Source organism: Tyto alba, unplaced genomic scaffold, assembly GCF_018691265.1.
Source record: "Tyto alba isolate M040663 unplaced genomic scaffold, T.alba_DEE_v4.0 Super-Scaffold_22, whole genome shotgun sequence".
NCBI lineage: Eukaryota > Metazoa > Chordata > Aves > Strigiformes > Tytonidae > Tyto > Tyto alba.
In genome coordinates, this window is record NW_024881296.1 from 18820211 (window position 1) to 18964389 (window position 144179).

Sequence of the window (144179 nt, forward strand, 5' to 3'; positions counted from 1 at the left end):
AACCGTGTCAAGTGTGTATTTTCTGGTTGTATTTATACCGTAAAAGCATACTCTACAATCACTTAACCTTTCTTTTTCCATTTCATTTATTATTTTGTGTTCTCCTATAGATTGTGTCATTCCCTGACTAGCTGGACAGAACTTTTTAACTTCTGTTTTCAGTTCATTTTTCTTGAAAACTGATGACAAAATTCCTGACTGCTGTACTTCAGGGGAGGGCTTGTCAGGACATTGCCCAGTATTTAAACTTCTCTAACCGGGAAATATATTTCCTGAAGAATGCTAGGGATATGTTTTCTTTCACTATCTCTCTTATGTGTGTCTTGCCACTTGTCATTGACAAGCACATTCAAATCTACCTCAGTCACTTCTCCCCGATCAGCTTATAGTGGAAGTTTATATCAGACACTTTCTTGTCTTAAAGGGATTTTTATGTCCTGTAGTCAACAATTTTTCAGCCACATCTACCACCCTTCTTTCATCTTTTCCTGCTGATATTCTCATACTGTTCTGTATGATGATGCTTCCCAATTCTGTCAGTGCTGCACTTGTCCTGTTTGTGTAAAGGTCATTAATGGAGACTAACAGGGTCAGATTTTCTAGGAACCTCCTGCTACTTCATCTTTAAAACTAGCTGTTTCCCCTGCAGCCAGTTCCTGGCTGTGCTATATGTCCCTGTGGTAATTTCCACACCTCCAATATTACTGAATATTACTGTAGTACTGAATTATAAAATAAATGGCAATCAAAAGCGGCATGGAACACCTAAACTTTTTCTGAAACTGTCACATGGTTTCCAGACTTTATCATGATTTGTCTCCATATCTATTTCCAGCCCGTATGAAATGTCTAACCATGCAAACTAATAAATGCTTTGGTAGCCAGAGAGAGACTGAGGAAAATGTTTAAAATATAGCTACCTGGCTGTTTTGTAAAGGAAGAAACAACCGTCTACCCTAAAAGCAGTACACCATGGTAAATGTTGCAGAAATACAATAGAGCATATATACATCAACACTTAACAGAAAAAACGCTTCAGGGCTTTTCACTGAAGTATTTTTTTTGTTGCTTTTTATGTCACAGTTTCCTGAAAATATTACTGCTTTCAGAAAAGAAAACAGAAGTGCCTGGAGAAGAGTTACTTTTTTGTCACACATGGCAAGATTTTCTCTGGCAATATGCCTAGATAGAGGCCTGAGCATCTTGGTCTGACCTCAGCTGACCCTGCTTTGAGAACATAGGTTAGAGTAGACCCCTTCTGATGCCTCTTCCAATCTGAATTATCCAATTGTCCTGTGAGGCTAAAATGCCTCTATGAGGTCCTATGGCACAAGCAGAAAGGCTGAGCTTACACAGCAGGGCAGTGCTGACTGCCCAAGTGCCTTTTCTTGGGCACTCCTGTCTAATTTCTGTCCCACCTATCTAGGGAAGGATGCCTACCAGGTTTTTAAGGGGCTCTATCACAGCCCTATGAGAACCTAAAGTGCTCTGCAGAGGCTTTAAGTTGCACAAAGTGAGCAGCAAGAACCGGGACACCAAGAAAAGCTGACCTCTACCAGATACCTACTCTCTGAGTACAGCAGAGTACCCAAGGAAAAGCAACCTTTAAGCTATTCTGACTACCATGCAGTCCCCTGCCAGGACAAAAAAAAAAAAAATAGTGCACTTATTCTTCTCATTGTAGACATGTACTCCCACTCTGAGCACAGAAAGGGGGATGAGGAACAGTATACTGCCTCTCTCCTTCCTGAAACTGTCCCACCATCCTTCCTTTAGAAAGCAATAAAAGCAAATAAAGAAATCAAATAAACTCCAGACCACAACCCTACTGACCCCCCAGGCATAATGTGCTACAACAGAATAAACCTGAAAGGATTGTTGCCAAAGTGTGATTCTCTGCCCACTGCTTCTCCAGGTCTGCTGTGAGTGACCTGATCAGATGGTGAAAAGAGAAAATGCCTCTTGGGTCCATACAGCTCCCTCCAGTGAATAAACTTACACCTGAAGTATCCCCTAACAATCCACTGGTGTACACTGGCTAGACAGGTGCTGAAAGCAAGCTGAAGAAATACTTCAATACACTCAAAAGGTTCAAAAAAACCCCATATTCTAAAAGAGTCAGTAAATTCTGCCTCCTGCCTTAGAGAAAACCTCAGTGCATGTATTCAACGAGAGCTTTCTTGGCCGCATTTGTAAGAGATGTTTGGTCTCCAAGATAAATAAAGTCTCACAGCTGTGTCCGAGTCAGGAAAGAAACAAAGACCAAGACCTTTCTGATAAAGAAAAAGAAGTCCCTGACTGAACATGTGGTATGGGATCTGACCCCTGCCACAGCAAGTGTTTGTTTCTCTTTTGAGGGTGGGCTGGAGCATAGTCAAGACTTGTTCTGCTAGGACATGACAAAGAAAAGGGTAACATGCTTCTTAACTGAACAGTAAAGAATATTTGAAGCCAACTATTTTTCCAAGGAGATGTGGAGTTTCCACAGAGTTGAAAGCTTCCTTCAGAAAATTCTGATTTTTTTTTTCCTGATTTGTTCTTCTTCTACCAGAAGATCTAAATTAAACAACTTTCCTGCATAGCTTCAGCAGTAATTTCTGTGTATTTTTCAGTTGTCCAGTTCTTCTTGGGTGCTGCTATTAGGTACTCTGAGGTCTCTGGACTTACCACCTAAACTATATATCTGTCAGATATATAGTTTAGGCAGTGCTTCTGTCTTTGTGTGATAGTGCAGCCAGAAGCACTCATTGCTCCAAAATTGTTCGATTCATTTCAGGAACACCATTATAACAAGCATTTCTATTTCACCTTTTAATATGTCAAAGGTAAAAACCAAAGCCCAAGATACTGTAAATTCCCTACAGGTAAAAATTCTGTTTTCCCATCATCTCTACCTGTAGTCGGATAAACAGAAAATGAAAATGAAAATTAAAATTAAAACATCTGTGCAAAGGTCTCTCACTTTGACACAAAGGCAGAATTCAAGGCAGGTTCATTCTGAGCTTATTTTATTCTTCCACGTGAAATACTATGGAGCCACCCAAGACCCTCCAGGTTTCCTTTACCCATTGGAGCTTCTCACGGATCCAGTGAAGCCAACACCTGCAGCCTTTGGGACAGCAGGGTCAGCCACGACTGGATGCAGATGCGACTGGAACCAGGCTATAAAGCAGACACCTATGTTAGCGATGACACCTTGAGGGTGAGAATTATTCACCTCTTACCAGCAATAAGGTAAATCCACCCCAGTGTTTTCCCCAGAGAGTTATTCCTATTTATCCTATTTATCAGAGGATAGTTAGGATCTTGCTGCACCCTTGACATCCTCTATCCCTGTGCCCCTCACTAAGAGTATCACAGCTATTCTCAGAGACAGAAGTTGTTTCTTGATGAACAATGAAAATAAATTGAGTTAGAAGTACCTTTCTGACCCTTCACATACCCACGCTTTCTCGCCAGCCAAGGAAGTGCCCTGATCTTGGGGCTGGTGTTGGAAGGCACAGCAGTGCTGTGGGCAGTCTCACTCTATCAGAGCCACAGGGATCGGGAAAGTGGCTGAAACCATAGGTCAGGCTGGATTAGCTGGAGTGGAGCCTGGCCAGAACACAAAGGCTAAAACTAAGCTTGTAGGAAATGTCACTGGATCTTTAATTATCAAAGGTAGGCTGTGTCTTGATCCTTTGTTGTTGCAAAAGGCAGATTATGCACATGCATGCAGAGGTGGCAGTTATACCTCTGTGTAAAATTCAGTTGCACTCATAATAAATTTTAAAACACTGTCAGCTACTCACTATCCCTCCCCTCCTAGAGCCCCTGATTGTGTCAAGATATCAGATTTAGAGAAAACATTTGGCAATTATATTCCAAATTTAATCCTTATTTTTTAAAAAAATTTACAAGCTTACCACAACATAAAAATACTCCCTTTAGGGTTTTCTTGCAGAATTGGAAACATAAAAAATGATTTTATAGCTGCAGGAAGACGTGCTTCCTAAGACGACACTGGTTTATGTAGAGATTATTCAAACACAGTGGCAGTCTCTTTCAAATAACTGGAAGGTTACATTCAGGAAACAAGATCCTAAGAAGATTGCTTAACATCTCTGGAATAAAGAGTTATAACCACATTCCTAAAACCAACTGCTCCCCCTCAGCCTTTTCAACCGCGTGCAGTTAAGGGGTGAAGAAGGTGTGAGTGAAGAGAGCAGGCAGCAAGACAAGGAGCAGTCTTCCATTTTTATGTCCCTCAAACCATGGCATAGTGCAGGATCATATGGTTCAGTAAAGGTGCACAGCATACAGGTGGGAGGAAAGTGAAATATAGTTAGCCATGACCCGCAGTCTGCAATCTGTTGCTCTTTCCAAGTGTTTCTATTGCTGTAAAATGGGGACAGGAGACACCGTGCCCATGTGGGTATGCATTAGCCTCATGTCCTTGGGGTGCAGGTGACCACACAGACCACAGAGGAACTCACATGCTCCAAGCTGGTCCCTCAGCTTTGCACAAGACCGTATTCGTGCTTACTCGTTCTCTGAAATTTTCTCTAGGAAAGCAAATGTTACCGTTGCCAAATGAAGTACATTGAGGTAAGCAGACTGACATGGTCCTTCCAAGCAAAAGGACGTAATTCACATACAGGGACCTTTTGCTCCATTCCAACTGTTTGCTGAAACATTTCACGTTAGCACAGCTATTTGCTGTTTCAGGTCTTGGTTTTGTTATCCAAGCTGGGAAATGGTAGAGGTAGATGTCTGTATCATTTTCTGGTGTGAAAGGAAGGACTCAGCAACAGTGGAAACGTTGTTGAAAGAATGCATCATTTTCTTGTTGGTCTGGGATTTTTTAATCGCTTGCAATCACTTCTTTTTTTAAAAAAAACAAAACAAAACAAAACAAAACAAAAAAAAACCAACAAAAAAACACAACTGAAAGTTTACCTCCTAGTACACTTGCTGCCTCTGCTGAGAACTGGAGGATTCAAAGAAATTTTCTGGACATTAAGCTTTATCCTTTAGTATTTTATCATGTATTATATATAATAGAGCAGTGCTTTCCTCTCCCCCTTCTGTGGGAGTCAAGTCACCCAGCTCAGAACATTGCACTGAATCTAGGAAATGAGACACCATGACTGAGCTCTGTAACCAGGAAAAAGGGAATCTCAGCTCTCCAGGTGGAGAATTCAGTTTCACAATACCTCCTAGGACAGTCTCTGCTTTACGACCTCAAACCTTCAAACTTTGAAACATTCGTACCGAATTGGGATTTTGATGTAGAGCAGAGAGTGCTCATTGGCCTTGGGAGGAAAGCAAACTGGGAACAGTTGTCAATATCTGCTACGTGGGATCTACAGTAGGGTGTTTCCATCAGCTAGGTCAAACAGTTAGAACTAATAAATGGGTTTTTGACCTTTTGCATCTCTGTTCCTCACTGCCTCCTAGGCTGGTATCAAACTGGTGCTACACTGCTATCTGGAATGGTGGAAACCTGTTCACCCCAGTCCAAACTCAAAAAGTAGCAGAATAGTTAGATGAGTTACACGTTTCATTTGTGGCCACGCTGGGTTATAAGAGAGGAAACAATTGGAAATTGCATTCCATTTTACTCTGTGACTATCAAGACTGGGTGAAACATTAAGGTAGGGTTGTTATAGCAACAGTATAGTTATCTCAAAACAACCCTGAAGTCTGATTTCTGCAGAGATCACTTCAACAAGGCTTGAGAGGTGAGGTAGTGTCTTTCAGTAAAATAACTGATGCAATGTGAAAAAGAAATCAAACAAGCTTTTGGACATATCAGCCTTCCTGAAGAACTGTTTATGCTCTTGGAAGTTTTTCTTCTTTATCCAATTAATTCAGATGCCCTCAGAAGATCTTCATATCAGACACTTCTTATGTCTTTAGTCTGTCCTGGTTACAACAGTCCTGTGACAGACAGACTGCCACACTGAGATACACAACTACTTTCAGAGGTGCTGTGTGGTGGGAGACTACAGTTAACTATTGACCAGTGCAGGGGAAGAAAATCCCAGTAGCCACCAGCAGCAGAACCTGGTGAGGAAGAAATTCCCTAGCTGGGCACAAACAACGAGATTCAGCTTTTGCACAGCAGACCTGTATGATGCACACACACACACTCACAAAGACAAAGTGAGCCTCTGAGTGTCCATGGGCAGCATTATCCACGCTTCTGCCAAGCATAGTTACCTCTAGATTAGGGCTCATGCCAGGGGAGCAGTGCACCCTCCCACCTCCCTGTGGCTCTGCATCTTCGTTTTGCTCCCTCTGTGTCCCGGACACCCACCCCAGGAGAAGGCGATGTGTAGCCGTATGTAGGTTGCAAAGGGGGGCCTGTGCTGGCTGTGTGGACTGTGCTGTGAGCTGGGGTGAGGTTGGGGGAGGAGAGTCACAAGTCAGAGCTATGCTGGCTGCTGAGATAGATATTCTCTGGAGAGGATTTCACATGCCCTGGCCACAGGAGCAGCACTATGAGTTTTGGCAGAGGCATCCATTAAAGGCTGTGGCAAGCGGTACTCTGATCAGGAAGTAGTTTAGCTTAGAGTATAAAACTGTGGATTCAAGAGACACAAAAAATCTCCAGATGGGGGAAAAAAGCGCAGGAGATGATTTGTGAGAAACAAGAGCCCAGGGTGATCATTGTGGAGCCAGGGTTAACCCAGGAAGGCTGTGCAACACTAGTGCCAAACTAGTACGGGACACCACCAGCAGGATTAAACAGAGACTGAATTTCCAAAGCTCTTCACCAGGTCAGCTCTCCTTACTCCACATTAGAAAAGCAGATGTCTGAGGCTGCATACCAGTCAGGCTGGGCAATTTTCAGACTCTTCCATGAACAAAGGGATAATGGGCTCATTTTCTCTCAGTGCTTGCTCTGTTGTTTGAAAACTACAGCATTTAAGGCAATGGCATGAAGTTTTACTTAGCAGAAAAATGGAAAAGGTACAAATTTCTCTTTGTAATGTCCTGCAAAGCTACCCTTGGTTTAAATACAGAAGACAGTGCTTCAAGGGATGAAAGCTCAGTAAATCATTCATGTGCTCTTCCCTGCCCTGCCAGTGGCTTTCTGTGTGACATCTTTTAAATGGTCCAGAGTTTTCCCCGCCTGCTGACCTGGGATACATTCAAGCAGATTGATCTCACCACTCCTGGTTTTGGTGCGTGCTATCCTTAAATTAAAGGATGTCTTAGTTTGCACATCAGCTATCATTTTGCAGATGGCTATGGATTAACTGGTAAACAAGATGGATGAAACAGTAGAAGGCATTACTTTACATCCATCTTGGAGAAAATCATAATGGAAAGCACCAAAATACAGTCCTTCATGCACACCAACATCATTTTCCTTTTACAGGACCCCAGTTTGCCAATATCTCTGCATGAGCAAGTGCTGTCTGTTTAGAGCACATAGATAGAAACTGGTTTCTGCATCCCTGTTTTAAAGAAACTCTTACCCTTCTGTAGTCAGCAGCTTTCTGTCCTGATATTTACAGCAAAAACATGCTCTTTCCAAGCTTTTTGAAATGGCTTTGTAGTATAACAGGGAACAGGCAAGCATAGTGTTGCCAATACAGGTGGAAAACAGTGGAACAGCAGAAAATGGGCCAGTTATCACCCTTCAGCCCTTTGCTTCCTTTTACTTAAGTGGTGCTTTATACACGTTAAGTATGAAAATGAAAGATTGCAAATACTCTGTTTCAATTGTATTTACTATCAAGTACATAGTTAAGGCAAGCCCCTGGGCTGTTAAAACATCTTCAGACAGAGATCCTTTAATAATTGAGGACAGATTTGAACAAGCCGCTAAATGACTGAACTAGAAATTGAACAATTAAAAGGAAAAAGACATAGACTTATTTTTAATTTTAATAAAATCACAGTGCTTTTCACGGCTATCTTTAAGCCTGAAAAGGCAAGATTTTCTTCCTGATCATCTTGTTTGTACCACCATAATGTGACTTTATGTGTACACATTGTTTATGCATGGGCTTCTTCAGCAGCCTTATTGGCATTCACTGTTGTTTTCTTTTATTCCACACTGAGCTTGTGCAATTCAGGACATGACACATTTCTATGGTGTAACAGGACTTTTTAATAAGGGGTGGACACTATAAAAACATGCTTCAGCACACTGATTACATGTATAATTTGGTGTTAATTTTAACAGACTTTGAGATGATTTTGTATTAATATCAGGGTGGTTTAGAATTATGAGTATAGCACGTTTAAATGGTAAAGAGTCATGTCAGTTTGTCTAGTACCTACATTTGCAATCTAAGCTTGTTTCCTGGGAGAATGAGAGGATTACAGATAATTTTAGTATTTATATTCTTTATAATTTTTCTTTTACTTCTGGACCTTCCTGTTGCTATCATCTCCGTCCAAATATAAATAGATGCAGCAGTTAACATTACTGACTATATATTATACCTGAAAATAAGCAATTAACCAAGGTGTTTTTTCTTAACTAGAGATGTAAAAATGTCGTGTTTTGAAGTGTGATGTTAGTCATCTATGTGACCTTAGAAAAACAATACAGCAGTCTAATTCTGCATTCCTGTGAAGTATCCCAGCAAAATTAACTTCATGGAGTGCCAAGATCAAAGCTTATCTGAAAGTACCTAAGATTACAAAGATGTCAAGTTCATCCACATCTCCCCTAAAGCAGTTTCCACCAAAAAAAGCTGTCCTAGCATCCCCCTTTTTTAGAGTGGAAGAATAACCAGATGGTTTATTCCTGGGGTGAAAAATATTTCTATAGCTTTAAACAATATCAGGAGATATGACTACCTTGCTGCCAGCTCTGTGGGCAGTTTAACAACCTTGATAGTGATGCATTACTGCATGCTGGAGGGTGGTGTTGACTTTGGATGGCTAATCTTGGTCTGCAAAGGGAAATGCAAGCTATCTTGTTTGGCATCCAGCAGAAAGATGCTGAACTCAGAGAGAGAGTACCAAGGCTTTAGTCTGGGAGTTGAATACATCCCAAAGTAATTAAGGGAGGTGAGTGGCCTGGAAGCACCTAGGGATGCAGACTTAGGCCCTGAACAGTTTCATGATAAACTACTAAACACTATAAAGGTCTACAGCAAACAGGCTTTACATTCTCTTAAGGTAGCCACCCCTTCATACAATGACCTTTTCTCTCCTGCTCCTGCCCCTCTTCTCATTTCCTCTTTCCAATCACTTCTTTCTTGGAAGCAGTGGATTCTTTTCTCTGATTTGAATGTTGAACTGTTGACCTACCTACAGCTGTTTTATAAAAAGGAGAATCACTATATTTGAACTGAGTGTAAATCCCCAGGCTTTGATTACTTATGGCACTGACTTTTACATAAGCAGTAAAAATGAAAACAGTAGACCTTTTTGGAGTTGCATGTGGGGAAAGAAAAGGTTAGTATGCCTATCTGATCAGAGCTCTTAAAATGCAGCCAAACCAAGTTTCTTATTTGGTTACTCAACTGAAGAACAACAACAACAAAACATTTTCACCTGGCATTGAGATATCTGAGAGACTGGCATATTACTGAAAAAGTTAGAAGGAGAGGTTTTCCCCTTCCTGCACTGGAGAACATCGTAATAGATGGATATTCAATATACAAGTTTATCTTGATCACTGTGGCAATTAGTCATGGTTGTACTGGAAAATCTGTGTTCTGAAGTGTGAGACAGATATTTCTTATTAAATTTTAACTCAGTCATGCAAGTCTGGGGAGAAGTAAAACCCCTTTCATTGATTAAGGAAAATGTGGCATACAGTTCTGCCGTTACCTTGGCAATGCCTTTTCACACTTGTCAGAAGTAGAGGGTCTGACACAGGAATGGAATAGTTCTGGTAAATTACTTAAAACTTTGGCTACAAAGTAAGGGATACAGAAACTGAAACTTTTGCTTTAGTATTTTTAATGTATCTATAAAAAGACTGAAGTGGCTATTGAGTTTAGATTGGACTAAAAAGTAGGCATTAACTCTCTCTCCTTCCAAACACAATACAAGATGCAGAGTCCACTTAGTGCACTATCCCAACTCCAGAATTGAAAAGTAGAAAATACCTGGGGAAAATTTATAAGGAATAGGACAAATAAGGCACAGACTTTCCCCTTGCAGATCTTCCAAGACTCTGTGCAGAATTTGTATCCAGTCCTTCATTTTGGATGTAGCCAGTCAAGTAAGGCACCAAAGTTTTGCTGCTGTCAAGGCGTTACATCCAAAAACAGTATCACAACCCAGCTTTGAAAGGCTCCTCTTTGCAACTCAGCACTGTTCATCATTCCCTTACTGTCTGCCCAGCTCAGCATACACTGAAAATAATGAGACAAAAAGATGAACTCTGGGACCAAGAAGCACCTTATTTTTCCAGAACTTGTGGATTTAATCCAACAGCAAGCTTTGAGGCTGCATGATGATCATGTTTTCTTGAAACAGTAACACACAGTTCTTCACTTTCTGCTTGATTAAGTGCCTGCAAATATAAGCTTGTGTGCAAGTCTTGTCATCTGATACATTTGTTTGAGTAGTCAGTATAATATGAATTGACTACTAGGAAATGCATATTTGTTTTGCAGCCAAGCTGCAATAAGAAATATATTTCTAACTCCTTTATTTATTATTTTTTCCTGTTTATTAATATATGAAGTCCAATGCTATTACTCTTACTGAAGTCAGTGGAATCGCCAGGGCTAAGGAATGCTTTAATTTACATGAAGTTATCAAACTGCAGCCTTTGCAACCAACTGAAATTTAGGAGGGAGATTCTTGCAGCAGCCAGAGAGTGAAGCAAGACTTGAAAAGTGACAGGAGGGGGTGATACTGCTGAGCAGCACAGCAGCAGGAGGGGCAGAAAGCAGGGGGTGCTAAAGACTTGAAAACTAGTCCTCAGGTGTGTCCCGAGGGCCCCTCATCACTCAGACTTTACATGATTACTAGCTATTCTGACCATTTTGACTTTAACTGCCTTTAGCTTCAGTGTCAGGTTGTAAATTGAGGATGACAGCAGCAGTCAATTCTACCTGGTTATTATTACAAGAAATACATGATGCATTCAAATACTAAAGTGAGCAACCCAAGAAGTCTACGAGGAAGATGATATTTATGCATTTAGTGCAACACTTATGCAGGGTGCAGGAAGCAACAGAAGGAACATGCTAACTAAGAGATTTCCTTTGGAAAATGGAGTTGGATGTTACAAAAGTATATTAGTCATCACAAATACAGACAAGGAGGCAGCTTTACATAGAAGTATTGCCTCACAGTCCTTTAATTATTGTGACATTGTTCTTTAATTTCACATTATGTTTTGGGCAAAAATATGCATCTTTACTTCCATGTCTTCACAGAGATTTAGGAGTGTATTGTGTATGTCTCAAGAAATCTGACCTTCAAAGGAACCATCACACCATGTTTTTCAGAAAAGGTCTTAAAGTATCAGCCTAGGGCTGTTCAGAACTTGGGAACAAACTGCTGCCCTTTGTGGGCAATGGTGCCAGGGAGACAGCATGGCCCAGCTAATCAGCACAGCCAAGAGCACATTTAAATCATGCAGAATTTAAAGATATGACAAGTGCAATGGGAACTTTCTAATGGCATGATTGCTTTAGCATGGGGAATGGATGCTGCTGGCACTTGGACTAGCAATGAGTTCTTGATGTGGTGGTTAACCAGCAAATGTTGAGAGACAAACTGGCTGCCAGTTTGTGGAAAGCAGAGCTGTCAGTTGCTAAGCGTATTAATGACAAAGAGATTTTTGTTTCAAAAATGTTGACATGCGCAAAAGCAGGAGGGAAAAAAACACTAAATCACCGGCTGTTCAGTTCCTCTGAAGTTAAAAGCCAGTAGCACATTAAAGATTTTTAAGTCTATTGAACCAACATTTCATTATAAAATGTCCCTGAGATTCTGATACGAATAACACTTACCTTCAAATATCAAATTACTTTTCTATCGGTTTCTGGGTGATGTAAATACCTGCCAGAGAGAGAGCATCAGGTAACAGAGATTAGCCAAGGTGGTGCTACAGCTCTGAGATCCTGATGATGAGATTTATAAAAGAAAGAGAATAAGCACACATGAAAGTGAGAACATCTTTAAAAAAGAAAAGCTTTTATTGTTAAAAGATACAAGTTTCTGGCCTGTCGTGGTTTGAGCCTGGTCAGCAGCTAAATGCCACTCAGTCGCTCACCCACCCTCCCCCTACTTGGGAATGGGGAGGGAATCGGAGGGGCAAAGGGAGACTCGCGGGTTGAGATAAAAACAGTTCAATAACAGTAGCAGAGCAATACACTGACAGCAGTATCAGCGGGTAATGTACAATACAGCTGCTCACCTCCCGGCTGGCGATCCCGAACACCAAGGCCCCACAGCCACACCCCCAGAAGTGAGAGCCCCTCCTGGCCCACTCCTGCCTTTATATAGTGAGAGTAATGTCACGTGACATGGACTATCAGCCAATCGGGGCCCAGCCCTCCAGCTGTGCTCCCCCCGCCCCCGCACACAGGTGAGGGCACTGGGACCTGGGGAGCCCCTGGGGTCTCAGGGGGCTGCAGCTCCTCCCGCTGCCAGACCAACGGGAACTCTAGGCCAGCCCCAACCAGGACATGGCCACAGCATTTTTGCATTCTTTCCTGGCACACCCAGGGGCAGCCCTGACACGTGTAATTCACTCTTAATTGTAGGAGGTGTCTTGCACAAGACAGAAATGTGAAGAGGTCTGAATCTTTAAAAACTATTTGTGCAGAGTTTGTTCTCTCTGAGAAAAAGCATCTGTTTCATCAGTCAGGAAGGATCTGTTGAAAGACATGTTTAAAGACTTTTTTTTTTTTAATACCAGATATCTTTGACAAAATAGCAAATAACTGTAGGAAGATCCTGCTTGATTTTGATCTTCTCAGATGTCTTTGTTTTAGGAGAGTAGAGGAACAAATTTATCTGCAGGAGCCCTGGGCCATGACACATATGGGTCTAGTATATGTTGTTTAGTAACGTGGTGATGCTGGCCAAGTTATTGTGCTGGTTTGAACAAATGAATAGAATAAAAATAAAAGTACTTACAAGGTATTTTTACCAAGGGAATTGTTGCATAAAGTAAAGAATTATGTCATCTATTACCAACATGTAAAAAAATAAATGTAAATATATATTTTTTGCCAATAAGAGAACCAAGCTCAAAGCCTACAGGAAGTTTATTCTGTATGGAGCTTACATACTGTTAAATGTAATGTGAGAGTAGAAGAACAGTTAAATTTCACAGGAGGGGTCCTAGTCAGGAGTTTTATTATTTGTTTACACTATAAATCCCTACATAAGCCTCCACAGTTGGGGCATGCAAATGCTATAAAAATTTGCTAGAGTTTTAAATGTCTCTCTGAATGAAAATGAGAAAAGCAACAGACGATCAAGTTCAACCTGCAAATGTGTCCTGTAAAATTACTGATAAAAGCCATTTCCTGACAAAGCAGAAGAAAAATAGTTCTCCCTGGTTTAGGCAATCCAGGAAGAATTGAATGGCTATACTGAATTCCAGGGACTCACCTGGGTTCCTGAGTTAGCATAGCAGTAGGAAGATAAAAATCTTTAAATAACAAAGTGTGTTTGAAGCACCTAAAGCATTGTCTTGATACATGGGTGACTGGCATAGCTGCCACAGTGGCTAGCCAGGAGGGATGAGGGACCATGTCCTTCTCTGACACTGCTATGGCAAGGGTCAGGGTCATCAGTCGTAGGGCAAGTACTGAGAGCCAGGGGGCTCAGGCAACTAGTTTTCCTTCTCAGAGGTGCTGGCATCATCCCTCAGTGCACTCACAAAGGAAACTGGCTGCAAGGACACCCAACCTATTAAAATTCAAGTAGTTTTTAAAATCTCAGGTTCGTCATCTTCCCCTCTCTTATATTTTATTTCTATTCCATATATTTTTTTCTTTCTTTCTTAGTCTTTCATCTGTGTTTTTCTTAACTTAACAAAGACAGGTCAGTTACCCATGATAACTCACTAATGCAGGTGCTTACTGGGAAAGACCTTGCTGCAGCCTGATGGAGAAGGTGTTGTGAATTAACAGTCTATCTCTTGAAAAACTTCTCTGAAACCAAAATAAAAGGAAGGTGAGAAATTTTCCAAATAAATTTTACTTTTTAAATTTGTCTATTTAACTTTCACCAGCATTTAAAAAGGACTGTGATGGCAGAGGTGGGTGAGGGCTGGTTGGCCTCCCTGCAGCAGAAAGCCCAGCTAACAGGGTGTGCTCTGCAATGATTTCAGCAGGGCTCCATGAGCCCCTTTGCATCCGACCTTGTATTAATCAAGCTGATCTCCTCTTGAGGTAAGAGGACAGGAATTTATTTTGTGTTCAATGTTTCTTTTCTTCCTCTCCTTATTTGCTGGTGTAGAGAACATGATCTAATCTTTTCCCACTTCTTCTGAAAAGTTTCCTTTTTTCTAAGTGTTTCCATCCTCTCCAGAATTACATACTTACCTATAGTAATTTGTAATACTGTTTTACACTGTGTGGCTTCAGTCCAGTGAAATGCTTAAATGTTTAACTGCTTTCCCATGCATCAATGCCTTAATATGCTAATCGCCAACCACCTGTGTTAGAACTTCGTTCAGTGAACACTATAAGCCAAACGAACCAACCCAGAAAAGTAATTTTTGCATAGTTAAGCAATAAAGTGCTTTTCAACATACTATTAAAATACAGCTAAAAATCAGTAGTAAAGAATCATAATCAGATTCTATTTTCTACAGTATTTCACTACACTGCTACAACTTGACAAAAATATTTAATGTCATGAAAGATATTTTTGTACAACAGGAAAGATATTTTATGTTAGTTTATTTTAGAAATAACATACATTATTTCAGCTAGAGACTGCATGACAGGTCTATATAAACAGAATATATTTTTTTCCCCCAGATTATCCTCCTGTAAATAAATCTCTGTGTCAAGTACACCTCAGACAAGTAGCCCTGATTTGAACTGGTCTGCTCACATAAGTGAAAATTACTTTCTTACACAGCATCAAGTGTGTTGGGTCTTCAGGTGTCAGGCTGTGAGAACAACACAGAAAACAGAAAACCTCACTGCATTTCTTGCACTACTGAGAATTTCCACATATATAATTTTGAGAATTATACATGTATAGAACCACATACATAATTTGGAAATTTATAAACCAGTTTCATACCTGTGTGGAAAAAGCTTCTGTACTGGAGATTAAATTATCAAGATACACAGATATTCCTCTCACTCTGCAAACTGTGGCGGCTTCTTATTGCATATATTTAGCCAAGAAGACTGTGGTTAGTCCTGCTTAGAGATGAGTTGGAAATGATGATGACCACTTTCCTGACAGGCAGTAACTTCTTGGTAGCAAAGCCATCAGAACCATTAGTTAAAGATGTAATTCAGTACATAAAGTAATTTCAGGCATGGATATTATTTGCCCAATTGCCTGTAACAAGTCTAGTTTGTTTTAGCCTATTCTATCAGTCATTATGTTAGAAATAGTGATTACATTTTTTCTGAGAAATAGATCTCATCTCTGTCACACTGACTCTTTTTTGAACACTATTTTTCAGGTTACTGTAAAATCCCCTGAAGTCTCTAGACACTCTGAAGGTGATTACCTAAAAAGCCATTTCATACAATCAAGTGTCATATTTCTCTTCATTTACATACAGTAATTTGTCGACTTCCCCGGGAGTGTAGCTGTGTGAATAAAGGCCCTACATCAGTAAAATATTACTATGCAAATAGTGACTGAAAAACATCTGGTCAAGCTATCATTTTACTAAAGTCCTGAAACTAAACCTTCCACACATCACAATGTGTTCCAATAACATGAATTCCAAGAGAATGAATTTATTTGTAATAAGATAATCCTTTAGCAGCACATAATATATTTTGTCCTGAAACTGAGATGAAAATTAACATTATTTCTGAGCTGAGATCCTATATGTTGTGTTTCAGCATAGAACAAAATCATTTATAGCTCTATGTTAACATTTTCTCTTTTGTTTGAGAGAGATTAGCATGCAGCTTGCAATAAGCAAGAAAGGTCAAAATACATTTAAAATTATAAAGAATCTCCTTTTCCATTGTAATTTATGGAATAGCCTGACTTCTGAGAGCCCACCAACTTGTTCTTCTCTGCCACTTATTCTTCAGGAAACTGCTTCCCTGCAGGGATTTTTTAATGATAAATTTTAACTCTGAAATTTTAAAATGCCTTCAAGTTTTTATTAAAATTTAGAAGATGGCCAGTACCATAATTTCAGCTTGGAATGGCCAAAATCAGAAACTATTTCTGAAGGAAGCTACTGTGGCGACTGAGGCATGGACTCAGATCATGGGTGATGAGACTGAGACTGAGACCCTTTATTTCAGCACGCAGGCTGCTTATATACCTTTCGAAAGTTACAGTACTTTTCCATCAAGTTATAGCACTTTCCTACCACCTTAACAACACCAGGTGTTTACGCGCTAATCACGCAATCCAGGCAGTCTTCTTGCTTCCTGCTTTCCCAGCAGCAGCTGAAAACCTCAGGGTGCTTATCAGCATTTTTCTCATAACAATCCCCATGTTAAAACCAAAACACAGCACTCTTCTAACTACCAAAAAAACCCGTTAACTCTACTTTTCTCAGGGTCAACTTAGCAAGAGCCTCTCAGTACTTGTGTTCAGGCTAAAGGGCCTGCTCCAAGGCTTAGCATGCGTTTCCATTTCGTCTCCCCCGACAAGCTACGTAATTTATTTTCTTCTATTCTAAAACTCAATGTATCCTCATTTTTATGGAGAGGACTTCAATTAAAAGTCTACCTATCCTCTTTCCTAAATATAAAAATAAAACTTTTAAGAGCACAGAGAAAATGCAGCCCTGAGCCCTTTTGCTCAGTGATGAGACATATGGCTTGTATTTTTCTAATATTCTCAACATGAATTAGCTGGAGTCAGTTAAAGATGGTGATCAGTGAAATATTGCTATCCACTTGGCACTAGAGGGGTTTAGGATGTGGAAATTAGAATTTAGAATAACAACAAAAAGAAAACCAGATAAATCCCACAGTTTTGTATTTCAAACTCCCCAACCCACACAAAATGAAAAGCATCCACAGGGAAATCACCCTGCAAATCCACATTATCTAGGTTTTATTGTGTGACACCAAGCAGATCAATTGTTCTCTGTTTCCAGCACACTTCCTCTCTTTCTAAATTGTTCCTTCTTTAGTCTGTATCACTTACTATGTGCCCCCCAACTAACATCCTCCATCTTCTTTGGCAACTTCCTTCACAAAATAAAAATAACTCATAATGAAATATTAAACTAAATAGTGCTTAAAGCATTTTAGGTCACACAGGACGTGAAATGACTCTCCTCTCACTGATGTGAGTGATGTGTAAGAAATAAATAGCACTCCACCAGAGCAAAATAGATACCGTGGAAGAAGACACAGACTTACAGTGTTCCCCCTTATCCTGCTCTTGCTGTTCATCAACTAGCGATACACATCCCTCCCCTCCGTCATTTCACTTCACCCCTCTCAAGAGGGACATAAACTAAAGGCTCTCTTGAGACGTCCTACTAGCTCTAGAGTTGCAGAAGAGTTGGATATTTTGTGTAGTTCTTGCTCAAGTTATTAAGAAGCACGAATTTTAAATAGTTTGATTTTTTTTCTTACATTGAATTTTCTTTGAAGGGTGCAAAAGCACATGCTCTCATTTGTTACCTTTTCCAAGCAGAGCAGCTGAATTCACTTGCAGTCCACTCACTTGAAGCAAAAAGCCAGGTTCTTTTTGTAGTTCTTTATCTTGTTTTAAAGCCAATTGTTTGCTTCTGCCAACTCATAATTGCACAGAAAGGTTGGTGTCTGTGAGTGTGAAAGGAGGTTTTCTATCATTATATCTAATGGCTGTTCTGCTCTGTTGGTGATTATTCATTTACCTCTGATGTTTGCGGCTCTTGGCAGTGGTTGCTAGAAGACTTGCAGAAGTTTGGTGCTATTGCCTATACATCTTTCACAGAATCATTTGGTTTGTGTTCCAGGAAAATATCAACTTCTTAATGCAATTTATTCCTCTGATTAATGAGAGAAGTAAACCCATCCATTTTTCTAGTTTACACTCATTTTCTTCAATAAGCTATAGTTGTAGGTATGCAAGAATATTTGAATTGATAACACACCCCGAAATTTTAATGTCTGTGTGGAAAAGAAAGCATTTTTACCAGATTAGTTTCACTTTTTCCTACCACCTGCTACAGGAAACAGAGATATTAGGGAAAAAGTATTTTGCAATAATCAAATAAGATTTGCAAGGTGATATTTTGTCTCTGTGAGCTCACTGTGACCCAGGAGGAGGCAGCTGGCTTTTGTCTGCCATGAGCACTAGGTCTATCATTGGAAAATATAGATTATGACACGCTCTTTGTAAATCCCAAGACTGTGTTCAAAACATCATTATCCACTTCAGAGACTAAAATTCACATTCCCTAACTAGTCCATTTTGAAAGTCCATTTAGTCAAATAGTCTTTTTCTAAAAGGCTGCAGAATTAAATGATTGCTTAGTAAATGTGAAACAGGCCAAAATGAGTCCTGGTGTTTTGGTATTGGGGCAGTGCCATGGATGTCAGTGGAGAGATATGTATTTACAGAATATACATTTGATCCAATCAGTACTGGTGAAAAGTGTGAGACTTCATTTTAACTGACATCCTGACACCCAGAATACTTGGATAACAGTCTGTCTACAGACATAAGAGGCACCCATCCCCCCACCTTTGGTTTTAGCAGAGTTTTACACTTAAAAGGATATTTATTTCTTTAAGCCTTCAAGAAAACCTTTTTGCTTGAATTCTTAGCAGGAAGAATTTAACTGTCTCTTACTGAATAAATAATGATTCAATACATCATAATCAGACTATATGTCCTTCAGAGACTGAAGGTCTTGTGAAATTTCACCTGCAGCCCACTTGTAATGTCAGTTTGATAGAGTTCAGCACTTCTTTGATACCATCAAAAGTGCAGACTCATCATCTCCCTTATGCTTTCTCTGAAGGACATAAAGTTACCAGCTCAGATCTCTTGTCTGGTTTAAATACATACCAAATGTATACTTTCTCACAGCAGTTATTATTTACTACCTCCTTTCTTGTATGGTCTGATACAGTACCCAGTAACTATTGATCAATGGGAATGTTTTTACACTGTCCTCTTACATGATTTGCATGGAGCTTGTCATCTTTCACCCTGGTTTTTCATGTCAATGGAAATACCTGTTCAAATGCAAACTCTACTGCAAAGTTGTTTAAAAGACAGTGGTTGAAAGATAATTAAATTTTCAGTGTTTAGTTTGTTCTGCCTAAGGAACTTTAGTTTTCTTCTCCAAGGAGTTAATCTGTTAATTAGTTCAGCCACCCATTCTTATCCAGTGAAAAATAATTAATCCTCCAAAAGCATTTCTTCACAACATTGAAGGATTTTATCAGATCCTCTCCATTATTATGGGGTGATTTCTTGGAGTCTGGTGACCAGCAGAAGATGTCAGCATACCATGAATATGGTCACTATCAACTTCTGAATACAAAGTGCAGCAGAAGCTGAGAGCTTAGCAGCCCAAAACCTTCTCTGAAAATTAGCCGGCTCTGTACAGCAAACAGAACGCCAGGACCTTCAGTGGGGGAGAATAATAGATTTGCTCCTGGATGAACATTATCATCCTGTAAAATTTCCCTCAGAACTGATTGTGTGGGTATAAACAAGAGGCTCCCAAAGACAAATTTTGCCATGCAAGTGAATAATCTGTCTCTCACCTTCCCTCAGTTTTACTGTTGATAGTGGGCCTCATATGGGTTTTGGTGGCATGAAATATATAAGGTTCTGGTAACTTTGGGCAGATTTTTTTAAAAGGTTGCATAATCTCATGTAATCATTAACCACCTCTTGCTGCTTGGCATGCTGAAATAATAAGAGTAATTGAATATCATGCTTCTGCATGTAAGCTAATTGCCTGCAGGGCTCTGGAAAGGATGTTTCTTCCCTGTACACCACATAGAATAATTGGATAGGTAATAGGCATTATGGAAGCCTTCCACCTTCCTCAGGAATATCAGTGCAGAAGGCAAAATGTCAAGTTAGATGAACAAGCTATTTAATCCAGTATGGCAAGCCCTCTGCTCCTAAGGTGCCACGGTGAGCAACCAGTTGGATTGCAAGATAAGCAGCTGCCATTGTGTAATGCGGTCCTGAGTAACCTGGGTCATTATTTTTAACCTGAAATGCCAGCAAAAGCCCCAAACTTCTCAGAATGCTCATTTCTATGGCAACGTCCATATAAAGTATTGTTCAGTTTTGAATTAATATGTACTTATGCTTAAATGAGAACGAGGAGTGACTATTCCTGGTTTTACACTACCCCCTGAATTCCTTTAATCTTCTCTGTGTGTTGCTGAATGTCAGGTAATGGAGAGGCACAGTGTGAGCTCAATTATTTTAAAATCTTATCAGTGTAATTGGGCAGGATGAGCTGTATTAACTTGCCAAATAGGACTCAACACTTTGAAGTTATTTACACAATTTTATATTCTTCCAAATTCCACTATTTGCATAACCATTAGGGACTAATATTAATTAATTAATGGGGTTCCAACATAATTGTATGTGATAGACATCACCGAATGAGTCCTTCAAGATGACTGGAAGGTAGGGAAGGGGATTGCTACCATGAATACCAAATCCCCTCAGAAGACTGACTCACCTACAAATCATGTTCAGGAACAATTAGAAAAATGGCCAATGCTAAGGATAACTCTAGAGCACACACTGTCACACACATGGCACCAGCATGCAGATGCAGAGTGTTATTAAATCACAACAACCTTGGTGAAAACCAGATTCTCTAAAAGCTGTCTATAAGAATGACCTTACTACTTCCATCTGCCTTAAACAAAGAACATTTCACTGAATTCAACAAATTTCTGTCCTTCAAACTCTTTTTATTAGCTAAACATTCTTCCCTACAATTTCAGCTAATTGGGGATGAAATCTTTCCATATAATGAGCTATTTACTCTGGGGGTTGTTTGCCACGAAGCCCTGCCTGTGCTTGTCAGCACATCGCTGCTGTTTTCTTCCCTTCACCACTAGAATAGCCTCTGCCCGAGAAAAACAAGCACATTGAACATATGTACTGGTCTGCTGTGCTCACTGCCCTGTTCTCTTGCAGACAGCAGTGCAGAAGCTACACAAAATTATATCACTGACCATCCAGTTGCTGAATTAAAGTCTCGGAATACTGTTGTTATGCCATTAGAGGTGCCATTGTTTATAGCAGCTGTAAACCCTGAATGCCTGTGATTATATCAGGTCATGAGCCACCTTACTAGCTAGAACAGGCTGTTATGATCCTGACCAGTTTTCTGACATGTGTCTGTTGTGCATTAGCAGGTTACTGCTGTTATGACCAAAACTTTCAGGAGCAAGTATTCCTTTGACATTCCTGACGGGCTATCTAGGGAGCCTGGGTTTCAGTGGGATGACTATGGGAGCTGGACTCCATCAGTACCCACTGATTTTCTGCAAGGACATGTGTATTTCTGAGACTCAGAAAGCATATCCCACATAAGCAAATTCAGAAGCAACCAGAAATTAGTGGGTTTTGATCAAAATACTAGCTATAGGTTGTGACAGGTAGACCCAATCCCTTCCACATGATACTTGTAATACAAATAAGCTTAAAAGAAGGTAAGGGATGAGATGATGTAGGATTTATTTTCAGAAAATTATTTTAATTGAATATTCATTTTTAGCTACACTTTTATCTGAAGCTCCCCTGCTGTTTCTGCTGTATTCTGCTTTGCTTCTGTCCTTCACTGTGGGACAGTGTTATACACAATTAAACACATTTCCAATTTGTGCTCCTGAGACTGTGGCAGCTGTACTTCAATAGAGGACGAAGACAGACCAGATGGATAGAAGGTGAAGTGCTGTCAGTCCTTTGGGATTGAAGATGCCACAGAAATGCAAACAGAACCTATAGTTTATAAGGGAAAATAATGTCCTGACAGTCTGATGAAAGACAACTCAGAAACCCCTCATCCTCCTAAAATTAAGATCTGGGAAGATTGATATGGGTGTACTGTCAAGTACTTCATCTTTTTTATCCCTTTTTTAGCTCTTTTTTTTTTTTTTTTTTTTTTTTATGAGAAACCATACCAATCTAATCTGAATGAGGAAAGTCACCTTCCCTGGTGCTCAGTTTCATTTTCCTCAAGCAATAGAAATGGAAATGAAAATTCCATTTTAAAAACATGAAAAGAGGAACATTCTCGTGAAGGTAGGAAAAAAATCTTCAGCTTCCCCATAAGTAAAGCTCTTTAAACTGTCACTTACATCCTTAAAAAAATGAAGTCCTATGAGTCAGGCTGTTCAAATCCATATGTTGGTGCTGTATAATTTTTTTCTCAAAAACCAGTAGAAACTGCAGTGACTTAAAAATTCAATAAATGCATAGCAAGGGAATGCTTGAGAAGGGAAAGAGAGGGGAGATAAAGATGAAGTCAAGTTAATTTGGAAGATGTTTTAAGAAAAGAATACAAAGGCCGTTACAACAGTTCTTCTGGGACTACCAGTTCTTCAAATTAGTCAGTAATGAAAGAAGGTATTGATGTGTAGATCAACACTTAAGTCCATAATACTTTCAGCAAAGCATTGCTTTTAGCATTATCCCTTATTTCTTGCTCTTTATGCTGTAACTATTTCACATGCATGTATTCCTATTTCTTATAGGCCAGATGTTGCACATCCAAAGCAATGCTAAATCCTGTGAGATCAATGAAATTTTTAACCTGAACTACAAAGTGGGATATCAGTATGTTTCCATGTGTTAATCTTTATGATCTTGAGCAAAGAAATCACCTGTGCAGGGTATGAATTCCCTGATCCTAGCAGTAAGCAGCTCTTCACACCACCAGTTCCAGCCAAGCCAGAAGCAAAGAATTGTGTGAATATCTGCTCCCCCATCGAGTTTACAGATTTGCCCTTTGTGTATATATTACAGAAAAGATTTCCAGTCAGCCAGCTTGGTATTATTCTACGAATTGTCTATGAAGTGATACAGATAAAGGGCAGTATGCCCAGGAATGACCAATTCAAGTGTGGTGAATATTGACTAAAAGAGTTTCAGGCTTGCTTGGATTTTTCCATAAGCACCTGAGACACACTCAGCATTTGCATTTCCAACACCCACACCTGCTTTACAGAGAATGCCTTCCAGCCCCAGCAGCAAGAGGAGCTCATTGCACTGGCTGCTCTGTAGACAGAGCACTGAAAAAATTGTCCTTGCCCAAAACCATACAAAGAAATCTGGGTTTCTATAGGTATGTGTTTTTACCCAGTTTTTGAGAGGTAAAATGAACAAAGGAAGTAAATCCTGTGTTGCTGAGGTCAGTGACCTGAAATCTCCAGGGAGAGAGGATGAGCAAGGATGGAGGAAACCTGCTCTCACACCACGTGGTGCCCCGGGGACACGTAGCCCTGGCACAGTCTGCTCTGTCAAGTGAGATCAAGACAAAGGCACTTTTAGGTGGGTCTCTCAGGAACCTGCCCTTTACACAGCAAAGTGTTTTCCTGCAAAATGTTATCAGAACACCCTGGGCTCTCTTGTCAAGATCTCTCCATTAGACAGTTAATCACAAAAGTTATGGGAGATATGAGGTAAACTGTAGGGAAGGTTCATCCTTCCTCCCTTTCATAGTAACTTACAGATGTTATAATGTAAAATATTATGACATGAAAATGCATTATTCCCTCAGGAATATCTCAGGGGGAAGTAGAAGAGAATATAGCTGAATTTAAGGAAATTTGCCAGTTACAATATGGCTACTTCCAGGGTAAATGGCTGCTCTCTGCCAATTTCAAAGGCATTATGATTCAGTATAGAAGAACAAGCCCATGGCAAAAGAAAACTGTAATCACCCCAGAAGGTAGTATTAACAAAAGGATCTTCTGCGGATTTCTGTATTTCTGCTATATCATGTATATCTTTCAGTCATCAAAATACAAAACAAAATAAAAACCCAAGAAAGAGCAGACTTTGATGAGTATGTGTGTGCCAGACATTTTTATTAGGATCTCATGAAATCCAAGATCTGTAAAGCTAGAGCCTTTTTTTCCCTATTTTCTAGGGGATGCTGGGAACATTTTGACGGAGTTGCTAAACCATACACACACATGCATTTTTGCATAGTTTCTTCTCCTGGTGTGCTTTGTCTCTCTTTACAGATCTCTCATTTCCTTTTCAAGCTAGTTTCTCCAACTATCCTATTTTTATAAAATTAAATAGCAACTTTTCTTTGCATTTCTCTTTGCCTGCCTGCCCAGACAGGCAGCGGGTCAGCGTGACGGGCAAGTGGGAGGCTTGGACTTTCCACTGCCCTCTGAAACACGCTGGCAGGAGGCTGATCAGGATTTCATCGTGAGATTCCAAATGCATTTTGTGACAACTCTCAAACCCCTGCTCATATAAGGTGACTCATGGATTTTCCAAGCGTTAATAGGTCTCTCTTTTTGTGCTAGGCTGCAACCGCTGATGGTTCTATAAACTCTCCCTAACGCTAATCCCCGTGGACAGAGGCAGGGGCATGCCGCGGTGAGCAAGGGGCTCCGCACGCTGGCTTTGCTTTGTTTTCCTCCCCTCCGTTCTACCCGAGGGGAAGAGGTGCCCCAGGCGAGGAGTCTGGCCCTGCCATCGCCCGCCGTGTTGCTGCAGAAGGCACTCGCCAGCTTGGGCCCGGGGTATTTCAAGACCATTTATAGCTCTGAGGTGAGGGACCAGTCTCTGCTGCAAGGCTGCCTGTGAATCTGCTCCTCTGGCACACGGGCGCCTCCCGCCCCGAGGGCACGGCCCATCTGTGCATGGCGGAGCTCTCCCAGATTGCAATGAACTCCCACAGCAACTGGAAAATCATCCCTCACCTTGACATCCGCTTTCAGGTCATGATTTTGTATGTCCTGTTTTTCATGAATATATTTCCTGAGGGACTTCAGCCTACTTCAGAATTCCCCCACCACGGCACAAGCTGTTTGATGGCAGCAGATGAAGAGTGTGGGAACGGCTTCAAAGACACATGTCCTTTCTCCTTCCATTTCTTCTTTCCCCTGTAGCTACCATTTTTAGAAAACCACGAGTAAACTGGTGTTTTCTATGACTGCTCTGCAACTAAAGATATAGTTTTCCCCTTTAATTTTTTATTTAACTGGTTTGGTCATTTGAAGGGAAGAAGAAAAAGACAACAGGAAAATCAAATTCTATATGTTATAAACCTATAATGTTTCTCCATTCTGAACTATAGCTTTTGCTGGCAGTATTTGAATATTTTATGTGGGCTAAGAAGGGGAAGAAAGGAAACATTTCCCATTTGGTGAGGCAGCACCCAACCTTCCCTCTTCTTTTTTTTTTTTTTGTTTTCTTCCTAGCAAATGTTTGAAAGCTATTGAATAATACAGGGATTGCACATACACATTTTTTTTTGTCTCTCACAACAGATGACAGCCTCAGAAGGAGCTGCGATTCAAACCCCCCTTAGATTCTAGGGCGCCAGTGGTGCCAGCACGGAGCACTTCCACACCTTGTATACATCAGCCACTAGGGACAGGATTTACAACACTGTAGACACTTTAGAGAGTTTAAGCTTCAGAGCACAAAAATCACTTACTGGCTGTGGGTATCTTAAATGCTGATGTGAGCTTATGTCACCACTTCTCTCATTTCTTCTAAAATACCAGAGATTATTGTGATAGCTTTGCATAATAGCCTACTCATAAGAGCACTTGCTTTGGAAAAGAGCATAGAATCTGAAAGTTGCTTTACCAATAAGGTCTAGGCAAGGCTGTAGTATGGTGGGATCAAGACCCCCACTGGCTTCCAGCCCCAGCATTATGCCAGACCTGGGCCAGTGCGCAGAACAGATTTGAAGTTTCACTGGGCCAGAGAGAGGGAAAGCACAACAGAGATGTTGATGGTGGGATGTGGAGACCACAACACTCATGGCTCACAAGGAGCTTGGTGGTGTCCTTCCCGCTCTCCAGGTTGTTTCTGGTTTGTTAAGGCTCTTTAAAATAAATTTCCTTCACATGCTATAAAGCTCACTGTCTAGGGCCACATCCTGGGAGACATGGCCCTGAAACATTTTGGGCAGATGAGTGAATTAAGCCTAGGGTCCCATTTTCTTGGCCGATATTTTAAGCCTTGGATAATCACAATGAGCACTACAGCTCATTTCCCTCTCACTTCCCGCTTTGTGCTGAAGGTCTCTGACCAGGGGCAGTGAACAAATGGAAATCAGAGGTAAGCAAGAGTTAAAAGAATGAAATCTATATGGGAATGGCATGCACATTTTATGTAATACCTTAATAAACCAGAAGGTTTTTGAGGCAGCGGGTAACAAACAAGGTGTCTTGGTTTAACCTCAGCCAGAAATTAAGCACCATGCAGCCACTCACTCACTCCTCCCCCACTACCAGTGGAGGAGAAGCAAAAAAAAAGTAAAACACATGGGTTAAGATAAAAACAGTTTAATAACAAAAATAGAATCTAATAATAATAATAATAATAATAATAATAATAATAATAATAATAATAATAATTATTATTATTATTATTATTATTATTATTATTATTATTATTATTATTATTATTATTATTATTATTATTTAAAGGAATATAACAAAAAGAGTGAGAAATAAAACCCAAGAAAAGACAAGTGATGCACAGTGCAATTTCTCACCTCCTGCTGACCGATGCCCGAGCAGCGATCCACCCCTTCCAGCCAACTCCCCCCCCCGTTTATATACCGAGCACGATGTTCTATGGTATGGAATATCCCTTTGGCTAGTTTGGGTCAGCTGTCCTGGCCAGGATCCCTCCCAGCTTCTTGTGTACCTGCTCGCTGGCAAAGCATGGGAAGCAGAAAAATCCTTAACTTAGGATAAGCACTGCTTAGTAACAATTCAAACATCAGCGTGTTATCAACATTATTCTCACACTGAATCCAAAATACAGCACTGTACCAGCTACTAGGAAGAAAATTAACTATATCCCAGCTGAAACCAGAACACGGAAATAAAGGGAAAATATTTGTCTAAAGGAAAGCAGAGGTTTAGAAGTGACATTCTAAATGTCTACACCTAAAAAAGGCTCAAAACAGGGCCTTTGTTCCACTTTAAAACATAACAAAATGAGTTTATCTCTGCAGCAGTGCCGTTGGAGCCCTCATGCTCATCAAAGCTTTTGCAGATGAGTTTGTGTTTAGATTTGGGCTAAGGTTCTGTTTATTCCCACTGGACTTCATCTAGCACTTAATATTCTGTTATGTGTGTGCTTAACAGAGCACATGCTTCTCTGATGGAGAAGGTGGAGATGAGATTAATTACACTCTGACTCTTCCAATACAAAATCTAGGGGATATGAAAGGCATCAAAACCAGAAAAAATAACGTGGTTGTTCTTCCAGTGGACTGGAGTTGTGGAGACTTGTGGAGTTTTTTGCCAGAGGTCACTGTGAATGATTGAAGCTTATGCCCACAGAAGACAGCACAAGCACTTGAATGGAGATATATTATATATTACTAAACAGAGAAATTACACCAGCTTTGGAAATCCCTTGAGCTACAAATGGTCAGAGCCCTGGATACGGCAAAGTACACTCTATATTTGCTCTGGTCTAACTCTACCCTTGGCTTCTGCTTGCAGAAAGCAAGTCCCGGTCATGGTGCTGGGCTGGGTGAGCCCTCAGTGTGACCTTGTGCAGCCACTCTGTAAGTGAACTGCTCTGTGCAGCCATGGCCTACGGGAGAACAATATTATCAGCCTTGCTTTAGAAATACAGAAGCCGAGATTAAGTCTCGAGCACTGTTGCCAGGATATGCCCAGGATGCAACTCACATTTTTGAGCTGAGCAAATGAGGTAGGCCTAAGGATCACCCCAGAAGTCAGAAAATAAATAGTATTCTTACAGACCCCTGGGAGACACCAAGTATATATCAACATAATCCCAAGCTGTTGGTGATCAGTTCTCACCGACTGTCCTCATTTAGCCACTCACTGCCTCGATGAAGCTCCACTGCCAAACGGACGTCCTTAGATTTCTGCCACTTCCCCTCCAGGACAGATAATTGCAGTGCAGAGCAAACTCCACGCAGCCCACTTACTCTGCAGCACTTCAAAATGCCTCTTGGAAGTCGCTAGGTTATAAAATGCCAACGTACCTCTAGTAAAGAGGACTGCTTGTCTTAGCATTTGTGTTAACTGTTACATATCTGAGTCATTATTTTATGAAATCAACCAGCAGAATAGCCTTGAGCTCTGTTCTGTCATGGTTAGGTACCCACTTACAGCCCTACTGGTCAGAAAACTGGGGGAATCTAGTCCCGTGCAGCCGAGGCACTCTGCTGGGTGCAGAACTGCTGCTGGCAACAGCTGAGAACACTGGCTGGAGGTGGCCATGAGGAGAGAGGAATAATAACTGGTGGTAATCAGGGAACAGCTTCAACACATCCGTGCCAAAACACAGGCAATGAAAGAATTAGATATAGAAAAATATAAAAATAAGCAGAGATCCATTCACAGGAAATTGTTGTAGTTTTGATATCTAGTATGCAGAGGGCTTTGTCTGAGGCACACATCACAATTTGTTAGTAATCGCGTGTTGAAGAGACCAAAAGACCATTCACAATCATTGCAAGTTGCCAAGTGTTCTTCAAGACTAGCTTGCTTCACTAAAGGAGAAGGAAACACATAAGGGTTTCCTGAATAGAAACTGCTACAGGAAAAAACCAACACGTTAGTTCATATTATGCATAGAAGGACTGATGGAAAAAATCATGCTTAACTGTAGTTTTCAGATCCTTCAGCAGGGAGATTTCTGTCTATATATTTGTTATGGTTTCTGTGCATCTCTTGGAGCTAATACAGAGCCATGCAGAATTATTACACAGTTTTGTGCTTCACCCTACTGCGTTCAAGAACTATGAAGGAACAGGTGAAAAGAAGGATCCATGGCACTGAAGTTGGTACAATATTGCTCTGGTATTTGGCAAGTTTGGAATAAGCAGTTACCAAGATAGGGTAAGGAAGCCCACAGAGAATAAAAATTCCACAAATGAAAGAATTTTCCTCAAAATTTCTGTAGTATTTGACTTTGTTTCAAATGGGAGAAGAAGCAGGGGCAGAAAGCAAATGGAAAAGTACAAGAGTAAATGTGTACAGACTAGAGAAATGTGTACAGAGTAGAAAAAAATCACATGCACGCAAAACACAACAGAAATATTGCTAAAAACTAGAGGCTCTCCCTGAGACACTGCAGAGCTCATTTGCGTTTCCAGCCACTATGTATCTGACATGTACACATTCATTCTTTTAATTTGCAGTCTTGAAAACTCTGATCTTTGGTAAGCTTGCTCTTCATCTTATTTCTTTTCCAGGCAGGCATGTGGCACATGAACACAGATGCTCAGACAACTCTACTGATGTACAAAACACAGTTGTCCAATATTGTATTTGTAATGAAGTTCCAACACCTATTTTCACTCATTCCCTTGAAAAATTAAGTGATTTCAATTTACCACCTAACACAGCTTGCTTGAGTCACAGAGTCATGTAACAAGCAAGTGTCCTTACCCTTTTTTAAGGACTCAGAACTTGTGGCATTTGCTGGGGGAATTTTGGTTGCAGCAATGCACCAATGTAGAACTTGTCTCATCAAAAATCAAGGTGGAGAATGCAGCAAAGCACTTAGGCACCAGGTGTAAAGTTTTCAAGTTGAAATCCCCAGGAATATTTGCATACCTAAATTTCCACAAGTGGTAAGTAAGTGCTTTGTTAGATCAGTTTCTACCTATAGGAGGTGTCCCCTGAGCAGAGCATTTCAGAGTGCAGGAGAATAAGCAGATTATCTGCCCAAACCCTCTGCTAAAAACAGGGAGGAAAGGTATGGTGATGTGCATAAGCATGTCTTCTGTTTCACTTTAACAGCATTTTCCAAATCATCTTCTCTCCTGCCTTGTCAAATAAAAAGCAGATAATAGCAGGATAAACATCCTAGTAACTACTGCATTTCTCACCAATGTTTGTTTTACAGGTGTGGGGTTTTTAAGACAAATTTCAAGACAGTGAACCTTAGATCTTCACAGCAGCACAAAAAAAAAAAAAATTCAGAAACAGTTTCAAACCTAGCTATTTTTTTATATTTTCTGTGCTACCCAAGCACATGTTTCAGTCTGGAATATAAGACAGCAGTTGAGTAAAAAGAAGATAACTGCACATTCTAAGCTCAGTAATACTCCAATAAACCAGGATGATCATCATTAAAACCACAGAAATTACCCTAGATATAAATAATTTATATAAATTTCTGATATGAAGCCTTGGGGGTTTAGGGTTTTTCTTTTTAAATCAGGGTGCCGCTGAAAGACACCTTGAAATTACTGCTATTCAGGAAAGCAAAATAAAACCATGTTTATTGCTAAAATTAAGTTATTGATTGCAGTTCCATAAGCAGAAGTACACAAATGGCAGAGCTCAGCATTTTCCAAAGTGCACTCAGGTCATGTTCTCAGCAATCAAGAGAGACCTAATCAAATTTTTTCCTCTCAAAAATAATGATCTTGGCAGATTTTGTTAAATAGCTTGCTAAGCTTTGCTGTTCCTGTGGATATTGTGTGCTTTTGGTGATTGCTGGTTGCTGAGATGTATTTGTGTCTCACTGCCACATTTCCTCAGTCCTTGTGCTTGTGTCTGCCAGATATTTCCAAGTGCACTGAAATAAGAGTGACGACGTGACTGCAGCAGCCGCACCGCTGCCCCCAGGGAGCAAGCCCTGCTCACACCTCACCTCTGAGCCTTTGCCCCTGTTCCTGGCTATTTTCCAGCCGCTCTTGGCTCACACAGCTCTGCCTGGACTGCCTCCCCTTCCTGACCTCAGCCCATGCCACAAGCCCTCACTTTCTCCTCTGCTTCTTTCCACATGACATGGGACCACTGGAAGGAAGGCCACCTGGCCACTTGATCTGCCTCCTCTCAGCAGACTGCTTCTTCCTGTAGTTCACATATTTTCCTACTCCTGCTTATAAATCTTTCTCTGGTGGCCCAATATATCTAGTTATTGCCATATAGAAATATTTTGTATGAAAATTACTGCAGAATAATGTATTTTACTATTTAGGAAGAGTGGAAGATGTCAAAAATCCAGAGCAGTATTTTCAATGTATCTAAATCGTTAAATTTTAAGAAAACAAACCTAAAACCACAGTGCAAATGAGATTTTCAGTGGTTCTGCGAACATCCTATCATGATTGCTTTCATTATTCTCTGAAGAGGGCGCTTGGATGGAAAATGCCATAGAAGGCACCAAGAAAACTACAATAAATTACAGCATCTGTTCATGCATGCTTACGTCCAGGTGAGTAAGATATCCCAGTTGGGAAGAAGGCCAGATCAGTGTCCTGGTTCTTATTGCTAGATCGTGTGTTGTCTGTGAGTGTCATCAAACTGCAATACGCACACATGTGCCAGGAAAGTATGTTGGGGACATGAACAAGTAACTCCCAGCGAAATTTTACCCGATCGTTTAGACCATGGGAACATGGAGTTGCAGAGTACTTGAAACAGTGTCTGATCAAGTGCTCACAGGCACCCACACAGCCACTGCGGTGGGGACACTGGGAACAGCTGTTGTCCCATCCAATTACTGGTAGGGGTCTGGGGTTAAGCATCCTCTATGTCAAGTGAAGAAACAGAACAACTCAAGTATAGAGACTAAATAATCCATTTCACCTACAGAGTCTAACTGGTACCAGGGCCACTGCTACTCAGCGTTACACCTTCCTGTTCTGGTGCTCTGGCTGCAAGCACAGTCCTTGCAGGGCAAAAGGCTCCTGAGAGGCTTTACTGTTTCAGCAAGACACATGTGAAGAAAAAGGCTTCATCAAGAGGTATCATTTAAGCATATTTTAAGAGGTGTCCTTCCCACTAGTTCTTCTAAAGCATAGCCTTATCGATCCTCGTTCAGAACAGCACATACCTATGCAATGGATTTTTCCGACTGCCAAACCACAGTGCAGTCTGCCACACTCCATGAGCTAGTTGCCCAGGAGTGGGTATCCAGCCAGTCTGTGTTCTTAAGAGCTCACCCTTCCACATTTCTTTCTTTATACAGCTAAATATTGTAACTGCATTTTAAGCCTAAATAGTCTGGTGGTACCCCCTAAACTAGTTAGTGAACTTTAAATACCAGCTATACTTTTATCTAACACATTGATTATGTTTTCAGGTGAGTTGTGATGTTTGCCATCCTACTACAAAGTACTTTTCCCTTTGACATTAGCTAGGATTATACTTTATATATTTTTGCCTTTCTCTAAATACAAACTTCATATTAATTTCTTAACCTCTTTGTTTATGTATTTTATCGAATTTTTGAAGATTGGATTAATTTTCAGCATTTGATTTGTTACAGTGACTTCGAGCTGGTTGCCCAACTTAGCCATGGCTGCTACCCTTGGATGATGGCCTGACTGTTAATTATTTCCCTGCTGAAACTGCATTACCACAAAACAAATTTTGTTATAATGACATTAAGTAAAGACCATAGAAACCTGCCCAGCATTAGAAATTCTTTCTTGGCAGCTGTTTTATACTTTTTCCTCACATCATATAAATCAAGAATGAGGTATCGTTTATTATGTTACCAGCTCATGAATAAATAGGCCTTCTATTTTCTTTGATGTAAATATAGCCAGATCAGCACTGAAGTAATTATCAAATCACAGACATTATGCTGCAATCTTTATAAATTCAATCTCCCAGATAACATGTTTAAGCACAAAAAGGTTGAATTATACAGAGCTAAGGTTCACAGTGTCACTATCTTTGGTTTACAGGGTGTAACAGTTCTTACCTCCTTATCCCCAGATGAGCCTTGATGTGTTAAAAAGGTTTAATAAAATACTTACTACTCACTTTTACAAATATGGAATTTTTAGCCACAGAATCATTTCTAAGCCAGTCAAGACTGGAATGAAGGATCATGAGGTGAAAGGGCGGAGCAAGCATAAAATATATCTAATTAAGAATGAACCAGTTGGTTCACTGTTAGCATAACTGAAGGGTCTACAACATGCATTTTGGTTGCTTAAATCACAACCATGCAATTATGCTAATATATGGTAATGTCACTGCCCTTGAAAAAATTGCTTTCCTCTGTTAATTTGGGAATAATATCAATTATGAAGTCATATGGTTTGGTTTAGCTGTTGGTGATGTCGTTGTGTTGCTGAACAACACAAAAAGGATGAATTCCTTTATAGTTCCACCGTTCCAAAGACTGGTCCCTCAGGGCAGCCCCTTTCCCTTTAAGCTATATACATGTGGAAAATAAAACACAATTTTTTCCAGCAGAATATTTTTAAAGAAATAACTGCAAAGGTGTTGATTTACCACCGAGAATGTAAACAGTTGGAGTTGGAGACAGCCATCTATACCCTGTACTCTGTTACGTTAATCCAATTCCATTTTAGCTAAGGGTAGCCTTATGTTCATTATCCCTCAAGAAGGTAAGGCTTGCTTGCCAAATATGTGCCTTTGCAGTATTTATTATGCTTCTAAATATTTCTTCATAGCTTCCTGTTGCACAGTCCCAATGCATTTTTTTAAAGGATCATATTATTTATTTTGTTTAACCTTATCTTTGGTTTGAAATTTGACAAACCTCTCACTGCAATTTAATGATGAACAATAAAAGAAGCAACAGGGTAAAACAGTTATGGCAAATGTCTTTGACTACTTCAAATTTTTTTTTTTTCTCAATTACAGACCAGTAAAGTCAGTGGGTTTTATAAATTAGAACTCAAAAAGGCCATCATTGTAGGTAATGGAATGTCTGAATTTTTGCATTCTTGTTTTAAATAGGGATCTTATTACCTGCTCCTGCACGACCTACAGCCTACCTTTTTCCTTTATCTTTGCCTAAGATGGCTTGTCTGGCAGTCTCAAATTTTAATTCCACCCCAGAGCAGAGACACTGCTTTGCACATGTTTTTGTGCAGCATACACAACTCTGGTGCCAGGTGTGAGACTTTCCAACTACTCCGGACTATAGCCTGGTATAAAACCTGCAGTCCCAGCCACATCCAGAGCTCCACTGTGCTTGGCGCTGTACAAACAGAGAGAGAAGACCATAAATTTACAACCTCAGCCACTAGAGCAGACAAGTGCCAATGGAACCAAAGTTCAAAGAGTGAAATAACAAGTAAGGAGTAAGGAAGATAGGAAGGTATTCAATAGTAGTGCCAGCCAGCCCGGTCTCCTTTCACCAGGCTGCATTGCCTACCTAAAAATGTCATTCAGAAGATTCTTTATAGTACTTCTCTGATGTCAAAAGAAAAAATATGCATGAAACTAAACCACTTAAAGATGACCCATCCCTCAAGGGCTATGTTTGTTACAAAATAACTTGTAAGAGCTAGGATTGCTTAGTTCCTTCATGTACGTAGCCCTGGGAAAGTATATATACTATTGTTTGATCTAATAATGACATTGAGATACTGTAAGTATCTGGAGTTATAAATGTTCCCATTTCATGCAGCAAATTCTACTTTCTTCTTCAATTTAACAGAAGTAAAAACCCAGCTGTAACAGGGCAGAGAACACTGATGTTCATAACAGCAGAAAAACATTTCTCCCAGCTGATGCTTCTCAGTGATGAGTTATCAAAATATTTCTACCTGGCTCCTATTATTGTGTGTGTATAAGTTTGGCTTCTTGGGCCCACTTTAAAATAACCGTTACTGTTTATCTGTTTCTAATTCTTTCTGTAGGAGTTGTTCTCTAAATTTTGTATCACTCATGACTAACGTAGCAAGGAAAAATACAAGTATATAAACAAGTGACTGTCTTCATCCTTTCATCCAAATCGCATCAAGAGGCTAGTCTGTGGAAAGAGCTAATGATCCAATCAGCATAAGAACATACTACAAATTGGAATTCTAATATATAATCTCTAGATGCAGATTTATCATGTAATTATACAGATGAAGAAATGGAGTATTTTTATACGATTGCTTTTTCTGTTGCTGTAGTCTCTTACAATGATCTTTCTAGCATTTAAATTCCTAGTTACCTTCAACAGACTTTGAATGAATGTTACTCAACAGGGTGGCTTTCAATGAGGAAGGCAGGAAGGTGTCAATAAGGAAAAAATGTATGCTACAAATAGGTACAAAGGGACTGCAAGCCATGGGATCTCTTTGCATTCTTTGTTAACATGATGTTGGCAAGTTGTTTTCATGCAGGTCATCAGCTAATGCAATCTATATATAATATAGTCCCCCAGCAGTTCAACAGACAAGCAAACTGAAATGACAATAAGCAATGAATCAACAATCCCTTGCTGAAATTATAATAAATAATAAATTAACAACTCAACCCCTTGCTAGCTTGAATCTGTGGCTCCTGCATCATTTGAATTCCTGCCCTACAAATGAAGCATTGGACTGCTTCTAATGCCAATAAAATCAGAATTATGAAATAGCCAGTACAGCATGGCTATAAATATTTAGTTGTATACTTTTCTATTTGTGCCATGTTACGCACTGTTCAGTCCCAAGAGCCCTCAAAGAGAAATGTAGTTAGCTGTGAAACAATAACCAAACCCACAAGTACTTACATTACATATATTACAAGTTGCATCTGATGGAAAGGACTGTCTGTTGGGGATGCCTGGGAAGGCTTTTATGAGTGGGGTTTCAAATATATCTCAACAGAAAGGTAAAACTTAAGTAAGTTATACTCTCTGTGTCTTATGCCATCCTCCTTCTCCTCTCAACACTTGATTTTGAGAGGCACATGGTAGCAAAAGCTCACAATTTTTTACTTTAAACTCAGTCAAAACAAGGTAACTCTGCACATTTGCATGAGCGCCCAACAGCCAGCCAGCAGCACTGACACACTCCCTCTGCTCTCTGCATTGGACTAGGAGAAGAAACCCCTTATTTTGTCTTTGGAGGTACCAGAGGTGCCATAGCATCCACACATCTTTGCTGTGGTTTTTTTTTGAGATTTCCTCCTCAACATTCCATCAAAACTGACACAGCATAGCAGACAAGAAATGAGCTGTTATCATTAAAGTGACTGGTCCCATCTCTATATAAAAATATCAGTTATGTCCCTTTTTGCCACTCATGAAATTGGGAGCCAAAGACATATAACAAAATGGGCTGCTGGAATTGTCATTATGTTTTTATTTAATAGAGAACTTTTCTCATCCATTTTCTAAACAGCCAGTGTTATTTCAAAAAACCAGAAGCAAAGTCATGATCAAAACCATACATATAGAATAACTTAAATAAACATTTTTCCTTTTGAAGATGATTGAAGTATAAGATAAATAAAACTTAAATTACTCTGGACACTGTCCATAAACAGTTCATATCTAATAGTTTCTCCATTAAGTATTCAGATTATATCTATCTATCTATCTATCTATCTATCTATCTATCTATCTATCTATCTATCTATCTATCTATCTATCTATCTATCTATCTATCTATCTATATATCAATCAGCTAAACTACTCTGGCACTTACTGGGTCTTCAGAGGAACAAGTTGGCTGGAAAAAAATGAGATTTTACTGAAGAATAATCCTATAGAAATTAGGTTTCTTAATGCTTATGCATCCTTAATCCTCTGTTCCTTAGGAAATGCTTTCTCTCCCTTCTCTCTTGGACTTAACCTACAGCAAATTGGTTTTACCTGAACAGTGCTGGAAGCTACTGGTGCCACTGCTTAGTTTAGCTAAAGGACTAAGCAGCACTGGAAAACATTAGGGATCATTCACGAAGTCAACATTAGCCTACTGAGGCTCAGCTCCTGAGAAACCCTCCTCAGAGTTGCTCTTTGCTCCTAGAGAGGAATGTATTCACTTCATTCACCCCAGAGATAGCCCAGCATTAGCCTCAATCGGCCAAATCTAGCATCTGTGAACATCCACACACTGCTTGCACAAGGAAAGACTTTTGCTATAGTGAAGAAATGAATCCAGGTCAACAACACAGAGACTGCGGTGTCAATCTCGTGCCCAGGCTTATCATGCAGTTCCTATAGGTCCTGTTTTAGCCCAGTGGTTACTGCTTAGATTGACCTGGCACCTGGGGAGCCTACTGTACAGCACTGCATGGACCAGAAAAGCAAAATGTATCTTAGACTTAGAGATCTCACAGCCTAGGATAATGTAATAAATAGTAGCCCTTCCCTGCAACAGAGTAAGACTGCAGTAAGAGGAGATGTTTCCCCTCTTCACACCACATCCCCACATAACCCCAATGTCATAAAAGAATATAGCTGTAACTCATAATATTTAACATTAACTATATAGGCAAAGAGAGCAAATTTTAGTTCACTGCATTAGACATTAGCTTTTTGTTTAAGAGACTGAGCTGAAAAAAAAGTTTCCTTCTGGTCTTTTTCATTAATACCAATTGTCTACAAAATCACTAGAAAACACTTCAGTAATGTACATGCCACCTAAAATAACTGAGAAGCTTGATAATGATCAGCTCCATCCTAATCTGAACCTTAATCCAGTCAACCTTTGTATCTGTTTTTCTGAGAATGCCTTCTCCTTCTTGTCACTGAAATATTGCCAACTCTAACTATTTCATCTCACAATTTATTTAGTGTCTATCCTAAAACCGCAGTTCCCGTAGGCAAGTAGTTAAAAAGAAAATCTTAGTTTCACTTTGCAGAGTTTCTAGGTCTCATACTTGCAGCAAAAGGCTTGAAAACATGAATCATGTCAGCTTAAAGAAAGCAAATAAAAAACCTCAAAGGCACTTTTTAAACAAAATTCTCATGACTTTTATGACAAGTTTATAATCTGAAGAGGACAGGCAGATGTCTGATTCATGATTTCTAAGTCCTCAGGGTCCAAATTTAAGGTTTCCTCTTCACCCTTAATTTCCTCTTCTGCTTTCCTATTCTTGTATTTTGCACGAGGAATGAAGACGCCCAAATTTCTGGTAGAAATCATCTTCAGCACGATTCAGAGCTTCCTCGTCTATGTAGACAGCTGGTCTCCGGGAAGCCAAAAAGTACTGCACTTTCCGCAGGCTCCATCCCATCACGTACTTCAGCCAGCCACTGACAGCAGCCGTAGACCTGCCAACACCAGCGTTGCAATGAACATAGACAGTGTGTCCATTCTCCAGTAGCCCATGCAAGAGGCAGACAGCTTGTGGCAACATCTGTATTCTTCCTAAGGTTAAAAACAAGGCACACTCATTTGCATTTGAGGAAGCTAGGCTCACGGTTGAGATTATGTCTGTACAGCTTGATGAATTGTGAATCAATATGTCAAACCTGACATATCTGGAGTTTTTTCTTTTTTTTTTTTTTTTTTTTTTTTATTTTCAAATTACCTTCTACCCTAACTTTGTCTTTCCTTGCCACATAGATTTGGATCACAGAGAATCTGTAAAATATCCCAAGTCTTCTCTAAATATACATTCTGATTAACATTGGATGTGTGTGGCATATTTGTTTTCACAGGGACTGAGACAAGACAGCAAATTATATCAAACAGCACATCTTACACAGTATTAAAGTTATTAAGCCAAAACCAAAATGTTTTCTAGTAACACATGTTTGTGAAGACACCTACATACTGCTGCTTTCCAAAACATTTTGAAGGCCATTATGTCAATAATAAGAAAGGGAGGAAGAGCAGAAGAATATTTTTCTGTATAACTTAATACTGCTAGACTTTAATTGTGTATTAAGCATATGGTTAAACAACACAGAATAGCCTTTCTCACTCTCAAAGGGATGCATATATCATATTTCCTGATGCATTTCTCCCTGTTATCCCAGGAACTGAAGCTGCAAACAGCAGAGCCTAACTTTTCCTCACGGCACAGATGAGCACTGGCATTAAGCCCTTTCAAATCCACATTTTAAGGTCTCCTGTCTTCCCGGATGTCCTGTTACTGACATGACAGTTCTCTATTTGTGGCAGCAGTACTTCACTCCAGTGAAAGCATTTATTTTCAGCTGGTAGGCTACTCACTTGAAAACACACACACTTGCTAACCTACTGGTTGGAAACAAGATTTTGAACTGAACATTCCATTGGAGGAATTAAAAATAATAATAATTCATGTTACCACATCAGGTGCTGTAGGCATTCTAAATTAATAACAAATAATTATTTAAATGATTCAATGGAGATTCATCAGACTGGGATACTATAGTTAGAGAAAAACTGTTTGCTGGGGAAAGGGAATAGCAGAAACAGCACTGTCTCTTCATTTTTAACCAGAAAAGATGGCAAGCTCTCCTGCCGTGCAAGCTTACAGTCTTCCACCTACACAGCATATTTTCATTATGTGGTCTGAATTCAAGCTGAAAGCAAAAACAGTCAAGCAGTTATCAATGTCAGATGACCTTAAACTCAAATACACATATACTGCCAGACATAAAGTACTTGAGATGGCCTCTCTGCCTACAAGAGGATATGAATAATTTCTAAGAGACAACACACAGAGAAATTATACCTTGTGTGTTAGCTTATTTTTACGCAAAATTTCCACAGAAAGAAAAAAAAAAAATAATGGAAGTGAAAGATTAGTAATTCAAAGAGTTTCTTACTATTAATTTACTGCAAGAGTGGCCTGAGCATTACCTTCAGTGCTCATGTCTGGGGTTGGCATCCAGACATAGGCAATACCTTCCTCTTTATACAGTTTCATGAGAATTTCGGGGCTCATAGGTTCCGGATAGCGGTTGCATCCCCAGGAATTCTGAACAATGTCCCATTCGGTCTGGAAGTTCATCACAGCCGTAACACCCAGCTCGTGCTTCAGCTTGACGGTCACATGCTCCAGTTGCCGAGGGCAACTTCCCAGCCAGATGTTTGGCAGAATTCTAGCATGGAGAAAATATTGCAGTGGGATTGATTAAAATATCAACAAGGAAACTGCCAAGTTGAGTGGTGTTCTAGCTCCAAACCTGCTTAGCATCATCACACAAACACTGCTAAGCGCAGACTTTTCATGTCATGCAGTAAGCAGCTTCTTTTTTCATTACAGTTGAGTTGGTAACGTTTGATGCTGGGGATCAAGTTCCTAACCTACCACAGAGAGCCAGAAGGTCTGAGAAAAAATTCAGAGCATAATTAGTGGCACAGGTCTCCAAGGCATCCATCAGTAAGCTTGCAGTAGAAGCTTACTAACATCTCAGATTAGAATAAGAAAACTCTGAAGATTCATGCAATTTGCACAAAAGAGACCTAAAAGATTAATGTGATCCAGATCTGATTTACTTTAGTAATAAGTAAAATGCATAGAACTCTTCCAGCTTTGTAGCTACCACTATAATGAGGAAAGCAGACAGAAAAAAAAAAAAAAACAATTTAAACTACCCTTCTGTGAGAAAACTCAAAAAGGAATGAGTAATTTTCTTCTCATTTTTCTCTGCAGAATTACAATACATGTCTAGCTTCCCTCAAGGCCTGAAGAACCAGAAATTTTGCAAGAAAACTCGAGAGATATGTGTAGGCTAGATAAATATCCATATTTATGGTACTCACTTAAATCAAATTTCAAGACTTCTATGGTTTTCCCATTGTTAATTATCATAAAACAATTGTATGTCTCAACAGAAACTGACATAAATATAAACTGATTATTAAGAGGCTTGTTTTGAAATGAGGATTTTTAATCTGCACCTGCAATTAAACTGATGGTATCTACAATGGAATATTTACATGCACAAATTATTAGTGATCTACTTTATTTTTTTTCTGTTTGCATAAACTTCTATTTTGAACATGCAATCCACAAACTACACTAAATATACCTACAGTTGAGCAGACAACTTTGCAAACATTATTAACTGCAAAAAAAAAAATGATGCCAGTCTGCAACAAAAGCAAGATTCTCAAAAAGAAAATTTATTTTGTATGGTCTTTTCCAATTTTAATCTCATGGACAAATAAGAAAAATGTTATGTTTATTCAGGAGAAGTTACTCCTATAAGCAGCCCTTAAATAATCAGGTAGCTATTTCCATTCCATAATCGCAGTAATAAGCGGTTACTAGCATTTAATTAAGACTAGTAATTGACGATGATTAAACCTTGCTATGTTACTACTGAAAGATTTTCAAAAAGAAAAATTTAAATCCACAAAGGACTTACTGTTTCCTGTATTTCAGCTATATCCACAGTGAGTTACATACCAGCCACACAAACACAGTCTTTGGCTTTAACAGACCCTCTTTCAGTGAGACAACACACTTGATCTCAGTATGTGGTAAATGAGTCCAATTTAGACAAACACATTACATAGTAAATAGCCATTTCAACCATATTTCAACACTGAGATAGTTTGAAGAGATCTTAGTTGTTGTTTCACATTTAAGTTCTGGTCTAGATTGTGGTGAGTATATTTCCCACTGCTAACAGAAGATGCTTTTGTTCCTAAGCAGCAAGTAAGCTTTAATGAAAAATTTCCAAAATTAAGATTTCCTCTGTCACTTTTCTCACACTTCTGAACACTATCTTTATAAAGGAGAGAAGCCATAGAAAGAAAGAAGTCCTAATACACAGGCTCTGGATTTCTTAAGCTACAAATTAAATTCAGTTTATCTATTAAGAAATATCAATACTCAGTCAACAGTGGACTCCACAGCAACCTGAAGGAAATGCAGTAAAGCACAACAATTACGTATTGCCATTATGTTCAAGTCAAATTCCCACATACTGGTACCGGAAGGGAGCTTCTCAAAAATGCCCAAAATCCAGCATAACCAGCTCAAGCATTCCCGCAGACCAGCAAAGGTCCACAACAGTTGTTTCGCTGCCTCACTTCCCATGTGCCAGCCCCACAGCAAACCCCATCCTAACCTGAAAGAGTGACCGCTGTCACTCCTCTGCCACGGGAATCCGCCACAATGATTAGAGCATGTCGAGGTGGCAAATGTAAGCTAAAGTGTCCTGACACTGATGAATGGCTGAAGATGAGTAATGCCCACAAAACTCCACAGCGGGGGAAGAAAAATGGCAATATCACTAATACCTTGTGACAATATGAGGATATTCCTTCAAGAACAAGGACATTAGTATCTTTCCTTCAGAGGCTTTCCTGGAGACTCATATATATGTAATTATCTTGATATTTTGGGAAATATCTAATACAATAAGTTACCTTGAGAGGAGAGCAAAAGTCTGTTTCCTAGCATTTGATTGAATTGAGAGTGACTAAAGTGTTCCTGAGATAAATAAAATTCTGTGTACTACTCTTGCTTACAGATAAATCAATGCTTTATAATTTTTTCCCCAATGATTATTAAGTGGGCGAACGTCACAGCGGAGCTATCTGCAAGACCACTGGGATATACACCATTTGTTTATTTTGTTCTTGTAGCCTGAAAGGTCTTGTCCATGACAAGACCTCCTGTACTGCACAAAATAATTCACTGAATAATCTGATGGGTTTACCAAGTTTTTGTCACTGTATTTCCCTGTAATTAACCAGACTAGTGGCATTCAGAGAATGAGCAAAACAATGTATTTAGGACAGTCAATTCTGGTGGATTATTTTTCTGACCAGGTCCTATACAGTTTAGCTTTTGAGAGGATAAAGACGTAGCCTTGACTTTGGTCTTCAAGCCCCTTATTTACCCGGCTACAAATAACTGTAAAGTCTTGGTCTTGCTGGACAAGGCTTAACCACTCTTTTACCAGGAAAACAGTCCATACAGAAAACAGTATTGCAGAGTTGCCCTCTCAGCCAATTTATGTAAAAGTTCTGAGATAATCCTACTGCATAGTACTTGTATTTCCATTTGGCTTTATCTGGTTCATACCATGACTTTGTCTTACATCAGAAGGAAAGAATGACAGAGTCAATGCACATGTGAGTACAGAAACTGATGGAGAGTTTAGCAGCTATATTTTATATATTGATTTTTGATAGCCCCACTGAGGGCTTAATTATGCTGAGGACCAGGGAAACTTATACATTAAACATAGCAAGAATGTGGTAATTTCATTTTTTTCTCTTTCCTTAATAATATGACTTTCAGTTTTCCTTTTCCAACTCTTCTTTAAGTTGCCACTTCAGTAGGTAGCTAGATTTTAGCCACAAGAGTATTTGGCATAGCAAAGAGACCTCTTTTACTTTCCTCTCTCAACTGTTGTGCAATAGCACTGAGCTCTCCAACAGGTGCTGCCTTCTAGCTCTCAGGTGGTTGTTTTCCAGCAGCAGATTAAGTGATCTCTATGTACAGTTCAAAAAACATTTAGGGATTATGTGTGATCAATAAACATATAAACTTTTCAGCTGTTAATCCTTGTCATATTCCCCAAATATCACAACAGGATGGTGTTTTAACAAAATTCTATTTAGAATTCTGTTTTAATACAAAAATGGCACTTTGTCATCATACATGTTAAATCCCTGTGTTATTAAGGATAGTAAACCACGCTTGGTCCCAGAAGACATGGTCAATTCAGTCAGAGATAGTTTCTCGGTGAAGTCACCTAGAGTAACATAAAAAATACTCAGCTAACTTCTGAGATTAAGACTTGTAGATTGTCTAAAAGCCCTTTAATTAAAGCTACTTTCTGTAAAGTTACTTTCAGCCTGACCTACGCTTTAGTTCTCTATTAGTAATACGGCAATAATATTTACCTGCCTTAAGAGGACTTTTAGGAATTAAATGAATGAAAGAATGTGAGAAGCTTGAATCCGTGGTAACAAAGACTAAATGTTAGGCAGGTGTCTGCTCAGTTTACTTGATTTACAGAGCCCAGACTGAAGGCTGATGTGTTAAAAACCTGCCTTTTGACTTGTAAACTGAGAAATCAACAATAATTTATCATTAACAAGGAATAAATATGGAGCGTGCTGAAATCACTTGTATGGTTATTTTCCAGCTGTCATCACATTTAAATTATTTTTAATGATGCAGATATATACTGCACTTGGTTGCTTCCTCCCAGGACCCTGCACAGCCTAGATTAAATTATAACAATTCACTGTATATGCATCTGAAACAAGAAATGCATTCTGCTTAATCAATGCATATGCAAATAGTCTTCCCATCCTTAAGGAGAAAATGAGCCTGAGGCAATGAAAGATGAGCATTCTGATACTTTTTTTTTTTTTTTAATGGTGCAGACTGTAATTTTCAGGCTAGAGGAAATGTTCCCAAAGTGTGATACACTGTACCTTTCAGTCTTGGACCTCCACAGATGGTACAAAACCAACCCAGCAACTGTAGCTGTCGGGATCTGATTCACAGGGCGGGTGACCTGCCCTAGGGGAAGACACCAGGTTACTGCACTGGGCAGTCAACTCCTCCTCTTCAGCAAAGATGCCTGCACTGCTTCTTAACCAGCTCCTGTGTTACTTCTGTTGATAATGGTTTAAGGCAAATGGGCACCAATTCCCTTTAAAAGCTGAGCTGTAAGCTGCGATGACTCAGGTACTGTTTCCAGATATGTCAAATCATCAGTGTACTAGAAGCAGGAATCTTACAATCCCTCCTAAGGAGTCACAGTTCTTACAGAAAAGGGTAGGATTCAAGCCTTTCGGGAACACATTTTATCAGAACATCTTTAAGCCACAATATTTCAGGTGTCCTTTTATCCCTATAGTTGCCAGCTTTAATCAAGAAAGAGGACTTTGCCAAACTAAGGAAAAATACTAAGGTATTTTTCATTGGTTATTGGCAACAGAAGGATTCAACAACCATGTCATTTGTTTATATCGATAATATTTTTGACCAAATTCCAGTGTATTATTTTAAATGAAAAGTGATGGATTGGTTTATCCTTCAGTGCCGAGTAAAAATATAGCCTGATGTTAAATCTTACAATTCACTTCAGTTGTCTGCACCAGTCTTCCTTAGACCCGCTAAGCATCTGATGACAGCAAGATGAGTGCTAATAAATACATATAAAAAGACAGAGCAATTTAGCTGAAACAAACAAAATAATGATGAAATCGGCTGTGTCTTCCCTTAAGGATTTTATTTCTTAGAAGTGTAACATGCAGCTACAGCTACATGTAACTTGCAGCAAAACTTATCCTGCATTCCCAGAAGAGCAGCATATATAATTCAGTCAGTTTACCCCCAGCATTTTGTGATGCTTGTATGCATGCGGAGTTGTTTTTGTACTGATGTAGTGCTATTACCCTGACACCACTACAAGCAATCAGCCCAAGGGGAATGTAGGCCTGAAGTACAACTCAGAGGTGTTTTTTGCAGCACTGTAACTACTGGAGTCTGCTTCCAATTACACTCCAATTTCCTCCCTTGATGGCACTGGAGTAGGAACTGGTTCAGAATTTTTTTATAAGGTGGATTTTTAATGGAAAATGATGATCTGTCTGAACCAAAAGTTTGCATTGAAACTTTCTACTTTTAACCAAATTTAACCTAGTTCAAAGACCAAATGTCTGATGAGAAATAAAGGGAGACAGAGGGACGTCAGCAAAAAACTCTTACCGTTCTTTCCCTCTGTCTCATTTGACACAAAAGAGATTTCCAAAAGTCTTGCTTTAGGCATATTCAAAATGAGAAAATAGGAAGTCCTACCAGCTGTAGCTGAGATGCTCTTTCATCTGTTCCCTACCCTCTGCCTTGTGACAAGGCACATCACTTTAAATGGTGCCACCACTGGATTTTGATGACCCAGAACTATCATCCTGTATGTGCTCCTTTTGCCGTTGTCATCCTTCTAACAACATATAGAAGTTTATTCTTAGGTACATGCATGCCTTCCCTGAAGTACCAAATTAGACATCTCTCTTTTCTCCTGAAACTAAGAGCTAGAAATCAGATGAGGTTCCTGTACCTTCATCAGAGCAACTTAGATTGCTATCTAATGTCCCAAAATGCATTTACAAAGATTTTCAAATGACCAAATTCTGCTCTTCAGTGAATGATCTGAACACTTTCAAGTATTGCATGGTATGTAGAAAACAGACTGATGACTATTTTCACCTTCAGAAATATTTTCCTAATGGCCAATGTGAATACTGCAGTCACAGATCACAGTGATATCTTCTTGTCTCCATAATGGACACAAAGAACAGATTATTCCCTTCCACTCCACAAAATCCTTTTACTTATCTGTTTACTAACACGCACCCACACAGCCTTGTATTCTTCACACAGGCACACACTTGCTTGCCATAAATTCAAAGCATCTGATGATGCTTTGTTTGCCTTTGTACTCTCCAGCTGGACAACATCTTTCCTAAGATGTTATGCCCAATACTGGAAAGAGGTCTTCCCATTTTTGAGAAGAACCGAAGATTAGTAACTTCTTGTGCCCCAAAGGCTATATCCCTCTTTACAGCTCCCTGACTGTCCTTTTACAGCATGACACTTCACCTATATTCAATGTGGATTACTGTTTCCAAGTTAAGACCTCTCACCAGAGACGAGCCTACTCAAGGAGAGAGTACAATCTGCCCAAAACAGAATTATTTAAGATTTTATTAGTTACAACAAGCAGTGGTATCAAATAAAACTAAATCAATGAGATTCACAGTTGATGAATGCATCTCAGTAATATGTCTTGAAATAAATAATCTCAGCCACTCATACACAGCACTGGGCTTTAAGCTAACTATAAACAATTAGAAAGGGAAACAGTACGCACTTGCAGTGATGCTTGGTGAAAGTGTTGCTTTGTAGAGAAGTCAAAGTGGTAATATCAGCCTGTACAAAGAAGTGAACTGAAAATAACAGAAAATTTATAGTAACCTTCTAAAAATCAATGATCCCATTCTATGCACTCAAACTTTGAACTTTCTATTAACAATTCTATTGTATCAAAAAAGATAAAAATGAAGACATCCAAAATACAGTAGATGTCACATATTTCTTGTGAAAATACTTTCATATCAGGGCAGACTAAGCATTTAGCATTTTTAAGAGGGAATTGGAAGACTACTTAAAGATAACATATATGAGGGGCAAATCAACTGGCTCTATCTACTTGAAAGAGGTAAAGAGTTTCAACTTCCATATAGTTTCATCTATAAAGCAACTACCAAGAGATGAGAAAAATGGCAGATTTTTAAAAATCTTTTTATTCTTGCATCCTCCTTCAAAATACTGACAACATAGGAAGATATCAAAACAGAGGAGTCCCTGGTTTGGTTTTGTACAAAAGTTCTGGTTTCATTACATTCTCTTTAAAAAAAAAAAAAAAAAACAAAAACGAACAAAACAGAGATCTCTCAGCAACATGCCTTCTTACGAATGAAATAATAATGTAGAACTGAGGAGTTATGACACTGACACTTCATTGCACAGGGCACATGGATAAATGGCTGTGGTCTTAATCCCTTCTCCAGCTGCCTAACTTATTGATAAAGTCTCCTTGCAGAAGTCAAGCTGATGGAGGCTTTGTGATGAGAGGCTCGACTTAAGTAGGATTGACTGAACACAGTCCGATACACTCAATTGCCCAGCACACAGACAAACACTACCGGCCAGAGAAGGAGAGCAAGGTCTGATGATACTATGGTCTAACTCACAAAACCCCAAGATCTAATAGCCAGGTTTAATGTGATCACTCTTATCAATAAAGATTGAATAAATGACTGTAACTTTAGCGGAAATCATCAGAGAAAAGCATTGATTAATGATAAATCTATATCCTACTGAAACGACACAGCTGCAGACCTTGTAAAAACTACTTATATTTTTGAGCAAAAAATTGCTTTTACCTAAATGCCAAATGTAGAAGGAGCACAAGTCATTGCTTATGAGTTTGTTTTGCTTACCAATGAAAGAGTGCAGTTTATTGTGAAGTTAAGAATTCTACCTCAGGGCTTTAAGTGAGAAGAATTAAATAGACTACAATGTAGTTCCAAGGTGGTTTTTTTTCTTCTTATTTGGCACTGTGATGAAAAGCAATTAAGCTCTGGCAAATTTTCTTCTTAGATGTAATTTGGACTACTTATCTAGCCTCTCACATGGGAGCAAACTTGGCAACTAAAAAGAAACACCTGCTTTTATCACTTTAGAACAACACTTTGTCAGCTTAGCAATATGCAAAGTTTCTCAAGCCCTTGAATTCTGAGTGTTATGCTTAATAGTATCTTATTCATGCCATGTTCACAAATTTATGCTTGAACGTGGCATCAAACTACCTCATTTGCTGATATATAGAGCAAATAAGTCATTAAGATTTGACCTCAAGCTGACAATGTGCTAAAATGAAAACAGGTGTCAAACTAAAATATAAGGTTACCCCAGATGTTCAGCTACAGAGCAGTTCCAGTGGTACAGTGCCATGTAGGTCTGCTGTCTTAGGAGATTTGCATAGCATCATCCTGATGGCACAAAAAGGCTTGGTTGTTCCCTCTTCACCCACCAATCTACACTTACAGCAGGTGGGATGGTGCACTCTTTGGGTTATGAAACAAGGAACAGCCATACTAATGCCTAAGCACAACACAGCTCTCCTCCTCTTTCATAACCTTCTGGTGGATTCTGACTCTGGGGAGGCCTGTAGGCTATGTCTGCTTTATGGATTGTCCTAGCTCTGAACGCACCAGGGACACAGGATAAGAAGGATCTACATGAGTAGAGTTTAAGTCAATCACGTCAGAAAAGTTTAGTCTAGATGGATCTGCAAAGCTTTCTGTTTATGGCCCATTTTTCCCTTCCACAGCAACTCCAAACATTCCCTTACAAGAAGCATAAGAGCTTTAGCAGAAAAAACTCACAAAAACATCTCAAAAAGACAGCTGCAGACATCAAAGACATTTCTAACATCCTATACCCTGCCACAGGAGGGAACATATTCAATGAAAACACCTATACAACTGGGAAGTAAACCACATCCCATGCTGCAAAAATGACAATAATACTTGGATAAATAAGCAGCAACACTATGCCTGAGAGTCAAAAAGTAATCTTTCTATTGTATTCAGTACTCACAGACCATCATCACAAGGAACAGGAAGGTGGGAGATATTCTTTTCAGATAAAAGACTGAAAGAACTGAGGGTTAATATCAAAATTAAGATACTGAGATGTTGAAAACTCAGCCACTCTGTGATTCTGGGAAAAAGGATAGGAGTTTCCAAACATACAAGACATAGCTATAAAGGGGCAAGATACTAATTTGTTCTCCAAGTCTGCTGTGGAAAGGACAAGAATAAATTAATTTAAATTGGACTAGGGAGACTTAAGATGAGATTATGAAAGGTCTTTAATGGTAAGAATAGTGAGGTAGTTCAATAGAAAAGTAACAGGACTGTAGAGTCTCATAACTGAGATGAGATCATATTTAAGATCAGGCTGCATAAACCTGTAATGATTTAAATGTAACTGAGACTAAGTTGGAGCAAGTGGATGGACTGGATTCTTTTTGAGGTCTCTTTGAGCCTATGATCTATGATAGTATAATCACAAACTTTAATTTCCATCTCTGGGATCACTAGCTATGTTAATTCATCAAGCTCTATCTTGAAATAATTTAGGTTCCTTCTCCTCCTTGCCCTCTTTGAAAGATCATGCCAGAATTCAGTCATCATTCTTTTGATGTCATAAACCTTGCTGTAATTTACACTCTAAATTCATTCAGAAGCAATTAATACCCATTTGATCTTAAAGTAGGTTCAACTTCAAGAATTCCTCTTCCTCCTTTGTACTAATTCCTGAATGTCTTTTACAAATAGAAATACAACCTCTTTCTCAGTCTTCATTTAACTACGCTGTCTATCTCAGACACCAGAAGTAGTCAAGCTATGATAGCACAGAGTTCCTTGCAAGCCCATTTATTTTGGTCATAAAAGCTTCACAGTCTGCAGAAAATGCCCTCATTCATTCCAAGTCAGCTCACGTATCTCTGCTTTTCACAGTGGTTTGTGATGAAGGCGTATCTTCTGTGAGGGAGCTCCTGACTTAAAAAACAAAAAAGTCTGTTACATCATTTTGTATTTTAAATGGGTTTGCAAAACCAAATTTGCTATTCCCATTCCTCCCATGATGTAAAGAGGATGTAAAGTTCTCCTAACAAGAAACCTTAGGGATTCTTTTTGTGGGATATCCCCTGACCACAAAGTTCCTATGAAGATGGCAACACAAAACAGGCAGTGTATCCCCATTAACAGGGATTGTGCCATTACCTCAAAGGTCAGTTACTGATAGATGAGATAAACCAGGCAAAGGCAGCTGATCTCTTCCATGCCAGGACTAAAACATGTTTCAGACTTGTCCCTCCTTGAGAAATGGAAATACAAAAGGGATTGTAAATCATCTTTGTTCTTCTGACACATCAACAGATCAAATTTATCTAATTTTGTCTCTAGGATAAGTGTGCAAGCTCCAATAAATGCAGTGGAATTGCTCTTGTTAAACTTGCAGTACATTTGAATCTACACAGGGAGAAAACCACACTATGAACTCTTCTCCCCTCTCATTCACCTCATTCCATTAAAAAGTTCAAAGCCAATGAATTTATATTTTATACTTTTTTTTTATAATCTATTTTATCTCTACTCTAGATATGATCTAAAATAACTTGGTCACACAAGACTATGTACATGGTCAAAACTAAATTGTGGAAGATAAAATTTTATCCTCCCTGTATTCAAAGTGAAATATGTCATACTTCACTACATATTTCTACTGTGAAGATAAGAAAGCAATCATTCATAAGCACACCAATGCCTTGTAGGACAGGGTGTCCAGATCTAGACTTACAGGACTTCATCAGATTTTATTTTCAAACATAGACACAAGGTTTCTACTGGTGCTTAAGGAGCACACTGCATGCAGCAGAAAGCTGGATTTGTCTTTGTAGGGAATGACTCATTTCGTACTCTAACTTGTATAAACATTATCTGAAGCAAATTATGTGCCAATTTAGAAATACAGCCTGAGAAGAGAATCGGATTCCAAAGCTTGTATTGAACAACCTGGAAAAGACTCTTCCATTGGCTTGTGAGGATTAATACTTAAATGCTCCAATTATAGAATCTTGCCTCATGCAACCATGGTTGCCAATGGTTACTTCCTACATATGTCTCCGTTAGGTTGCCAACGTTCCCATTTGTTTTGAATTAGAACAAATACTCGGAAATACAAGAACAACAGCTGCTAAACTAAGCCAGATCGTAATGAGCCATGAATCTCTTGGCATTAGGAATGAGAATTTCTAACATTAATGCTCAGCAATGGGAATGATGCCACTGTTGGCACCTTTAAGTTAAAGCATCTTAACAAAATTGATTTAAACCGCTACAGATATACTTCAAGTTAGTGCTCGAGAAATTTCGGGAATCATTGGTAAAAATAGATCTTGTCTTCTTTCAGAGTTCATTTATTAGCAGCTGCTTAGAAATCTAGACTGAGAAAATAATAAAAGATAAATCCACTGTTCAAAATGCAGCATTTCAGATCCAATGGAAATGCTTTCCAATGCTTCAGAAACAAGTACACATTCATGAAAATTACATAATTGCAAAGCACAGTTTATTGCAGGGTGACCTTGTGATCCACATGACAGCATATGCACACATACAAAATGCTGGAACCCCATCAGAACTGAAACATCAGAGGAAGAAGCACATCCATCCCTTGTTGTACCGTTCAAATACAACAGTGTTGACGGTCTTTGTATCTGTGTTCATTCCAGTTAAGATACTTATCCAGAATTTCTAAACCTGAATTACTTAATTTTAAAGAGGGATGGACACATTCTAGAGTATCACAGGCTGGGAGACAACTTGCCAGAAATACTGAGAAAAACTGAATCAATGCATCACCACGGTCAGCTACATAAATATCTAAAATAATGTGTTCCCACAACAAACTCAAATCAAAGGGACAACAGCTGCATAGTACTACCATAATAAAATTGTCAGAAAACTTCATTTTAGCTAACATACTTGGTTACTAGGTTATAAGCATAAAATTAATAACCCTGGTGGATGAGTTGCCAACCTCGAAGGTTGAGGCTGAGACTGTAACAGAGATACTGAGAAGGCCCAGAAGGACCTGTGTAAGTCTTCTTAACACAAAATTGCAAAGTGTAGTGGGATCTCTTGAAGAAGTCTTGCATGTCAAAAGAGAAAAAAGTCATTTGAGTTAAATTAACGAATGAGCAATGCTGCAGCTTTTATTGGAGCCCAAAGACTGACAAGAATTACCAAGGGTTGTTTACTTTTAACTGCTTCTTTTTTTTTTTTTTTTTCAGATTTCTTTCTTTTCCTAGTAATATCGTTTCACCTGCTTGAAACTGAAATTGCAGGCACTTGAACAAATGTATTACAGTGATCTACTGTTACTAAAGTTTATGTTAGTGTTTTTACATTCTTGGCTGAAGCTTGACTTTGTAAATTTGTAAAACATTACTCATACTGGATAGCCTTATAACCTAGACCACAAGTACATTTGAGAAGCTTTTTTCTCCTTTCATCTCACCAGATGGAAGCAACTCAGTATTACAGGAAGCTGAGCAATTCAGTCTTCTGCAGTGAAAGCAGTAGTTAATGCTGTGTTTAGGAATGGTCTGCACATGGCCAACCCTTCAAGCTTGCAGCTGGACTGCAGAAAGAACACTAAAGAAATTATTTTGTTAGGGAAGCTGCATATCCTCCTTATCAGATCATCATCTTGGGAAAGCGAAGGTATTGGATATAACTGTTCTGATGTGTTTTGAAAAAGCAGTCCTGGAGGAGCTAGATAAACTAAAAATGAAATTTGAAAAAAAAAGTCTCTAGAAGCCCACCAGCATCCACAGATACATACTAGTGCCTAGCAGCCAGTCCCTGAACTGAAAGACGGAACCATGGAGAGTCTTGCTGCTGGCCCACAGCTGATAAATGGACTTTCTGCATGAATTCTACCATCCTATTCCTGCTGCTCTCCACTCAGTTACTTTATATAGGTAGGTAACTAGGTTGAAGGAAAGAAAGCAAGCAAGCAAGATTCTACTTCATTACTGATTCTACCTATAGTCTACATTTTCTTGTCTCTGTATTAAAACTGAAATCTGTATTTTTCCTCTTCTTGCACATTTAAAATCATCTTTTCTAATATTAGGTATTTTCACAACAAGGAAAAAAGACATTTCATTCAAACTTACAAACCATGGTGTCTATTGAACCAACAAAGAGGAAATCCATATGTCTTACAACTTGGCAGTGTCTATGACATTTGACTCAGTTTTCATCACAATTTACAAGAGGACATACATTAAACTTCTGAACAATTTCAGGGATTATGTACCTGACTCCCTGAAATTAAATCTCCTAAAGCACAAGTCTTAACAGAGGGAACAAGAGATTTTCAGTTCAGGCTCTTAATATGTTCCCTGGGAAGACACACACAGTTCATTTCTTTGGTTTTTTGTTTCTTCTCGTAGAGATAAAATTATATATGGGAAAATACAGCAGCAATTTAATAATCTCTATCTACACTTGGGAAATAAAAGACTTACGTTTCTGAGAGAAATCTGAAAGACATAAGAGCTACCTTCAAGTTTCCTTTCTAATAAATCATCTTTTATCCTTTAAATAGGATTCTCCATATTTTTATATGGAAGAGCTTTTTTAAAATTATCTTGTAAATATCTAGAGCATTTAAGTATGAAAACTTGCATTTATATCTCTCAGCTTTTATACAAATTATTGAAGATAGAGGTAGAATTCATAACTTTATAGCTTCAGCTTGCTACTGTTTTAAATAAAGTATCTTTTACACTTTCCCAATTTCATTTGAGTTGAAACAACTACGTGCTTGTTTATTTCAGATTATTGTGATTTATGGGTTACCTGTTTCAGAAATACAGTATACACTGAGCAAACACCAAACCAGCTGGTGGCAATAAACTATCTGATGGTGTCACCTTTCACATTTGGGGACTGAAAACTCTCTCATTTTGAGGCTTTTTTTTTCTGCAAGAGCCAGCTGCAGGCTGGCTGGACTAACCTGCCCTGGGAGTCGTGCCTGCTGAGAACCACAGGAAAGGTAGGCAGAGTGGGTCTACACTGCAAACACAAGTCCCCGGTTCAACAGTTTTACTGGTTTCATATTATGGAGTTCTCTTAGTGAAATTCTTCTAATAACAACCAAATACCTGAATTTGCTCCCTCCTGGTAAACTAAATAGCAATAAGGTTGAGTACACAATCTCTGCTTTTGAAAAAGAGCTTCTGCTATCTTTAGATAAACTATATTAAGAAATGCCAGTGATTATCGGGTACCTGCTAAATTCATGTAAAATCTAAGAGGAAATAAATATCTGAGAGACAACTGGAACATCTTTGGTGAAAGAGAGATGCTGCGCCTTCCCTGTCGTCCTGGCTGTGAGCTAAATTACCCAGGATTTCACAATCTCAGTCAATTTTGTTCACAGCCAGCAACACCAGCAAATTGCTTTCCAATGGAGACAGAACTTTATGCCCTCACTGACAGCCTGAATGTTAAAGAGTAAAGAGGCAGGAAAAAGGGCTGGAGACCTCCAGAAAAAATACAGACAAGGGACAGGGAGGCACAGTAAAACAGAAAGAGAAATTAGAAGTAACAATAGCTTTTCTCCCTAACAGTGATACCCCATGTAAAATTTCTACTAGACTATCAACATTTGCCTGTTATATCCCACAGAGAAAACCAGAACAAATAAGTATGTTTACTTCTCAAGGATTTTCATGGAGGGTTCCCAGTCTTCCTCTGGTTTCTACTCCCAGAACAACACAGAACTGTAAATTTTTCTTAAGAAGTAAGGAGATCATTTTATGCAGTGACACACCTATGAAAAGATCAATTTTAAAGAGCAACAGTGGTTTTAAGCAAATATTACCCATTACCAGCCAGCTGTTGAAAGGCGTTCATCTTGCCATCAACAGCCATTTTCTGCTTTCTGCCATTTTATTAATGAAATGCTCATTCCTAAACAATCACTCCTCTAAATAAATAATTCTAAGTCAAATACCAATTCCAAATGCCACATATGAATGGCAGAATGATAAAGAAAAATCCAGAAAAAAAGTCCAGATAAAACTCACAAGACTACCCAGACAACATGCTAAGCTCCCCTTCAGCTTGTTGTACCCTGTTGTCCGCTCCCTGTTTAGAAATTACTTGGTTAAAATACTGGCTCTTTTGAGGTGAACCCTCATTTCAGGTTTTCTTCTAAAGCACCTTGCAGGCCACCAGCTCCTGGTATGTGAATGAAAGCCAGTTGCTTCCATGGAGCAGCAGCCAGCCTTTGCAGCTCTCTTTCCCTCTGACATCTCACAACACTCAGTCCAACTCAGCTATTCATGTCCTACCAGGCTTTTAAAATGAGTTCCAAAATTTTTTTTAAATTGCCAAATTGAGCCATGCTCAATGTACTTCATGTGTATGATTTATATGTATAAATTATTTGGTTTCCAGAGGAATGACACATTCAATAATTGCCACCCTGCGGAGCTTTGTGCCAACGTGGTGTCAGGAGTACCAGGAATCTTGCTGTGGTCCCATTCCTCCTCCTGCTGCCATGCACACATAGAGAGAAGCCCAGCCCTGTGACAGACAAAACTATATTAACTCCTGAGATGGAAGTATGTTAAGAGCTTCGTTGCTTCAAAAGTTTTATTTTGCTTAGGGGGCATTACAGTCTAGGGGTTTTAGCAACACTATCAAGGAGCTATTTCATATCCATACCATTTCCCTAGCCATCAGGGTTTATGGAAGGCAACTGGTTCTTCTTGGCTGAGCCACAGGGCAGGTTGAAAGGCCATGACATTACGTCTGAGTAGGATTTAGACTGTGATTCAGGGAAAAAAAAAGCTTTTTCAGATGTGTAACATCCAAAAGATTTCCTTCATCATTCTTTGCAGGGATAAGGAAGGGAAAGAACTTCACAGCCCTGCTTTCCAGTATAACAAAGGCAAAAAAGGCCTAAAGAAGGTGCCATGGAAGTAATTTCTTTCTAGTACAGATAGGTGCTAGGCATTGCTCTGGGAGACTCAGTAATTTCTGAACTGTGAAAATATTCTGTATTTCATTAGAAATACATTAGTTTTCATCAAAAGTGAAATCCACGTATCGGTGTCCTTTGCCCTTATTGGCTACCAACAATTACTCTAATTGCTCTACAACGTAGAATTCCACAATAAATCACTTATAAATGCCATGCTGTTTAGACTATATATATGAACAGTTCAAAATTATTAATTTATTAATAATGCTGACAACATAAATTGTGGTTTTATAGAAAGGGGAGAAACCACTCAGATAAGCTGGTGAATATTAATAATGCCTGCCATTTGAAAAACTGCTGACATAAAAATATTAATAGTTCACAAGTCTGCTAGTTTTCAGTCTTGCTTGTTGTCAAAATCATTCCCTCCCCTAGTTTTATCATATTTACAGAGATAATTTAGCATTCATCAGCCATTACTTCAACAGTGTCATCCCGGTGTATACAGTATTTTGTGTCCCTCAGCCACTACAGTACACAAACTGGCAGCATGTTGGCTAGTAGCCATTCATCAGATCTAACACACCAGTCACTGTACGTAGAAGTAATACTGGGAATTCAAACACTGATGACAGTTATGCAAAAAACTTTAATTTAACAGCTCCACCACTTTTTCCTCTGGCAAAATTTATATCACCTGTTTAAATGCCAGGTTTTTCTTGTTACTATGGCACTCACAAGAAACGTGATTAGAAAGGAGTAGCTGAAACATAGGAGTATCCATTTCAAGCCCCTTTCAAGTGCCCAGGTGGTAGGTCACGGCAAGGGAATCAGGGATGTGCTGACAACAGCTATTTGCTAATACTCAGAAAAACTAAATGTGAAAAGTGAGTTCCCTCGATCCTGTTCATCCACAGTGTTATACAGGTACCACAGTTTTGCCCACACCGCTGGCACATCCTAACTGTATTCCTGTGCACAGTTCATGGGACTGGGATTTGTAGCTCACTCTCCAATAGCCTGGGTTAGGTTATCCCAGCCAGGTGCCATCCTGCCCATGCAAAAATCACAAAACTTGGAAAAGCAGAATCAGTTTTCAAGTTTTTAGCCGTTGTTAGGGAGAGCACAGATGGGAAGTTCATGAAAGGAGAAACTTTTTGTTCGGATAGGCAATAAATGTGGAAGAAAAAAGCATTTCTTACCCAATACAGAGATACATCCAAATTAAATAAATGTAAACAAATAAGGACTTTAAAAATGGATAAAATTCTGACCTCATAATATATTTGCCTTCTTGGTCTTACTTCTGTTTCCTCACACTCCCTCTTAATTTCCAATAAATTAAATAAAAATGCTTAGAAGTCACTTCTTACACTGATTTGAAACCCATTTTCTTCACAGCAGAGACTAGTAAAAGCATTTCACAGCTCCAGTTGAGGGTCATATAGGAAAAAAAATTGAGATATACAAATGACAAAAAAATAGAATTCATATTTAAACCATTCTACAAAAGATGGTTCCCATTGGTATGTAAACAATGGATCTCCTTTAGACTAGTTAAAACTATAGCTCAGTCTAATAAAATTCAAATGGGTGGTCAAATGTCCTAGTTTATGGGATAAACGTCACAAAATGTGGCTTAGAATATTTTCATTATTTAATGTATAAAATGGCCAGCTAACTCTACAGTTAGAGCTCCAAATACTGAAATCAAAGATCAAATTCCCATTGATGTTTAGTATTTTTACTCAGGATTATTTTATTATAATACAAACGAAAACTTTTGTTCTGGAGCTCATTATTTCTTATTCTTTTCTCTAAAACTGTTACCACAAATATTCCTTAGGCACAGGGGACAGCTAGCTCTCAGTTTTTAATGTTAATTATGTTAATCTCTGTAGACATCATCACCTCTTCTCTTAATTCATAATGTAGGCATAAAGTAACAGTTCAGCTTTCTACTACGGTAGCATAGGTCACTGCACTCTAGAGTTTTGGGTTTTTTTTGGTGACAGCTTCCACTTTAAATCTTTTTTTAATAATTCAGTAATAAAAAAATTACTTTAGAATTACACTTAGAAGAGTATCTCATTTCGTAAATTAATTAGAACTAGTAAGTCAGAAGGGAAGTTAAAAAGTAAAAATAAATAAAAGCACTCTTGCATTTTTTCTAGTGGTTAGAATTCAAAGGTAATTCTAACTTCATATTTGAACTGAGATGCACGTTATTCATTAATGCAGGCTAGGGATGGGATACAAGATGAAGATGAAGTCACCTAGCCCTGCTTATCTATAAACAGGTGTCTTCAGGCACAGCAATACTCAATGCATTGCCTAAGTACTGCTTCCCACAGACACCTGAGATGTCCTATAGCATCTGGAACATCTGGAAGGGGCTCACAGATATGGCCAACGAGTTATAAGAAACCATGTTCCTGTAGTGAAGCAGTTGGAGGCCAGACAGGAATCTCTAGAGCATCTCAAATGACACTAGACATCAACATTCAAGCAACCAGACAGGACATTTAATGTCTCATTATAAATCAACAGAGATCTCATCAGCATCATCAGTGAACTTTGGAGACTAATTCAATTCTTCAATTCACTCTAAAGTAGACACCTAGTCACCAGTGAGTTGAATTGCTGTATACAGACATACAAATTCAGTCGTCATAATCTCAGGATGAGTCCTACCACAGATATCTTATATAAGTGTATATAAGTATATATTTACATTCATCAATCCCAGCAGAGTTCTAACATTCAAATAGCAAAAACTGCACCTCATATGACACACATAAATTAACAAAAGTTACATTATTTTCCTTCTCTGGTGAATCTCATGCGAAAATACTCAACCAGCTTCTTGTTTTCCACCCCAATTAAAGATGCATGTCAATGAAGTAAGTGGTCATTTTGTTCACAGGAGAATTACTACAAACAAAAGGATACAGTGCTCATCAGCAAAATGCTGCTTTAGTGCCTCAAGAAGCATCTGGATTTTGCCCTGCGACATTCCTCATCCACTCAACTATCTACATTAAGATTTTAGTACAAATCAGGAGCACATACTATTTGACTCACCTGATCTTCCCAACTTAACACTTAACTTAGGTTACAACCCACATTACTATGGCAGTGTTAAAGGAAACTGTTTTACCAACAAGCTACAAAGCATTTGTAAAGAGTACATCATAAATAAAGTTTAATTTCCAACCATCAGGAAACAAACAAACAAAAATAGTATTTCTAAGCACAAGGGTTTATTCTCTTTTTATCTTTTGCTTTATTTTGTCTTACAGAAAAAAATAGGGACATCAACACTAATGATAGCAACACATTCGTCAACTTCACAATTTCTTGGATTATATCCAGTTACAGGAACATTCCACCTGCTCCATAAACATTATTAATATTGATACTTAACGGCCTTAATACTTAAGTGCAAAAAAAGCTGGTATAAAAACTGTACCTCAAAAAATTGATGTCAGGGCCCACGGCTACTCTCATGTAGTGACTCCTCCATTACATTCTTTTACATTTAAAGCTTATTGTGTATTTTCCCCTAAAATGTTTAGCAGCCATAACAGTACTTAAGTTAGAGATGAGCTATCATTGTTGTCTGAGGAATTCACTTACAGAATCCAGTTTAGCTGCCTTTTACATGCAAGACATGTAAAAAATATTTTTCTTCATCACATTTAGGAGATATGACCCACAAAATGTACACACAATGAATAAAAGTACAGTTATGAAGACAGTAAATTTGAGCACATATCATTAAAAATTAGACACCATAGATAGCATTCAAGTGTATGTCCTAAAATGGAGAGGTGCTAGTCATACATCATTTTCAAATCAGTTGGCAAAAACTATGGGAACTCACTACTTACCAGGGGTGGATTCGGTAAACTAAAATCAGTCTGAAAACAGAAAACGAACTAGATGGCTTTTCCTCTCAGTGATATTCATTCTCATAGCACCTAATTCTGCCATCAGGCATCATTGACTCCAACATATTACTTAAGGATTTTGTAATTTCAGGTGTCACTCCTTCTATTGCTCTTATGCAATGCCTTTCTTCTGAGAATTGCAGAGGTTTTTATATAAATAATAAGGTATAATACCTATGAATTAGGAAGTTCCACCTTTCACAGATGAAACTGAAACAGAGCTAACATGCCCTAGATTTACAAATTTTCTGAAGTCATCTTGCCCCAGCAAACATTACAATAACTCTAATTTTCTTTGGAAAATTACTGTGTCCTAAGTGAACTCTCCTGCAATTTGAAGGCTTCTTACTGCAGTAATATCTAACACAAAAGAGAAAGGGACTGTTATTTTTTCCTGAATCAGATTTCGATGAGATGTGTCATTACATGTCCAAAACAAGTGAACACTAATGCCACGGAGGTATCAGTCATGACTCTGTAGCTGTGGGCAAGCTCCATTTCACATGTTAAAATAATTAATTCAAATCCTGCTATGCTTAAAAAATACATCATATCCTCTCCAACCTGAATGACCAACACAAAGTGAGTTCTCTAAATATGTTTAAATATAAATTCACTGATTTACAAGAAAATTCATCTATACCTAATAAGAAAAACTTGATTGCTCAGAGCATTGCCATCAGCCTCGGAGTTATTCAGAATTATTTTTGGCCACAGCAGGAAGCAGGTTCTTCTCATCCTGCTGCAGCTCATTTAAAAGTTGAAACGTATGTTTCATGAAGCAGCAAGGTGGTAGTGAAGCTCAGATCAACTCTTTCTAATTGTTGTGATTAGACAGATGACAAGTAAAACCGGTCCCAGGGCTCATACAGGAGGCCATTTTGTCAGAGATAAGCTTTCCTTTCCAGCTAATTCGTGCATAGCAATCCTACTAAGTGGAGCAATGTCAAAAAGGGGCTCATGTCATAAGTTTTCATTGATAAATCACTTCTTTCAAGCCATCACCGTTCTGTAAAGATCCTACAGCTGGTGACAGGACTCAGAATTTGTGCTCATAAAGCTCCCTGTAGTACTGCTGCCTCTGTTACAGCGTGGAAAACGTAACCTTAGCTGGATAACTACAACCCGATCATACACTGAGCTCTAACTATACAGGCAGAGGGACTAGCTCTTTGCTTCTATTTTGAGAGAGTTATTTGTGTGTGTGTGTGTGGTTTTTTTTTTCTTTTTGGTGATATTAATCTCCATAGTACTCTTCTGAATCAACAAGTCCATTACAAAATACAGGCATTTTCATCAGCTCACTTCAGCTGCTCTGCCAAAAGAAAATCTTAATTAGCCAGTATTTTGGGGCTGCTTTGTTATAACCAGCAGAATGGTGAATCTGCCCCCAACTGTTAATAATTAAAGTCATTTAAGGCTGCATATCTTCAAAGTATTAAAAATAATTATGCAACAGGACTGTTATGGGGTATGCTTACTTAATATAGCTCAAAGAAATGAGATAAGAATTACTGAAGATGTACATATAAGGTTGCCTTGCAATGAAGATATGTGTATGTGAAAGGAGAACGTAGGAGCAGATCCTTATCTGGAAAAGACTACACAACTCAGAAAATTTTCTTAAAATATTCTTTAGTGGAATCTGCAGCTTTTTACCTAATCTTGGAAACATACAGTCATGCAGATAAGGCAGTATTAAATGGATCACTGTTGCCTCTGGAAAGGAAGATAAGTTAGCCTTTGGTACTTACTCGCTTTCTGACAGCTTTTCTTTCTCACAAACTTCCTCTGCCAAGCAAAGATTATTTGGGATTGACAAGTCTGTGCTTTGGAATAAACAAGATCTTTTCTCTGATAGGCTGTTGGAAACAGATGCTTAAGATACAGATAACAGTATAGTCTGTCACGCATATTATATAGCTTGAAGGGGTCTCAGGGAAAAGGTACTGAGCCACACGAATACTTACACATGCCTAACAGTGTTTACAAATCTGTACTATTCCAAAAAGATACCAAGAGAGGGAAATTTTTCCTTCATACACTGCAACTCCGAAAACAATTCCGCTTCCCAACCTATGGGAGGGTGGAGTCAAAAGAGTAGAAAGAGGAGACAAGACAGTGAGGCTGGTGTAGCTAAAACTGTAATCTGCAGAAATTCACACAAAGCAGTGCTAAGACCTAGTGAAAGTACGAGGTGGTTTGATTTCTTAAAAAACTACATATCCCTTTGGGATCACTAACTGCTCTGTAACCAACACCAGCTGCATGTGGCACAGCACAGATGCCAGCATTCATGCAACCGTTATCAATCAACAACCTTGCTTGCTGCCACATCCATGACTGAAGATGGGGAAAAAGTTACAAATGGTCCCAAATTCCTCAGTGCTGCTTTGTTAACCAGTTCTGCAGCTGCTGCTCTAAATATAGCCTGTGATTTATTTGCAGACCTAAAGGGTGAGTGCCCTCTTTTCTTTAAGATCTACTGTCTCCTAATTCAGGCCAGGAAGCTTCACTGGTGAGGCAGTGTACTCAAGTGATCACGGACGTACAAACATTTTGAGACTTGTCAAAGTGTTAGTATTTTTTTTTAATGCATGCACCAAAGTAATCTATAACAGTTGTCACTAGTGGCAGTTGCTGCTTCACATGAGCAATAATGTGATGCCCTGAAGTTCTGGTGTTGGAATATATTCTTTTTGTCTCCCAGGAGATGTTATTCAGCAAAATAATCCCAAACCAAACACATACATGCATATGTATATGCATGCGTGCATATTTACATGTGTATGTGGACAAGTATTTGAAAATGTCGGTTCCTCATAAATTTATCCATAAATTACTACTACTCATTTTCAGATGTGATGCAACTTAACACACCTGCACAGGCTGAAGGTATCCTTGAACTCAGAATCTCTCCTTTTTATTGTCAAAAGTGACATTTAATCGCAAAGAGGTGCTGAATCTTTGTTAAACTCTGTTGTTACGTGCATATTACCATTGACCACTTCAAAGTTTTTTGACACTACGTCAGTACAGATTTTCTGTTTGAATACTTGACACCAACCAAGCTCTGCACTTTTCTTTTACCTGGAGTAATGGATAGCCTGATGTCCTGCAATATTAAAATAGAAGTCAGTTGTATGTTTCATCTCATCAGTATGTCCAGAGATTTCAATCCAATGTGCTATTGGGAGGCAGTAAACTCCATCTACTATGTTGCTCTCGTTGTAAACACAACTTCGGTCATGACAGGGCCCATTACCTAGAACAGAAGAAAGAACAATTGCAGGCTGTGTATTCAGAAAATCTTCTGAAAGGTTTGCCAGAGATGTGAAATGGGTATTTAAGGCCAGGAGTGGTGTTTGCTGCCTATTTAAACTGCATTTCTCATAACATATTATTAACACCTGAAATAGTTATAACAGAAGAACTGCCATAAAGCAAATGTTCAGCATTAAAATAAATTTTTGCAAATTATTAAAAAAAAAAAAAAAAAGCTGTATGAGGCTCCCAAATCACCAACCGTGACACTTAAAATTTCAACAATAATTCATCTTAATTAAGTTCCTCGTTTGAGGTCTGATAATGTGACATCAGCATTTAATGCTTCTGCTGTGTGAAATGCCTCTGGGTGGTCCAGTTTGCTGTGGCTCAAAGTCTAGCTCTGACACAGCACAGCAGTGTCACCTCACCTCAGGCTTACTTCTAAAGAAACGGCCAAGCTACAAGAAAGACCTCGGAGAACACACAGGGCATGGCCATGCAAGATCAGAAAGGTAAAACCGCAAATGAAGGTAGGATTGATGATGCTGGGTTTGTTAGCAGCTTAAGGGTTCAAGAGGAGAAACACCAACATGGAAAAGCATCAAATCCTGAAAAGGAAAAGCAAGCAGGTGGCAGACAGCAACCCAGCAGCAATGAAGACCCGTTTCAAGGAACAGAGAAGGGTGGTCCTCCTCCACCTCATTCACAGCTGCCTGGCCAGCAAAGACTCTTCAGGTGTCCTGTTTGGGACAGGATGCATACCAATGGTAGTCTAGGAGGATATTAAATCCTGTCTTTTATGCTTGCTAACCGACAATTGTTTTGCAATCTCTTCAGATGCATGTCCTGCTTACAGAGTCTGTTCATACACAGTAGAAGTTGCCCAAAGTGACCCAGAGAGACAGTCACATCTGCAATGGTGAGCAATCACAATTACCTAAACCAGCTTTGTCTAAAGTAAGACTTTTTTCTTACAGTTTTCCACTATCTAATATCCATTACCCCTTCTTCTCCTCTTAGAGCAATAATGTGAGCTTTAGTACAGAAACCCAATTTTTAACACCATGCCAGAGTTAGCAACTTGAATTGAACTCGGTCATGTCATCAGTCAAAAGGTTATCTAGCCTCCAAAATTTCAGTACATGTATATTCTTTCCCTCCCCCCCCAATTTTTACATACTTATTGTAATACTAATTGCCATGTAGGAATTATTGTGCAGATTAGAAGTGACCCAGACTATGGCTTGCTTTTAATGTAAGCCTGTTACACTTATACATTATTAATGATGTTAGAAAATTTCTGAGTAAAATTATGCCCAAAGGAATATCTTCAATTTCACACTGCATGTAAATTCATGACCAGCTTCCAAGCACCACATTTAGGGAAATTTTCTAGAGCAAGAGCATTTTGGGACATGTATTAATGCGATGATTACAGAATAAGACTAACATTTAATACTAAAGTGCAAATAATCTCCTTATTTCTTGATGATGTGCATCACATTTTATTGTAATTGTGAAATATTATTATTTACCAAATAAAACCCTAAATACTAAGCAGAAAACTATTTCCTCTTCCTATATTGCTGAACCTTTATGCATCATATGCAATGGTAGGAAATAGCTTTTGATAAATAAGGTGAGCAAGATCAATATATGGCTCCTGAAGCTACAAATCCTATCACTATATTTTTATCTCACATTTCTAACTTTTTACACATTCTTAACACTTTTAAACAATACTTGAAGACAGCAGTATACATCAACAAGTACAACAGCATAACAAAACCTATGGATATTTATGACACTTCATTGACTTCATGTATTCAGCAAAATCTTTACAACCACAAATAACACACCTTGCCTTCCCCATTTTGCTCTCTGACAAGACTGTAGCAACGCACATCACCACGGCCCTGCCATCACAAGGCTGTGTCTGATCCCGACCCCCTCCCACCTACAGACTGATGTACTGTCCCACCCCAGACTCAGCCGGATCCCCAGGGAGGTGCCCGATGTCTGGGGCTGCCAGCCCCGTGGGGTGTCCCTGCAGCCCCCAATCCCCAGGGAGCTTCCAGCCCTTATTGCAGCCTGGAAGTTTTGAATCACGTTCTCAGGATCTCTGGCTCTTTTGCTACTTCCAGTCCTACTTTTCTTCATATGCAGGTGCCCTTGTACACACTCCGGCTCCCTCCAGGACTGCCTCTTCCATTGATCACAGCTGTTCCTCCTCTCTCACCAGGGTTTCTGCATGGATTTTTGCAATCACAATCTATGATCCCTCCCCTCCTGTTCAATTTCTTCTTTCCTCAAGGTGCTAGTCAGTCCTACAAGACAACAAAGCCTCACTCTTGTCTTCATCATCATAATTGCACCACAACATGCTTCCTATTTTCCCATTTCCAACCACTGCTGCTTGAGGTGCATGTTATTCTGTGATTTGCCAGTTTTACTGTCCATATACTTCTCCAGCTTGAATTCTTGTTTTTTCCTTCCTTCTTTATCATCTGCCTTCTTAAACGGCAGTAATCTCCTTGCCTTGTAGCCTTTCCACCTTCACCATCATTCATTTCCTTAGCTAGCCTACAACCGCACATGAAAGCAGGGCCAAGAGTAAATAGCCACCAGACATTTGTTTCATTTGTTTCCTCAAACAGGTTTTCTCAAATCGTATTCTGAAATGCTTCCTTTTCTAATTGTTATTTATCACTGTTGATTTTTTTGCACCACTCAACCTCACCTTCCTGCTGTGGCCTACAGTCAAATAGCAATCTCAAAAGCTGTGCTTCAGTTTTGGCTGTAATACTCAGGTAAACAATAAGAGCTTGCATTTATAAAATTTTTAATTAGGATTGCATAGCTCTGTACTACTCCTTACATTATATACTGGTCTATGAATTAACCCTCTTAATGAAATATGATGTCTGTCAACAGAATTATATGAGTAAACATTCAACATATATATTCATGTGTGCATATATGTATTCATGTATTTTTTAATATATATTTGTCAAATACAGTGATATCATTTCAGACAGGAAGGGGACAGTGTCACCATCTCTAAGAAAGACTAATTTAGATAACAGTATGATCACACTGAACTGCGTTCAAGAGGCTGAATTCTCTATTCCCCTTGCAAGAGTTACGAAAGAAGGCAATTACCACAAGTGATCAGGATCTCACTACCCAGGTAATATCCAAACAATACACAAGTGCTTCTCACCACAGTTTGCTTCACAGGACACATTTAACAAGTAAGCTTCAAAAAAAGAGAAAATTGTTGTATCATACTTCTGCTATCAGGCTTCTGCTAGCACAGTTTGTCACAGGAAAACCATAATATTTTGAATGCCATAAAACTACAACACAAGGAAGGTTTCAGAAGTAGAGCCAGGTGACAAGTTTAGACAAGTAACGGAGAACTCATTAATAACTTAGAGCAATTATAAAAGGGCTAAAGATTGATTTCTCTCAACTTATATCTCCCAGAGTCATTTAATACAAAAATAAGTCAGCCAATGAAACCAGCTTTCATTCAAGGTAACTGATCATAAATTGTGTTTTAAATAGAAAACAATTAGCAACACTTACATGTTCTGTTACATATTTGCAGAAAGTATACATCTAGGAAAATGGGCACAGCTTGGGTGATGAGCAAAAATCAGTAGCTGGATAACCCTCAGTTCTTCCTTTTCCACCCCTATCTTTTTAAACCTTTTCTCACAAGCTTCCTCTGTCTGAAGCAAGATGCATCAACCTCACGGTATGAGGTATGCCCAGGCAAAACGTGCCTTAGTCTCATTTTAGCTGCTTTAGCTCTGCTGATGGAGCAGACTCCTTGAATCTCATCTGTGGTAGAGTTACATGACTCTGTCACACTCAGAAAAGCCAGCCCAAGGCTTCTCACAAGCACTGGAAGAGCTCATGCCAAGAACAAAATAGCTTTCAGAGGCAGGATAAAAATCTGGTACACCAAGTGAAACATTTACCCTCCTCTCCCTCACCACAATAGGCCGAGCAAAGTACTTTCTGGATTTGGATCCCTGGAGCATTGGGACTTTCCCATGCCCTGGACAGCGAGTTGGGCAGGGTGTTAGCTCCAGGCGATGCCAACAGCACCTTAGATCAAAGACCACCGCTTCCTTGCTCACTCTCTAGTCCAGGGCTGTTGGTGTGGTTGGTTAGTTTGGGAGGAAACAGAGTGTGGGAGGAAGGCAGGGGGACCAAGCTCAGAGGAATCTGATTCTTCTCAGTGCATCAGAAATGTGTTGCTGCCCTTTCTAATTTCTTACCTTCTGCTCAGGCACCAGAGAGAAAAGACAGTGGCCAGTGCAGACAGAAGTGCCGTGAGACTGACTGTGTGCAGAGTCTGGACGTGCAGCCACGTCTGTCAAGATGCCTCTACATCACTGTCCGGCATGGCACACACAGAGAAGGTCCAGGGTTTGATTTGCTGCAATCCAACATGCCGCCAGGACCACAAGTGCACGTCACATTTTTACCAGCAACAAAGCGTGCACCACCAGCCAGTCCCAGGCACATACCACTCATGTGGAGATTGAATGGCCAGAGGACTTCGCATCCCTTTTCCAAGCTGGGTGTGCTGGACATCGCTCCATTAGGAGGGCAACAGCTTGAAGCAGAATTCATAGGGGAGCTGCAAGGAAAACTCTCACTGAAAGGAACCCTTTGGTGCATAAATTGTTCATGAAAATAATCTGTCCCCTTACACTAACTAGTCTCCCCAAGATTACCCAAATGTTGTATGAAGACTTCAAGATACTTTGACTAAACTCCCATGACTCCACCAGTCTCCAGCGTGAAGACTGTCACCACATCTCCAATTGAAATGCCCTGCTCTTGCGAGACAAGAGCTCCAGTCTCACAACTCACATGTTGCTCAGAGCACCAGACCACTGGGTAGGCTTCCGGGTACTTTTAATACAAAATGAACAATTATTTGGGTGAAATTTTAATTCTTTTTTCATAGTCAAGAAAATATTGTGCAGCCTCAAAGATCTGGGGGAATTTTAACAGCATTTCAACTTTCCTGTTCCTAAAGCCAGTGTTAAAGCAAAGAAAATCAAATCTGTTTTCCACTCGCCTGTTCATCTTTGCAGAAAAGAAAACAAGCACAAACGCCCTTTGAGAAAGAGCAATACACAACAGGAAATAAATGTTTCTACAGCCCAAACCACTTCTAAATTAATATTTTTCTTAATCTTGTTTCTATTCATATTGTTCCAAGGGGCAAAATTTTGCTTTAATTATTTATTTTTGGGAGGCAAAAACACAATTGCTTGAAAACATGTAAAATTCAACCATAAAAAAGGGTAAGTTAAACATCTGAACAGTACTGATCCTTCTGCTAATTGATCATGTGGACTTTTCTAATTAAAGAACAAAGGGAGTTTGGAAGAGTTTATTAGAAGATACAGGTCCTAGTTTAACTGATAGTGTAGCACTCTTTTTCCTTCAATAAGGTCCTGAATGATTTTATTTAGATTTTGCCTTTGTGACTCTCCACAGCAAAAATACTTATCTGAAAGAGGAATGTAAAAATAAGTTCCTAGGCATTAAATTATAAAGTTTCTCATTGCTTTTGCAACCCACCTGTTGCTCTCTGTACTGCGGATGGTTGTGCAGTGGAATCCATTGATGTAGGCAGGGAACTGCTGGAGAACAAAGCACCCAGTGGCCCCACTTACAGCTCAAACCTCACAGAGGGCTCTTTCAAAATCTGCATGACTGCACATATGGCTCCTGGTTTTATGCATATAAAGGATGATCAAAGTGGCATACAAAGGAAGCTGGCTGCACAACCAACCAACCAAAAGATTAAAACCAAATCTCTCCACGTAACTGAAAAATGGCACTAGCAGAAGATGGAAACAAGAACGAAACAAAGGAAAAACAGATGAAGTTGTAGTAAGTAAGAAAAAGATGCCCAAAGATCAAGGACTGGAAGAAGATAAGCAGGGACCAGAAGAGGATCTTCTGAAATTTGATCTAATCACATACAGTAACAGAACACAAAGAGAAACCTTCAGTTATTGTTTTATTACAGCTGTACTGAAGAGATGAAAAAAGGATAAAAAAGTATAATCCAACAGTCTGCTAACAGCACAGACTCGACACAGCAGACAACCGCACGCAGATTGCATAATGTTCTGGAATAGTCACATTGGTGAAATTATCAGCTTGATCTTAAAAGATAACGAGCAAAATCTGGGTCAATTAAAATTCTCAGCACCATTAAGTATGGTGAATAAAAAAAAACATGAATGAACAAAAAAATTAAGATTGCCTCTTCCACTGTCTCTGCAGAGCTCTTTGCAGCAAAGCCACTTAAGGTACTGCTCAGCCACAGCTCTCCCAGATACCAGCTTGTTGTATATCTTGCTGGAAGCTTTGATTTTTTAATGTTGTTTCCGGTGTGAGAGAAGGTATGTAAAAACTCCAGGGCACAGCAGCAGCTGTAGAGGTGCTGTGTATCTCACCCCTGCCTGAGCCAGACCCTACACCACAGGGTAAGACTTCCAAACCTTCAAACCCCAGCAAGATCAGCTTGTTTCTCAGTTCACTGCTACCTCTGAAAAACCACAGGGCTACTTAGATGACCTCAGATACACACATTAACTTCAATGGCAACTAACAAATCCAAACAGCAAGCAAACAAGCAATTTTCAGATCACCTACTTACAAATCAGTAAGAGGAAAGACTTACTTTTTTAATCTTTGTCATAAATTTTGCTTGAACCAGCAGGCTTTACATGTCAAGCCAAAATTTTAAGTATGCCTAAATATTGTAACTAATTCCATTTGCAATATTAAATTAGGTCCTTTAATGAACTAAATGAACATCTTGAGTTCATGCTTAGAAATTCCCCTGGAAGAGTTTAGTAACATCATAAGCACTACCAACACTCTGGGGACAGAGGAACAGGGAGGGGTTGAGAAATAGAAGATTTAAAAAAAAAAGAAAAATTAATAGAACAACAGGAACTAAAGGAAACATAGGGGAAAAAATGCCAGAAATGAATGATTTAAAAGATGAAGTATTTGCTAGCTTCCCTGTCTTTCCTACCAATATTATAACAAAGAAAAACCTCAAGTCCTGTTTTGGACACAATTCTCAGAGTTATCTGAATGTCTTACTGCATAGTGTCATTATCAGACATTACTCTAACTGAACTTCCTTCACTACACTTACAATATTCAAATGTACTTACACTTTACACCAGATTCTGTCACAAAAGTCTTCCTGTTGCCTAACTGCCTGAACAAAATTCGGTCTCTGGTGTCTTGAAATATGATCTGTCTCAGTCCCACTAAGGCTGAATTGGTATCGATTGTTAAAAAACAAGAGGTACGGGAGGCTGAATCCCCCTCCCAGGAACTGAGCGAGGTCAGGTATTTTGGCAGTTTGAGTCTGCCACAGGCTCTTAGACTTCCTGAAGCCTCAGCAAAGCCCCTGAATAACTGCCCTTTGTTTTTACACCTCTGACAAATAGTGCCAAATAACACATTTGAATTCTGTATGTCATGTACTAACCCTTACTCATATGCTTAATAAAAGTACACTTACTCTGCTTTTTAATGCTGCTTTTTCTGCTGTCAATAAACCATCTTCCCTTTAGATTCTTAAAACAGTAATGAATTTATTGTATTGTTTAAATGCCTAATATTACTATAAGACAAAATTGTTAATTTGCCACACCTAGTTCACCAACTCCTCATTCATGACTGGTTTAATTTTCAGAAATGTTTCCTTGCATTTTCCAGCCCAAAAGAGACATACAAAAAGCAAAAGACCCTTTGTATCACGTAACACACAATTATTTTCTGGCAAACTTAAAGCAGACAGTTTCAACTTCTCATTTGGTAAGGCTGATATATATAAACAAGGAAACAAATCTATTAAAATCCAGGTTGAATTTGAGATTTTTTACTCTATTAGACTACTCCTAAGAGAATTCTTTTTATGGATTTTTTTTTAATTATGCCAGAATTAGAACTAAATGGTTTACAAGAAAGCCCTCCTCAGCACTTGATACTGTTAATCAACAAGGCTTTTTTTTTTTTCTTTTAAATTTCTTCAGAGATGAGAAGATAAGAATTTTCAAAGGCAACCTTCAAAAACATGTGTTTTATTTCTCTCTCTAGGGCTGCTTAGGCACAGGTGTTTCTCAGTGGGAGCTGCTACTGTACTACATATTTTTAACCAAATGCCCACTCTAATGATGTAGATTAAGCCAGAAAAGAAGCAACTTAAAGGGAATTCAGCTGACGTAAAAAACAGGTTCTTCTCAGACAGATGGTGGAAATAAGAACAAAGGAAATGCAGATGATAGAATAATGGCTGATAGCAACAAAATATATAATGTCATGAAGTCTTCCTAACTGCTTTGAAACTCTCTATGGCATTGTACTGTATATTAGTGATTGTTAGTTTCTACCATACCAGAAAAGACTACTGAACTACAGGCAGGAAACAAGCTATATCAAAATAGTAACCATGGCAAAATCTTAACCAAAGTATCCTTCCCTGTGAGGACAGGCAGAGATCTGGGTTGTTCAGCCTGGAGAAGACTCCAGGGAGACCTTGGAGCAGCCTTCCAGTGCTTAAAGAGGGCTACAGGAAAGATGGGATAGGATGAGGGGTAACGGCTTAAAACTGAAAGAGGGAAGATTTAAATTAGATGTAAGGAAGAAATTCTTCCCTGTGCGGGGGGTGAGGCGCTGGCCCAGGGTGCCCAGAGCAGCTGTGGCTGCCCCCTCCCTGGAAGGGTTCCAGGCCAGGCTGGACGGGGCTGGGAGCAACCTGGGCTGGGGGAAGGTGTCCCTGCCCATGGCAGGGGGGTTGGAACTAGATGGTCTTTACGGTCCTTTCCAACCCAAACCATGCTATGATTCTGTGATCATTTGATACTTTACTTATCACTTCTCAGTGCTTCTCACCACTGAAAATAAATTCTCAACCCCCAGCAGTCAGAGCTGGATCCTGATTACCTCTGTGTGTAGGAAATGACACATACCTCCCAAATCCAGGGGAATACATGTGGACATAATTATTTTTATTCTTCTGATTTTACAGTTCCACGGGCAACTCTCCATTGGTTTATTGATCTCCAGTAGTCTGCTCAGTATAAGCTGGTTAATGCTGACAGACAGATCGAAAGTAATGAAAAACTTGCTACCAATTCATTCATACCATAATCCATGCTAAGTATATGTCCTGAGGGGGCTGTAGAACAAAACACCAGGAGCTTTCACACTTTGTAAACAAGTTTCTCTCCATTCATTAATAGAGGTATTGGGTAGTAGATTCCAAAGTTTAACTCAAAGTTTCCTCACATGTGAAAGTTGTTAAGGCATCTAGTATTGTCCAGAAAGCAATAGCTTTGCATGAACAAAATTAATATTATGCACTCTTATTCAACCATCAACATTCAATTGTGCTTTATCTTCCCTCCTAGGCACTGCCTACTTCAAACAGATTACACTAAATAGTGATGAAACATGCAAGTAGCTGCAAGAAACTAGGCAGTCACTGGCTATACACAGGTAAAACGGCGACACCCAGTGGGAACACTGCTACATAAAATATCTGCATTAAGAAGCATGAAGAAATGTTATCTTCTCCTCTCTTTTAATAACAGAACTGCTACCTAACTTGGGGATCTGTAGATGAGCTTTGGGAAAGAAAGAAATGCATCTCAGTTACAGAAAAATAATGTTGCATCCAACTGTACTTCTCCAGAATGGCTTTAAAGAATTCTTACTTTGCTTTATCCTGCTAAGGCTTAGCCCCAGATATTTTTTATTCTATTACAATCTCTCCAATGCAAAAGGCAACTAGGTATTAACTTCCCATCCATCCTCTACAGAATCTCCCCCTTTAAAATAAGAAGTTATATCCATTTTGTTCCATGGAGTTGAAGTCAAGAAGCGAAATTGGGTTAGGTTTCAACACACTGACACTTGAAAAATTAAATTTTAATGTGCCTTACTATCACCAATGTTTTCAGCCAATCAAGTGCTCGACCCTTGAAAGGTACGATCAAATTTTACTTCTGATATTTTTCACAAATTATATTACAATACTATGAAAACCTTTATTACTCCATAAATGTAGCAGTCTTTTTGAACCATCATCAGAAGTGTACAATTGTCCAACAAATGGCTTTAAACTGTAATGAAGCTCACAGGAGTATGAACTAGAAATGTTGGAAGGCCAACACAACAAGACACAGGCTGTGTAAGACAACAGTTTCTAAATTGAACACTGTTGTATTGTTTGTTTAGGGCCCCAAGAAACCAGAGAACAGCAGCAGCACGTAAGTGCAAACAAGACACCTCCTCTTCTCTCCTTTCACTTCCCCAAAACTAGAGATGTTTTTTTGGAAGGAATAAGGCTCTGCTCACCTGCACAGATTACTAGAATGTGGGTTGATCATGCTTTTCAGCTTTAACAGGCAATACTGTACCTGTCAAGTGTCAGGCAAGCACCAACCACAACAAACTAGTGGTTATGTGAAAATGGATGAACATTTTACAATATAAGCTTATACTTGTTACATGTATTTTTCCCCTTCTCAAAATGTAAAGTGTCAACAGACTGTATTCCGTCATCTCAAAATACAGTTCAGGGAATATACCCTTAGTAACTCCTCTGACCTTTTATGAATCATGTATCTTGTATAGTACCTACAGTTCATTTAGACCAGAGTAAAGGGTATTAAGACATATATGAGTGTTCAAGCATAAACTCACAAAAACAAATTCAAGCGTAAGTTTCATCTTGCATTTATTTAGTTTTGACAGTAGGCACAATATACTTTTACTTTCCAAGCTGAGAGACACGAATAAATCCAGTTCTGAAGAATCTACATCAAAACCAACATACACATAAAGACACACAGGATGCAGTTGTAAAAGAAAAGGTAGATACATTCATTTATTTTTTCTGATAGGTAAAGCTATTCCCAGATTCTAAAGGTCAACATAGCCAATCTGTTTTCCACAGATACTGTAGCACAATTAAAACCCTCCTGGACAACAGGCCTTCCAGCTGAGCTCACCACAGGCAAGCCAAATACCAACCCTGAAGAAACCTCACCTGGGCCAGAGCGCATACAGAAATCACATGATTTGAGCCCAAAAAGCCCAATGACTTTAAGGGACAGGCCCTGGATACAGGCTGGCATCACCATCTCCCAGGGACAGCAGAGGTGAGCATCTGACGCTTCAGGAGCATGAGAGTCTCCTCTCCCACCTCATCTTCCTAGAGAGGGGAACCAGTTCCCTCCAGGTACAAGCAACAAGCCAGCAACCCTCCAGCAGGCCAAGCCTTGCCTGGAGGCTCCCTCCCAGGCTCCCTGGCAGAACCCAAAGCTACAGGACACCGGCCCACGACTTTGACTCTTCTAGCTCACAGAACCAAATACCCTCACAACTGTATCCTTCAGTTTCCCTGTTGCATTGGAACAGCTGTAAGGATGAACTAAATTTATACTCAAAACATGTAATGCAACATGTACTGTAGCATTATAAAAGGAATACGCATTACTAGTGGAACTCTCACACAAAGTATACTAACAAAAAAATTGGGAGTCATTTTCTTAAATATGGCACATTATTTCATATCCAATATATGTAAACATCTGACACCCATTAATTGGAGAGCAGTTTCTCTGGTTACAGATGAATGCCTGAACTCATAAACTTAGAGCAAGTATCATTCTGCACTTTCCTCTATTCCTCATAACCATGTCTTCAAAACTGCAGATGTTCTCTAACTGCTAAATGTCTCCCAAAGCACATTTTAATTCTAAACACATAGGATACTAAAGAGCCAAAGCACAGCATGTGCTTATCACATTTTTTTTTTTAAAAAAAAAAAAAGGCAGTTGTCTTTTCAAACTGTGATTTTTACAAGAATAAACAACGGCCAAAACTTTTACTGATCTACAGGTGGAAAAAAAAAATTAAAACAAATCACATAAAAAAGCAAGATATTGCTTAATTATTGGATTAAAGAAACCCAATGCTTAAACTCCCTTCATGTAATACACAAAGAACAATAAATTTCAAGGTTTAAGCAAATTTACCTCTTTCCTGCAAATAACAACTTAGGAAAAAAATGTTTGATGTGAATGACTACTTAAAAAAAACCTCTCTGCATATGAATGATATGCCCATTTGTTTTCTATCATTCTAGCTAAACAATAATCTCAAACTGCTGACCGTTCAGAATGACAGGAACAAAATCCCACACAGGCTAATCCTAAAACTGCATCCATAGCACCACTGCCAAAACAGACTATGTTTCTTACTCAGACTACATTTCCTGAACGTGCTCCCAGGTACAGACAAATACCTTGAGATATCACTACTTCCAACCTGGATGGTAACCATCACCTCACAATTGCAGGTTCTCTACAGACTGGAACACTCTATTGTTATTTCTACATTCTGGGTGGTGAGAAGACCTCTGTATATACCGATATCACTGGCATGTTATGTACAACGTGGCACCTTCAAAAGAGACCCAATTCTGCTTCCTTGGAGAGATGCAAAGATTTTTATTCCATAAATTCACTTTTCCTGCATTTCTGCAAAAGAAAAACATGGTTAAACCAGGCAGAATTGTTTTAGCTGCTAAATAAAATAATTACTATTACATGGTGTAAATAGTACTTCATGATGTAAACTTCTGTGAATGTGCTATTAATACGTAGCCTTTTATTAGTATAAAGAAGAGAAAACCCAAATGCAACAGTTATGACGACATGCATGTTTTAGTCTATACGACAGAACAGCAGTTTAAAAGTGTGATATGTGTTCTTAAAATGGGTGAAGAGCAACTGCTCTACAATGTGTTATTTCAGTATATGGATTATAAAACTATTTGATAAGTTAAATCCACACAAACTACCTAGTCATCTGTCTTCCTTTCACCAAGTCAGACCCTTTCCTCAGTGACAAGAGATATATTTAGAGCTTCATTTGACTCAGTATACAACTGTATATGTTCTCTTTTATTTAAGATACTTCAACTAAATATATTAGAACAGCATATGGAAACTGACTAAAGGTATTCAACATTTGACAACACAGAACAGGAGGAAATCACAGTGGAAGTACTGCTAAAACAGCAAGAAGACTCGAAAAGCTGTGAAATAACTTTCTCCTATTTTTTTTTCCCAGTGATTCCAACGGTAAAATTTATCAGCCTGAAAACACCATCATGACATTCCAGTTTACTACAATAAAATAATAAGTCACACTTTAGTGCCTAACTAGGAAATCCTGAGTTCTTTAATTCTGGGGGAAGAAAGAGAACAAAAAATCAGGACAATGGATGCCTCTAGGCATAAGGAAAAAAAATAATGAAACTATTCCCAGGAACTGTTTACCAATCTAGAAGAACAGCTTCCTTCTGCATTCACTCTCCTCCAACACACAGTAAAAAAAATGCTTTTGTTAGCGAGTGCTCAGGTCATGTCGCGACAGCCTCGGAGGTTCTACCGGCGAGCCTAACTCAGGCCTTCCCGGTACCGGAGGCGCCGCCGCCGGGCAGGGCCAAGCCCCCGGGCACAGCCCGTCTGACGGGGTCACCGCTCCCGGCCCCCGGGCGACGCTCCGGGGCCCCGGGCAAGCGGCGGAGCTGCGGGAGCCGCCAGCAAGGCGAGCGCTCCCTCCAGGAGAAGGAGCTCGGGCCGGGCCGGGCCGGGCCAGGCCCCCCCCGGCCGCCGCGGCCTCCCGAGGGCCGGGCGGGCGGCGCCGGGCCCGGGCCCGCCCCGCTCCCACCCGCCGCCACCGTTCCCCTCCCAGCCCGTTACCTTCCCAGCAGAGGTCGCCGCCCTGCCGCCGGAGGAACTTGTACCAGAAGGGGCTGGCGGCGGCCTCGTCGGGCAGCGCCACCTCCGCCAGCCACAGCGCGGGCTCCTGGGCCGGCAGCGGGGCGCTCGGCCGCGCCGGCTTCATGGGCACGGCGCGCTGCGGGTCCCACCCGCCCAGCTCCGGCCGCGAGCCGGCCACCAGCAGCGCCCCGCCGCCCGCCGTCATGCGGGACGGCAGCACCACGCCGAAACGGAACAGCATGGCGGACCGGCGGCGGCCGCCCGGCCCGGCCCGCCGTTCTCCCTGGGCCCCGCCTCCTCCGGGCCCGCGCTTCCGGCAGCGCCCCGCCCGCTGCGGGCGGTTCCAGCGCGGGCACTGCCCCCCCCCACAGTGCCGGCGGGGGGAAGGGTTAGGGCCTCCTAAAGTTCGGAGTGGGACGGGCAGTCATCTCTGCGGGTAAATACGAGGCTTCTAGGTTGCGGAAGGCTGCACGTTACGCATACCGGCTTTAGCAAGGGAGCGCATATCGCTCGGTTAAACGAAGCTGCTGCAATTACTCCCGGCGCCCCGGGCTTCATTTCCTGCAGCGAACGTGGTATAGGTAGATTAAGGCCAATCACATCCAAATATGGATTAATGAATCTTTATTAAAGTAAGAGAGCAAATGCAGCGCTGCGGTGGCCGAGGAGTCGCAGCTCCGTCCAGGCTCACCAAATTGTTTACGTTTCAAACCCCCTTTTATCCGCCCAGCTGCCGGTTTCAACACCTCGGCACGCCTCCTGGCTGCTTCTACAATCTTCTTTCTTCAGTCCTGTGGTCTCGTACACCTTGTCCTTCAAGCCTGGGCCAATTTGCAGCTCCTTTGTCTTTTATGGCTCAGTGGTTTCAGTTCCTCTCTTACCTCAAGGACAAGGGATACCAGAGATGGCCCATTCTGTTCTTTCTCAATCCATTGCAAAGGAGTTACCACCCTTTGATACGGATCATCTGGTGAGCAACCCAAGAGGGGGGGCTGTTGGGTTGGTGTTTCCTCAGATCAATTCCCCCCTTTTCCCAGTAGTAAAGTCTTTTACTTTTCTTAAAATTTGGATTATTGTACTAATAATAGCTTTAGCCTAAGAAGTAAATTTTTAATTACTTTTAGCGAAAGCAAAATTCTTCTATTACTTATCACAGAACACGTCCTTAAGTAACGGCCGCACGCGCGTGCAGCGCTACGAACACGCTCAGAGGGCACCGGGGCGCCCGTGGTGTTCGTGTCTTCCCTGCAGGCAGGCAGCCAGTCACGGTGAGACCAGGAACGTGAAATAGGGTGGGAGTCGGAAAGGTTTTTTTAAAAATTCTGTAGCTCCCAGCTGGATGCGTTCTGTTTTGCCCTTCTGCCTGTGATTTGGCAGCTCCTACATGTGGCGATATTCAGGGATTTCAAAGAATGAGTGAGAAAGAGGATGCGATCCAGCTATTCATAGGGCAGCCCTTGTCTGAATACACCCGTTCCAGAAGCGTTTAAGGACAGAAACAGAGGAGTGGTAACTTTATTTAGGTCAAGTTCTGGGAACAGGATGAAGGCCTTTCAGTGACTCAAATCCTGCCTCAAAAGATGGCCTGTTGTTTCCTGTGTTCAGGAGTGATGACACACTGAAGTGTATGTACTGCCAAATTTATTTTTAAGAGTGCTTTAGCTCATTTTCACTGATCCTCATTGAACTTGTGTAAGTGATGTGCCACCGCTTTTCCAGACGTACCCAAAGCTAAGGGAATTCTGGCTGTCCTCCCTGCATTTCTGCTAGCACCAGCCCTCACTGCTGCCTTTGCGAAACGGAGTGCATTACATTTTAATCTTTGCTTTTGCTCAGCCTTACAGTCGAGTCACCCATAACCTGTCTCATCATTATCTTTCAAATATCTACCCCATACACTTAATTTTAGTAGTATAGGTAAAACAGGATATAACAAAGGGGGTTTATGGCCAAAGTTCAAGCTTGACAGTAGCCCTAAAAGCATGCCAGCATATTGTGTCCACATAAAACCATATGCTTCTGTTCATTCCAGTCACAGTCCAAGCTAAGAAACTGCAGGATCCAACAATACATCCGATGGATAGTTTAGTTCCTGGCTGTTGCCTAAGCCTCAATGTAAAAAGACACCAGCAACACGTGGGCCATGTGCCTTTAGGCAAACTTTAACTTCTTCATGCCTGTAAGTACCGAGTCCTCATCTGTAAGCCACAGGGAACAATAACAAAAATTGTTCTTTAGATTCTGATGTACCAAATACTAGCTTTAAAAATACTTAAGTCCATTTCTTGTCCAGGCTCTGCCTTGATCCGTTTTGGTGCTGTCAATATTGGGTGTTAGATTAAGGTTAAAGATGACAGAAAGTGACAAGCTTGACTTCCTGCTCTTTCCTCAAAAACTCTAGTTCAGATTAGGGTTAGCGTTGAGAGATCAAACAAGAAAGGCTTATTTATTGCTGGGTCCTGCAAGACTGGGGTAAAAACTAGAACTGGAGATTGGCTTGGGACTCAGAAGTCCCATGGCTTCGGGATAGTGGGAACAGAAAAGCAATTTTTACTGATATAATTGTGGACTGAGTGAGGGCTGTAGACGGGGCAAAATGGATTATTGTTAGATCTGAGACCGGTGAGCTTTGGCTACCATAATGTTTGGGTTTAAGCTCAGAAGCAAAGGTAAATGTGTGGTTTTGCCATTACTAGATTTGCATGGTGTATCGATGCGTCATCTCCTGAATTGGAATTTTAGCTAAAGGTGAGGTGGGGGGGAGGGTGGATATTACTTTCACTATTATTGTTTGGGATTGCAGGAGTTGATGAAGTACTTCTACTATTGGGAAAACCCTAAATTTTATTTTTAAGTGTCACCCCAAGCCCCCTAAGGAATTAACAGTAAACTAGTTTCATTTGCCAAAATGAACCCTTATCCTGGTACTGCATGACCAGTGCTCTTCCCCTGCCGTCCTCAACACTATTCTCAAACCTGAAAGCCTTCCCTAAAATCCAGTCACCTTTTACAACCACAAAATTAAACATGACCATTTTCTTTCTTTTTCTCCTACATTAAGTCCTTATTCCAACTTGGCAAGCCTTACAGGTCCCATCAAAAAGCTTTGGTATAAAGGAGCCAAAACCCTAATAAGTTGCTTTTAACTGTCCCAGAAACTATGGTTAACTGTTCATTCCTGTGGGAACAAGCTACCATCTTAGTGGTCCGTCTGAATTGTAATAAATAACTTTGTGTCCTTAACAGCTGTTTAGGATCTAGCAGTATACTTAACCTGTATCATCTACTGAGTGGAAGCCTTGATTTACCTCAAATCTAACAGTAAACTAGCAACACAGGGATGCTTAGTGCCTAATTCATTTTAAAGCCCTCGATTTATTGTGGCTGGTACCATCCCAGGTGTTTGTCAATGCTGACTGTGTTTCTAACTGACTAAATGGGAAGAATTGTATGAAAAAATATTATTTTTCCACGGCATTAGTATCCAAAAAGGGGCTCTAGCGATCACAATCTCTGCAAGAATCAACTGTTTCATGGGATTTCTCCTAAATTGAACCGATAGGCCTAGCCTCGTGTAGTTTCTAGTTAATTAACCTTTATGACTGGTTTATTATCCAAAATGTGTGCAGGTGGTAGAGATTTCACAGGAGGAATCATCAAGGCTGTGTGATTCAGCTTAACATCAACAGTTACGTCTTCAGTTTCTGCTTAACTGTTGTAGCTAAAAGGTTTGTAAGGAAAAGCTTGAATGGCCAGAAATTGGAGCTGTGATTATATTTACGTACATGTAAAGCATGTTCAAAGGCATCTTCTGTTGCTGTGCACTAGACTTTTGCAGAATAACTTTCTACATAGGGCCCTACTGAAAGACTGATGCTGAGATTCTGTGTTCATACAAATCTGACTGCTGTGGATGATTAACCAGTCAGGAAATACATGTTTATGGGTTTTTTTTATGCTATAAAAGACCCTCTAATTTCTTATACTGTTTCTTCCTGGCATAAAATTGTTCTGCTATTTTTGTGAAATCAGAGTTTTGAACCATTTGTTACATTCAGGAAATTTGGACAGATTATCACTGGCTGAAATTATAATTGAGCCACCAATTAATAAGTTTGACAGTATACAGCAGTCCAAAATTAAACTTTCGAAGTGGAAAATCTTTCTTCACAGTTTTCTTATTCGAAAGTGTTTATTAGGTATAGAAATAGCACACAGTTGTCTGAACAATGTGAACACTACTAAAATGACAGATGAACTTAATACTTCCATGTTGGAGTAGCCCCTGTCTGTAGTGTACATGTTCTTTACTGATTACAAACTTTTACACCATGGGCCAGTTTTCTGCTTGGCACAGCTTTATCCGTTGTTGCTGTACAGTGATCACAAAGGATAATATTTCCAAGTAGGGAAATCTGTAGTGAAGACACAGTTTAAAAAAAACAAACAAACAAACAAACAAACAAAAAAAAAAAAACACACCAAAACACAAATACTGAAAGGATTTAGTTGGAGAAGGAAGGGAAGGGGCAGGGGCCATCCCTGATTGCAAGTTGTGGGTGATGTTTAGATTAGCTGTGCTCCTTCCTAGACTAGCCCTTCTTCCCTTTTTAGGTCATTTACTTTCCTATAAAGATACAGAGAAAGTATTACTGCCATTTCCAAATGTTTGGGCTAATTATAGAAAAGAGAAATGCAACACACTGTACAGTCTTGCTTGTAAAAGGGAAAACATTTATGTGGTAAGCTGATTTAAATGTATTAGTGATTTGGGTAAAAAGTTCATTGCTGGAAAATTTAGGCAGCCTGTATTTCTTCAAAGAGATTGAACTAAATATAAAAATAACTAGTCTAATGCAAGTAATTTAAAACCACTATTTTAAGAGAAAGTTGATTATGTTGATTAATAATCTAAACTAATCAGTGATCTCTGGATCCAAACCTTCTAATTGAATTCTAGCTGTCTTTCTTGTGATAATTCTGACAGAAGTATGAACTAATGCTTTCACACTATAGCAGCTAAGAAAAGAGAAGCTGAGCTTTTACCTTTATAGTCTGAAGACTGACAGAAGACTATACAATTTAAGAACCTGTTATCAGATAAGCACAGCTATTCTTGTTTTTTAGTTCTAGGTGCTGTGTCAGAGCAGTGATAACTGAAGTAACTGTTTTAGCTACTTAATGCTAGTAGCAGCCTTTTATGCCAACTAAAGAAATTCTGGCATGACTGACCATTTTTGGAGTTGTGTTGGAAAATTAACTTGTAGTAATAGGTACGATGCTACAGATTATTTTTTGCACGGGGTTTTGTATAGCATATTTCCTTAAAAAAAAAAAAAAAGTTTGTTATTTTTAGAAGTAACTAGGCAGCACAAATATGCAATAACATTAAACATTATGGGAACACATGCAGGAATAACTGTTCTGGTAGGTTTGTCTTTCCAAAATCCAGTAAAAATATAAAGCTGTGTCTGCATCCTCCTAGCCTCAGATGTTTTGGGACCTGGAGAAAGTCCCAACATATTTCAGCAGAGGGCCCTTTCAGTATGCCGTATCAGCCTCATCAGTGCCCAGACATCAACAAATACTAGCACACAGCTCCTTTCCTGCTTCAGAGTGACACACAGTTCTTGGGGGAATGCTCCACACCAGCCTTACATACCACCTCTGCAGCATCTGCACCAGGGTAGCATGTCCCCAAGCAAACCCAGGGTTCTGGTAGCCCTACCAGCAATGTGGCTCTACTGCCTGGCACAAAGGCACAGAAGAGGCCAAGTATTTACTTGGAGGGCTTGTGTAAACTCTTGTAGGAGAGTAAAGATTTGATGATTGCAAAATACCTTGAGCTTCTTGAGTGAAAACCAGCATGTAACAGTAAATAGTTACAATGTCAGCTCATTGTAAGGTACATTGTTTGAAACCAGCTTTTTACCACCAATGGTATATCGAGTTTCTTGTTAAAATACCTACCTTGGGGAAAAAAAGTGTTTCAGCCCTTTTGAAACAAGGCACCGTGTAAAACCAAACACTTGACTGTATGAAATGCCAAAACTTTATTCCATTAGTTAGGAGAGTGCAGTCTGACCCAAAACTGATGCGCGAGATGACAGATGAGTTTTGAAGTAGAAGAATATGCCTCTTTTTGTGGAGATTTACATAATCCTTCCACTTTCAAAAGCAGGTGCACACAGACCTTAGTAACTGCTCCAGTCTAACGTCCCATCTGTAACTGAGCATGATTTCAGTGTTCTTGGGACCCCCAACAAATTCCTCGTTGATAGAAAGTTCCCATATGTTATACTCCTGTGACCATTTTAAGAAAAAGTTACTGTTTGATTTTCGTTATGCAGACTTTTTTCTTGCAAGTCTTTTATGTATGACCAGCAATTTCAGAAAGTCACACACAGCGTTAGAAGGCAAAACATTTGGCAGAGTCTTTAAGACCATAGCATTACTTAAATAGTATAAGTTATGCATAATTTGCTATCTTCAGGATATAAATTACAAAGTTATTGATCTTGAATTCAGGAACAATAAAAATCCAGTTGCTGTTGTGTAAAAGGTGAGAGAATGCACTTGTCAGTTCGTGAAGCAACCATGGGAAAGGAAGTTAAACAGGAAAAGTTTCTTCTCAATATGCGCTTAAGCAATACATTTCTAGCTCCAAAGCTGACTGGAACTTAGCATACAGCATTAATAAAATTGAAGTTTTGCAGAAAAGTCTTCTGACTAGATTTTAAGGAAGTTAGAAATAGAACCATTTCATTCTATGATAATTAAACACTTTGTTACCTTTACTGTGTTTTTTTTTTAAAAAGTAAGCAAACACAAACTGAGGGATGCTCTCCCTCAAGTCATGACCCATATAACATAAAAGAGAACAGAGGATGAAATCCAGATAGATGATTATTCGTTTAAGTATACAATTCTCAGTGGTTATTATATGCACCTTACCAATCAATTTCTTTGTCCAATTATATTAAAAAATAGTAACAACTTAGACCTTTTTCTTAGACTGAAACTGGATCAAAAAAAATAAAATCCAGAAGTTATGTTTAGATCAACAAATTATCTTTAAGGTCTAGGTAAAGTGTCAGCAGAAAGAAAAAAAAAAAAAAAAAAACCAAACCCAGAAACCACCCTGCTTCCTCCACTACACACAAAAAATAAGAAGAGGTTATATCATCAGCCGAATCTAATAAAGAAGTAGATTTAATGCTCAAGTGTATAATACTGATTTACAGAGACAGTCTACTTAGTACAGAGTATCTGCTCCATCATCTTCTTTCCTTGTGTGAATATGTTGCTGTATCACTGTATCAATCCAATATATTGCTGCTGCTTCCTCATCTTCTCGGCTTCCTGTATTTACCAATTTTTCAACTGTATATTTCTTGTTTCTTTTTTAAAGAAACTTTATTTCGGCTGGTTTGGCAAGCTTCACTGAATTAATTTACTGACACACAAATAATCCTTGCTGAGGAAAAAACACTATTTTCATCCAACTGTAAAGAAACCCTTGAAAATAGGAATTGCAGTCTAGAATGAGTGTGTAAACAGCCTGCAACTTAGCAACCTTCCACAGGTCATGGCAACAGCTTGCAGCCAAGAGCCAGAAGATGTGTATGACATACTTTGGAGACTAGATCATAGACAGAGGACTCCTACTACTTAATTTGGTGTGTGTATGTTGCTGGGTACCATAGTGACCTGTTTCCACTTGATCTCGAGTTCTCCCACAGATGCCTTCCCATTAGCACAGCCAGTCCCTCAAGGTAATCCCAACATGGAAGCCACAGCTGGCTACTCAAGAGCTGTACCTGGCCCCGAAGGCACCGGCTGACCACTTCTTGTTTTTTTTCTTCACCTGTTGGGAAGGAATAACGTCGTTTGGAGATCAGCCTGAAAATAGATCAGTCCTGTTAATGAAACAATATTACATTAGCCTTTGAAGTATAGTATGTACTTCAAATAGTCTCCCTGCAGAGTTACAGTTGTATTACACATGCATGCTACATTGTCTTAAGCAGCTGTGAGCACACGTCCATTTTCAAATTATCTTTCTCACTGCTGTTTTGCTCCTTACTGCATGAAAATATAATTATACAGGCTGTCTGAAACTTCTTATCTCTTTGCCCCCCAAACTGGTTTTAAGTTTACTGAAAAACAGCACGTAGATCTATTTGCCCTCTTGGAGATTCCTTCTTGGTTTTCTTGTATACATTAAGTCATCTGCACACTTACATAAACACAATATTCTCAAGCTAAGATCATTATGGAAGGCATAGCGCTATAGAAAATATTGTTGCCAAAAGCCTTTCCTATTCTGCGATAAAACTAAATAGAACAGTTAATGGACTCACACATTAGAAACAGACACTAATTTGGCCAAAATTGAATAGTTCTTGAGTATGTCACTCACGACCTCAAATTCCAGTTAAGTTGAATAATTTTCTTAAATTATCAGAATTAGTTTTTGCTTGATAGCAAATTCGTTGCCTGGGAAACTTGTAGAATAAATCCTGATCTGATCTCTCACTTTTCAGGTTTCTATCCATAAGACAATGGAGTTTTTAAAAATATATTTATATATGAATTGTTGGAACAAGCCCTCTGAGTTCCTGCCAGCCAACCAGCCATTCTTTGTAGCATGTAGTAGTTCTTTAATAAACACATTTAGTAGAATATTGTGTTCCAAGTTCTCAAGAGCTTAATCTTGTTTAAAAAACAGTTATTTACACTGCATGCATTTATGAGTATTTTTAATGTATTACTGATTACAGCTATCCCAGTGGTTAAAATATTTTTAATGAGGAAAAGGGAACTAGAGCTATTAGACTCTGATGGCCAGTCTGGATTCACAGAGCCAACACAGTGAAGCACCTGATGAGCAGTTACTAGATTTCCTTTGTAAGCATCCACATGTCAAATTACAAACTGAAAGCAACAATTAAGCTCTGTATTTTCAGTTCTACTCGAAGTATTAATATACAAATAAAGTAACTTTTTTTACCCTAGTGATCAGTGATACTAACATTGTAAATATTCACTACCCTGACTGCATCAAATGGCACACAAAATAGACTGTATCTGTCAGCATTTTGAAAATATCTAGGTGCGATAGCTCCACCTGCTGCTTCCATAATCAGAATTTCTGAGAGTATCAGTCCTGACCCTGGGAACATGACCAGTGCTATTGCACAGTTCCTCCTCACCAGGAACAACAGCATATTAAGTGAGGTGCTGACTGTGCATTCCAAGTATAACGGACTATTTAGTTATCTTTGCTTTCCAAATTACCTCGTTTTCAGCTATACACCAATTTCTTTCAAACTACATAGCTTATTTATTATATATTGATAGAATCTGAAATAATTGTCAGGGTTTTATTCAACTACATTTCTAAGAAGTGATTATGCACACGAAGGGCACCTTTAATATTTGCATGTTGATCTGTATGTTCCCTTAGTAACTATCTATAGATACTTGTTTGTATCTACCATTCTACATGGTAGTAAACAGTCTGGCAAAGTTATCACCGTCAATACCTTTAAAAAACTCAAGCCAGTTACCACGTGTGACCAGCTGAACGATCCACGCGAGAGCACACTCAAAGCCAAGACTGCAGGTGGGATGGCAATCGCAGGCCTATCCACAGCCACCGCCTGGAGGAGAACAACTTCAGTTTTGTTTTATTCCAGAAAGATCCTGTACTGAACAAGCATGAGACTTACATCTTTTCAAACTTAACACTGCGACAGCTGAGCCCACCATTGCTTGCCTGCCGAAGTAACTGAGCCAAGGTGGTGTATTCTGTTGGAACAACTACATTAGATTTGTCTTCCAATGCTTTTCCTTTTAATGTTTTTAAGGAGAGAGCACAAATTAGTATTCGCATCATTCCGGTCTCCATGTCTTTGTAGGGAACACTGAACCAATCTGTCTTACCAAATGGGGTCCTCTGACATTTTTAAGCACAAAACTTTAGGAGGTAGGTGTTTCTTTCTTCATATTTAAAAAGTGCAAAATAAAAACTGCTGACTGCCAATACCTTCACTTACTAGAAGTAACAGATAAACCAGTACACTCTATTGATTTTTATCAACACATTAAAGATTAGGTCCCTCTGGAAATACACCTTTCATTTTCTATGCTTTTAATCCTTATACCTGGGTATTTATCATCAGTGCAAGTTTCAACTTAATAAAACTAATTGCTGTTTATAAAGCTATTAAATAATGGTCTTTTGCATATGTAATTTAGGCTAGTGTGACTGTAAATTAGGAGTCTCACTGGGGACAGCCAGTGGGATATTATTTTTAGAACAATGCGAGGAAAATAACAAAAATTAAGAAAAAAGGGAATAGTGCAAAGAAACTGTTCACTGTCTGGACTACGTAGAGTTCAAGAGAGGCCAATCATTTTGCTGCTGCTGCTCTAAGCCATGCTTTTTGCAAAGCTCTGTGGATTTAATTAAAGTTCACAATCAGCTCAAAATTTAAAGGGGCTAATTAAATTTCAGGTACTGATTTGGATATTATACAAATTTTTTTGAACACTGCAATTCTTCTCTGCCTTTCAGGATTGCTTGCAAATATAACAACTTTTTCTTTAGGTAAATGTCATCAACCAGAGAACTATGAAAGGGAAAGCTACTGAACTGTTACTTGGCAGCTGACTAGGGTGATGGATGAATTGCACATTATCACCTAGAAGAGCTTATTTCAGGCTTGGAGAACTAGTATTTTATTCTAGAATTGAGACAAATTTTAAGCAGCAACCAGTATGACATGGATTGCTGAAAACTGCATGGAAGTCAACTGAATCCACTCATTTCTCCATAAACAACTCTTTTATGTAAATTTAGTGTTATCACATGCCAGAACAGGAGTATGTACAACATGCATATCCCTGTAGCTAACAAACTTAAGACTGTTCCACTGAGACCAAAAATACTCAAAAAAAAAAAAAAATCTGTTAAAAGTTGTATTTGCATAACAAATCCAGCTGGCATTGCTTTTCACTCCAGTGCTTCTAAGTCAGATAAACAAGTCTTTCCTAAGTAAACATGTTAAGGTTCCTGTCCATACCACTAGAGAATGAGTGTTTTTGTATTACACATATTGTTCTTTATTTATTAATACTTGTTTTGCTGTAGCACATCTTTGTTCAAACATTACTACCTGCGTAAATTCAAGGAAATAGAAACTGACATGTTTGATATATTGATCCAAGTAAGCATAAAATGAACTCTGCAGGAATTTCACATAATTACTGTCGTCATAGGTTTAGCATCCCACTTAATTTCAATTTGATTACATCTTTGTGATCCACAGGGAGCAATAAATAAAAAGTGATTTATTCTTTTTTCCTTGATGCATTTTTTTCCCCAGCTGCATTATGGATGAGTTAGGCTTCAAGGTGATGTGTTGACAAATAGCAACTTTAAAGGTCTTTAATATCGGCATCAGTTTTTTGAAAAAAAAAAAAAAAAAAAAATCTTTACATCTATTGTTAATCTGACTTATACTGATGTAAAAAAATGACAGACTAGCTTTTAGTGTCACAGAGGGAAACAGAAGTGACGGTAAATCTTCTGGGAGAGTGTGTTTGGAAAAGATGGGATCACTGATAGTACAGGCTAGATTTTGGCTCCTAGCATATCCCGTGACAATTCCTCAATCCAATTATTTGTGGAGTAATGTGTCATTATCTGAGTTGTGGTAAATGACCGGATAAATTCTCTCCATTTGCTCCAGCTGTGAAGTACAGCACACCTGCTAACATTGCCATGATGTCTCAGCTGACTCACGGGTAAGTCGTTGCACCACAGCTCTGTGGTCACACGTGTCAAGGAGGAGGGAACTCCCTCACCTTGGGTGAGTCCCCAGGTAACGATGTGCAGCTGGTAATGGTCTCAGTATTTTCTTCAGTCTCTCCTCATCTTAGTTTCAGCTTGAGCACAACTCTCAAATTTCACCTCCACAAATGCAAGCGGTCACTCTAACCTGATATGCTGCCTCAAACTTTGAAGAAAAACATTTCCATACGATCTTCATGTAACCTTCAGGTACTGGCTCAAGATTCAGAGCAGCACAGCACAGTTCAGTTGGCCACTTGTTAACTCTTCCCTGAGTTCTCTTAGGTCACCACAACTGCCAGGGAATACTCAACCACTTTATGTGTTGTTCTTGGTAACTGCCATAAGTAACACTAAGTTGTTCATCCAACTACTGTCAATTAAGAATGGCTTAAAGTTCAAACAGAATATTCCAAAGGCAGGCTGTACTCTAACTCTCTCTAGAGTAGTGCTTCTCAAACCCACTTTCCTGAGAGCATACCTGTGGTCAGAGCAAAATCAAAGACCAGTTACAGATTATCTTGACTAACTGTCAAAGCATAAATTATCCCATATTCTCCACCTATTTTGAAGATTTCTCACTGACATTTTATTTCACCTACGGCTGTTCTGGCCGACCTTGCTGAACATACCTATCTACAAGGTAACTATTTCATACAGGTTTCTCTGTGTTATTTTGGGACTAGGTAATGTAGTGGAATAATTTAACATCGTTGGTGAAAAGGTGAAGGCAACAGAACTCAGAAGCAGCTCTCGCAGTGATTATGATGTGAGAAACAGCGCCTTATTATTGAACGTTCCTTCTCTGCTTGTTTGGAGACAAGACAAACTGGATCTTCCACATATGAAATGCCCTAACCATTCAGCTATTACTTTGAACATCTGTATCTCACTTGCTTTCTTGACATAAACCATACCAAAAAGTTTGTGTTTCATTCTAAAGCAGAAGGAAAATATAGATAAAAACTTCATTTTTTTTCCCTGCAAAATGTAATTATAGCTTTCCATTTGAATGATATTGCTGAGTGACATTAAACCACACAACCCGCTTTGCTCCATCATTAACACTGCAATCATGGTGACAAATCTAATTAAGGCTTCAACACCTACTCTGGATCAAAACCGCGAGTCAAAACTGTTCAACCACTTGAGTAAGAGGAAACAAGAAAGTTGGCTATTAAGAAGCAAAATCTTCTGAGTGGTGTTATTATCGCTAATTCATACTATGGGTACATAGGCATTCAATTTCAAACCAAGTACTTTTTAGTCTGTGCTAAGACCTTCATGACATGGTCAGGCCCTTTCCTCACATGTAGCAGGGGTGGTGCTCACCTATCTCGCTGAGCCACAGGAATTCATCATCTCATATATGGTGCAAATCAGCACAGAGAGACTTTTATCTCAGCCTCCCAAGCCCCACTGGGAATGGCATAAACACACATATGGACGGTATATCTCAAGTAGCTTTCCAGTGACTACCCAATAGTCCTTTTTGTACACATGCTATTTCTTCTTTTGAGTGGAGACAGCCACACCTGAGAAACAAATTGCCAGAGAGACAAAAACAGGTTTTGTCCTTGGGTTTGATCTTGGCTGGCTGCCAGACACCCACTCAACCACTCTTTCACTCCCCTTCAGAATGGGGAGAAAATAAGATGGAAAAGCTCACGGGCTGAGATAAGGACAGGGGAGATCGCTCACCAATTACCATCACAGGCAAAAAATAATTGACTTTTGGAAAATTAAATTTATTGCCAATTAGAGTAGGATGGTGAGGAACAAAACTGAAGACACCTTTTCCCCCACCCCTCTTCCCCAGGCTCAACTTCACTTCTGATCCTTCTCTCTCCTTCCCCCTACAAACAGCACAGGGGATTGGGGTCAGTCGATAACAGCTGCCCTCTGCTGCCCCTTCCACCCTGCACCTTCCCGAGCTCCAGAGTGGGGTCCCACCCACGAGGTACACTCCTTTGCAAGCTGCTCCAACACAAGTCCTTCCCACAGGCTGCAGCTCTTCAAGACCTGCTCCAGTGTGGGTCCTTTGCACAGGGTGCAGCCCTTCAGGAATGGTCTGCTCTAGTGTGGTTCCTCCACAGGGCCACAGCTCCTGCCAGCAAACCTGCTCCTGCGTGGGCTCCCTTCCATGGGCCACAGCTCCTGCCAGGACCCTGCTCCTGTGTGGGCTCTCCACGGGCTGCAGCTTCCCTCAAGGTACGCCCACCTGCTCTGACATGGGGCCCTCGGTGGGCTGCAGAGTTGATACCTGCTCCTGTGCGACTCACGTATTTGTCACTCTTCTCTCACAGCTGCTGCACAGTGGGTTTTACCCTTTCTTAAATATGTTTCCACAGAGGCACCACCAACTTCATCCGTGGGCTTAGCTTTGGCCAGCAGTGAGTCCACTGCAGAGCCACGTAGAACCAACTGTGTCCAGCACGGGGCTGGCCCTAGTCTCTTCTCACTGAGGTGACCCCTCCTACTCCCACCCCCCTGCTAGCAAACCCTTGCCACATAAACCCCATGCAGTCCTGTTCCAGATAAAGCATGCCCTACACCCTCGAGGAGGAAGGCCTCAATCATGGATACACACACCTTAGGGAGAATCAAGGAGAGTTGTCTCCCAATTTCAGCAGCAGAAAGACAGTATTTCAGGAAAGAATTAGAAGTATTCAGAGGGCAACGTTTACCTGGGGGGAGGGAAGGTACCTTGCATAAACAGAATCTGCCATAAAGACTGAATTTTCTAAAATCATGCATTGGAAATCACAGCCACCAAAAAAGCTGTTAGCTTCACCAGGAGGAGGCAGGTAGTTACATGCTCAAAAATGTCCTCACGAAGAGACAAGAACAGTTTAACCTCGTGATAAGGAACAGAGTTTGCAAGCAGAAGCAGCACACTAAGTCCTTGAATGAATTTTCATGTGACATGATTGCAAAAGCACAGAATGGCTCTTACTGGTGTGTAAAAGGCTACTAAATGCACTTTTACTGTGTCATACCTAAGCACCGAAGAGAAGCTTTTCAACTTAACCGAAGTCGACCAAATTGTTAGTCTTTTGCCTCCTTGTAATTATTCTGGAGAGCAGCCATGCTTAACTCTTCGAATGTGAGTTCACTTGCCACGACTCGCTTTCCAAAGATGACTTTAAGGAGTACCACCCACAGAACTTCTCATTGAGGAGCACAACTAGATTTAGACCTAGACTTAGGACTAGATTATTAGAACTAGAAGTTCTAAAAATAAGGCAGGTTTTTGCTGCCTCAGCCAGAATGAGAACCCTTTGTTTTGGTTACAAATCTGCCCGTTCGCCCCTACCACTCTGAAAAAACAGACTTTCTTCAGGTATCCTAGATGTTCAGAAACAGATTTGATGATCCAGAGATTTGTCCCACCTTGGATGGAAAAGATAATGATTTCAATATTGGCTAACATTAATTACCCATCTGGCACATATTTCAAATTACGTGAAATGTGAATACTCAAGCATAGAGATGACTACATGTTCTGGGGGTTTTTTGTGTCAACTTCCCTGCGAAGCAAAAAAAACCCCAGATTTTCCTATGAAACCTGTACAGTACTTGAAATAAAGACATGAAGTGCAAAGCATTAAACAGATAAGAACTGACATGAGGTGAGACTCTTGTGGGTTCAATATGACTCCAAGAAAACTGAAGAGCTTCCAAGACAGTATGGAGGATCAGAGCTATATATGAGAATTGCCCCTCTCCCTGATCTTCAATATAGGGCTGAAAAGATCATCTCATTGCATCTGAGGTACACAGTAACCACCAAAATCTTAGCCAAGACTCCCTGCAATCATGGCAAAGATCAGTGCTAGAATGTTGTACTTGAAACTGTCTCAGCCCATTAAACACCTATAAAAGCTACATTCATGAATTAGTCAAAGAGAATAAAACACATCTGGATGATAAAATTAGCAACTATGGTATGATTTAAGCTTCACTTGAAGATCAAAAGGACAGTAAAAAGGTGACACTGCCAATCACACAGCTTTCGTAAACGTGTCTTGTTTTGGTTTTGTTTTTCATTAAAATGATGCACTTTCTTATCTATTTGCAGTAGACTTCATATGAACAAAATACAGAAATTGAGTTTTCTGTTTACTTGCCAGGCTCTTTTAACAAACATTAATGAACACTGTTTATATACAGAAACAGGACAGAAATCCATCACTGAGAATTTTTCTAGTTGTTGGCTTTTTTTTTAGTGTAGTAGTGTTTTGGGGGTTTTTTTGTTTGTTTGTTTGTTTTTTTTGTTTTTTTTTTTTTTTTTTTTTCTGGCTGGTTTGTTTTGTTTTTTAACCTTTAACATAAATGCTTCTGTGTTTATCCAAAATGGCATCAGCTAAAAAATATGATTACAAGTTGTAACTCCAGTTAACTGATGTCCGAGTCATAGGTCACTTAGACTGAACCTGTTTTATCACAAAACACAGAAGCAATTTTGTGTTGTGTGCAATCCTACCTGCTGAGAAGTTAGTCTTATTGCATTGTTAATGCAAGAACATCCTATTTATCTCCATACCAAAACCCATGCACACAGCGAGATACCATATAAAACTCTTCTTGCTTAGGCAACAAGGCATCCACTCGTCCCTTATTCTTGAAATGCACAATGATCCAACACTCCAGGCAGCTGACTCTCATAAACAGATGCCATAGTTTGTAACAGTCATATTTTACCTTAAGCATGGTTCAAATCTCATTAAGTGGCACATTATTTCCTGTTTGCTGTAAAGGCCTCCAGAATTACATGTGGAACACAACTATCTAATTACAATACTAAAAAGAGTACACAGTATTCAGAAGATTACACAACACGTAACAATCAAACACTAACACTTCTGAACAAAGTCCAACATGTATTTGTGCCAGGTTGTTGACTGTTCATTTGCTAACCAGTCACATAATCAGGTTAGTTTTGTTCTGCAGCCTACCCCTTTGTTGGGATGTTCACGCGAAAATACTAATGCAACCCAACTTTCATCTTGCTAGCAGAATTCTCTCCATTTAAATCACAGTAAGCCTGACGATAGCTCTTTCGTTACATGCTTGAAAACATACCTTAGAAAAAAAAGGCAAATCTTAAATGAAAAGCATATATTGCAATCTATTCTGTGTGTTCCATTTTTTTATATTGCAAAATTCTTGGTTTGATACAACATGATGACACTTTCAAACAAATAATTTTGTAAGGGCATTGCAACCTCTCCTACTACTATTGTTCTGCAGTTCATTTATATTATGATTTTAAATAAATAACTAAATGTCAGCCCAGTTTAAGACGATACTAAGCACCAGAACACTGAAATATCCTCAAGGCAGAAATCACATTTTTCTAATTGATTCTACAAAAGCCTTATGTGAATTCATACCTCATTTTTTTTTTTTCCTCCTATATTTTGCAGTTAAAAATCATACATGCTTATTTTGTACACATTTTTTCTGCTGCCTGAGGCTATAGCCAGTCTGCATACCTACTACTGCATTTATTGCAGAATTTGGTTTGTCAAAATGGCAGAGGTGTGGACTTTTGCTATCACATTTCATAATGCATCTAGTGATGATTAATGTTTTCTCAACTTACCAGGCCATTAGCAAGCTACAGTGAATGCTATCAGTCTTCTTATTTTGCTCCTTGCATTCACTGACACATTTTTGTTCCCTTTTTATGGCAAATGCTGATGGAAACCAAGCAGATGAAGCCTCCATATCCAAAGGACCTTATTTTTGTATTATTCTTACCAAATACTGCCTCTGACACCACCACCATGTAGAACCTACACTGAATGCATACCTTGCATCCAGTAGAGAGGACTGCATTCAACTTAACTATTACTTGATGCGGGAGTGCTGGCATCACTTGGAGACAGTTTACAACTAAAGCACATTAGAGCTCAAGTAGCAGCAGGGTAACTCCCGGTATCATGGAAAGACTGATAAATCATTGGTGAAACGCTGTGGCAGCATGCGCAAGTCAGAAACTCCCAGCACTCTGACACACACAGTTCCTCAGAAGAGTTTCTATGCTGAGATTGGATGCCTTCCTTATTTTAAGCCTAATTCTCCATTCAGTTTTCCTCTCCAGTTTGGATTATTGCTACAATATTCACCACGTGCTGAACAGTCACACTATGAGAATCCCATTCTTCAAATAGTCTCTGCTTTACAAGCCGTAACTTTTTATAAACACTATCTGAAGGCTGGTTTTTGCCTCAGTTCTCTAAACAACCACTAGACTTTGCTCATCTGAAGATGATCAAAGATGCCTGAACAGACATTCTGACTGAAAGAATTTAAATCAGCTTTCTGATATTAGAGTAAGCATCAAATTCTCCACTGAACATAAATCTCATTTTAAGAAAGTACATTCGGCAAATAAGAGCCTATGAAGATAGCTCTGGCAGTAGTATTCTCAGAAAAACAAGCTAAAGCATACAGGCAAATCCTCTAGAATACTTTAAGCATCAAGAAAGTTAAACAAAAAATATTTCCTTACACAGCAGAATACCTAATCCACTTATGGAGAGAGAAAAACAAAAGGCTAATGTGGCCTGTCCAAAACAGCCACAAGTTTGTAATGGCTGAAATTAAACCATGAGTCACACCACGTTTCTTAACACTGTTTAGATGAATTTATTACCAGATTGATGTAGTATAGGTACATTTTTATTTGTAAAGACTATTAAGCATACTCATATTAGCAAATGCTGGTGCAAAAGGTCTTCTATTTCAGTGGGGTTTTGTTTTATGTTTTGCCATTCCACAAAGAGTCTGAACTACAACTATTATCTAAAAACCACCCTACATTTTTGCTTCCACACCATTTTATGAAATAACTTTCTACAGAAAACTTTACTCATGAGACAATACACTGAAAATGTTCTTTTCAAACCAGCAGTGTGTGTCATATTGAATACATAATATTTCCAATTTATTATTCAGACAAAAACAATTAAAACCAGCCTACAAGGTACGAGTCTTCAATGTTATGTAGATAAATCTTTAACTGTGGAAGGAAATCTATGTTGCATAATAGACCAAAGCAACAGAAATGGATGTGCAGTCTATAAAGGAATGACCAATCTTCATACTGAAGTGAATGTGAATATGTATCAATCACTTCCAAATTATGCAACATTTAAATGTTTGCAAACAGGTTCCTTTATGTAACTTGATCTTTTTGAGTACTTACTGGAATCCCATAGGCAGACATTGAGCACCATGTTTCAACACCGGAAGGCTGGTGATAAGCTTAAAAAAAGTACAATCATACTAAAAGAGAAACTCCAAAAGTTTTATTAGGATTTCAACAGACATTGCAAAAAAATATTGCATAATGATTGAAAACATAATATTTTAAACAAAGTAGCAATGTGGTATGAAGTAAAAGAAAGACTGGAACAGCTGTCTATATATGCTGTAAGGGAGATGTACCAGGAAAGGGATACGACATTTTTAAAAATCAAGGGCAAATGTGAACAAGCCACATTTTGATAGACTGACTATACACCATAGATGTTTTACAAACTGCATAGCAGTGTAAAAAAAAGTTTTTATCCTAACTATATTGTATTTCTGCATTTGGAGCAGTTTACAAGGCAGATATTTTGTTTACAACATTGATATCTTAATAGCTCTGGATTCTCATAAAAAATAAACTAATTTAACAAAAAAGCCTGTATCTACATTTGAAAACAAAAGTGCATGTATTGAGAAATAGTGTTATTTCTTAAGAAGAACACCAAGTACTTAAAAAGTTCATCTTAATAGATCAACAACTGATGATACTTTAGATGTAGATCTGCACTGCGCTACAAGTGAGATTCTACCAACACCAGCTCCTCTAACTGAACGCTTTCTTTTCCTAAGCAACTGAGAGATGTGCCTGCCTACTATGCTTACCAGGGTTCTGGGTAGTTACAAAGAATGCCAAGTACCAAAACCACCACATTACTGACTAAAAAATACCAGTAACCCAAGACAGATGTTTTAAAGTAGATTTAGCCATAAACACAAGCATAAATTCCTCAACATTCAGGATCCTTCCAGTCACACAACTATTTTTAAACACTGGAGAGCAGCAGCAAGGAGCCATTAGAGCTAAAAGACAAGAACTGATGAAAGTCTCTCTCCTGCCTTGTACTGAAGAATTTGTGGGTAATGAGCATTTCAATGCACTCAGAGAACAGGGGCCAGGGGGTGGGGGGGGAGGTAAAATCCCTACCTAAAACCCAGTTGGTATAGTCAGATTTGTACATGAATCTAGGTTCTCCTCTCCAGATAACTGTGGTAACAGCTACAAATTACTGCAAATATTGTTAACTTCTGTAGAGGGTTTACTCATTTCCTCTCTCCAAACAAAAAAAGAGGAAGTGTCAAAAGAGACCAGGTAGTTTGAGGATCCAGGCAGAACTTTTGTTTGAGTTCTTATAATTTAAACTCATGGCACTGAAGAACTAGATTTTATTTTTTCTGGGCACCTGTAGCACTGGATAGAAAAAGGCAGTGAATATTTAGCTGGACTCGACCCAGAATGGGAAATGCACAGATACCAAAGTTGTGAACTGCAGCCAGACTAGCCATAAACAAGTGTCCAGTACAGAAATTAGGAGTAATAAATTTAGCCGTTTTTTGTAAACATCTCCTCCTTACTAATCTCTTATTTTTTCCTATAATGGAAATACGTACTGTATTTCTTTGTTCCAAGCTCTGGTCTGTTTCTGTTTTAGCTTTGTGGCACAGTTGCTAAGTGCAACAGGCTAGAGACACCAACATTAATACAAACAAGTTGGAAAGTCAGCTCAAGTTATTACAGTTTTGCTGTACCAGGCCATTTTTCATATCATGTATTCTCTGTTCACAAATGCTTTGTAAGATCTTTTATTATGGAAGACTGGAAGCAAATTGGAGCTTTTCATTTAACAGATGTGGTTGAACATTCACTTCTGATATGCCTTATGCAATTAACAAATCATGTCTCATCTTATGAAGATGATACATTTGCTAAACATACCAGTAATTTAAAATGCTCCTCAAAAAAGCAGCATTTTTATAGACAAATTAACAGAAAAGGAGACAATACATCTCACAATACCATAGAACAAGTAAAGCCCTTTCATTAGCTGCATTATAAATTCATAACTGTTCATCACATACTTTGAATTTCTGACTGCTCAAGCAATTTAACCCTCAGCCAACTGCAGGACAAGGGAAAACATTTTAAACATCGTATATTGATGTCATTGTAGGTGCGAAAGTAAAAACTAGTATTCCATGTTCTTAGCTCTAAAAGTTTTGCTCCCAAAAGTGAAATAACTGTTACTAGTTCAGAAGAAAAATAATTATTGTTGACATGTCAAAAGAAAGTTATACTAAAAATTAAGCTGCTGTAAATCTGTTTGTTTAGATCATTCCCCCCAAAAAAATTTTAAAAAGAAAGCTGATCCTAGATCACCTGTTAACTAGGAAGAGCACTAGAACACTGATTTTGTGAGAAAAGATGTTCTTAAAAGCTGAGTTTGAGACATCTGCTATGAAGTTTTGAGTTCTTCCTTATCTTTCAAATATTTGGATTATAATTTGTTAAAAAAAATAGACCAAATACAGAAAGTACATTTGGTCAGGATTTTGTCTCGCTACAATTCAGTGTTTCCTATCTAAATGTGCATACCATTTAGAGGCCATTTCTGAAATGTTATCAGTCAACAGCAACATGGGCACCAGTGAATCAGAAAACACACCTTAGGATTTTGTTCTTAAATTACATAAGTTAGATAAAACTACCCTGTCCAGCAAGTTCCGAATTTTTCAAACGTTAAGGCAACTTTCATTACTTTCCAGCTAAACAGTATTATAAAAAATAAATGTCACTTCAAACCTTATATACACAGTGACAGAGTAGATTTAGCTAGAAAGTATCTTTAGTACATTAATAAAGTGTCATGTAATATTACCAAGGTTATATCAGGTGCTTGAGTGTATGTGCAATTGGAGTGGTTGCAATATTTAAAGTACTGGTTTCAAAACAGAGCGCAGCGAACGTCCTTCTTTAGTGAGTTCTCGTGTTACACACATACATGGCAGCGGAACAGCCTCCTCTCTTCTCTCTACAGCATTATAGCTACATTTCTTCAAGTGGTCAGCCATGCTTACGATGTCAGCAAACTTCCACTCATTCACAGTACAGAAGGCTGTACTGAAGCGCCAAACCTAGAAAATAAGTTGCACTTAGGCTCAAAATGTTTAAAGATGCCTGAACTCAGAGCAGGTAATTAAATGTCTGTGCTATAATACTTTCAGGCAATGTTTTGCATCTACTATAAATTACACTAAAAATCAACATGACGAAAGCATACAATGCTAAATTTTGTGTAGTGAGTCCCAGGCCGTTTCAGATTCCAAGTCAACTCTGAACACTGGGAAGAAACTGGCAATATTTTTTTGCATCTACAAAGTAGATGCAATCAGAAGTTAAATGACGAAGTATTGCATGACCAGTCACCAAAATCCATTTCTAAAAGGACCAACTTCCGGAATTCCAAATGATTGCTGCAGATACTCTGCAGTTCTAGGGGGGTGGTGGGAAATGGTGAAAACTGTAACTACACAAAAATCACCCAAAGGTTTTAAGAATTATTTACATACTTATGTCACTTAATATCATGGCAATGGATAGGATCTCAACAGGTTAGCAAAAATTAGAATTGGTGTAAACAGTATAAAGGCAGGAAAAACAAACTTTGTAGGCAACTTTCCCACTTTCACAGACTATTGACACTAAAGAAAATAATGAAGAAATCATTTAATATTTCAAAATTTGGGGGGGGGGGGGGGAAGGTTAATTTACTTACATTAAGTAAAAACTGGACTGAAAGTACTTCTACTTCTTCAAGTGTGGAGTAGACTGAACCAACCTGCTAGCAATTTTCACTAATTGTTCTATATGACAATCTGTTTCTTGAAGGGATATTATATCAAAAAACAGTAATAACAATAGTGATCAGGGAAAACATTAAGGGAAAAAGCAGAGACATGACCAATTTTATACCCTCTCTTTCAGCTTCAAAATAAAAAAATAACTTACCTTTTCCTTTATCTGCCAAGAACTTCTTCCATCTGGGTACTTTCTCTTCTCCCAAAGCAGTATCACCATTCCACGTGCTTGAAGCAAGCTTCCACACACATCTCTCATTAAACGTGACACTCTTGAAAGCTGACATAAACTAAAGCCATCTAGAAAACTAGCAATGTGCTGCAGAACCTCAAAAGGTAGACTACTCAGATGGTCATTGTGTAGTCCAACTAAGCAGCTTTTTGCTGGTTCTACTAATACTGTGGATATACAAGGCTGAACTCCAAATGACCGTAAGTGGCGGTCATGAATAATTTTTGCCCCTTGTGTTGAAGGACAAAACCTTCGTTGAGAATATGTACACCCATAATATGCCAAAGGACACCTCTGCTCCATCCAGCCATTAAGGCCAGCATGAATGTCACCATGCACATTCTTAAAATGTGATGAAAACTCATTCCTCCTAAACAACTGTCCACAAACAAATGTAAACATTGAACGCTGTTTTGTTTGGTATCTAGCCACATATTCCAATACCAAATCCAGTCCAAGGGTCTGGAATGGACTTGGATTTGAGAGCTGTGGGTTGGCATGATCACATGCAGAAGCTGAAGCAATTTCCCCCACCATTGTATTTGTGGCCAATATAGCAGATGGGAGAGAAAACGTTTGGGTCCCAAAGTCAACGTGATACACATCGACAGTGCGACTTTCTGATATCCCCCTACCTCCGGGAGAGTCTCCTAGGCAAAACAACAGAGCTGCAGTGATTAGATCAATCCCCTGAAGACCCATAGGATCTTCTGTTATTTCCAAATCCGATGTATCAACAGCTTTGTCTTCTTTTGGTGTAGACCAATAGTGGTTAACAAGGAATTTGTATGATCGATGCCGTAAAAGTGAAAACGCATCTACATTTCTCAACCTTTCTTGCTCTACTTGTCTCTCTAACAATTCTTCTTCATTAGCATTATGGGGAAGTAGTACATGATTAACATTGCCATTAATTAAGTAATCAGCTGATATTACTTCTTTAAGCTGTGCTGTCACAGGGAAGGAGCTGCAAGACTGTAATGCTTCATCATCATGAGATGCAGTACATTCACCATTTGCTACACTGGATGGTTTTGAATTAGATACACCAAGATCCTCATTCTGGTCCACCACCTTCGAACATTCATTTTCTACATGAAAGCCATTACACAAAAGTGAGGAGTTACTGAGGTTTAGATTTAAGTCATGTTTTTGCACTACATCGTAACAAATATCACTAGAACCATTTTGCTCCATTTGTGAATTTTGACTCAGGCTATCAAAGTTAATTCCCCCAACTGCTCCTATGTTGTCTTCATCTGGATATTCATGGTCAGACTTTTTATCCTGAATAATGCCATTAGAAGCTTGTTCTTTAATCTCAGTATCTTCTTTCATTTCATGTGGTGAAATGCAGAGCCTTGAACTTAACATATTAATGTCCCTTGTAGCAGTGTTCAGGATATCCAGAGCAGCAGCTAAACTCCTCGTTGTTTCTACAGTAGCTTGATAAAGTGCACCATAGGACTCTTCATCTACAGGCATCAAACCATTTGAGTGAGCTGCATCTGGGGTACTTGATTTGACAGAGGCTTGCTCTCTGGATTCTGCTATTTGATCACCTGCTTTTGACATCATAGTTGCTACTTTAAGCGATTCTAATAACATGCGCTGGTCTTGAAGGGCTAAAGCCATATCTAGCTGCTCCACTTCATCAACATCTTTACTCAGATTTTCGTAAGATTTTCGGTCTGCGTAACTGACTGGCCATCTATTCCACTCCATGGTACAACATACTACACTTGCAGGACAGACTTCTAGATGATCAGCAATTTTATTTCGGGCTACTATGAAGGGACATCCAAAGCCACTATTCAGACAAGGCACTCTTTCAAGTGGACATAACATGCGATGTTCCTCAGCTTTACATGAGTGAAAAACTGCTCCACAAACCAACGGGCAGCCAATCAAATCACAGGAAATGCCAGGCTCTGGTCTGGTCATACAACGACGGCTGACACAGTTCACACAGTGTAAATGTTGTTGATGTTCCTCCATGACTGTAAACCAAATTCTGAGTGAAGAGAAAGGAGATAAAAAGCATAGAATATTAATTCAATATTGTTAATATTTACTAACTATTATTTGCAGTTTTGCATCCTCTAGGTGTACAGAAAGATATATGTTAATACTATATGAACTGATCAGTAGCCATTTTAAGAGAACAAGTATGTTACATGTTATCTCAAAAAAATGGTGTTTAAAAGTTCCCCTGAAAACTGAAGATATACATTTGTACTAGAGTTCAAGATATAGTCTATTCATTTATTCACCACGTATAATATACGCAATTTAGGTAAAAAAGTTGCATAATCCTTCCCTCTTGAACAGCTTTTTTCTCCTGCCCATTGCAAATAAATGATTCAAATAAAAAAAAAACAAAACAAAACAAACAACATGATCATTGACTATGGCCTACTGCCTAAAATCATAAACCATTCAACTCTACAGAGTAAGAAGATGAAATAAAGGAAGCCAGATTCATCTTCATCTCCAGTTCTCTAAATTAAACACAGGTAGCCTATTCCATAGGCTGCTTGCTACCACCTAAGCTTCTGACATCATGCAGTTCTGTTTAAGGCAATCTGCAGACCTCAGTGCATACCTCAATCCTCTGTCATGTCCCATTCTCCCCTCTCCATGCTTCAGACAGACAGCAGTCCTTTACAACAGCTCTTCACTCTTTTTTTTCTTCATCTATAGTATATAGCTCCTCCCTTATTTTTACAGTAGCTGTTGCACAAGGGTGGCAATTATACTACACATTAAGTCCTTTTATTTCATTGAAAGCTTTTACATAAAACTTTACTACCCAACATGGTCCTATCTATACTTCCAGTTCAACCCACAAAAGGTAATCTTTTTAATGCATCTGATGGGTGCCCTGATTACAATACCAGCAGTTCAAGGTGTAAAGGTAACAAAACAACTTTACATAACAAGGCCAAACAGCAGTAAAAATCCAAATAAAATTCACTGCATAATCTATTATAACACATTGACACCAAAAAAAAAAAAAAAAAAAAAAAAAATTCTTTGTTGTGTTATGGAGGAAAAAGAAGAAAAAAAAAAAAGAAAAAAAGAAGATAAGAGAGTAAATTTTGCATCTTTGTGCCATACATCGAGAAGCTGTGGAACTGCTCACTGGAGTGCAGGCCCACGCAAGTGACCAAGCTCTCCCTCCCCTATGCTCTAACAAATTCCTTCTCAGAAATGATACCACTAGGATTACAGTTCAGAGGTACCAGAGAATGACTTGTACAGAGTCAAATCTTGAAATACTGTCCCCAAAATACACTGCTCAGTTCCTTCTTCTCTTCACTCCCCTCACTCCAGCATTTTTAGTGAAATACAAAATGCTTACAGAATTTAAGACTAATAAAAATGGTTCCTTAACTTGTTCTGCTAGCTAACAAGTGATCTCATGCATTGTCTTCAAACTAAACACTTCAATTTTAATGCCTTAAAACTTGTTAAATTAAAAATACTCCAAACTGTAAAAATAGAACTGCATAGTATTTTTCCTTTTGTTCAAACCGAAGGTAAGAGGAAACAAAAGTGCCTTTTAGACACTCCGCTTTAAATAATTTACAGTATTTAAATAGAAATCTATGTGATGCTTCACTCACTTGTATACTTTTAATGCTTTGAAATTCATGCCAACTTTAAGTTGCAATCAGTCCTCATCCCCCCATCCATCGTAATTTGGATAACTCAAATATTTTAGCCACCCACTCTCCTGAACACTTCTAACAAAGAAGCATATGTGCTACACTTAGCAGGCAAAACACAGCTGAATTTTCCCCACCATACCTTAGTGTTTATATACTGAGTAACAAGTAAGTTTCGAGTAAATTGTCAAGTGCATCAGTCACTGAACTCAGTGACTGACTGACTTGCTAAACGTTTTAGCAAACCTTTCTGGCACACAACCCGCTTTCAACTTTGTCCTGGTTTTGTCTGGGATAGAGCTATTTTTCGTTCTTAGTAGCTAGAATAGTGTTGTGTTTTGTATTCAGTATGGGATTTGGGATAAGAATGTTGATAATACACTGATGTTTTCAGTTGTTGCTAGGAGATCAAGGACTTTTCAACTTTCCATGTCCTGCTGGTGTGCAGGTGCACAAGAAGCTGGGAAGGAGCACAGCCAGAGTACCAGACCCAAACTGGCCAATAAAACATTCCATATCATATAACATCATGCTCAATATATAGGTGAGGGTTGGCAGTGAAGTTCGCTCTCCTCTTCTGGGATTGTGGTTTTAGGATTTCTCACTTCTCTGGGATCGCTAGCTGGGAATGGGCTGGGCGTTGGTTGCCAGGTAGTGAGTAATAATGTGCATCACTCATCTGTATATCCTATTATTACTATCATCATTATTTTAATTTTATTTCAATTATTAAATTGTTTTTATCTCAACCTACAAGTCTCCCTACCTTTACCCTTCCAATTCTCTCCCTGGGAGGGGGAGTGAGCAGCTGTGTGGTGTTTGGCTGCCAGCTGGGTTTAAACCACAACAAACTTGCCTATTAAGTCAGATAGCATCTACTGCAAAGAGCCGAACACGTTCAGTAAAGAATGAGAGAAAATTATTTGACTTCTCTATTTTTAGTTCTTCCAGCAAAGCCCTCAAAGTAATTCCTGCCAAATACAGCAGTCTACCTGTTGCTAGACCAAAGAAATTTCAGTTTTGCATCATTACTGAAACCAACTCTAGTTTTCCTCAAATCAACAGGTGAGCAGACATCAAAAGGAAGCTCTCAGGTTATGTGTGTATTTTAAAGTGCTCAACACAAAATGGAAACATCCCTGAAAGAGACAATTGCCAGTTTATAATGCAAGAGCCCTCACAGAACCCAACCCTTGCTTCATGTACCTAAACACGGTCCTGCTCCTATAAAACAGTCTGGCAGCAGTAAGGCTTAATTTAATCAGCTACCCACACTTATTTTTTTAAATAATAAAAAAAAAAAAAAAAAAATTTTTACCTACTTTGCAAAAAGCTATGCAGCCTGCACACTGCAAGCTGGACAGAAGTGAGCCACTGCTGGAGCAGAGGGCGGGCATATGCTGCCGCGCCAGCGCTGTGCCACCGCCCCCAGGCCAACGCTGGCCCTTGTGCCGACAGCTCCCAACGCACACAAACTGAGCTCGTGTTTGCCTGCACCATTTGTGCAGACATACCCTAAATTAGTCAACCATCATTGAATACTATCTTTAAAAAGACGATGTGAGCTTACACAGAAGAACATTCTGCCAGGCTGGGCGAGCCGAGGACCCAGCCAAGGAAGAAGAACGTAGCCGACTCAGTATGAGTGATAAAGCATGCTTCAGTTTATTGATTTTCATTACAGCCTTTTATAATCCTTCTGCTTAATTATGCCTACTAGTCAATCATTGATTGGATAAAATACAAGCAAGCCATGCCAGGGCTTGTTGGCCCAAGCCCTGGGAAAGACCCAGATAAGTTAGTTTAGGAGAAACAAAGAATGCTCATTTCTCCATCCTCCCCTGATTAAAGAAGAACAAGGAATGCTTCCCAACCTTGACGAGATGGAGAATGTTTCATCTCAAAACCTTAGTCAGTACTTTCCCACGGGATTCACTCTTGCTGTTGTTCACTCTTGCTGACTGAGGCCTACTCATGCTAACTTAAAAGAGACTCTCGTCGCAAAGAGGATCTCTAGATCCATGTCCCTCTTCCCTTAGCCATTCTCCAACACATTCTATTAAGACCGTATAACATCCTCCTCTCTAGCACACTCTTGGTCTTTACCAGTCAAGATTGTGAAACCTGAGTTGCACGATGGTAACTGGCTTTTCTCAGGCTCCTGGACTCCTTTCACACATAAACTAATATTCATCAAAACTTAATGATTTCATACAAGCAAATGAAATTTTGAAGTGTGTAAGAAAGAGACAAAACCTGGTGAAAACATCAAATATCACTAACAGATGGTATATGCAAGCCAGAGCAGACACTAAAATACCATGTTTTACCAATAAGTAGATGCTAATTCAGTTCTATAACAGATGCTTGTAATTGCTTTTATAAAGAAGTAGTTACACACGTGATCAATTAAATAGCTGAAGTAACCTGTTCTCTCAGTTTCAGTAAATAAGAATTTTACTGGTCACTAAGAAGTTTGATTAGTTGTCATTTCTCTTAAAATTAAGGAGCCAAAGTATTTGAACTAAATACATAATTTAAAACCCCTCTGGACATCATTTAGAACGTCGGTAGGACACTCATTAAAATTATGTGTCCTGCTTACAAGCCTTAACTTCACAGCACCTGCTGCAGAACTTCAATTTAGTTAGAATGTCACATTTTATTTATAGCTTACTACAAAGTCCTTTTATACATTTTAAATGTCCTTTTCAGCACTTTCGATTTCAATACCTGGGCTTCAAACTCAAAAGCTGTTTTGGGCAATCATGAGTTCTAGTCTGCTTAAGCTAGTTAAGACTTTTGATAGAATTCAATTATCAAATTGCAAATTAAGTCCAAAGGAAAAAAAAAAAAAAAAAAAAAAAAAAAAAACAACAAACCAAAAAACAAATTACTCTATCAAACTGGTATATGGACAAGACCTCAAGAATTAGCACATTCCTTAATCAACAAATGGTCACAACTCACTCCATTTTATAAGCTAACCTTGTGAACCACAGAACTTAGCAGCTCTTTGATTCATTAAGAGCATCCACATGTGAATCATTTTCCTTTGGAGAACCAAAACCAGCATATCACTAGTATTATACTGAGAACAAGAACCACCCTCTTCCCAAACATTGCCTTGTAAAGGAAAACTGTTGGGTAAAGGGGAGATAAAGAAAATTCTTGCTGGAGGTAACAAAGTACTTTCATTTCCTCTGATACAGAAAATTGAAAGGGACAGCAAAGAGTGCCATTACTGTCCTGAAGTAGAATACCTGTCATTAAAACACGTACCAATAATATTTACAGTGTTCATGCCCCATTGTGTTCTTTGACACAATATGGGGAGAAGATAGAGTGTCAGATCAATGACTACAGCAAGAACGAACAGCTGTCCCTTTCTGACACTAGTGTAGTGTCAGCAACTAGCTGCAGTTCATACGAGATGCTTAAGTACACACACTTGACTGTTACTAGCAGAGAAGCCTAAAAATACATCCTGTTCCAGTGAGGTGACCACTGCTCTCAGAATCTGTGCAATCACTTGATGTTATTGTACATACTATACAGTCAGCTGACCAATTCAGCCAGAGCATGCTTTGAAAATGTCATAATTAAAAGGATTAAAATTCCAGCTGCTACAGCCACATGATTTTCAGTCGCTGTTGTAATACAAACATTAAAATAGCATAATAAAGTTTTCAGTCACCACACAATACTTCAGTTCTCACTTTCTTCTACAACACAAAGTATAAGGACCTGTATTCAATATTATTAAACCCAAAGTCTGCTTACTTATTCTCCCCTACATTAATTCCTTGGTGCCAATAAGAGAGGAAATCACAGCAACTATTACTGCTATTGAACACTCCATTGCTCAGCTACCTTTCATTCACCAAACGTATAAAGTTCAACCATCTTTGAGAATCTTCCCTCTATCAAATTTTACTAAATAGGTCAACAGGTTCTTAAATTACTGGTTCAAGGAAGTAGAAGAGAGAGACACAAGGAGTACTACAGATTTAAACCTCCAGGTTTAAACTTCCAGGAGCATCCAAATCCACCCACAAGCAGCCAAATATATGCAAACCATTCTACAAAATCCCCTTTTGTTTTGGAGATTGTAGAAGAGAATGCCATATTTCTGAATCTTTCATCTTTTACCCAGGTCTCTGGCTAAGTGAGAGAGAGATTTAAGTGATGGTGGTATAAAAAAAAGGGCAAGGAGAAACTGGGCAAGAGGTAGAGCGCAGTGTAAAAATAAAAAATAATTTTAAAAAATATTTAGAATATTCCGTCAAAATAGAACTGGCAATACTACAGAAAATTACTGAACAAGCTATTTTATTTTTCTATATCCTACCAAGCATGGGAGAATAACTATCATTCACTTTGACTAACACGTCTGTCAAATGCTTTAAACAAGCTTTGCAGTCTTCCATGAGGTAAGGTAAGCTTTTCTTGTCTTGTCTTGTCATCCCTATCCTGCAAAAAAGTATAACATTTATGTATCTAAAAAACAACACCTCAGTCTACTACTACAATAGCATGGCCACATTAATTTTCTATGTTATGCATGTTATGCTCCCTTTTGGTATCTGGGGGTGATGGTGTTTGGGTTGGTTGGCTTGAAGTCTTTTTTGATTTATCAGTTTTCAAGTAATAGATGAAAAACGTGAACTGAAAGTTCAGCGAGACGTCTTTGGCACCATTTCAACTGGAGAATGGCAAGTGCCACCAATAGTTGTCATCCCTGCTTGAGGATGCTCTAACTCTACTCCTCAAGACTCTGGGAAGCTTAGGGTTAAACAGCCCCATCCTGAGGCTTCTCCAAAGCCAGTGAAACCACTGTCCTCATATTAGGGACCTGGGTACCTCAAATACTGCTTAAATGTCTCTCCATAGCATTGGGAAGGCAGGAAACAGGGACATACAGCAAAGTTAATCTAATGCTACACTATTTTTTTTAATACACCAACTACTTTTTAAAACAGTAAATTCAAAAGAACAACAAACATTACAAACTGCAAGTTATTAACATGAAATAACATGACTAAGAGGTGACAAATTTGAAGGCATGTGCTGCCATTGCACAGGTAACAGAGTAGTACATGTGGCCATATTTTAATATCTTATATACTAGGCAATTGTTCTTCTTTATACAGTTTTTCTCACTTGAAAGAGAAGTTTCTGACAGGAACTTCATCAAGCCTTATATTTCTTCTAACTAGTTTACATCAGAGGTACTTTCAGGAAGTAGAATCCTTTCAGATGCCACACTTAAAATCTCAACCTTATGGGAAACAAATTACTGCCCCTCACCCCTGAGTTCATCAGGACAACCCTGGATTCTGTTACAACTAGGCAGATCAGAGAAGTTAAAACTATATTCGAAACACTTGGATAGACAAGTTTTCACTGCATTCTCAAACAAATTAAACCACAACAAAGAGAACATCTTCCCTGCCAGGTAGTGACTGCACATATTGGACATACTAGAATTGAGACTACATTATTTTTTTCGTTAATCACTGAACACATGAGAAGGAGCTTCAATTACTAAAGCCCAAACTACTATACAAGTAGTATGCTACTTCTACCATTATCATCATAGTCTACAGCAATTTATATGTATTACACAAGAGAGGCAGAAAAAGGTCAGGCTCAAAACATGGCTTCCTACTGCAAGAAAAAGAACCTCAGGGGTGATACATATTTCTGCAAGGATTGTAGTTTTATCAGTGATATAGCATCAGAGGAGTATGTATTAACTGCTTTTTGAAGCATAAATTAAAGTTATCCATGTACTCCAAAAACAAACCAGATCAAAACAAAAACAAACTTCTAACTACAGCAAAGATAGTGAGCATTAGAATTATATGGTAGTGCAGCTTTTTTATGTCAACCTTGTAAAGAAAGCTTTTCCATGTCTACTCCTGCCCCAAACATCCTATCACAGGAGCTGACCTCTATTTTGCATTCTTCTGAGTAACACTTTAGGAGTTCCCTTCTCCCAAGTGGCAAAGCATCTTCCTCCCATTCAGAGAATTCAGTGAGATATTTCCTCCCAAAAGATCGCAGCCAAAAAACCTAGAATTCAAGGGGAAAATGACCCAAAGCAAAACACTGCTTTGACTGAAGTGGACCCTCCATTGCTACCCCATGTGTCTGGCTTTGATCCATTTTAGAATTGAAGCTCTGATGGAACACTTTCCTCTATCACTGCTAAACTCTGTGAGTGCTAAAAATCAAAACCAAAACTATGAGGCTTTTCCTTAGAGTACTTTTGTGACAGATCTGCCATGCATTCTTTTCTCCTTGACACGTTCCCCAGAGAAGAAACCCAAAGGCCTCAATGTGCCTTTGGTCACACACTGACACAGGACAACCACACCAGGAACAGCTACGCCTGTTGCATGGCTCAGGCACAAAAGCACTCTACCTGTTGAGATGGTGACAGGGCAGAAACAGCTAGAGAGCCAGTAGATTTCATGTGTAAAGCACTTCTGAACTTGAACTCAGTGCGACTCCTCAATTGCTGCAGACTCTGTAAGAAATGAGATCAGAAGTAAGGTTTCGTTTCAGGTGTACAGACTACTTTCCATATGTACAATCCTCTGAAAAAGCCTTGTGCTTACACTACCTAGAGCTACAAATGTTGAAATATTTTGCACGTTTTATGGAAAAATAACCAAGTTTTTAACAGACTTTGTAAGAGTAATCTGTCATTTTAGTTTATTGCTAGCCATGCTAGATGGTTACCTATTTATATTTATGACTAAAAGAGATTATTAAAATATTATTCTGACCTACTTAGCTTAATTCTTTGGCTTGGCCCACCAGGAACCACTTAAGAGAAAAAAACAACCAAAAAACAAAACAAAACAAAACCAAACCACAAAAAAAAACCCAACAAGCTTGAGTTATAAATTGCAACAACTGGAGAACAAAAAAGAAAAAAAAAAAAATTAAAGTTTTATTCTTTTACAAACTGCAATTTAGTCTAGTTAAAATTTGTCTAGCCTCAGTCTTCAGACATGAGAACTTAAGCAGTTGTTTATACTAAAAAGCTCTTTACTATAAGCAGTTGCTTCTTCCATGTGTTCATACCCATGGATTATCACTGAAAGTTAACAGAGGTGGAACCAAGGTGATACACCCAATGGAACAATGATATCCATATCCCCAGATATTGTCTCACAAATCCTTCAGAAAAACAGAAACAAAAATAAGCCATTTCTCAGAAATCAGAAACAGAGCTACTGGAAAAAAAATTATCAGAGAATCATAGAATGATTTGGCTTGGAAGGGACCTTAAAAATCTTCTAGTTCCAACCCCCCTGCTGTGGGCAGACACACCTTCCACTAGACCAGGTAGAAATAAGGTATTCTACATTACAGTAGGTAGTTTTAGCCACCCAAATGAAACCAAAAATAAATCCTTATTCTTACATAGTATTTTAATTCATACATGTTGCTGCAGAATTCCTGACCCCTGTATATTTACAGAGATCAGGCCAAAAATCTTGTTAATATACTGTTTCAGGTCTTACTACACAAGTTTAACCAGTCCCCATAGCAAAATAAGAAAACAACTTTAAAGTAAATGGAATGTGAACACAACTTCTCTCCAACATCCCAGACTGAAATGCAGATGTCATGTACTCTGTACATACAAGGTTATTTTTCCTATTAAAAATATACCCTTGTTAGTAGACGATGGCCTGACCACTGTACAACAAAAGTATAGGATACACAAAAAAAAATTTAACAGACACCCCCCAGCACACATATCATACGTAATACTTAACTAGAAAAGACAGAGTTTGTCCTAAAATATTTTGAAAAATTAGAAGGAGAAAAAGAATGGGAGAACAAGAACAGATATAGTATTAACAACTTTAACCTATTCTATTTTCAGGTATTTCACTTTCTTATCAAATGAAAGATGTTTCTTGCAGCACTTGCTAGGCTTTTTCCCCTTCCAAGCTGCTTGGTTTTAAAACCAATGGAAACAGTAAAAAATATCCAGTTTTTAAAAAAATATTTTCTAAACTCACCTATCTCAAATAGTTGATGACAGGAAGCTGGGAATAGATCTCATAATGAGCATGTTACTCCAGCTTTTTCAATATGTTTTCCTTGAACAGAGAACTGAAAAACACAAAGATCTGCCCTACAAGTTTGTGTGGGGTTTTAGGACATACAATGAGTCATCAATTTCTGATCTGTAGTATCACTTAAAGTGCCTTTCCCAAATGTCAACGGGCTTGATGCTATTACTTTTTCCCCAAACACTCCAGCTGAACATTCCCATCCAAACACATTCCATAGCCGATGACAATAGTGACTCAGCTAAAACAAGGTTTTGTAAGAGCATTACAGCTACATCAATAAAGTACACTCATAAAAAGATGCTATTTGCAATGAATCTGTCACTCCAACAAATTTCTCTGTCACACAGGACTTTTGGAAAACTAGTTTCTACTAGAGATGCTTCTAAACTGTCAAATGCAAAACTTAAACTTCAATCAGACTAACCACCACCCACCTTCCAGCACCTGTGTAACCAAATCTGAACCAGTCTCAAGAATCAGCTTGAACCACCACCTTAAGTTTTATATGAAGACCTGTGACTACACCAATTAGAATTTTACCTCACTGTGCCTCTCATTCTCATGCCTTAACTTTAAACCTAACAGGTTTTCATCATGATTTCACGTTAAGAGCTTAGATCAATGTTTGGCATTTGGTAAACAACAACACAGTCTACTCAATTAGATGTTCTACAGACTGTAAGGCTTTGCAAGCTATTGTAGATGCCAGCACTGTTAACAGATTACAGTAAAATTAAAACAACACATCAAGTGTCAGCTCAGAAACAATTAAAAACAGTAGCTTGTGAAGAAAGTCAGAACCTAGAGCTCCCCTCCAATTTTAACTCTCCTGGCATGTTTTACACTAGTTTATATTACAAGATTTTTCAGTCTTTTTCCTTCATTCAATGAGACTAGACAGTGCCCAGACACTTAGGACAGCTTATATAGGATTCCTCTGTAACCCTCAATAATGTAGCTACTTGTATATTTGTGGTCTGTTCAGGAATACTTACTCCTTATACAATCTAACCATCTCACCAACAAATACTCAAGTTACCTTTATTCTTACTGTGCAGATAAGGAAACTGAAAGAGAATTGTCACCAGTATAATGATCACTGGATAAATGATTCCCTGCTCCCATCTCTGTACCACTGGATCTCACTGCCAGAGGCAAAAAACATTTGTTTCATTTGAGACAGAACTCACCAAAGAAATAGGTCTATCAATGTGAAGGAAATAATCCTTGTCATTTTTAGTTCGATTGGATTGAATACAAAGCACAGGTTTCTTACAAAGCTGACATCCACAGCAGCTACAGGAACTCACGAAGACGAATAGCCATACGCTTTCTTCTTCACAGCAGTACTACAAGACACTCTTTATGACATAGGTCAAAAACTTGGTTGTCCAAAAACGTGCAAAAATCTTGCCCAGAAAGTTTCCAACCAGAAACTGCTAGTTAAACTCAGCACTTATTTTGCCCATTAGGCCTCTTAACATCAAAGAGGCAAAAGAAGTATAATCCAAATTTAATAAGTAGAGTAAAAAGTTTAGTGCAAGATAAAGAACATTCAAGAAGCCAAGTAAAAATACTGCTTTTGCACAGCCTTTGCCCATTCTGCTGGAATTCCCCTGCTCACCAACACCTTCTAACTTTGGAAAAGAAAGAGAGAGACACCCCATAAAAAGTCTCTGCTTGCAATACAACCCCAATACACTCTCTGAATCTATTTTTTTCTCTGGATGAAACTTGAACACTATGGAGAGATTGCGTACAGATATTTACATACATATAGAGTAAAAGGCAGATTAAAGTTGCCAGTGTATTTTTCAATCTTCCAGGTATTTAACTTGCTTAGCAACCAAAGTTCTTTTAATAATATTTTTGTACTTTTGGGAGAGAGGTGGAGAGAGGAAGATCATAAGTGAGCATAACTAACATCCTCATCAGCAGGGATGCACGAACCTTAACCCTCCAGATCACAGCACAAGTTAAGGTATATAACATTATCACACAACAGAAGGCAGCAGCTGTCAGGAAAGGCCTTAACCGTCAGATGCTAAACACCGATTCTAGGGAAAGCAGAGGGAGACCTCCTGCCTAAAGTGCCAGCACAAGCAAGGTGATGCTGTTGCTACACCAGCACAGGCCTGGCTTTGGAACAGTATGCTAACACACACTTATTTTGGCATATTAACAACATAATCAGCAAAAGGGAAACAAGGATTATGAAAAGCTCCTCAGCCAAATCTGAGAACAATTTTACAGAACAAAAGCAAGCCGTCTCTCCAGCCCACGGGTTTTTCCCTGGAGAATTCAGAAGACCTGCTGCAAATGGCAGCAGCAGCGCCAGAACTTTTGGAAGTGAGGCCACACGGCTGTTTCAACGTGCGAGCCGTGCCGTTCAACAAGCTGCTGTCACCTCCCTATACGCTTCTGGCTGCCAACCTGTGTGGCTACAGAAGTACAGCTGCACCACCCTCCTTCCCTCCATAAAGGAGGAAAGGAAAGGTTCCAAGGCACGTCAGTAAAAGCCACCGAAAAAAAAGGAGAGAGGAGACAAAACACCACCTCTTGCGTGATCTGAGCACGACTACTCGAAACACACGACCACGAGGGCTTAGAGAAGCATTTCAGCAGTACCTCTGGATTATTTGCTCTCTTCCCCTCTCCTTTCATGCAGGAAGGGGTCTCTCCCACGACAGTCTCGACAGCACCAGGGAGACCCCGGCCCGACCCCTGCCCACGTGCTATCGCGACAGCCCGGAGCGCGCCGGCAGCACGGCGGGGCTGGAGGCGGCGGCAGGACCAGCCCCGCCGCCGCCACCCGCGGCCGTGGGGCCGCAGAGGGGCCAGCGCGGGGGCGGGTCGGCCACCCTCCGTGGCACGTTACCACCGACACACACTCAGCGCTCCGGGCCCTGCCGGGGCCGGGCAGGGAGGAGGGGACGCCGGCGAAGCAGGCGCACCGAACGAACCCCCGGGCGGCCTCCTCCGGGGGCTGCGGGCAGCGCCGCCCCCGCCCCCCTGCCGGGACCTGTCAGGGGCAGCGGGGAGCCGCCCCCCAGCCGGCGCCGGGCCCCGGGCCCCGGGCCCCGGCCGCCCCCGTCCCGCCGCGACCCCGGGCGCCCGCCCCCGCGGCGCCGCCATTTGTTTACCAGCCGGCTGCCAGGCAGCCGCCGCCGGCCAGGAGCGGGGCGCAGCCCCGAGGGGGGGCGCAGGCCCCGGCTCGCCTCTCCAGCCGCGGGCAGCTCTGCCTCACCCGTCCCAGTCGCTCGGCAGGCAGGAGGGCGCGGGACACCGCGCTGCGCTGCGCCTCGCCCGTTCCCCCGCCGCGGCGCCCGCTTCGCTTCGCCTCGCCTGGCCTGGCCCGGCCCGGCCTGGCCTCACCGCCCGCCGGGCTCCCGCGCGGCCCCGCTGCCGGCCGCGCCCCCACGGCCGCGCGCTAGGGCACGGCGAGCGCGCGGGGCGGGGCCGCCGCGGGGCGGGGCCGGCGGCTGCGCGCCCGCCGCGGCGGGAGGGGCGGGGTCACGAGGCCGGGGCGGAATGCCCGGATGCGGCGTGCTTGCCCGGTACACCCTGCGCGCATGCGCGGTGGCGGCAGCGGCGGCGGGGGGCGGAGGGCGGTGTGCGAACGCCGGGGTCCGCGCGCGGCGGGCTGCCATTGCCGTTGGGTCGGTGCGGCTGGGCCGCGCTGAGGGAGCGGTGCCCTCGGGGGCAGCCGGGTCCAGCCCAGCCCAGCTCAGCTCAGCTCAGCCCAGCCCAGCTCAGCTGGCCGAGCAGCCAGCGTCTCCTGACAGCGGCGTGACCTGTTGTGAAGCTTCCCGAGCCCGAGCAGGCAGGGCAGGGCCGGGCAGCTGCTTGGTGTCCACACAACCCCCTCGGCTCGCCTGGGGCGCTGGGGGACGCCGCGGGCACTGGGCCTTGCTAAACCTCTCACCTCAGCAAAACATTAACGGCCAGACAGTTAGAAATACGCCTTTTGGTGTTAGGGGCAGCGTGTATTGTAACAACGTTCTTGGGGCATGTTTAGCTTATGGTCATCCTGCAGGCTTTTAGAACACTGAACAAAATGCATTGGGTTTTATTTTTCCACAGAAACTTAAACTTTCCCATCAGAGGTGCAGGGTTCTGCCTTTCAGACTAGGGAAGTCAACTCCAGGGGGCTGTAACTAGGCAGGAATGAGTAGTGGTGGTACGGCTGTGAGGGTCCATATTCCTGACAGGCATGCCATGTTTTGAGGCAATATAGTGTGTCTTGTGGTCTTGAGAAAAATGCAATTTCATTTAGACCATTCCTTTTTTTTTTTTTCAGAAGGAACATACTAATGTAAACGTATTCTATAACTACAGAAGATATAGATTAGGAAAATTAGTTTGTCAATTCACAAGAAATACTATGTTTTCTTTAAACTTCAGTTGAAAACCTTGTCTGTCTGCACCCAGTTTCCAAAGACCTTATTTCCCTGCCATCTGTGTAGATCCCTGTCTGAGGGAGGTTGTAGGTAAGTTTGAGAGCAAGCCAAACAGATTCTCTAAATCTCTTAGCACTTAACCCAGGTTTGGTGGGGAGCAACTAGAGGATGTGACAGTTGCAAGTCTGGACGTTAAGCATCTTGGAAGGTTCTTCCCTTTTCTTACTCTAAAAATAAGAGAACATGAAAGATGTAAGCCATCATTTTCATGTTAGGTAAGTAAGACAAAGCATAAGATGACCTTAATACGAGGCATCATTGCCAGCTCTTCCTATAATAAGCACTCTCAGGTTTGCCCCACCCTTATACTACAGCCTTGATCTTCCTTGATCCTGAGGACAGGCCCTTTTTTTCCTTCATAGGTTTGATTATAGGATCAGATCATAATCATCTAGCCAAGTGAGATCCTGAAGATAGCAGGGGTTGGCTCCATGACTCACAGAAGCCAAGCAAAATAATTTCATCGGCTCAGCAGGCAATTATACAAATTGCTGGGCAGAATCCATGGAGACAGTCACTGGTTTTCACAACTGCCTCTTACTGGAATTGTCTTCTGTGGGTCAGGTGAAGTTTGCTGTGCTGCTCTTTCTCACCACAGTGGAGTATACGCTGTGGCTGGCTGAGATCAACCTGCTGCAAAGGTATTCGTTACACAGGGTGTTGCAGTGCTTTTGTCTCCGACGGACTATGTGCTGGGACTGAGCTTCTATGACAGAAGTAGAATTTTTAATTGCTTCGTTTGAGTGAGGAGAATGAATTTCTGTGGCTTGGACACCTTTTCTCATAACTCAGCTGAGACTTCTCTGGCCGTTTGGTCAGGGAAGAATCTGCTGCTTTAGTGCATATACTTGCTCTCAGGCGCAGAGCTATCCCCTTCTACCCCACCTGACAATTGTTGTCATTCTCATGAACTGCTATTTAAGGTAATCAGGCAAGTTGTTGTAATCATACAATTTGGCTTAGTACCATTGACCTACAAGCCAGAAGGTCTTTGAGGATTCAGTGGGTGAGCAACTGGAGAGGCTATTTTCTACTGGCTTAAATCCAAAATGAATGAAACTTCATTCTGGTTACTCATAAACGGAAAATGAGTATCCCTGTCTGGTCCAGTATTGTTCTGTACATGACACTGTCACTGAAGTCAACAGAACAGTGAAGTGTAAATTGATTCCCGAGGCAGTGTAATTTGGGTCTTTCCTCTCGTCTGAGGCAAAGCCTGTATCAAATGCCAAGGCAGGTGCCGAGGTGTGCAGACAATTTCCTGTAAGCTGGTAGGTGTGTGCAAAACGCATTTGTTCCTAAGGTTGTAGAAGGTGCAATTTGTTTGCTGTCACTTTCTAATAAATGTGAATTATTTAAGTGCTTCCTAGTTTCAAGTTCTAACAATCACAGTTGTTTTTTTACTGACTCGTATTTGTGTCTGGAAATTCTTTCTACATGGAGATACAGAAGGAAAAAAATTACAAATGTTTCCGAAATGCATTTGCAAGTGGATTTACTAATGCGTGAGCGTTCGTATTTAGCACTGTGTAAAAATAAACAGCTGAGATCTGCCCACAAAGCCACATATGCAATTTGCACTGCACAGCTTTAAGAGCAGGATGTTTCCAAACAACAGAGACCTCAAAAGAAGTTTTTTGCACCTCCTGAGTTTGTGTTTTCAACCTATGCCCATCTAGAGATCTTATACTTACTTTAATATCTTTATACCTTTCCAAGCGAAGCCTCTCCTCTCTTAACAAGGTACCTCTTCTGTCATTAAAAAAAGCCTGTAAACAGCCTGGAGACTTAAAGTAATCAGATTCTCTTTTTGCAACATCTCTTTTAGAACATCTGGAACACAGATTACAAAGGAAGCTGGTAGAGAAGCATGTGAATTTTGGGGTGTGGAGGTGTTTTGTCATATTCCATCTTTAACGTGCGAAGGTTTTTTTGATAGGAAAGTCTACCCTAACATTGGGTCAGGTGTCTCAATGTCAGCATAATTGCCCACCTACCTAGTTACAACCATGAAAGCTGAGGTGGGTGGATGCCACGTGTGTTTTGTGGGAATTCTCAGTACTCTGACCCAGGTGCCGGGATACAAATACTTTCTAGTCAATAAAGTTTTAATCCTGCCAGATTGGACTCCCTTGGTGGGTTATAGACCTGTGAAGAAACAAGATAGAAAGGATCAATGCTCTCTTTCAGAGTGGAAAACTCTGAAACTTGGCTATAAGTCTCATGAGTGAATGTATTAATTAATACTTCAGTAGGTCATTCTAATCTTTGGAACATAATCCCATTAATGGTTTGAATCACTGTCCCAGGACTTCAGCAGTCATTCTGCGTTGACTTCACACAAACACACCCTTTTTTGAAGACCAAAAGTGAAAACTGTCAGATGATGTTTATGTTTGGAGTACTTTTTCATACATAAAAAACCCATACCACAATATACTTGCAATAAATTACGGTGTTTATATTTCAGCTATTCCTAGTAAACTACACTGGTCTGAAAATAAACAAAACAAAATACTGAAACATTAGTTATCTGTCATCTTCAACTATCTCAAAATGAAACCCATAAACTTAATGGTTAATTCCATGTGGCACCCTGTGATCTCTTATGATAATTTAGACCAAAGGCTGTAAGAAATTACAGAGAAATCTGCAGATCATGAGGCTATTTCCGAGTTGTGAAAATGTGTCACAGTCAGCTGCGCTGGTGCAGAAGGGATTTGCGCTTCTTAGTTGAAATAAAAGTTCCCCAAAGATTCCAGTTACGATTGAAACGGCCATCAGTGCTCCCCCAAGAAGCAAGCTTTCAGCTGGCCAAAGTTTATTTTCATCTGGAGAGAAAACAATAGGCAATGTTTGTTTACAGAGAAGCCTCTTCCAATGAGATCTAACGGATAGTAAATTATCTTGGTTTTGATCAGGTTTCCCCAATTCAGAAGCTTTTGTAAAAGAACATTTCTGAAGCAAAATGACAGTACAGAAACAATGTGTACCAGTTTATTTAACCTGGGGAAGGGATACTGCACCTGAAACTCTGAGGAAGGAGTTAATAATCTAGGACAGAATGTGAATTGGTGCAAAAATAATTTCTTTGTGACTTAATGCATTCTCATTGCTTTTACTTCCCTTTTGTCATTCAGGCAGAAGGGATGGAGTGCAATTGTTAAAGGAGATAAGCAAGGGACAGTTGTGGTCTTATGCCGGGCTGGGCGAGCCGAGGACCCAGCCAAGGAGGAAGAACGTAGCCGACTCAGTATGAGTGATAAAGTGTGCTTCCGTTTATTGATTTTCATTACAGCCTTTTATAATCCTTCTGCTTAATTATGCCTACTAGTCAATCATTGATTGGATAAAATACAAGCAAGCCATGCCAGGGCTTGTTGGCCCAAGCCCTGGGAAAGACCCAGATAAGTTAGTTTAGGAGAAACAAAGAATGCTCATTTCTCCATCCTCCCCTGATTAAAGAAGAATAAGGAATGCTTCCCAACCTTGACGAGATGGAGAATGTTTCATCTCAAAACCTTAGTCAGTACTTTCCCACGGGATTCACTCTTACTGTTGTTCACTCTTGCTGACTGAGGCCTACTCATGCTAACTTAAAAGAGACTCTCGTCGCAAAGAGGATCTCTAGATCCATGTCCCTCTTCCCTTAGCCATTCTCCAACAGTCTTCTAAATAAAAGTTACCTGGGATGCTTTTGTGCTGTACTCACATGCAGGATACGATTGTCTGGGATGATGCTGCCTCTTCAATTCGGGGGTTGCCTTTTTCAGGGGTGGGGGGAAGAGCACTGGACGCACTGTTTTCAGCCCTGTGGGTCTCTCCTGTTGTTTCACAGAGGCTTCATCCTCCATGACCCAGCTGAGAGGATGAATCAGTCTCCAGCCCAAAGGGAAGACTCTCCACCATGTGTTATATCTTCCATTATGGGTGGCAGCTAGTCTAGACAGCACTGAATTCTTCCTTAAGTTGCCGAATTTTTATAACTGCGTAATCATAGGGAACCTGATGGAGCTGTGTCTGATTTGGAGTAGTGGAAAGAGGGAAGAGCTGGGCTCTCTGACTCCACACCTGCGAGGAGCTGTGTGAATGGCTGAGCTTTACATGGCAGCATCAAGGAGCCCTCTCTGAGCTCACGGAAGGTTTGGCTTGGCAGCTGCAGTGCTCAGGAGGATCACTGTACCTCTGGGGCTTAACAGCACAAAACTGGTTTTCAGTGGAGATGGAGTTCCACGTTAAACAAATAAAAATAACAGTGATATAACACCTTTATTGGATTTCATTCTCTTTGGCACTAACAAGTTTTTCATATAGCTACACTTCAGCAATTTTTATCTATTAATATTTTAACTTATTCCATATGTTTGGGGATGTTCTTACTAGACAGCCTTGCCATACTGTGTGACCTTTCTGTTTTCGGTGATTCCAAGCTACATCATTTGTTTTAGAAATAAAGATTCTATTTTAGAACTATTTATTTTAAAGTAAAATGTTATCTAGCCTTGACTCAGATGATTAATTCGGAAGATTTAGGAAGATTCAGTCAGCCACTGGTGCTTTTAATTTCTTTTTATTTTTCCCCTTACGAGGCTGAATCGGTAGCATGATAAATGCCACTTCAGTGTTTTTTATCTGAGAGGGAAAGGAGTCAACGGTCAAGTGATAGAACTGCATCAGGTGATTGAACTTGGGAGTGCCATGGAGGGCTGCAAAGGTCAGAATGTCACATACAAACTGCTGCCTGCTGCGCGACCCCATAGCTTATTTCTAGCTTTGGCAGAATCATGACAGGGGAAAAGGAGCAGTCGGGACTAACTGGAATGCAATTAGAGCTGGTTGGTGCCCCAGTAAACTATCCACCATATGTGCTTCAAAACATCTAGCTTTAGTTTGTATCACAGGTTTCTGACAGGAAGGCATGGTAGCTCCCAGGCGTTAGGACTGATCAGGAAGCAGGGTATTTTTAAGTCATACAGGAACACCTGGCTGGGGTATGCACATATGTGCTCATCCAAGAGAGTACAGTGGCAAGGAAATCAAGCCCCTTCATGGCACGCGTGCATGAGTACATTTAAAGTATTTGGATTACAGTAGATTTCAGTTTTAGTTTTCTCAAACAGTGATAGAATCCAGCTTCAAACCAGTGTCACATTTTTAACTTTTAAAACATACTGGTGATTTGCACCAGGCTACATAAAACTTTTTTGTTTCTAATGAACCACTGTATGTGTCATTTGGAGTTGCTTCCCTGTTGTCTGCTAGCTTTCGCTTAATGGGACCATAAGAGACCGTGTGAGTGGGGAATGGAGTTGAGTCTCTTCCATAGTTAGTACAATTCTGATAAATTGCAAATTATCAGGCCTGTATGTACTTCTCTAAAAAAAAGTCAATTAATTCATGCACAAACCTGCTTGCTTAGAAACAAAAGCTCACCAGGTAGAGAAAGGAATGGCTCTACCTGCTCTGTGAGTCCCTGCATAGGAGGTATCTTCTTTCAAGAGAGTGCTCTGACACCTATATATACAAACCAATGCACCATGTACTCCAGAGACACAAGACGCAGCTTGTCCTGCAGCCAAGGCAGGAGTATCTGCTACTCAGAGGACTTGAACACTAATTTTTTTTTTACAGACAGGCTCATTCAAAGTCATTGGAGGTCAATAGTGGCCTGAACCTGCAGATGAAGAGCCAGAGCTATAGACATCTGGCACAAGAATAGCTACACCAGAGTTCATTTTCTACCACTGCAAACCAATGTAGTTCTTGCAAAAGGTTTTTTTTTGGAAGGAGTATAATTTACAAACAGGTACTAGCAGTCTGTCTGAGAATTAATTCCTAGTTACATATGTTTTTTGTCATACAAGGGGTACACTCAGCAACAAGAACAATGAAAGTAAGTTAATGGGATTTAAATTTGGGCATTTTACAGCATGAGGTTTTTATTGACTCCCCCAACTGTACTTATGTTTCAGAGCTGTTACCAGCATTACTGGTCGCATCTGAAATGAGAAAAGTTACCTGTACACATCAATGTGAAACACTGGGATGATAAAAGATGTGGTAGAAGATGCTTTAGGAATTGAGCTCAGGCTTGAAACATACCCATTTTCTTGGTGATCTTGAAAGATTTCTGTTTCTTGGTCCCTAGTATTTGCAGATATGGCAAGAGGAAATTTCCATGTTGTTTATTTAGGCTTATATTTCTGTCTATATTATATAGAATATTGCATATTTATGTATAGTATCTCTATATATTTCTATGTTATATAGAATTATATAGAATTTCTATACATTATATAGAAACATAGTTCTTTTCGTGTCAGAGCTTACTTTCATATGAAGCAAATTTTCAAATACATCAGAAATTCTGAGTTATGGATTAAGTTTTGGTGACTGGCAGATGCAAGGATGACTACTGTGGCTGTTTCAAAGAATGGCTGGTACACTGTTGGCTCTTCATGACAAAATTGGCAGATATATCCGAGGCAGTTTTGATACGGGGCTGTCAATGTGATCCTGAGGAGACCAATTCTAGTAGGAAGAGGGTATAACCAGGGTAGCAATATTACAATGAATGCTCAGATTTAGAAGTATATGGGCAAAATGATGTACAGTAACAGTGTATTTTTAAGCTATTTGTAAAGTTGGCCTTCTCTAGTAATTTCCCTGTTTCTCTCTTTCTTTCCAAGTAGGCTGAGTCAACCAAGATGCTCTGCATAGAGAAGATAGGCCACTCCTTCATATTAAATGCTTCTGCCTGAGATTACAGGACAAATCTGGCATCCTGCATACTCCCTTTTTCCAAGGACAAAGCCTTCCCTCTCTCCAAGCCCTATATATAGCGATCAAGTTCTTGCGAATGATGCTGGGGAACTCCACTGAGCAATGCTAGTGCCTCTCTCAGCATCTTGGTTGGAATGGGGAATGGAATTCCCGAAGTGCTCAGTCATCTGTTGAAAGATCTTGATATGCATGGCATTGTCCCGGTCCAGTTCTCCAAAAAGAGTGAATTTCAAAAACAAGACTGAGGATTAAGGAAGAACTTTCACCGTCCCTGTTAAAACAGATCAGGATTCAGAAATTCTACCCCTTTCACACCCTTGCAACATACCCAGAACTGAACATCCAGGTCAGCTGCAGAGACAAAAATAAAACCTTGCTTCACTGATTGGGCTCTCAGCCCATAATTCCCTCCAGTCACAGCTGTGCAGGGAAGTTACTAGGGCTGTAGTTATCTCTTCTCCTTCATAAACACATGTGCTGGAGGTTTGGGAATGTCCCACTTAAAGGTGTTGTGCAATAGCAAAGAGAAAGGTCTGCAGGAGGGGTCGATAGGCAAGACTTAATTTGTAGCCATAAGATTTTCTTATGGCAGGCCAATTCCTTGCCTGGAAGTAGGTGACTGAATCCTCTCAAGTTTATGTGCCTTAGACATCATAAGTGCTCACAGCTGGGTGAGGCCGAGGAACGCCTCTGCCCATACGTTACACTAAGAACTCAATGTCAGTTTGTTCCAAAACCTAAAAAATGTGTGTGGCAAAAATGTACCTTACTCCACAAAGAGAAAATGGGATCAACTACAGTGAATAGATTGTGACATTGTTAAGTTACACATTCTTGAAGATCTAAAGGCGGCCATGTGGTTTTGAGGCTTTCTTAACCTCCCCTATCAGTTTCATGAGTAAATGCAACACAGCTATCATTTATATGAATACACACAAAAGGATATTCAAGTCCCTTTAAGACAATCACTACTGGATAACCCCCTATGATCAATTAAGACTCATTCTGCAGATACATCCTGAAGTGTCTTTGTTTCTCACATTAGCAACGATCAGTATGGAATACGCCCTGCTCCTTATGGTGCCATAATCTCCTTTTCCCCAGCACTCAGTGAGGTTAGGTCAGGTCCTATTAGGAAAAATAATCAGCTGCAATGATAAATGACTTATTTATGCCCTTCAAAAGTATTTTATTAGTATGATGTCATTGGATTTCTGAGGTTTTGAATCACAAGATATACTAAGCAGTGATTTAATAGGATCACATGTTGCTTAAGTTTTTGGGGTTTGTCTTTTTAAAGGTAGTCCATGCTGTTGTGTGGACAACTTACGTAACAAGGTCTGAAGCAATAAATGAGATTTCTATCCAGAAGCAGAAGTGAACCCTAGTATTATTTTTGTCAGACTTTACTTGTTGAGTGCATTGGCAGTCTAGTGACTCTCAGACCTAGCATCTGGTTTTGAATCCATTTCCAAAACATCATACTGCCTTCCGCTTTGATTTCTTCCTTCGTTTAATGTCAATGTGGTGATATTTCAGATATATCTTTAAAGAAACAAACTGGTTCATAAAACCTTGTTGCCATGAGGCAGTCGCCACTGATGTCTAAACTTCTACCACCTGAAACCTATCAAGTAGATATTGTATTTTGTGTCATAATAGCTCATAAGCACTGACAATATGATATAATATTTTCTCTTCTGATCTACAAAATATTTCCCTTCTAGGCTTTGAATAGTAAATCTTCTTGCTATTATCATAACTCTATAGGATCCCACAGCATAAAAAAAAATCTGTCCTCCTGGATGGAATATTATACTGCTCCCATTAGGAAACTCCTATTTCAAGAGCCCATAATTCATTAGCTAAATGCTTGTAAATGTCACCTAGTTATAACTCCTCTAGGAACAAGTAACATCACATGCTTTCTGGTACCACATTACATTGTCTGATCAGAGAGAGACAAATTCTTTACTGTTTGTTTTCCTTCGGGACTACAAGTGTGTAATTTAAGCCGTAAACAACCATCAGTACAGATCTTTTTTTTCTATGCACAACGCTAGACAGGCTGCTCTAGAAATAATGTAAAGTATCAGTCCAAATAATGCAGCTAAAGCACAGACTGATTTTGATGAGACTTTTGCTTCTTTAATCACGGTTAAATAGTTTGCTATCTAGCTGTAAGTGTAAGGCTAAAATAAAAACCTTTACTGATTTCTCCTTGGTTTCATTTCTGCTGAGTCATTGCAGACTTCTGGTAAGCATTATTATTCTTGTAAATGGGGATGCCAAAGCCTCCTGGTTGAACACTTTGCTCGGGGCTAAGCACCAGCTAAATGAGGGCAGTTGGGATTCAGAAACTCCTGCGTAAGGAACTTGCTCCCAGCGTTTTAGGTTGGCCCAGCAGTAACATAACTTTATCTTTATCCTCACATCACAGACGCAGCACTTATGGTCTTGCAAACAGCTGCAGTGTTGTGACAAATTGGAATTTTGCAGTGCAGAAAAATGTAAGAGACACCAACAAATCTGAACATCTAGATCCTGAACATTGCTTTTGATCCTTCTCCATTCACTAGTGTAGCCAAGGTTTCATCCTTGGCAACTTGTGGGAAACTATGTAAAATAAAAGATATGATGGAGTTAGATCCAGAGATCACAAATCCTTTAGACTGTGGAACTGATTGTACCAGACGTTGAAGAGATTTAACTCAACAGCAGGATTCAGCGGCTAGACTTGATATGCATCCCACAAAATAATCAAAATTAGAACTAAAGGAATAAAAGTTAGATTGAAAAAAACAGAGGTGAAAGAGCATTTGCTAAATTTTAATAATGAAATGTTTTCTTATTCAGAAGACTATTTAGAAAAAGATACTAACATCATTTCAGTATAGAATATCCCAAATTCTGCTTCATTTTTAAATAATAATTTTAAATTTTCACATCACTTTTAAAATACTTTTAATTTTTCCAGACTTGCCAGAGGATGGAAAAAGTGAAGGGCTGCAAGGAAAAACGTTTCTCTCATTCTTTTGTCTGCTCTTTCTTCTGTGAGCAGTAGAACAAAATGGAAAAACAAAAGTCAAAAATTCCTGAGGCAAGGTCACAAAATCTTGTAAAAACAGGGAGGCACCTAACTCTACGCCAACTCAGCCTCAGACAGAGGCAGATGTACCTTTGTAAGTCTGACCTTTCAGGCAGAGCATCCAACAGGAATCAAGTTCTAGTGACTGCTTATAAAAAGGATAGACTAAGGTAAATGAAGTAGTGGGGCACCAGACTTTGAGATGGGGGGTAGCTAGATGAAAGGGGGTTAGGGGAGGTGGCCTCTGTGGTTCAGCATCCCTCTAACAGTGCCGGCCATTGGATGTGGTGCAGTGACTTGTCTCAGGTGTGTTATTAGATCGTTCCTTGCCTGTTGTTTGCCCGGTGCTCACCAGTCCCCCCCAGGCACTGGGCAGCCGAGGGGGCTGCAGCAGCCGGGGCAGGGGTCACCTCTGGTGGCATCCCTGAGGCTGCGCTGCTGAGATAGGTGTGATTTAACACTAGGAGTGAGCAAAGTCCTCAGAAGTGTTCTGATGCTTGTTTAAAAATGTGTTCAAGTGAAACGCTGAGTTCATTTCATCGGCAATCAATCTTTGTGTGTGACTTGTTGCAATTATTTGACTTTGTGGTAAAGCATGTTTGACATCACTGCATACATTTATTGTATTTTAGAGGAGAATCCAATATTGTAAGCTCTCAGTATCAACGAAAAAAAGGTGGGGTTTATCGTTGGGGCAACTTGATGGTTGCAAAAGAGAAAGATGATTTAATGGAAAAATATCGGCAAAATATTTTTTACGTTTTCTTATTTGTCTGACTACTGACAATACTGATCCTAATGGAAGATGTAGATCCAGTACCCTATATTGTGGGTTCTCTGGCCACATTACAGATCTCATGATATCTTCCATATTAAAAAAAAAAAAATGCAGTTTGGCCAGAAAATCTTGTCTATAGAATAGAATTAGATCATGAAATAAGCAGCCTGTAACACCAGGGAACATGGTGCCATCCTGAATCAAAATGTCTTGGATTCGAGGTTTCACGTTTTAGCATTTTTAATGAAATATGGAAACAGGTATTATACTAGGAGACGGTCAGGGAAGAGTGAATCTGTCTATTGTAAATAAATTTGCCTCAAAGAACAAGTTTTTCACTAGCTGAAATGTTCAGTTTCTCTTTTTATTTTCTAAATTTATTTTAAGCTTGTACATGTGTTAGCTTTTCTGCACACTGTAAAATTTAAAAATGCCCCTTAAAGTGAAAACTGTGATGATCATTTTATTGAAAGGTTTAACAATAAAACTGCAAGATGGGCTACCCTAAAATTACTGTCAGGCATATTTCTGGATTAATTCCAGAAAGTATTTGAGTGGTCCCACCAAAAATTACATGAAGGGTTACATGCATGCAGCTGCAGGCCCCAAGGGACAGGTCATACATTGTATGTATGGCATACAAGGGCGAGGGTATATATTGTACGCCTGTTGGGGGGGACGATTTCTGCTGGCTTGCCTATTTGGCTCATCAGTTAGTAACTGCCTGCTTCTGCACAGTGGTCCAAATTAGGACCCACTGCTATGTAAAACACTTGCTTCCCCTTGTAACCCAGAGCTCTCAGCTGAGCTGGTAAACCAGTCGAGGTGAGGATCTGGAGAGGAAGATGTGAGGAGCAGCTGGGAGATAGCAGTTTAGCAGTGTCTTAACCTGGATCAAGAGCAGCTGATAGTTTGTCAGATGGCAGCCCACGTCCCCATCCCCGCAGCCTGCAGCACCAGCTATTGCTCATCCCTGGCTTGTCATTTCGTTCACTACAGGCAGATAAACACATTAGCTTGGCGTTTCCATTCAAATTATCATCAGGGAAAAGGTAATATATTTAAATTATTATCAGTCTTCATTTTCCTAATTTACAGAGATGAACTGCAAGCTCCTTGCAGAAGTGTGTGTTTCGTGCAGGTTTACGGAGGTATCACAGTGCAAGTCTACATTTACTTAACATGTTTGAAGTTTTCTTTCCCACCTGCATTAGCTAGTGACTATTTTAATGCATTCTTAAATTCTGGAATAAAATTACATGGGAACTTATAGTAATATAAAAATATGTATGGCTACATGGTGAGACTGTACATATAGTTCAGCTAATGATCTTACAATAGAATTGGTCAATACATAGAATTTGTCCTCTGTGAAACATGTCTACTTTGACTTTTGTCATGATTTGAAAGGAAAATTTAAATTTTCAAAGTTTCTTATGAAGTAAGAATTCAAGAAAATATTTGAAAGTTTCAAAGAGCTATTTTCGAAGTATGTAATCTCATAAATTAAGGACCTTTGTTTGGAATAGCTTCAACCTTATTCATAACCTATTAAGCCCAAATGAAGCACACTGGTTTTCATCAAAGCAATAATTCTTTCATTTTTTTTTCTAAAAATCAACATATTCCTATGGAAAAATACTCAATTTTATGACATATTTTCTCTAAGAAAAAAAAAATGCTTTTCTGAAAAATTTCAGTCAAGCCTAGTTTCAGAATAATGTTTAATGTATGATACAGGCATACAAACCTTTCTTCTATAAAGGAGTGCTGGACAACGTGGGGAGGGTCTTTTGTTGGTGTAGACCAGCAGTTTTCAATTTGATTTATTAAATAACCTGGAACCTGCAAAGGGACAGATATCATTGTGTGATGATTATAAATCTTTAACTCCAAAGCTAAAGGCATATCGTTTGTGCCTTCACCTAACTGGTGCTTACGACAAACTCAAAAGAAGAGAGGATTACTACTGTTCGGTGAAAATTCTTGTAGTACTAACTGATTCAGACTTTCACTTGAGTTTATATCTTTTACAATATGACAGTTCATTATAATAAATTCCCTTCATGTTCAGTTTGGAAGGAGGCTGAACCTAACTTATTTCGGTTAAGCAACTAGTTTTGACTAAAAGGGAGAAGGAAAGTGCCAAAGATCACATTTAAGATATTACCTTTTTTCAGAAATCTAAATTTCACTGAAAGTTATAAATGGTTTAATAACCTGAAGCTAACTAAAATGTTTTATTTTAAAACATATTTTTGTTTTTTTTCCCAGTGGCTTCATCTCACCTTGAGAATAAGAAGTCCACCACTGAAATGGATCAGCCTTTGAAAGTTGGATGCCACAGGGGCTGTGGCTGGCGACAGGCTGCTGGGGATGGAGGAGCGGTGGGAGCGCAAGGGCAGTGTTGGCAGTGTGTGTCCAGGGAGGGTAGAGGAGTGGGCCGGGGAAAATACACAGTGAGCAAGTACCAGGTATGGACACAGGGGAGCAAAACTGAGGTCTTCTGTGCGGGAACATCTCTTCCTTAGCAAGCAGGAGAGCCCGATAGAGCTCCAGAGACAAGAGAAAAGACGACCCAGGAGGGGATAGACCACGAAAGTGTTGAAGACGCCGCTTGGCCTGACTCCACTGCTGGCTCATCGCAGCGAGTCGTGGCTCTGTTGGTCAGCCATGGCAGGTTTGTCAGATGAGGCTCCTGTGTTTCTCAAGCCTCCCGTTCTCTCTGATCTCCTCCCTTTACCAAAAGCCATGCATTATTTACCAGCGAGGTGAGGTTACAACCTCTCTGGCTGTATCCTTTATGTGTAATACCTCTTAAATGTATTTCTCTTGTGAGTAGTTTACTCTCCAGCTCAATCTCCATCTGACTACCTCCATCATTGTGGGGACACAACAAAGGGTGCCTTCTACCAGCCTACCCACAGAGGGGTATGGTCCATCAGGCTAGGAAAGTCAGAGGGTCCAAATCTGATGTGAGCCACAACACTGCATCACTCATGCTCAGCTAAAGCATGATCTAACTTCGTAATGGATCTGTCCTGTGAAAAGAGAAAACTATTGGAACCAGAATGATGCATGAATAAGGAAGCGTGAACAAGAGTTGAGAGAAGGACCTGGGGCTGACAGCTTGGAGTAGTCGTAGTGGTGGTCATCACTGGAACAGAAAGAGCACAGGACCCCATGGCAGAGCTTTGTTGGTCATAATGTTCTCTGCCATCTCATTGCCATCTCAGCACTCTGGTCTCACAGGAAACATGGTTGCCATTGTCCTTCCCAAGTTTTTTCTTTAATTCACTCTTAATGAGCATTTTTATTTAAAAAATGATACTGTGCCTAACAACTGAAATTATTCCTTCATTACATCATTAATTTTCTTCCCCTGATTAAATGTTGCTGTTGAATAAATATCAGTGAGAGCTCTCTTATGTTCACAGTTGGACTTGATGACCTTAAAGATCTTTTCCAACCTAAATGATTGTATGATTGTGAAGCACAATGGTGGTGATAGCTGTTTGCCATCAGTGCCTGTCTTCCAGCCTCCACCTCAGAAATATTTGAAACAAAAATTAATCACTGTGGTGGGTTGACCCTGGCTAGACGCCAGGTGCCCACCAAAGCCACTCTATCACTCCCCTCCTCAGCTGGACAGGGGAGAGAAAGTATAACCAAAGGCTCATGGGTCAGGGTAAGGACAGGGCACTCAGCAATTACCATCACAGGCAAAACAGACTCAACTTGGGGAAATTAGCTTAATTTATTATCTAGCAATTCAGAGTATGATAATGAGAAATAAAACTAAATCTTAAAACATCGTCCCCTCACCCATCCTGTCTTCCTGGACTCAGCTGCACTCCTGATTGCTCTACCTCCTCCCTGCAGCAATGCAGGGGGACAGGGAATGAGGACTGCGGTCAGTTCACACATCTCTGCCGCTCCTTCCTCCCCAGGGGAAGGACTCCTCACACTCTTCCTCTGCTCCAGCATGGGGTCCTTCCCACAGGAAACAGTTCTCCACAAACTTCTCCAGTGTGGGTCCTTTCCAAAGGCAGCAGTTGTTCATGAACTGCTCCAGCATGAATTCCTCCCACAGGGTGCAGTCCTTCAGGAACAGAGTGCTCCAGCGTGGGTCCTCTATGGGGTCACAAGTCCTGCCACCAAACCTGCTGCTTCGTGGGCTCCTCTCTCCACAGGTCCACAGGCCCTGTCAGGAGCCTGCTCCAGTGTGGGCTCCCCACAGGGTCACAGCATCCTTCGGAGGCACCCACCTGCTCCAGCGTGGGGTCCCCCACGGGCTGCAGGTGGATATCTGCCCCACTGTGGACCTCCATGGGCTGCAGGAGCACAGCCTGACCCACCATGGTCTTCACCATGGGCTGCAGGGGAATCTCTGCTCCGGTGTCTGGGGTACCTCCTGCCCCTCCTTCTTCTTTGACCTTGGTGTTGGCAGAGTTGTTGCTCTCACATATTCTCACTCCTCTCTCTGGATGCACTTGCAGAGGGGTTTTTTCCCTCCTTAAATATGTTATCACAGAGGCGCTACCACCATCACTGATGGGCTCGGCCTTGGCCAGCAGTGGGTCTGTCTTGGAGCCAGCTGGCACTGGCTCTGTCAGACATGGGGGAGGCTTCTAGCAGCTTCTCACGGAAGCCATCCCTGTATCCCTCCACCACCTAAACCTTGCCGTGCAAACCCAATACAATCATAACATACCAAACTGATTTTAACAAAAATGTCCTCCAGAGTTAAAAAGGGTATAGTAGTCCATATATCCTCAAATGTCAGATCTTTGTATAGCAGCATTGAGACAGAGAAATTCCCATCTTCTGTATTCAATGTAATTGTTTGGTGAATGATTCAAGTCAATCACACAGTTACAGCAAGACTGTCCATGAACAGATTATAAGAAGCATGTCTGAATTGAAAAATCACTCTTTGTGTACCTTACAGCTATCCATATTTGAGTGCTTTAAATTTTAGCGTTTGATTTCTTTCTTGTGTCTTTGAAGAGCCTTTTATTTTAAGAAACAAAATTACTGCTTTTAAAATCACATGCACCAGCATGTTTTCCGAACTCAGGTGGTGCCAGACACTCCATGGTTCTGATGCCACCATTTGCCAGATGATACATGAAACTGAGTTTGCTCCGGAGCCCAGTTCAGCAAAGCCAGAAATTAAAACTCAAGTCCTACTCAAGTCACTAGGACACATGCACATTGACTGCAGCATGAGTTCAGTGCCCTGCTGAAGCAGTATCAGTGGTGTGAAAGGATACACTGAACTTTTCACAGAAACATGGGAGCTGTCCCAGACCTGCCCGCACTGTCAGGTCAAGCGCGGTGCAGCCAGCGCATCCCGCTGTGCCCGTGGAACCGCTCTGTGCCGGCGCTGTAAGGGGCTTGGGGTCGATGTGCCCAAAGCCCTTGGTCCGTGCAAGCACGTGTCCTCTCAGCATTGCGGGTGCAGGGTAGGGCTGACATGGCCGGGTGACCACGGCGCATTGTAGACGGCCTGTACAGCAGCTTCGCCCACGTTCAGTGGCCATTTGTCCAGCGCGTGACCCAGAAATTCCCTGCTTAAAACCACAGGGCACTAGGCTGCCACAAAAAGGAGAAGAGGCCGGTCCTGTGAGTCTCTCGAGTCCGTGTTCATGGCTGAAATGCCTAACCCAGGCTGAGGAGTGTCAGCGGGCAGCGGGCGTGCATGTCAGCAGAAGCCACGCTGAGGGTGTGAGGGAGGCTTTTGGCTGTGGGGCTCGTCTGCCCTTCCCCGGGGTGACGTGTCTGACCAGCTGCCTGTAGTTGTTTGTCACAATCCCTGCAGCAAACCGAGGCATTAGATCCACAGCTTTCTGACTGCGAGACTTTGATCTACAGGATCCCAGTAAATGTACTGAAAGTGCATAGAGCTGCGTGGTGTGGAGAGAGGCCACACATGAAGCTAAAACCCCACCGCAGCAAGCATCATACATATGTAAATCAATCATAAGATCTTACAGTTTGAAGCAGACCAAAGCAAATTCTGCTAGCCTTGTTCTTTATTACAGGAGTCATGTGAAAAGGCACTCTTTTAAGGCAAGGAACATTCCTAGACTTAATTTTGCTGGTTCTCTTCACAGATCTTTAGACAAAGCAGTTTATTAGCTCCAGGTAAGAGAAAAAATAAAGTTACTTGATGTCAATACGAATTTTATTCTCCCTGTCAGGCTATTGTACCATATAATTAGTAGGGTATTGACAAGCAAATAATACTGATAATACTGATAAAGATTCTTGCAACTATATTGGACAAGTTTCACTGTACTGTGTTTGTGAAGACAATACGCTCATCACTGGAAATCTGAAAGTTAGTAAGTACTAGGAGACAAGGAGACTTGTCAGAAGTTGCTCTTTGTACAAACCTTCATAATAGGAGCATTTCTATCACTGTGCACCACACAGCTCCATTGAAAGCAATCATTGTCAATAACAATTACGTTTATTTTGTTAGCACCAAGATGCAAAGACAGACCTCTCCTGCCCCGAGCCAGGCACTACACCAGCTGCAGACGGCCTGCTCTGCTCTAGAGGGTTCCCAGCCTTAGTGCACAGCCAAACTGTGGCTCTGCAAACAGAAAATGGTTTTTGGAATGGTGCGGTTTGAGGGTGCCTTAGGCAGGTGCTCCAGGCTGGCTTTTGCTCTCGCCCTAGTACATCTGAGGGGGCACTTCAGTACATTGCAGTGGGGCACCGAAAGAGAGACAGGAGCTGTAGGGAGTTAGTGCCGAGCACCACACCATCTATCTGACAGCTTTTGAGCCTACAGCCTACCCTCAGCCACATTTGATAGAGGTGTCGTTCCCAGGGACTGTAAGGTTTCACACCCATCGTGTGTAAAACAACACCCAGGTGGAGAAGGGAAACCTGGCCAGTACTGAGAGGGAGAAGGGCCACATCTCTCCCTTCCCTTTCCCTCCCTGGAAGCGGGCTGCTGGTAGCCCTGTTGGCACGTTGGCCCAAGGAACACATGGCTCACTGGCCCCAGGCTGCCTCCCACCCAGCCACGGGCCGCAGTGGGGTGGGTGGTGAATGCGTGGCAGGGCTGGTGAAGGACCAAAAAGGGCCATGAGAGAGAGCTAGGGGTATCACTGTGTGAGTGTCCAGGGGAGGGAACAGTCCAGGCTTGGCCTGGGGAGGCCCTGGATAAGCACCAGCTTTCAACAGAAGCTGGGACCAGATGGTCTCCAGGGTCCCTTCCAGCCCAGGGGCTCTGAGGCAGATTCTCCAAGTGTTTGGCAGAAGGTAGATGCTCCAGAAAACCTGAAAGGAAACAAAACTTTGTGGTGGTGGCACTGACAGAGACTGGTGCTATGGCAGCAGAGTGGAGGCAGGAGGTGACATGCAAATCCGTAAGGAGCCAGGTTTGTTAGCTCTCAAAGCGGAGCAGCTGAAGAGGAGAAAATGAACAATCATTAAAGTAATTTCCAAGTAACAGTAGGTGCCAGACATGATTAAACTCACACTGTGTGAGGTAGTGGAGCCAAAAGTACACATCACCTTTTCGGTATACCCTAAAACTCAGGCAGCCTCACTCACATGCCCCTTCCTTCTGCATGCAGAATGCCCTGGCTTCTGGGAAAGTGTTTTTCTGTTCTTTTCCCCAACACACACATCTGTTTATCCTGATTTTTTTGCATATTTCATTAATTCACATTGCAAATTATAATTAAGGCTATTAATCCAGGGAATCTAAGTGGAGAAAGCTGCTGTGCCTTGTTAGATTTTTTTTTTCTCTTAAGTTACACCTATGGTGAATCTTCTGAATTTGGCCTTTTTATATCTGTGAGTTTCTTTCTTTAATGTATATTCTGAAACTGCACACATAGCGAGTTTTTTTTCTTGTCTCTACAAAGATCTATTCTCACAGACTTCAAGCAACATCACCTTTTTGTGTAGTGTCTGTCAGTCTTTTAAAGAAAATTTTCAATTTTGCAGAATAGGCATACTTGCTTTCATTGTCTAATGCTTCTAATATCTTGCTAATTGTATTAGTTTTTCAAATGGTGCATTAAGTTTATGCAAACTCTTCACAGACATACAGTTTTCTGGAAACATCAGCAGTCCTCACGGATGTTCAAGTGAATAATAAGAAACTAGTACAGGGCAGCAGCAGCAATAAAAGACAGAGAAAATGGAGAACCATGTGTCTCACTGTCAAACACGTATGCTATTCTGTTATTTAAGCCACCCTAGATGCAGCACCAGAAGAAATTAACCTGGTATTTAGGGAAAAAAAAGGTTCCTTTTCGACAGCAGACTGTTGCACATATTACCACTGTACTTCCACAGTCTGTCAAACTGGTTTTAGTGCTGAGCAAGTAAACTTTTTCCTTTTCAGTACCACAGTATTCAGGGTCATTCAGGTGTAAATCAGAGATCTGGAGTGAAATGATCATTTTTAGCAGCTTGTTACGTATTAGCATCAGGTCATTTAATAGCCAGATGGTCATTACCTTATATACACATATTCCAGGCTCTGAAACAGAACATTTCATTTCTAAAGAAACAATGAGCTATTAATTTTAGCTGTGCACTCCAGCAGACAGAACACAGGTCCAAAATCTCAAAATGAGGGCTTGGGTCTTGTCTTAGAATTGAACTCTCAACCACGTCACGGAGAGTTCTGTCTTGCAGACCCACAGGATGCAGCTGATGTCTGGGAGCTGCACTGATGGAGATGCTGAGTAGCAGGAGATTTATATCCCCATTTACCCAGAATTTCTTTGGTAGATGAGTAGAGCTCCCATTTAGGCTCTGTACACAGCTCTTGAGTAATGCAGGCAGAAACGTTGGGATTTTTTCTTGCAGAGTTTTGCTGTTGAATTGTGAGGGGCGAATCTCCTGTGTCTAATCATCCGCCTGCATCATTTGAACTGGAAGGCAGCCATCATAAAAGCTTCTGCGCTTGATTTAGGGAGCTCTAGTATAAACCTTGCTCCTATTTACTCTTTAGTTTATGCTGCAAAACACAGTTTTCTTACATAACAGATGACATTTCCAATAACTTAAATGTTGTAAGCATGTTTGGACAAATAAAGACTTTTTTGAATCAATTGCCAAAGTTAAGAAAGAAAACAACAACAACAACAAAAGTCTGGATAGAAATTAAATTGATTTTTATCTCTGATAAAACAAGCAGACCAACAAACAAGAATATTTTGAATCATTTTAAATGTTCACTTTTCACCTCAGGTTAATTGCAAAATGAGAAATGTGGTTTTTAAGCCAAGAAACATATTTCTTTCTGAAGGCATTGAAATAATTCTTTAACTTCTCCAACATGAAAGAAGTCGTTAAAATGTCAAAGTAAAATAATTCAGTATTTTTATAATTCCTTGGTTTTGACTGGAGCACACTACAAAATTAAACCTAAAGTTGTGCATTTCTGCCCCTCTTCATACTGAACAAAATTTAATTTTTCAACTATGTGTGGTTAATGGGCTGAGAGAATAATAAACTTCCCAGCACTAGGAAAGAGTTCAAAGCATGATAGTAAACACCATATAGAGACAGGAAACACCATGTAAGTGTTTACTATCCAGCTTCATAAAAAAAAAAAAAAAAAAAAAAAAGCATTCAGAGAACCATAGGATTGTACCATGTTCGTGTTCTTTTCCACATTATCTCTTCTTGAACCCTGAAATGCAAATCAGTGTATGCTGTTATCTGTAGGCAGTCAGCAAATGGGAATGCAAGTCTCTTTCAATTCAGCAAGACACAGAGTAAAGTAGGAAAATAGAAGCCTTTTACCCACCATCACATTTTCATTCAACTCAAGCAGATAGGACAAAAAAGGACTTTCACATAACAAACTGAGCTGTATATAATTTTGTATCACTTGTGATACGGGATGTAAAGGTTGTATCTGTTTATGTGAAAGTAAGAGAAAATAGATGAAATATTCAGGTGCTGGAATTGCAAAGCAAATTTTACTCTTTTAGGAATATTAATAGAACTACGGTAGGACCAAGGTTCTGTTGCAGGCTCACTTATATTTAAAGACTTGAGATTTCTTTTTTTTTAACAAACTATCCATCAAAATTCATGTGAAGCCCTTGAGATGATCAGACAACATTAAGCTGAAGAGGTTTGCAGCTGAACTGAGGACAGTGACAGGATGGATGCTGCTTTGTTCATTTTGTTCTAACGTGTTCTGGTCTTTCACCAAGTTGATATCCTGGAGTTGTCTCTTTGTGTTACCACCAACAATTTCTATTATTTTTACTACTGAAAGGGGGGGGGGAGGGGAAATAGAAAGAAATAAAGAGAAAATAAATTATAATTTCTGCTCTTTCTTTTGACATGAAGAAGTCTAATGAGGCATCTGAATTCAGATTAAAATCTAGAGAGTACATTGTGCTGCAGGGGCAGTTCACTCGTGACATCCATGGTCTAGCATTATCTGTCCAAATTCAGTAAGTTTTACATTATTATGGTGAGCATGACTACAGGAATATGTAATTGTCACTGAGATCAAATTAAATAATGCTGATTACAAGGAAAAAACCCTACAGTTGAAGGCATAAAAATACCCTATTTGTTTAATGTGGATGAATACTTACTAGAATTGGAGGATTCTTTTTCAGAAAAAAGGTATTTGGAATCTCCACCTCAGTCAGGTCCTTGGTAGAGACAAGGGTTTCATTGATTTCTGTATAAACATTATAATTAAACATCGGAGTTTATACAGCCTAGTCCAGTTTGATTCTTCACCATATTAAATCCTAATTCCGATTTAAGAAAAACCTTTCTACATAAATATCAACAAAAGATTAATGAATTGAAATGTATGTGGAAATACAATTATTCTGAGTCTGAGTCACAGAAAGTACAATGAAATAAATACAACTAAGGAAAAAAAAATCAGAATGCCCATTTTCATAATTTTCTAATACTTTGATCTTTATCTTCATCCTGAATAGGAAATAGTATGTTCTCTATAAAATGAAAGGGGTTTGAAAATGCTGATTCAAAAATGTAAAAAAATAAATATTTTCCAGAGATGACTGTAGTACTCTCCTCCTGTTGGTAATGCGGGAAGAGAAGTGCCCAAGCTGAAGAATACCTCTGATAGAGGAAGGTACTGCTGTATCTTTCTCCTCCTTCAGTGCATATATGAAGTCTTCAGGAAAAGTAACAAGGAAATACTGAATTGCATTAGTAGTAGACAGATGATATTCGGGTTCACATTGCTTATATGGCAAATCCAGTTGCTGATGTGGAAGAGATGATCTCCAGCCACAGGAGATTTTTACTTGAATGTGACTCATTCACTGGAGCTCAGTTCCCGATCAAGTGAAACCATGCCAGTAGGGTTGCTGAAAGTAGCGTTAGCAAGTTCTACCATCCTTTCCACTCTGGTAAACGAGGGACAGAGCTCCAACAACATCTCAGGCTCACAAGAAGGCAATTGTGTCAGGGAGCATTTTATTTATACTGGCTATGGTGAGGGAAACCTTTAGTTTTCTATACAACCTTTGCAGCTGTTTATAAAACCTCTGATATGTTGCAAAATGAAGGGAAGATTATTTCTTGTGCTTGCAGGGTTTGCACAGGGAGAACCCCAGCGCTCTACCACCGAGTCACTGGCTTAGCATCAGCTTGACCAATTCACGTAAGCTGCAGCCAGTTAATTCCACCTCAGCAGCAGCAGTTCCCTCTCACTGCCAGCTAACCTGTGTCACAGAGAGCTGCCAACGCTTTTGCCACATTGCAGATGGTAAATTCCTCCCGGTTTATGACCAGTTCTTACTGTAACTGAAGCAGCTCATGAAGGTTTTTATGTACTAATTATCCTCCAGATTGTCACGGTGGCTATTTGCTTTAAATTTGCATGCCGGAGTGGATTGCAAGCTGCAGGAGGTAGAAAAATAGGCTAAATCAGTTTCTGTTTTGAATGGACAATTTGTATTAAGGGGTCTAACTGAGGAACAGAAATGCAACCACACAGTGTATCTAACTCAGCGAGGCTCCAAAATTTAGACTTGGGTACAAGGGAAGGGAATCTAAAAGACAGCTCTCCATTTCTAAATATTCATCATCTTCATCCTCAATTTTCACAATAGCTCACTTACTGTTGACTTGGAACAGAGGCCGAGCGGTTAATTATCGAATGATGTGTGCCCTGGCTCGGGGTAGACTGAGGCTGGAACTCCCAAGGGGTGGGAGACAGCTGCTCAGCGCCCATTACGGTTTCACTGACACTTAAGGGAATTAGTGCAATTATCAATTGCGAGGCAGAGGAGATTCTCAAGCTGACAGTTTTATACAGGAATCCAGGGAAGCTAATTTTAATCTTCCTGGATGTAGGTTTTCCTGCAGAACAGAACACTGGGAGCAGATGCTGCCCTAGAATGCTCAGATGTTTTTCTTGGAAGAAACCCTATGCTCCCATGAAATAGTTAGCAGGGGTCTGATTCGTCTCTCAGTTCTGTAAACATCCTGGTGTTTACAGCAACATGGCAATGTTAAGTATTACTGTACCAAATCCAGATGTCCCAACTCATGAAATGCTTTATGAAGTCAACAGGAATTCTTCGGTGGATAAGGCAAGATGCAGCTTGCTCTAGATGGATGTAACCAGAGCCAAAGTTTACTCTCAGTTGCACTGGCAGGAGCACAGAAAAACACCATAAAGCTCCAGATTTACAGTGGCCTGACTAACAGTAAAACAAGTCGTCAGTACTGAAACTTACCCAAAGGAACCAACTTGTTTAAACATCTTGTTGGAAATGGCCAGCAGCACACTTTAACTTTTGACCTTTCCCTCCAGCTGTGACTTCTGTTTAGCTTCTAGCTCTGTCAGAAGTCCAGATTTTTCCTTCTCCCTCACCATACAAGCACCTAACAACTCTTGTTCTAGTAACAAACCACCTTCTTTATTCAGGATACCATGGATAACTAAGCAAAGGGAAACCAGCTGTAGTAATAATTTCTATTTTTTTATGGGGTTTAGGATTAAAGAGTTGCCCCCCAAAGCATCACCTACGCACTCCCACTACTCTCACTGCAGTGCTACTTCACACACCCCTGTTCTCCCCCTCCCTGGATGAGGATGACAGCTCCCAGTCGTCACCAGTGCACACCCACGTCTCCTCAAGCCAAGGGCTCCCTGCAGTGGGTTGTGGAATGGGCACAGGGAACAGCCCTTGCACGAGCAGGCAGGAGGGATCCACTGCCCAGGTTCCTTCTCAGCCTTTAGTCGTCATGTCCTTATGGATAACACATCCCCACCTGCCCAAAGCCTGGCCAGCAAGACTCCCAAAGCCAGAGGGGTCTTCTGACTCCTTCTCAGCAAAACCTCAATGTGAAATGGATGTTTTCAGAGTGATTCCAATGAAATCCTATGTTTCATTTCTCACCATGTATATTTTATCACAGTATTTAAAGAGATTTCTCTCCAACAAGGTAGAAAACAATAAAAAAACAAACAAAAAAAACCCACTCTTCTCTCTCCCCACTTCCTTAGCACAAGGACTGGGTACAGGTGATGTCATAAGATAGTGTCATTGTAACACGTCTTATTGAAAGTCTGTATGTCACTCATGCTAGCTTTTTTCCTTTTGATTCAATGAGACCCCACTATGGACTTTGTGAGGTCACCTTTTAGTAACTGGACATAAAAAGGCCTTAATGCCTTCCTCTAACGTACTTAACACTCTGTTCATTACAGAGTATAACAACTCTGTAAAAACCTTGATCAATGCATGCAGCATTTTTGATTGGTGTACTGCCCTGTGATAGAAAAACTTCATCTCCTGCCTATTTACAACATAAATATTTCAGCATATCGGGTCAGAAAATGCTCTGGTCTGTGGTGTTTTTCCCAAGGTCACACTTTCTTCCACATCACTGCACGTCAGCCGGCATCTCTTGGGGAAGACGGGCTGGCCGCTCAGTGCAGGACGGCTGTTGGAAGCTTTGGGCCGGGGTGTGGGGGACACGGGAGGGAACCTTGCTCTGCCTGCGCACGACGCTGGGGAACAGGGCACGTTGCAAGGAACAACCCAGCGAGGCCCAAGGGCCTGTGTGGAGCTGCACCAACGCACAGTGCCACGGCACCAGCCGGAACAGGATCCCGCTTGCTGGGTGCCAGCGGGCACCGTGCTCATCAGCTCGTGCTGCGCGGCTGCGGCGCTACCCGTGCCCGGGGGGTCCGGGGGGGGCCTGCCTGCCCCCTGCCAGCCTCTGCCTCTGCGCAAGTCCTTCAGGCCCTTGGCAGCTTCTGTGCGTTTTGGTTGCAGGTTCTCCCGCCCTGTGTAACTCGTCCACAGACCATTTAACTCAATGGAAATTCTCACATTTTGGATTTGCATTTTGGATTATATCCCACGCATTTGTACCGTGCCCAGAAAAATATGGACCTGCTGGAGCGCTGAGTTAAAACTAAGTTTAGATACCTAACTTTCAATATAATTTCTCACACTTTATCAATAATTTTGATGTTTTGAAACATATAAGCTATTTTCTTCATTCTTTATGTTCTAGCTAGTTATTACCAATTGCACAAAGTTTTATTTTTTTATTAATTGTTGAAAACGTTAAAAGGAATTAGAAACAGTAACACATGAACTGCAATACAGCAGTGGGCTGAAGAGGTCTCCTAATTATACCACACTTTTTAAAATGGTCCTGTGCATATTGGGATGGACCAGAACTGATTTACAGTTCTAGGAAGGAAAATACAGTACAAGTGATCTGACAGCTGACTTTATCGAGGTGCTGTCACAGGCCCAGTCCCTATGGGACAAGAGACTGCAGTGAAGTGCTGTGGAGAAGTGTTAGCTCTTCCCAGAAGGCAGCACTTTTGGAGCTGGGTTCAACCAACCACACTGAAAGAATAATTATGGACCTCTGGGATTCTACACATATTGTAATTGTAGTTTTGAATAACAACTATTTATACATGCAGAGCATTCCTATTAATTGATGCTATTGAACAGGTAATATCTATCAGACAATTCAGTTACATATCGAGGAATAGGAACACAAATTATTAAGCACTGTCTCTCAGAAGAGGCACCAGCTATTTTTCCACAAACCAGAAAGACAGAAAGAAAAGGCTGGTTAATGAATATTACAATAATCAGTATTATTTCAGTAGCAGGATAATCTAAGACAAAATTTGTGTTCATGAAGACTTTGAAATAGCTGCAAACCTTAAGAGACAGTATGATGTAATTCTGACAGCAAATTGTGAATGCAAAAGAAACGCTATTGATGGGAACATTTAGTTACTCTGAGACAGAGTGAACATTAAGTTCTACATTTATCCATCCCTGGTAATTTTCAAATAAAAATTTAGTTTTGCTACTTCTTAGATAAATTTATTCAATTGAAATTGCAATGTCTTTATAATGCAAGGAAACAGACCAGGTAATCAAAATACTCTTTCTTGGCGTGTCATCCAGGAATTTCAGTTTTGGAACACAATTGAAAAGTGCTCTGCTCTCTCCTGTGGGTTGCATTATACAAGTCATTAACTTGACACTACAAAAGCTGATTAGTTTCACTATTCTATAACTAGAATAATTCAATTATTCTCCTTTTCCACTCTGAAATCTATAATTAAAATACAAGACAATGCTTGCAAATACCTGACAAAGCATTTGCTAATATGTATTTATATAAATGAAAACATTTTCTATCAAAAAAGAGGATAAATACTTTATAGTAATTTGATTACTAAAACAATATTTGAAAAAGTTAAAAATTTAAATGTAATTCAAAGATCTCTCTTGGGAATTAATGATGCAAATGATTTTAAAAATTAACATTATTATAGTAATGAAATAATAACATGAACAAATGAGGAACTGGCACATCTGACACTAAGGCAACTGACAATTTTATTTTGAAATCTGTATCTATTTAGATTTAAAATATTACAAAGGCTCTAGCTATCCTTTTGTAAGCAGCAAAGTGATAGTATTCTACTAATTCAGAGGTTATGAAAGAAATTTTTTTCTGGTACTATCTAAAATTATTCTACATCCCACTGTACATCAGAATGACACAAGGAAGTACTGCCTCCTGTTATTACAGACCTATGATAGATTCTGATTTAAGTTTCAAAGCTGGCAATTACACCAGCATACAGTAAGAACCTGTTTTTTTTTTTACAGGGTTTCTGTGTTGCTACAGGTGCTCCATGGAAATACCCTTCTTCAATAATCAATGATAGTATTTTCTTCAAGAAAAATACAGACTCACCCTCTCACATGTCAGTGTCATCTGCTGAAGTTAAGGAAACTGGTGCAGAAGCAGTCAGTAAACCATCAAACAACATGTTGCAAATCATAGTCAGTATCAAACTTCCCACTGCAGCTCAAAGTCAGGATGACCTCTCTGTATCTTTGCCCGTCCAACTGCTTTCTCTGGTGGCAGGAAAAGGTGAGGTTTCTTTCAGTTCAATGGAAGGTGAAAGAATCTCTCAAGAATTTAAGTCCAGGGTCATGGCTTGGGGCTTTAAAACCTATCCACAGAATCAAGCACCTCAAAAAATGACCAGATGTTGTCCTGTGCCCGACAATAGGATTTCTAAAGTGCAGTCAGTGGAGACCAACACCACTCAAAGCCTTTTCTACCTATTTTAGAATCAATTCCCCGCAGACAGGACTGGACTCGCCCCCTACCATACCCCATCACGCACATTTGTCTCTTGTGATCCAACAGTGGTGTAGTGCGCCCTTTACTAGGCAGAAGTAGAACCCCCCTCACTGCATTCACTTTGTCCAGCCCTTTGGTGTTTTATGTCTTTCAGTTCTACTTTGGAGGCTTTTAACAAGAGCTGTAAGTGATTCAGAGGCACTCACCCTTGTTAAGAATGAGTAACAAAAACTAAATACATGCTCCGGGGGAAAACAGAAAAGTCCTTTTGAATAGTGGTAGCTTGCTGATGAAGGAAGCGTATGTTAAAATTGTAGAAAATTTACAGAAAATCTGTGCTTAGGAGATGCCTTATAACTCCAGTATGCAAAAGGGGAGATTGCCCAAAACCATCTTCTGACATAGCAGGCTCAAACCTTTGGCAAGACTTCCCAGCAGTCTGTTTCCCTGCACAACAAGACTGGTCTAGGCTTACTGCCTTTCATCCCCGCTGCTGACATGGAAGTTCACT

The 144179-nt window shown here is 40.0% G+C and overlaps 2 protein-coding genes and 1 long non-coding RNA gene across 7 annotated transcripts; all 3 read right to left on the reverse strand.

The window, feature by feature from the left end:
• Positions 1–36250: 36250 nt before the first annotated feature.
• EPM2A (EPM2A glucan phosphatase, laforin) lies at positions 36251–77377 on the reverse strand. The gene is made up of 4 exons (XM_033011639.2): positions 77068–77377; positions 63044–63218; positions 39734–39975; positions 36251–38308 (listed from the first exon to the last, which is right to left on the reverse strand). The coding sequence occupies exons 1-4, from the start codon at positions 77327–77329 to the stop codon at positions 38028–38030; spliced, it is 960 nt and encodes a 319-aa protein (XP_032867530.2). The 5' UTR covers positions 77330–77377; the 3' UTR covers positions 36251–38027.
• On the reverse strand, positions 74014–77027 carry LOC122153713. Its single transcript, XR_006165596.1, has 2 exons — positions 76642–77027; positions 74014–75837 (listed from the first exon to the last, which is right to left on the reverse strand). It is a non-coding gene; the product is annotated as an uncharacterized LOC122153713 (long non-coding RNA).
• Positions 77378–96252: 18875 nt separating the features above from the next.
• Positions 96253–115303, reverse strand: FBXO30 (F-box protein 30). Of its 5 annotated transcripts, none has more exons than XM_033011655.2 (4): positions 115160–115303; positions 110238–110342; positions 100056–102150; positions 96253–99181 (listed from the first exon to the last, which is right to left on the reverse strand). In XM_033011655.2, exons 3-4 carry the CDS (start codon positions 102132–102134, stop codon positions 98978–98980), a joined length of 2283 nt encoding a protein of 760 aa, XP_032867546.2. In that variant the 5' UTR covers positions 102135–102150; positions 110238–110342; positions 115160–115303; the 3' UTR covers positions 96253–98977. The 5 variants fall into 5 exon arrangements, with proteins under 5 accessions (XP_032867546.2, XP_032867548.2, XP_032867547.2 ...); XM_033011657.2 differs by lacking the exon at positions 115160–115303 and adding an exon at positions 111856–113431; XM_033011656.2 differs by lacking the exon at positions 115160–115303 and adding an exon at positions 110906–110928.
• Between the last annotated feature and the right edge of the window lie 28876 nt (positions 115304–144179).

What these genes read in the sequence shown, in the direction of transcription:
- EPM2A (XM_033011639.2), bottom strand. Translation starts at nt 77,329, where the DNA reads ATGCTGTTCCGTTTCGGCGTGGTGCTGCCGTCCCGCATGACGGCGGGC. An exon ending in CGGCGACCTCTGCTGGGAAG is followed by an intron (nt 63,219 to 77,067) that starts GTAACGGGCTGG and finishes CTTCTGTTCTAG; the next exon opens with GTAATGGGCCCTGTCATGAC. An exon ending in CCCAGACATGAGCACTGAAG is followed by an intron (nt 38,309 to 39,733) that starts GTAATGCTCAGG and finishes TTTTAACCTTAG; the next exon opens with GAAGAATACAGATGTTGCCA.
- FBXO30 (XM_033011654.2), bottom strand. Translation starts at nt 102,134, where the DNA reads ATGGAGGAACATCAACAACATTTACACTGTGTGAACTGTGTCAGCCGT. An exon ending in CTTGGCAGATAAAGGAAAAG is followed by an intron (nt 99,182 to 100,055) that starts GTAAGTTATTTT and finishes CTTATTTTCTAG; the next exon opens with GTTTGGCGCTTCAGTACAGC.